Source organism: Cibotium barometz, chromosome 55 (assembly GCF_041138505.1).
Source record: "Cibotium barometz isolate CiBa-2024 chromosome 55, ASM4113850v1, whole genome shotgun sequence".
NCBI classification, from domain to species: domain Eukaryota; kingdom Viridiplantae; phylum Streptophyta; class Polypodiopsida; order Cyatheales; family Cibotiaceae; genus Cibotium; species Cibotium barometz.
The window spans coordinates 29,624,480-29,768,658 of NC_141100.1; the positions used below are offsets into that span (position 1 = coordinate 29,624,480).

General features: G+C 38.1%; 1 protein-coding gene and 1 pseudogene across 2 annotated transcripts; both read right to left on the bottom strand.

The window, feature by feature from the left end:
* Positions 1-6,372: 6,372 nt before the first annotated feature.
* Positions 6,373-107,476, bottom strand: LOC147607602 (uncharacterized). Its single transcript, XM_086790689.1, has 2 exons — positions 107,098-107,476; positions 6,373-6,547 (listed from the first exon to the last, which is right to left on the bottom strand). Exons 1-2 carry the CDS (start codon positions 107,382-107,384, stop codon positions 6,388-6,390), a joined length of 447 nt encoding a protein of 148 aa, XP_086646815.1. The 5' UTR covers positions 107,385-107,476; the 3' UTR covers positions 6,373-6,387.
* Positions 107,477-108,448: 972 nt separating this feature from the next.
* LOC147607603 (uncharacterized) lies at positions 108,449-110,441 on the bottom strand (annotated as a pseudogene). The gene is made up of 2 exons (XR_015264748.1): positions 110,258-110,441; positions 108,449-110,179 (listed from the first exon to the last, which is right to left on the bottom strand). The product of XR_015264748.1 is annotated as an uncharacterized LOC147607603 (transcript).
* Positions 110,442-144,179: the final 33,738 nt, after the last annotated feature.

Consider the following 144,179-nt stretch of genomic DNA (forward strand, 5'->3'; position numbering starts at 1 on the left):
GAGTCCCTTGAAAAAAATAGAAGAATTTTACTATACTAGAGTTATGCTGAAATAATGCTAATTTCTACTATTCTCTAAAATTCTCTCCAAATTGAAGAAATTGGAGCTTCCCTCTTTCTTCAATCCCCATTGGTGGCTCCATCAACATACTTAACCAATTGATTGGTTGGGGGCCTCTACTGTGAACAAAGAATCAATAAATTTGTAAGGTAATTAGTGAATTTTGATCATTTTCTATAATTTCTCAATGTTTCTCTCTTCTCAACCCCTCTCAAGCTTGAGAAGCTTAATTGGAATGGTTTTTGAATGTTATTGAAGTTAATTGATGAATGGTAGTGAAGAGTTACATAATTTGATGAATGGTTTTTGAATGTTATTGAAGTTAATTGATGAATGGTTTTTGAATGTTATTGAAGTTAATTGATGAATGGTAGTGAAGAGTTACATAATTTGATGAATGCTATTGAAGTTAATTGATTAATGATAGTTAAGAATTACATAAATTTCCATTTATGCTTAATTCTAATGGTTTTTATGTAATTTCTCTCTCTCACTCAAGAAATGGTCATACTCATGACCCATTCTCAATCCAAATAAAGCTTTTCATAAAGCTTTTCCTTAATCTAAGATTAATCTATGCTTGAGGTCAAATTAATGGTTTTTTTTATGCTTTTAGTTTATGTATTTCATGAATATTAATGATTTAACCCATTATTGGGTTAATGATCCAATTAGGGATCATTCTAATCATTTTCTTAATGATAAGCTTTATCCTTCAGAATAAATTGCGATTTATCAGTCATAGTAGCGGAGCTATGGCAAAATTTTTAAAAAAATTACACATAAAATAATTTTATTCAAAGCATGAAAAGAGAACTTCCTACCATATTCTAGGAATTATCATCCTAGATTAATTGAAAGAATTTTATTGTAATCATGGAGAATTGATTTTTATGTTATGCATCATTGATGATTATTTTATTGTAAAAGTGTTACTTTTATCATATTTGGATTTCATGCATAGAGGTATGCATAAAAGAATTATTATTTTAATATAAAAGTGTTTCTTTTATCATATTTGGATTTCATGCATAGAGGTATGCATAAAAGAATTATTATTTTAATATAAAAGTGTTTCTTTTATCATAATTGAATTTCATGCATAGAGGTATGCATAAAAGTTGATTGTTTTATTATAAAAGTGTGACTTTTATCATATTTGGATTTCATGCATAGAGGTATGCATAAAAGTTGATTATTTTATTATAAAAGTGTTACTTTTATCATATTTGGATTTCATGTATAGAGGTATGCATAAAAATTGATTATTTTATTATAAAAGTGTGACTTTTATCATATTTGGATTTCATGCATAGAGGTATGCATAAAAGTTGACTACTTTATTATAAAAGTGTGACTTTTATCATATTTGGATTTCATGCATAGAGGTATGCATAAAAGTTGATTATTTTATTATAAAAGTGTTGCTTTTATCATATTTGGATTTCATGCATAGAGGTATGCATAAAAGTTGACTACTTTATTATAAAAGTGTGACTTTTATCATATTTGGATTTCATGCATAGAGGTATGCATAAAAGTTGATTATTTTATTATAAAAGTGTTGCTTTTATCATATTTGGATTTCATGCATAGAGGTATGCATAAAAGAATAATTATTTTCATATAAAAGTGTTTCTTTTATCATAATTGAATTTCATGCATAGAGGAATGCATAAAAGTTGATTATTTTATTATAAAAGTGTGACTTTTATCATACTTGGATTTCATGCATAGAGGTATGCATAAAAGTTGATTATTTTACTATAGAAGTGTTGCTTTTATCATATTTGGATTTCATGCATAGAGGTTTACATAAAAGAATTATTATTTTAATATAAAAGTGTTTCTTTTATCATATTTGAATTTCATGCATAGAGGTATGCATAAAAGAATTATTATTTTAATATAAAAGTGTTTCTTTTATCATATTTGGATTTCATGCATAGAGTTATGTATAAAAGAATTATTATTTTAATATAAAAGTGTTTCTTTTATCATATTTGGATTTCATGCATAGAGGTATGCATAAAAGTATTATTATTTTAATATAAAAGTGTTTCTTTTATCATAATTGAATTTCATGCATAGAGATATGCATAAAAGTTGATTATTTTATTATAAAAGTGTGACTTTTATCATATTTGGATTTCATGCATAGAGGTATGCATAAAAGTTGATTATTTTACTATAAAAGTGTTACTTTTATCATATTTGGATTTCATGCATAGAGGTATGCATAAAAGAATTATTATTTTAATATAAAAGTGTTTCTTTTATCATATTTGGATTTCATGCATAGAGGTATGCATAAAAGAATTATTATTTTAATATAAAAGTGTTTCTTTTATCATATTTGGATTTCATGCATAGAGGTATGCATAAAAGAATTATTATTTTAATATAAAAGTGTTTCTTTTATCATATTTGGATTTCATGCATAGAGGTATGCATAAAAGTTGATTATTTTATTATAAAAGTTTGACTTTTTTCATATTTGGATTTCATGCATAGAGGTATGCATAAAAGTTGATTATTTTATTATAGAAGTGTTACTTTTATCATATTTGGATTTCATGTATAGAGGTATGCATAAAAATTGATTATTTTATTATAAAAGTGTGACTTTTATCATATTTGGATTTCATGCATAGAGGTATGCATAAAAGTTAACTATTTTATTATAAAAGTGTGACTTTTATCATATTTGAATTTCATGCATAGAGGTATGCATAAAAGTTGACTATTTTATTATAAAAGTGTCGCTTTTATCATATTTGGATTTCATGCATAGAGGTATGCATAAAAGTTGATTATTTTATTATAAAAGTGTTGCTTTTATCATATTTGGATTTCATGCATAGAGGTATGCATAAAAGAATTATTATTTTAATATAAAAGTGTTTCTTTTATCATAATTGAATTTCATGCATAGAGGTATGCATAATAGTTGATTATTTTATTATAAAAGTGTGACTTTTATCATATTTGGATTTCATGCATAGAGGTATGCATAAAAGTTGATTATTTTATTATAAAAGTGTTACTTTTATCATATTTGGATTTCATGTATAGAGGTATGCATAAAAATTGATTATTTTATTATAAAAGTATGACTTTTATCATATTTGGATTTCATGCATAGAGGTATGCATAAAAGTTGACTATTTTATTATAAAAGTGTGACTTTTATCATATTTGGATTTCATGCATAGAGGTATGCATAAAAGTTGATTATTTTATTATAAAAGTGTTGCTTTTATCATATTTGGATTTCATGCATAGAGGTATGCATAAAAGTTGATTATTTTATTATAAAAGTGTTGCTTTTATCATATTTAGATTTCATGCATAGAGGTATGCATAAAAGTTGATTATTTTATTATAAAAGAGTTACTTTTATCATATTTGGATTTCATGCATAGAGGTATGCATAAAAGTTGATTATTTTATTGTAAAAGTGTTACTTTTATCATATTGAATTTCATGCATAGAGGTATGCATAAAAGATATTCTTTTTATACTAAAAGTGTGATTTTCATCATAAATGGATTTTATGCATAACTTAGATGCATAAGAGAAATTCTTTTATTCTAAAAGTGTAATTCCTACCAAATTGAATTTATGCATAGGAAGATGCATAAAAGAATGAAATTTCAATTCAAAAGTGTTATTCTCATCCAAATTGAATTTATGCATAGGAAGATGCATAAAAGATTGAATTTTAATTCAAAAGTGTCATTTTCATTTAAAATGAATTTATGCATAGGAAGATGCATAAAAGATTGATTTTTATTTCGAAAGTGTTAGTCTCCTTAAATGGAATTTATGCATAAATAAATGTGTAGAGAAATCTTATATAAGAATTCTCCTGTATTCTATATATAGATATGGGAAGTGATAGGATGTGATTAAAGGTGTATGAGATGTGATAAGATGTGTATTGAAAGTGATAGGATGTGATAAGAGGTCTATGAGATGTGATAGGATGTGATAAGATGTGTATGAGATGTGATAGGATGTGATAAGAGGTGTATGGGATGTGATAAGATGTGATAAGATGCATATGAGATGAGTTAGGAAGTGATAAGATGAGTCAAGATGTCATAAGATGTGTATGGGATGAGGTAAGAAGTGTATGTGATGGGATAAGATGTATACGGGTTGTGATAGGGCAAGAATGGATGTAGATACGGATGTGGATGTATGTATGAATGAGGATGTGAAAATGGATGTATGCATGTAGATGTGGATGTATGCATGTGAAAGTGGAAGTGGATGTGGATGTATGGGTGTAGATACGGATATGGATATATGTATGTGGATGTGGACGTATGAATGAGGATGTGAAAAATGATATATGCATGTAGATGTGGATGTATGGATGTGAATGTGGATGGGGATGTGGATGTATGGATATGGATATGGATGTGTATGTATGAATGTGGATATGGGATGTGGATGTATAAATGAGGATGTGAAAATGGAGGTAAGCATGTAGATGTGGATGTATGTATGTGAATGTGGATGTGGATGTGGATGTATGGATGTGGATATGGATGTGTATGTATGAATGTGGATATGGGATGTGGATGTATAAATGAGGATGTAAAAATGGATGTATGCATGTAGATGTAGATGTATGGATGTGAATGTGAATGTGTATGTGAATTAATGTGTCGTCGATATAAGGAAATGGATGAGAATGAGTACACATTGAATGGAATGTGGAATAAGTAATGTGGACTAAGGAGGGATAATGTGGAAAGACGAGAGTTTGATTTAGAAACTGTATTTTGTGACTGTTTGTAAATGACTGTTTTATGTCAAGAATGCTGGGGAAGCATTTTGACCGTCTTGTGGATTAAGGTCATGAAGACCTAACTGTTAAAGTTGCAACTGCTGACGGAGAGTCAATGGAGGACGTCTCACATAGCAAGGTCGACCGAGGTCTTGACCAGCCACGGTTCGATTTAAATGGTGAGCTTCCGGTACGGTGGATGAGAGACCAAGGAAGCGGCCTATGAGTGAAGCGCTAGGTCACCTGCGAAGGATCCTAGAGGGTGCTGACCATACGGTGCTCGGGCTCTGGGTCGCCAAAGATACCCAGTGCGTCGTGGAAGATATTGGAACAAGGAATAAGAGTTGTTTTCTGAAACCGGGCATGGATCTGGTTGATTGACCTTGCTGGTCCTCAATGGATGAGTCCATGGCTCTTTTATATGGATCTATGGGTTGATCTTGCTGATCTTCCACGGAGATTCCATTCTGTTATATGAATATATTGCCGGTTACTATGAGCTAGGAACTATGGAAAAGACCCCTGGAGTGAACAGGTGGTGAGCGTTCTAGTTGCCAATGATGCCATAAGTATACCGATGAATGAATGACTGGAAATAAGGATTCAACCAGAGACTATGAGGATTGTCATCAGTGACATAATGGTTTCATTAAAGGATTGTTTTAAAGTTAGCTGATGCTAAGAAAAAGGCAATTTCATATTGGGTGTGTAAGTGGTGTGACTAGTTTTATGTTTGCATGAACTTCCGGCTAGGGGGCCTTGGAACTGTTTTCCTTGGTACCCGGGACAAAACCTAACCAAATTCTTAATTGGATCCCATCACTACAGTGGTTGGGCGGTTGGCTAACCCATGGAACTGGATGGGGTTAGGCTGGACTGATGGATCCGTAAATCGACACTCAATTTCTGTTATTACGATAGATGAAGTAAGTCCCGGATAGTAATTGTTCTATGGATAGGAATCAACGGCTAAGCCTCTTGATGGGGAAAAAAGCGTTGATCCCAATGATCCAAGTGCAAGTTTCTTCCCTGATCTGACCGAGTATCTTTATAGGTGCAGTCGGATCAGTTTGATCACTAATGGTCTTGACTACGTTAGAGTAAAAAGTTATCCTGGAGGAATCGCTCGTGCTTTCCGGATAAGGGAAGTTTGTCCGAGTTCGGTTTTGGAAAAACCGACGGATTAGTCTTTTGTTCGGATATCCGTGGACGAGGCCCCGAGTGTGGGACCCTACCTCGCGCTAGAAGTGCTACTTCCGCTACTAGTACCCCGAATCCGTTGCGCGATGGGAACGGGGATCTCACAAACCAAGTGCTTACAGAAATCATCCACAGTGTGTTTGCTCTCCGTCATTTTTGGCATGTAGAAGTATGATCTTAGCTATCAACTCCCCTGTAAATCCCCTGTCAATCCATCCACCTGCAAGCGCATTCACTAGTGACCCATAAAGTTCTCGACTCCTTCCTGATCTATTCAGAATTCTATTGGCCTCTGCTACAGCCATCGATACAAGTGGCTTAGAGCTTCACACTGTCCATACCACCAGTTCACGAGTTGGTGAAACAGAAAGAATTGACAGAAGATGATTCGCCACCAGTTTTGACTCGAGTTTAGAATGGGAATCGACATCAAGCCCAATGGTAGCTCCTAACAAACTCAATGCTGCCTCTTCTGGGAGGTCCTTCCTTTTAATGATGTATTCATCCCATTTAATAGACCACCCTCCCAACAGCTTATCTTTAGCAAGGCTGTACGTTTCATTGAAGGCAACTTGCTTCCCTCCTTGTGTGTACTCCTTGTGCCGGTAGGGTTAGGATAGAAGTTTTATTATAAAAGTGCTACGCCTTGGCTATAAGATAGATACCATTGGGCTCTATTCTCTCTCCTCTCTCACCGAGCATATCATCATGCATGTGAGAAAATGGATAGAAGTCCTGGCATGTGCACTTCAAAAAGAAGAAGTAAAAAGCTACTCACGTTGTGACCGGGTATCTTCCTCCCGCCCCCCTCTCTCTATCTCTCTCTCTCTCTCTTTGCTTCATGATCTCCAATCACGCCACCTTCCTCATCTCCTCCATAACTCTCTCTCCGGCCCTCCCTGCCTCCCCCTCTCTCTCTCTCTCTCTCTCTCTCTCTCTCTCTCTCTCTCGCACACACACACACAATCATACATCACACCTTCGTCCTCCTTTGGCTATCCACTTGGACGGAGAGACAGGTCTTTTGGAGCATGGTGCATGGAGCATGGTGCAACGATTTGCATCTCCTACATCTCATGGATTGTCTCCATCAAGCGGTACTCCCACATTGTGAACGGTGGGTATTTCCTTGGCAACATGTTTTTTGGCAAGCTATCCAACGGAATGTTTGGGTTAGATAGCTTGATAATCGAGACGACCTTTACTGCAAACGATTTCGGCTTCCATTTCTCGCATTCCAACACTTGCTCCAAGAGGTACTTCCCTTTCTGCCATCCACACTGATTCGCAAGCATTTGTAAGAGAGTCCATTGATCCGGCAAAGGCTTTGACCTTCACTCTACCTACGCTTGCACAATAGAATCTACCACACACATACCTAACACATTCGGTGTGGGCAAGTCCATCGTGCATAAATATTGTAATGTAATTGTCACTATCTTAGCCACACATTTAAAAGCACGATACATCTCTATACTTGAAGGTGATAGGCTCGGTAACATTATTAAAAGCACGATACATCTCTATACTTGAAGGTGATAGGCTCGGTAACATAATTGAAGGTGATAGGCTCGGTGTAACATAATTAATGAATTCAATGCCATGACTATGTTTCCTAATGTTTGTGGAACAGTAGATGGCACCCATGCTACTACAGGATCTCTGCATACCCACGGCTAATAACCAACTCTTGTCACAACATCAGTATAAGGCGTCAGTATAAGCAATGATATGTGTGTCTATATTTGCATCCGTATATGTGTCTCTATATTTGTCAGTATGTGCATCCTTATATGCGTCAATAACATTACTTTTTTGCAAGTTCTTTTGTTGCCTTTTTTTAATGGCTTTTTTTTCTATTTTGTCACTTCCTAGGCCAGGGATAGAAGAAATGAAATGTCTTGGAATAGTTTATGGTGTCTTGGAGGTAGCATATGCATATGCATACAGGAATGACAATGACGAGTGTGCAAGAAAAAGAGAGGGGGAGTGTCATCAAAATTAAAGTTTGATGAATATTGTGCTTTATCAAGGCTTTTCTCTCTCTAAAAGTGGCCATTTGAGATAGTGTGACACAAAGTTGGGGTTTGGACTTCGGTCTCTTCTTAGAATCAAAACACACTTGTATGAAACCTCACAGCCTCCTCACCTCCCTTTCTCTCCCTAGGTTAAGATAAAGATATACACATCAAAGATGAGATCATAAACCTCACAGCCTCCTCACCTCCCTAGGTTAAGATAAAGATATACACATCAAAGATGAGATCATAATTCATGGAAGGAAAGATGAAAGGCTTAGGAGAAGCAAGAATTTCTGGCACAAACAAGAGGGCAGATATACACATCAAAGATGAGATCATAATTCATGGAAGGAAAGATGAAAGGCTTAGGAGAAGCAAGAATTTCTGGCACAAACAAGAGGGCAATTATTTGTTGAAAGAAAATCTTCTAACTCAGGATTATGTGAACAGAAACATACGGGGAATGTTGGTAAGGTTCATCTGTTTGAATTGGGCGATTTGGACGGAACATATTAAAGCAAAAGAATATAGCAAATACTTACAAGAGGATAAGACACATAGGATTGGCTTTTTGATAAGAGATTAAGAGTAATTAATCATTATTAAGAAGAAAGAATGGCCAAAAGTCTATAAAAACAAAGATACACAGAGAATTGCAGTTTTAAATCCATAAAGACTATGCAAAAGAGGATTACATAATTGCATAGAGCTTGAAGAGAGCTTCGCGCCCATATAAAAACTTTCAAAAACGGACAACCGAGCGAAAAGTTATGAGCATTTTACTACAAGACTATAAAACTACCCTAAAAGTTAGCAACTTTGGGAGAAATTCTGATCATCAATGAAGTAAAGGATTAAGAAATTAGTTACATGAGTGGAAAGATCATATAAAGAGCTTCCTAGCCATATGATCAATTTTAGAAATCAATACCCAAGTGATAAGTAATTACCGGTTGAAATTTGGGTATTGGACCACAAAAACTGCACTTCCCTCTCTTTGCATGAAACCTCAATTTTCACATAGCGTCTTGCTTCTCATCTCCTTCATGATTCAAGCTAGAGGGTAAGGGTTAACATTGCTCAGTGGACAATCATAAAGATTTACCTATGGTCCCCAAAGTCTTTCCACATACTCATTACCGCTAAAACCATTGGTACCTCCAAAGGAGGGCGGCAATAAGGCAAGGGCTACCTTGAGAAGTCACAGGCCTACCAAGATAATAACTCCTTATCCCACTTATCATGAATCATCAAAGAGGTCCAAAATTGGGTTAAGCATGAGGAGCTAATGCTAAATGAGATATTCACATGTAAAGAGAGTGTTTGAAAGATAAGAGAATGGCAATGACACAAAATGCTCAATTGAGGAGGCTTCATTCATTGATTTGAAAGGGAGAGGAGGGCTCCTTTTATAGGTGGAGAATCACCCTCTCTTCCATTGTTACAAATTACAATATAAAAATCTGCAACCCTTTAGTGACATAAGGGTAGATGTCACCATCAATTGTCCTCTTAGGCTAAATCTTCTATTGATTATTAAATTGAAGACTTTTTGACTTTGAAAGTGTGATGAGATAATAGCCAAGTCTAAGTGGCATGTAGGTGGAGATCCCACTTACACATGGCAGAATTCTCCTCTTCCATATAGGCATTCTAGAAGAATCTTTCCCAATTATGCACCTACACACACTCCTCCACATGCCTTCCACACTCCCCAACTTGTAGCCTTATGGTGAATACCATATTAATAATACAATGAAAATCCATGTGAGCATGAAGACCCACTTTTATTTTCCACATCACTAGACTATCTACCATACCAAAGTATTTATCAAGCATACTTGTGGCATTTACATTGTGTGCATCCTAAACCAAGTAAAACCATTATATTTGAAGATAGAATGTTGTTATCAAGGTAGCTGCCAAGCCGCCGCATCACCACGCTGTTATTCCATTGTGGGCACCGCAATCTTCTTGGACAAGCTTCCAACTTATTACCATTGAGAAACCATCAAAATATGCACAAAATTGAAAATGAAAGATATCAATTTTTCATGTCACATCTTTCCCTCCTCCACAGCAGATCCTCCATGCTTGTCTTGGGGGTCTGCTGGCCATGGTGCTCGAGGGTAAAACATCTTTAGCCGATACTCATCGTGTAAGATTCCTCCCCAGCCTCTCAAGATGTCCAGCATCTTCCCGTGTAATCAAATCCCTCTTCAAAAATATAAAAGATCTTATTTCTAAGTGTTTTAGCCTAGAGACAGAAAATTATTCTAGAGAGAGAATATTCAGATTATGAATATTTTTGGATAGAAAAATAACTCATCTTATTAAAATAAGTTTCCTTGAAACAAAAATTCAAAAAGAATTTTCCAATGTATAATTGGAATTAATTGGAAATAGGTATAAAGGATCTTAGCCTAAGGGTCTAGATTTTTAAAAAATTTAGATTATGGTCCAATTAAGGTTCCTATGGGCCAATTGGATCAATCCATGTGTAGGGAGGAGATAAATCCAATTTTGTAAAAGAAGATACCCAAAAATGAGTAAATGCTCACATAAGATGAAGAGTTGACTTGTACAAGGTTTATTAGTAAGAAATTATGAGCAATATTAAAAATATGAGATATTTTGGGTATAATGATCCCATTTTGACACATATGTAAGGAAGGGGAGTTCTTTAAAGTAGGTGCATATTTCACATAAGATGAAGAGTTGAAAATGTACAAGGTTTATTAGTAAAAAACTATGAGCAATATTAAAAATATGAGATATTTTGGGTATCCAAAAATGAGTAAATGCTCACACAAGATGAAGAGTTGAAAATGTACAAGGTTTATTAGTAAAAAACTATGAGCAATATTAAAAATATGAGATATTTTGGGTATAATGATTCCATTTTGACACATATGTAAGGAAGGGGAATTCTTTAAAGGGGGTGCATATTTCACATGCTTGAATGAGTTTTAAACTCATAAAAATTGAGATATTTCATCTCTCCTCTCTCCTCATTCAAGTCTAGTTCCAAAAAGTTAGCTTAACTGACCTAAAAATGGTCAAAAATTGACCAAACTGATTTAGAAAATTCTAGAATCAGTTTGTTTGGTTAGGAGCTCAATTTTTCCTATAAATAGAAGCCTCCCCCTTGTTGAAAAAAATATATAGTGTTTATGCATTGTTACTCTACTCCACCTAAGCCAAGAACTGTGAATTCTTTAATAATTCATTAGTTTTTGGCACTTCCCTCTTTCTTCAATCCCCATTGGTGGCTCCATCAACATACTAAACCAACTGATTGGTTGGGGGCCTCTACTGTGAACAAAGAATTAAGTAATTTGTAAGGTAAATGGTGAATTTTGATTCTTTTCTATAATTTCTCAATGTTTCTCTCTTCTCAACCCCTCTCAAGCTTGAGAAGCTTAATTGGAATGGTTTTTTGAATGCTATTGAAGTCAATTAATGAATGGTAGTGAAGAGTTACATAATTCGATGAACGCTATTGAAGTAAATTGATTAATGATAGTTAAGAATTACATAAATTTCCATTTATGCTTAATTCTAATGGTTTTTATGTAATTTCTCTCTCTCACTCAAGAAATGGTCATACTCATGACCCATTCTCAATCCAAATGAAGCTTTTCATAAAGCTTTTCCTTAATCCAAGATTAATCTATGCTTGAGGCCAAATTAATGGCTTTTTTCTATGCTTTTAGTTTATGTATTTCATGAATATTGATGATTCAATCCATTATGGATTAATGATCCAATTAGGGATCATTCTATTTATTTCCTTAATGATAAGCTTTATCCCTTAGAAATTTAAGATTTATCAGACATAGCAGCGAAGCTATGGCAAAATTTTTATAAAAATTATGCATAAGATAATTTCATTCAAAGCATGAAAAGAGGACTTCCTACCATATTCTAGGAATTATCATCCTAGATTTATTGAAAGATATTCATTGTAATCATAGAGAAATTGATTTTTATATTATGCATAATTGATTTTCATGCATAGAGGTATGCATAAAAGATTATTATTTTAACATAAAAGTGTTACTTTTATCATATTTGGATTTCATGCATAGAGGTATGCATAAAAGATTATTATTTTAACATAAAAGTGTTACTTTTATCATATTTGGATTTCATGCATAGAGGTATGCATAAAAGATTATTATTTTAACATAAAAGTGTTACTTTTATCAATTTTTAAATTTCATGCATAGAAGTATGCATAAAGGATAATTGTTTTATATCAAAAGTGTTACTTTTATCATTTTTAATTTTCATGCATAGAAGTATGCATAAAGGATAATTTTTTTATATCAAAAGTGTTACTTTTATCATTTTTAATTTTCATGCATAGAAGTATGTATAAAGGATAATTTTTTTATATCAAAAGTGTTACTTTTATCATTTTTAATTTTCATGCATAGAAGTATGCATAAAGGATAAATTCTTTTATATCAAAAGTGTTACTTTTATCATTTTTAATTTTCATGCATGGAAGTATGCATAAAGGATAATTTTTTTATATCAAAAGTGTTACTTTTATCATTTTTAATTTTCATGCATGGAAGTATGCATAAAGGATAATTTTTTTATATCAAAAGTGTTACTTTTATCATTTTTAATTTTCATGCATGGAAGTATGCATAAAGGATAATTTTTTTATATCAAAAGTGTTACTTTTATCATTTTTAATTTTCATGCATGGAAGTATGCATAAAGGATAATTTTTTTATATCAAAAGTGTTACTTTTATCATTTTTAATTTTCATGCATAGAAGTATACATAAAGGATAATTTTTTTATATCACAAGTGTTACTTTTATCATTTTTAATTTTCATGCATAGAAGTATGCATAAAGGATAATTTTTATTATAAAAGTGTTACTTTTATCATAATTGATTTTAATGCATAGAAGTATGCATAAAAGATAAATTTTTATTATAAAAGTATTACTTTTATCATAATTAATTTTAATGCATAGAAGTATGCATAAAAGATAAATTTTTATTATAAAAGTGTTACTTTTATCATATTTGATTTTAATGCATAGAAGTATGCATAAAAGATAAATTTTTATTATAAAAGTGTTACTTTTATCATATTTGATTTTAATGCATAGAAGTATGCATAAAGATAAATTTTAATTGGAGATCGACGTAAACGAATATTCCTCAAGAAATCCATGTTTTTGAAATCAGTAACAAATATTCATTGAAAGAAATTTTAGAAAAAAAAAGAGAAATTGAGATAGTACCTTCGAGAAAGATAATTTTAGGACCTAAACTCTAACGACTCAGACTATTGACCAAGACCTAATTCCTTCGTCAGTTTCAATCAATGACGATGTACCAGTTCAGGAAAAATGTACCCAAATCACCCACCGAATCTGAAACTAAGTTAAGATTTGTGATTTTGATCTAAGGATCAAGTTAACAGAATTTGAGGAATTCTGTTTAGAATTGAGAACTGGATCTAGAAGTAATGAGATACGGATTTAAGATATACTCATGGTATTCAAACAAAATCAAAACTGTAAACTTGCATAGAAACCCTGCCTTCTTAAAAGACTGTCTTACGCCAGAATGCTGGAGGGAGCATTTGGCATATATGTTTATCTAAGGGAAGTTCGGTTGCAACAGCTGGCGGGCGGGGAGTGTTCGAGGGACAGCTCACGTGGCAAGGCTTGCCGAGGTCTTAACTAGCCTCGGTATGGTTAAAATGGTGCGCTTCCGGTACAATGGACGAGGGCCGACGAAGCGGTCCCTGAGTGAAGTGCCAGGACACCTAAGGAGGATCCTGGAGGGTTCTGACCAGGCGATGCACGGGCTCGCGGTGCCGAGGACATCCATGCGTATGTCGAGGAAGATATTATATGATGGACCTATGTTTTTTGTAATCTATCAGTGGATCTCGTTGTTGACTCGCAACGGAGAGTCTAGAGTGATACTGTTTTGTTGAGAAACAGAGACTCAATGAGAAATTTTGAAGTATGACATGTATAACCCGTAAATTGTTTATCAAGTATTGTTTTTATTAAAGTTTAATAAAGAGGAGTGTGTGCGTATCTGTTTTCTAAAGCTAAAGTTAAGAAAGGCATTTCAATTATGGGTGGGTGAGTACTTGTTTGGCTCCACCGATTCCAGTGGTAGGGTGGTGGTTGATGTGGCCAGAGTGTTCCTCAAAGAAATCTTCAGATTGCATGGCCTACCGAGGAGAATAGTAAGTGACCGAGATTGCATGGCCTACCGAGGAGAATAGTAAGTGACCGAGATCCCAAATTTACTTCAAGGTTTTGGACTGCATTTTTTGAAGCAGTGGGAACTTTCTTGGATGTCAGCACAGCTTATCACCCTATGGTCAAACTGAAAGGGTAAACCAAGTAATTGAAGATATACTTCGGACATGCTGTGGCAGGGAACCCAAGAAGCGGCTAAGCTATCTGCATCTAGTCGAGTTCGCCTACAATGCTTCTTATTACCGAAGTATCGGGATGAGCCCTTTTAAAGCTCTGTATGGACAAGATTGCTTAACTCCATTAACTTAGTCTGACCCATTGATTAAGGTCGAGATGTCCAGACAGATGCTTGACGACTTGGAGCAACAGATGCAGTCAATTCGTAAAGATATTAAAGCTGCCCAGGATAGACAGAAGCAATATGCGGATAAGAAGAGGACAAATAGAGAATTCAAAGAAGCAGATATGGTCTTCATTCGAGTACGGCCCAAAAGAAGTTCCTTATCTCTTGGGAAGTATAAGAAGTTATCACCCAGATATTGTGGGCCATATCTGATTACAAAGAAAGTAGGTGACTTAGCCTACGAGCTTCTTCTGCCTCCTCATCTCAAAATTCATAATGTATTTCATGTAAGCCTTCTAAAGGAATATGTGCCAAACCCAAATCATATGCTTGATGATGAAATCCTAACCTCTTCAACCCAAGGACAGATGGAACTCCAACGTGAAGAAATTCTCGATGTTCGAGAAAAGCTTCTCAGGAACAGAACTCTCAGAGAATTATTAGTAAAATGAAAGTTCTATCCTTTTGAAGATGCCACCTGGGAGAATGAAGCCGATCTGTTTGCGGGATTATCCCCAGTTTGCGAGATGAGGACATCTCGCATTTTTCAAGTGGGAGAGAATGTAAGATTCCTCCCTAGCCTCTCAAGATGTCCAGCATCTTCCCGTGTAATCAAATCCCTCTTCAAAAATATAAAAGATCTTATTTCTAAGTGTTTTAGCCTAGAGAGAGAAAATTATTCTAGAGAGAGAATATTTAGATTATGAATATTTTTGGATAGAAAAATAACTCATCTTATTAAAATAAGTTCCCCTGAGACAAAAATTCAAAAAGAATTTTCCAATGTATAATTGGAATTAATTGGAAATAGGTATAAAGGACCTTAGCCTAAGGATCTAGATTTTTCAAAATTTTAGATTATGGTCCAATTAAGGTTCCTATGGGCCAATTGGATCAATCCATGTGTAGGGAGGAGATAAATCCAATTTTGTAAAAGAAGATACCCAAAAATGAGTAAATGCTCACATAAGATGAAGAGTTGACTATGTATAAGGTTTATTAGTAAGAAATTAGGAGCAATATAAAAAATATGAGATATTTTGGGTATAATGATCCCATTTTGACACATATGTAAGGAAGGAGAGTTCTTTAAAGGAGGTGCATATTTCACATAAGATGAAGAGTTGAAAATGTACAAGGTTTATTAGTAAAAAACTATGAGCAATATTAAAAATATGAGATATTTTGGGTATCCAAAAATGAGTAAATGCTCACACAAGATGAAGAGTTGAAAATGTATAAGGTTTATTAGTAAAAAACTATGAGCAATATTAAAAATATGAGATATTTTGGGTATAATGATTCCATTTTGACACATATGTAAGGAAGGGGAATTCTTTAAAGGAGGTGCATATTTCACATGCTTGAATGAGTTTTAAACTCATAAAAATTGAGATATTTCATCTCTCCTCTCTCCTCATTCAAGTCTAGTTCCAAAAAGTTAGCTTAACTGACCTAAAAATGGTCAAAAATTGACCAAACTGATTTAGAAAATTCTAGAATCAGTTTGTTTGGTTAGGAGCTCAATTGTTCCTATAAATGGAAGCCTCCCCCTTGTTGAAAAAAATATATAGTGTTTATGCATTGTTACTCTACTCCACCTAAGCCAAGAACTGTGAATTCTTTAATAATTCATTAGTTTCTGGCACTTCCCTCTTTCTTCAATCCCTATTGGTGGCTCCATCAACATACTAAACCAATTGATTGGTTGGGGGCCTCTACCGTGAACAAAGAATCAAGTAATTTGTAAGGTAAATGGTGAATTTTGATTCTTTTCTATAATTTCTCAATGTTTCTCTCTTCTCAACCCCTCTCAAGCTTGAGAAGCTTAATTGGAATGGTTTTCTGAATGCTATTGAAGTTAATTAATGAATGATAGTGAAGAGTTACATAATTTGATGAATGCTATTGAAGTAAATTGATTAATGATAGTTAAGAATTACATAAATTTCTATTTATGCTTAATTCTAATGTTTTTTATGTAATTTCTCTCTCTCACTCAAGAAATGGTCATACTCATGACCCATTCTCAATCCAAATGAAGCTTTTCATAAAGCTTTTCCTTAATCCAAGATTAATCTATGCTTGAGGCCAAATTAGTGGCTTTTTTCTATGCTTTTAGTTTATGTATTTCATGAATATTGATGATTCAATCCATTATGGATTAATGATCCAATTAGGGATCATTCTATTTATTTTCTTCATGATAAGCTTTATCCTTTAGAAATTTGATATTTATCAGTCATAGCAGCGGAGCTATGGCAAAATTTTTATAAAAATTATGCATAAGATAATTTCATTCAAAGCATGAAAAGAGGACTTCCTACCATATTCTAGGAATTATCATCCTAGATTAATTGAAAGATATTCATTGTAATCATAGAGAAATTTATTTTTATATTATGCATAATTGATTTTCATGCATAGCGGTATGCATAAAAGATTATTATTTTAACATAAAAGTGTTACTTTTATCATATTTGGATTTTATGCATAGAGGTATGCATAAAAGATTATTATTTTAACATAAAAGTGTTACTTTTATCATATTTGGATTTCATGCATAGAGGTATGCATAAAAGATTATTATTTTAACATAAAAGTGTTACTTTTATCAATTTTTAAATTTCATGCATAGAAGTATGCATAAAGGATAATTGTTTTATATCAAAAGTGTTACTTTTATCATTTTTAATTTTCATGCATAGAAGTATGCATAAAGGATAATTTTTTTATATCAAAAGTGTTACTTTTATCATTTTTAATTTTCATGCATAGAAGTATGCATAAAGGATAATTTTTTTATATCAAAAGTGTTACTTTTATCATTTTTAATTTTCATGCATAGAAGTATGTATAAAGGATAATTTTTTTATATCAAAAGTGTTACTTTTATCATTTTTAATTTTCATGCATAGAAGTATGCATAAAGGATAAATGTTTTTATATCAAAAGTGTTACTTTTATCATTTTTAATTTTCATGCATGGAAGTATGCATAAAAGATAATTTTTTTATATTAAAAGTGTTACTTTTATCATTTTTAATTTTCATGCATGGAAGTATGCATAAAGGATAAATTTTTATTATAAAAGTGTTACTTTTATCATATTTGATTTTAATGCATAGAAGTATGCATAGAAGTTAAATTTTTATTATAAAAGTGTTAGTTTTATCATATTTGATTTTAATGCATAGAAGTATGCATAAAAGATAAATTTTTATTATAAAAGTGTTACTTTTATCATATTTGATTTTAATGCATAGAAGTATGCATAAAGATAAATTTTAATTGGAGATCGACGTAAATGAATATTCCTCAAGAAATCCATGTTTTTGAATTCAGTAACAAATATTCATTGAAAGAAATTTTAGAAAAAAAAAGAGAAATTGAGATAGTACCTTCGAGAAAGATAATTTTAGGACCTAAACTCTAACTCAGACTATTGACCAAGACCTAATTCCTTCGTCAGTTTCAATCAATGACGATGTAACAGTTCAGGAAAAATGTACCCAAATCACCCACCGAATCTGAAACTAAGTTAAGATTTGTGATTTTGATCTAAGGATCAAGTTAACAGAATTTGAGGAATTCTGTTTAGAATTGAGAACTGGATCTAGAAGTAATGAGATACGGATTTAAGATATACTTATGGTATTCAAACAAAATCAAAACTGTAAACTTGCATAGAAACCCTGCCTTCTTAAAAGACTGTCTTACGCCAGAATGCTGGAGGGAGCATTTGGCATATATGTTTATCTAAGGGAAGTTCGGTTGCAACAGCTGGCGGGCGGGCAGTGTTCGAGGGACAGCTCACGGGGCAAGGCTTGCCGAGGTCTTGACCAGCCTCGGTATGGTTAAAATGGTGCGCTTCCGCCGGTACGATGAACGAGGGCCGACGAAGTGGTCCCTGAGTGAAGTGCCAGGACACCTAAGGAGGATCCTGGAGGGTTCTGACCAGGCGATGCACGGGCTCGCGGTGCCGAGGACATCCATGCGTATGTCGGGGAAGATATTATATGATGGACCTATGTTTTTTGTAATCTATCAGTGGATCTCGTTGTTGACTCGCTGGTCTCATCGGAGAGTCTAGAGTGATACTGTTTTGTTGAGAAATAGAGACTCAATGAGAAATTTTGAAGTATGACCCGTAAATTGTTTATCAAGTATTGTTTTTATTAAAGTTTAATAAAGAGGAGTGTGTGCGTATCTGTTTTCTAAAGCTAAAATTAAGAAAGGCATTTCAATTATGGGTGGGTGAGTACTTGTTTGGTTCCACCGATTCCAGTGGTAGGGTGGTGGCTGATGTGGCCAGAGTGTTCCTCAAAGAAATCTTCAGATTGCATGGCCTACCGAGGAGAATAGTAAGTGACCGAGATCCCAAATTTACTTCAAGGTTTTCGACTGCATTTTTTGAAGCAGTGGGAACTTTCTTGGATCTCAGCAGAGCTTATCACCCTATGGTCAAACTGAAAGGGTAAACCAAGTAATTGAAGATATACTTCGGACATGCTGTGGTGGCAGGGAATCCAAGAAGTGGCTAAGCTATCTGCATCTAGTCGAGTTCGCCTACAATGCTTCTTATCACCGAAGTATGGGGATGAGCCCTTTTAAAGCTCTGTATGGACAAGATTGCTTAACTCCATTAACTTGGTCTGACCCATTGATTAAGGTCGAGATGTCCAGACAGATGCTTGACGACTTGGAGCAACAGATGCAGTCAATTCGTAAAGATATTAAAGCTGCCCAGGATAGACAGAAGCAATATGCGGATAAGAAGAGGACAAATAGAGAATTCAAAGAAGCAGATATGGTCTTCATTCGAGTACGGCCCAAAAGAAGTTCCTTATCTCTTGGGAAGTACAAGAAGTTATCACCCAGATATTGTGGGCCATATCTGATTACAAAGAAAGTAGGTGACTTAGCCTACGAGCTTCTTCTGTCTCCTCATCTCAAAATTCATAATGTATTTCATGTAAGCCTTCTAAAGGAATATGTGCCAAACCCAAATCATATGCTTGATGATGAAATCCTAACCTCTTCAACCCAAGGACAAATGGAACTCCAACCTGAAGAAATTCTCGATGTTCGAGAAAAGCTTCTCAAGAACAGAATTCTCAGAGAATTATTAGTAAAATGAAAGTTCTATCCTTTTGAAGATGCCACCTGGGAGAATGAAGCCGATGTGTTGCGGGATTATCCCCAGTGTGTGAGATGAGGACATCTCGCATTTTTCAAGTGGGAGAGAATGTAAGATTCCTCCCCAGCCTCTCAAGATGTCCAGCATCTTCTTGTGTAATCAAATCCCTCTTCAGAAATATAAAAGATCTTATTTCTAAGTGTTTTAGCCTAGAGAGAGAAAATTATTCTAGAGAGAGAATATTCAGATTATGAATATTTTTGCATAGAAAAATAACTCATCTTATTAAAATAAGTCCTGAAACAGAAATTCAAAAAGAATTTTTCAATGTACAATTGGAATTAATTGGAAATAGGTATAAAGGACCTTAGCCTAAGGGTCTAGATTTTTAAAAATTTTAGATTATGGTCCAATTAAGGTTCCTATGGGCCAATTGGATCAATCCATGTGTAGGGAGGAGATAAATCCAATTTTGTAAAAGAAGATACCCAAAAATGACTAAATGCTCACATAAGATGAAGAGTTGACTATGTACAAGGTTTATTAGTAAAAAATTATGAGCAAGATTAAAAATATGAGATATTTTGGGTATAATGATCCCATTTTGACACATATGTAAGGAAGGGGTGTTCTTTAAAGGAGGTGCATATTTCACATAAGATGAAGAGTTGAAAATGTACAAGGTTTACTAGTAAAAAACTATGAGCAATATTAAAAATATGAGATATTTTGGGTATCCAAAAATGAGTAAATGCTCACACAAGATGAAGAGCTAAAATGTACAAGGTTTATTAGTAAAAAACTATGAGCAATATTAAAAATATGAGATATTTTGGGTATAATGATTCCATTTTGACACATATGTAAGGAAGGGGAATTCTTTAAAGGAGGTGCATATTTCACATGCTTGAATGAGTTTTAAACTCATAAAAATTCAGATATTTCATCTCTCCTCTCTCCTCATTCAAGTCTAGTTCCAAAAAGTTAGCTTAACTGACCTAAAAATGGTCAAAAATTGACCAAACTGATTTAGAAATCTCTAGAATCAGTTTGTTTGGTTAGGAGCTCAATTTTTCCTATAAATAGAAGCCTCCCCCTTGTTGAAAAAAATATATAGTGTTTATGCATTGTTACTCTACTCCACCTAAGCCAAGAACTGTGAATTCTTTAATAATTCATTAGTTTCTGGCACTTCCCTCTTTCTTCAATCCCCATTGGTGGCTCCATCAACATACTAAACCAATTGATTGGTTGGGGCCCTCTACCGTGAACAAAGAATCAAGTAATTTGTAAGGTAAATGGTGAATTTTGATTCTTTTCTATAATTTCTCAATGTTTCTCTCTTCTCAACCCCTCTCAAGCTTGAGAAGCTTAATTGGAATGGTTTTTTGAATGCTATTGAAATTAATTGATGAATGGTAGTGAAGAGTTACATAATTTGATGAATGCTATTGAAGTAAATTGATTAATGATAGTTAAGAATAACATAAATTTCTATTTATGCTTAATTCTAATTGTTTTTATGTAATTTCTCTCTCTCACTCAAGAAATGGTTATACTCATGACCCATTCTCAATCCAAATGAAGCTTTTCATAAAGCTTTTCCTTAATCCAAGATTAATCTATGCTTGAGGCCAAATTAATGGTTTTTTTCAATGCTTTTAGTTTATGTATTTCATGAATATTGATGATTCAATCCATTATGGATTAATGATCCAATTAGGGATCATTCTATTTATTTCCTTAATGATAAGCTTTATCCCTTAGAAATTTGAGATTTATCAGTCAAAGCAGCGGAGCTATGGCAAAATTTTTATAAAAATTATGCATAAGATAATTTCATTCAAAGTATGAAAAGAGGACTTCCTACCATATTCTAGGAATTATCATCCTAGATTAATTGAAAGATATTCATTGTAATCATAGAGAAATTTATTTTTATATTATGCATAATTGATTTTCATGCATAGAGGTATGCATAAAAGATTATTATTTTAACATAAAAGTGTTACTTTTATCATATTTGGATTTCATGCATAGAGGTATGCATAAAAGATTATTATTTTAACATAAAAGTATTACTAATATCATATTTGGATTTCATGCATAGAGGTATGCATAAAAGATTATTATTTTAACATAAAAGTGTTCATTTTATCAATTTTTAAATTTCATGCATAGAAGTATGCATAAAGGATAATTGTTTTATATCAAAAGTGTTACTTTTATCATTTCTAATTTTCATGCATAGAAGTATGCATAAAGGATAATTGTTTTATATCAAAATTGTTACTTTTATCATTTTTAATTTTCATGCATAGAAGTATGCATAAAGGATAATTTTTTTATATCAAAAGTGTTACTTTTATCATTTTTAGTTTTCATGCATAGAAGCATGCATAAAGGATAATTTTTTATATATCAAAAGTGTTACTTTTATCAGTTTTAATTTTCATGCATAGAAGTATGTATAAAGGATAATTTTTTTATATCAAAAGTGCTACTTTTATCATTTTTAATTTTCATGCATAGAAGTATGCATAAGGGATAAATTTTTTTATATCAAAAGTGTTACTTTTATCATTTTTAATTTTCATGCATGGAAGTATGCATAAAGGATAATTTTTTTATATCAAAAGTGTTACTTTTATCATTTTTAATTTTCATGCATGGAAGTATGCATAAAGGATAAATTTTTTATATCAAAAGTGTTACTTTTATCATTTTTAATTTTCATGCATAGAAGTATGCATAAAGGATAATTTTTTTATATCAAAAGTGTTACTTTTATCATTTTTAATTTTCATGCATAGAAGTATACATAAAGGATAACTTTCTTATATCAAAAGTGTTACTTTTATCATTTTTAATTTTCATGCATAGAAGTATGCATAAAGGATAATTTTTATTATAAAAGTGTTACTTTTATCATAATTGATTTTAATGCACAGAAGTATGCATAAAAGATAAATTTTTATTATAAAAGTGTTACTTTTATCATAATTAATTTTAATGCATAGAAGTATGCATAAAAGATAAATTTTTATTATAAAAGTGTTCCTTTTATCATATTTGATTTTAATGCATAGAAGTATGCATAAAAGATAAATTTTTATTATAAAAGTGTTACTTTTATCATATTTGATTTTAATGCATAGAAGTATGCATAAAGATAAATTTTAATTGGAGATCGACGTAAATGAATATTGCTCAAGAAATCCATGTTTTTGAAAGCAGTAACAAATATTCATTGAAAGAAATTTTAGAAAAAAAAAGAGAAATTGAGAAAGTACCTTCGAGAAAGATAATTTTAGGACCTAAACTCTGACTCAGACTATTGACCAAGACCTAATTCCTTCGTCAGTTTGAATCAATGACGATGTACCAGTTCAGGAAAAATGTACCCAAATCACCCACCGAATCTGAAACTAAGTTAAGATTTGTGATTTTGATCTAAGGATCAAGTTAACAGAATTTGAGGAATTCTATTTAGAATTGAGAACTGGATCTAGAAGTAATGAGATACGGATTTAAGATATACTCATGGTATTCAAACAAAATCAAAACTGTAAACTTGCATAGAAACCCTGCCTTCTTAAAAGACTGTCTTACGCCAGAATGCTGGAGGGAGCATTTGGCATATATGTTTATCTAAGGGAAGTTCGGTTGCAACAGCTGGCGGGCGGGGAGTGTGCGAGGGACAGCTCACGCGGCAAGGCTTTCCGAGGTCTTGACCAGCCTCGGTATGGTTAAAATGGTGCGCTTCCGGTACAATGGACGAGGGCCGACGAAGCGGTCCCTTAGTGAAGTGCCAGCACACCTAACGAGGATCCTGGAAGGTTCTGACCAGGCGATGCACGGGCTCGCGGTGCCGAGGACATCCATGCGTATGTCGAGGAAGATATTATATGATGGACCTATGTTTTTTGTAATCTATCAGTGGATCTCGTTGTTGACTCGCTGGTCTCAACAACGGAGAGTCTAGAGTGATATTGTTTTGTTGAGAAACAGAGACTCAATGAGAAATTTTGAAGTATGACATGTATAACCCGTAAATTGTTTATCAAGGATTGTTTTTTTTAAAGTTTAATAAAGAGGAGTGTGTGCGTATCTGTTTTCTAAAGCTAAAGTTAAGAAAGGCATTTCAATTATGGGTGGGTGAGTACTTGTTTGGTTCCACCGATTCCAGTGGTAGGGTGGTGGCTGATGTGGCCAGAGTGTTCCTCAAAGAAATCTTCAGATTGCATGGCCTACCGAGGAGAATAGTAAGTGACCGAGATCCCAAATTTACTTCAAGGTTTTGGACTGCATTTTTTGAAGTAGTGGGAACTTTCTTGGATCTCAGCACAGCTTATCACCCTATGGTCAAACTGAAAGGGTAAACCAAGTAATTGAAGATATACTTCGGACATGCTGTGGCAGGGAACCCAAGAAGTGGCTAAGCTATCTGCATCCAGTCAAGTTCGCCTACAATGCTTCTTATCACCGAAGTATTGGGATGAGCCCTTTTAAAGCTCTGTATGGATAAGATTGCTTAACTCCATTAACTTGGTCTGACCCATTGATTAAGGTCGAGATGTCTAGACAGATGCTTGACGACTTGGAGCAACAGATGCAGTCAATTTGTAAAGATATTAAAGCTGCCCAGGATAGACAGAAGCAATATGCGGATAAGAAGAGGACAAATAGAGAATTCAAAGAAGCAGATATGGTCTTCATTCGAGTACGGCCCAAAAGAAGTTCCTTATCTCTTGGGAAGTACAAGAAGTTATCACCCAGATATTGTGGGCCATATCTGATTACAAAGAAAGTAGGTGACTTAGCCTACGAGCTTCTTCTGCCTCCTCATCTCAAAATTCATAATGTATTTCATGTAAGCCTTCTAAAGGAATATGTGCCAAACCCAAATCATATGCTTGATGATGAAATCCTAACCTCTTCAACCCAAGGACAGATGGAACTCCAACCTGAAGAAATTCTCGATGTTCGAGAAAAGCTTCTCAAGAATAGAATTCTCAAAGAATTATTAGTAAAATGAAAGTTCTATCCTTTTGAAGATGCCACCTGGGAGAATGAAGCCGATCTGTTGTTGCGGGATTATCCCCAGTTTGCGAGATGAGGACATCTCGCATTTTTCAAGTGGGAGAGAATGTAAGATTCCTCCCGAGCCTCTCAAGATGTCCAGCATCTTCCCGTGTAATCAAATCCCTCTTCAAAAATATAAAAGATCTTATTTCTAACTGTTTTAGCCTAGAGAGAGAAAATTATACTAGAGAGAGAATATTCAGATTATGAATATTTTTGGACAGAAAAATAACTCATCTTATTAAAATAAGTTCCCCTGAAACAGAAATTCAAAAAGAATTTTCCAATGTACAATTGGAGTTAATTGGAAATAGGTATAAAGGACCTTAGCCTAAGGGTCTAGATTTTTAAAAATTTTAGATTATGGTCCAATTAAGGTTCCTATGGGCCAATTGGATCAATCCATGTGTAGGGAGGAGATAAATCCAATTTTGTAAAAGAAGATACCCAAAAATGAGCAAATGCTCACATAAGATGAAGAGTTGACTATGTACAAGGTTTATTAGTAAGAAATTATGAGCAATATTAAAAATATGAGATATTTTGGGTATAATGATCCCATTTTGACACATATGTAAGGAAGGGGAGTTCTTTAAAGGAGGTGCATATTTCACATAAGATGAAGAGTTGAAAATGTAAAAGGTTTATTAGTAAAAAACTATGAGCAATATTAAAAATATGGGATATTTTGGGTATCCAAAAATGAGTAAATGCTCACACAAAATGAAGAGTTGAAAATGTATAAGGTTTATTAGTAAAAAACTATGAGCAATATTAAAAATATGAGATATTTTGGGTATAATGATTCCATTTTGACACATATGTAAGGAAGGGGAATTCTTTTAAAGGAGGTGCATATTTCACATGCTTGAATGAGTTTTAAACTCATAAAAATTGAGATATTTCATCTCTCCTCTCTCCTCATTCAAGTCTAGTTCTTAGAAAATTCTAGAATCAGTTTGTTTGGTTAGGAGCTCAATTTTTCCTATAAATAGAAGCCTCCCCCTTGTTGAAAAAAATATATAGTGTTTATGCATTGTTACTCTACTCCACCTAAGCCAAGAACTGTGAATTCTTTAATAATTCATTAGTTTTTGGCACTTCCCTCTTTCTTCAATCCCCATTGGTATCTCCATCAACATACTAAATCAATTGATTGGTTGTTGGGGGCCTCTACCGTGAACAAAGAATCAAGTAATTTGTAAGGTAAATGGTGAATTTTGATTCTTTTCTATAATTTCTCAATGTTTCTCTCTTCTCAACCCCTCTCAAGCTTGAGAAGCTTAATTGGAATGGTTTTTTGAATGCTATTGAAGTTAATTAATGAATGGTAGTGAAGAGTTACATAATTCGATGAATGCTATTGAAGTAAATTGATTAATGATAGTTAAGAATTACATAAATTTCCATTTATGCTTAATTCTAATGGTTTTTATGTAATTTCTCTCTCTCAATCAAGAAATGGTCATACTCATGACCCATTCTCAATCCAAATGAAGCTTTTTATAAAGCTTTTTCTTAATCCAAGATTAATCTATGCTTGAGGCCAAATTAATGGCTTTTTTCTTTGCTTTTAGTTTATGTATTTCATGAATATTGATGATTCAATCCATTATGGATTAATGATCCAATTAGGGATCATTCTATTTATTTTCTTAATGATAAGCTTTATCCGTTAGAAATTTGAGATTTATCAGTCATAGCAGCAGAGCTATGGTAAAATTTTTATAAAAATTATGCATAAGATAATTTCATTCAAAGCATGAAAAGAGGACTTCCTACCATATTCTAGGAATTATCATCCTAGATTAATTGAAAGATATTGATTGTAATCATAGAGAAATTGATTTTTATATTATGCATAATTGATTTTCATGCATAGAGGTATGCATAAAAGATTATTATTTTAACATAAAAGTGTTACTTTTATCATATTTGGATTTCATGCATAGAGATATGCATAAAAGATTATTATTTTAACATAAAAGTGTTACTTTTATCATATTTGGATTTCATCCATAGAGGTATGCATAAAAGATTATTATTTTAACATAAAAGTGTTACTTTTATCAATTTTTAAATTTCATGCATAGAAGTATGCATAAAGGATAATTGTTTTATATCAAAAGTGTTACTTTTATCATTTTTACTTTTCATGCATAGAAGTATGCATAAAGGATAAATTTTTTATATCAAAAGTGTTACTTTTATCATTTTTAATTTTCATGCATAGAAGTATGCATAAAGGATAATTTTTTCTATATCAAAAGTGTTACTTTTATCATTTTTAATTTTCATGCATAGAAGTATGCATAAAGGATAAATTTTTTTATATCAAAAATGTTACTTTTATCATTTTTAATTTTCATGCATAGAAGTATGCATAAAGGATAAATTTCTTTATATCAAAAGTGTTACTTTTATCATTTTTAATTTTCATGCATGGAAGTATGCATAAAGGATAATTTTTTTATATCAAAAGTGTTACTTTTATCATTTTTAATTTTCATGCATGGAAGTATGCATAAAGGATAATTTTTTTCTATCAAAAGTGTTACTTTTATCATTTTTAATTTTCATGCATAGAAGTATGCATAAAGGATAATTTTTTTATATCAAAAGTGTTACTTTTATCATTTTAAATTTTCATGCATAGAAGTATGCATAAAGGATAATTTTTTTATATCAAAAGTGTTACTTTTATCATTTTTAATTTTCATGCATAGAAGTATGCATAAAGGATAATTTTTATTATAAAAGTGTTACTTTTATCATAATTGATTTTAATGCATAGAAGTATGCATAAAAGATAAATTTTTATTATAAAAGTGTTACTTTTATCATAATTAATTTTAATGCATAGAAGTATGCATAAAAGATAAATTTTTATTATAAAAGTGTTACTTTTATCATATTTGATTTTAATGCATAGAAGTATGCATAAAAGATAAATTTTTATTATAAAAGTGTTACTTTTATCATATTTGATTTTAATGCATAGAAGTATGCATAAAGATAAATTTTAATTGGAGATCGACGTAAATGAATATTCCTCAAGAAATCCATGTTTTTGAAATCAGTAACAAATATTCATTGAAAGAAATCTTAAGAAAAAAAAAAGAGAAATTGAGATAGTACCTTCGAGAAAGATAATTTTAGGACGTAAACTCTGACTCAGACTATTGACCAAGACCTAATTCCTTCATCAGTTTCAATCAATGACGATGTACCAGTTCAGGAAAAATGTACCCAAATCACCCACCGAATCTGAAACTAAGTTAAGATTTGTGATTTTGATCTAAGGATCAAGTTAACAGAATTTGAGAAATTCTGTTTAGAATTCAGAACTGGATCTAGAAGTAATGAGATACGGATTTAAGATATACTCATGGTATTCAAACAAAATCAAAACTGTAAACTTGCATAGAAACCCTGCCTTCTTAAAAGACTGTCTTACGCCAGAATGCTGGAGGGAGCATTTGGCATATATGTTTATCTAAGGGAAGCTCGGTTGCAACAGCTGGCGGGCGGGGAGTGTTCGAGGGACAGCTCACGTGGCAAGGCTTGCCGAGGTCTTGACTAGCCTCGGTATGGTTAAAATGGTGCGCTTCCGGTACGATGGACGAGGGCCGACGAAGCGGTCCCTGAGTGAAGTGCTAGGACACCTAAGGAGGATCCTGGAGGGTTCTGACCACGCGATGCACGGGCTCGCGGTGCCGAGGACATCCATGCGTATGTCGAGGAAGATATTATATGATGGACCTATGTTTTTTGTAATCTATCAGTGGATCTCGTTGTTGACTTGCTGGTCTCAACGGAGAGTCTAGAGTGATACTGTTTTGTTGAGAAACAGAGACTCAATGAGAAATTTTGAAGTATGACATGTATAACCCGTAAATTGTTTATCAATGATTGTTTTTATTAAAGTTTAATAAAGAGGAGTGTGTGCGTATCTGTTTTCTAAAGCTAAAGTTAAGAAAGGCATTTCAATAATGGGTGGGTGAGTACTTGTTTGGTTCCACCGATTCCAGTTGTAGGGTGGTGGCTGATGTGGCCAGAGTTTTCCTCAAAGAAATCTTCAGATTGCATGGCCTACCGGGGAGAATAGTAAGTGACCGAGATCCCAAATTTACTTCAAGGTTTTGGACTGCATTTTTTGAAGCAGTGGGAACTTTCTTGGATCTCAGCACAGCTTATCACCCTATGGTCAAACTGAAAGGGTAAACCAAGTAATTGAAGATATACTTCGGACATGCTGTGGTGGCAGGGAATCCAAGAAGTGGCTAAGCTATCTGCATCTAGTCGAGTTCGCCTACAATGCTTCTTATCACCGAAGTATGGGGATGAGCCCTTTTAAAGCTCTGTATGGACAAGATTGCTTAACTCCATTAACTTGGTCTGACCCATTGATTAAGGTCGAGATGTCCAGACAGATGCTTGACGACTTGGAGCAACAGATGCAGTCAATTCGTAAAGATATTAAAGCTGCCCAGGATAGACAGAAGCAATATGCGGATAAGAAGAGGACAAATAGAGAATTCAAAGAAGCAGATATGGTCTTCATTCGAGTACGGCCCAAAAGAAGTTCCTTATCTCTTGGGAAGTACAAGAAGTTATCACCCAGATATTGTGGGCCATATCTGATTACAAAGAAAGTAGGTGACTTAGCCTACGAGCTTCTTCTGCCTCCTCATCTCAAAATTCATAATGTATTTCATGTAAGCCTTCTAAAGGAATATGTGCCAAACCCAAATCATATGCTTGATGATGAAATCCTAACCTCTTCAACCCAAGGACAGATGGAACTCCAACGTGAAGAAATTCTCGATGTTCGAGAAAAGCTTCTCAGGAACAGAATTCTCAAAGAATTATTAATAAAATGAAAGTTTTATCCTTTTGAAGATGCCACCTGGGAGAATGAAGCCGATTTGTTGCGGGATTATAAAAGATCCCTCTTCAAAAATATAGTAAAAGATCTTATTTCTAAGTGTTTTAGCCTAGAGAGAGAAAATTATTCTAGAGAAAGAATATTCAGATTATGAATATTTTTGGATACAAAAATAACTCATCTTATTAAAATAAGTTCCCCTGAAACAGAAATTCAAAAAGAGTTTTCCAATGTACAATTGGAATTAATTGAAAATAGGTATAAACGACCTTAGCCTGAGAGTCTAGATTTTTAAAAATTTTAGATTATGGTCCAATTAAGGTTCCTATGGGCCAATTGGATCAATCCATGTGTAGGGAGGAGATAAATCCAATTTTGTAAAAGAAGATACCCAAAAATGAGTAAATGCTCACATAAGATGAAGAGTTGACTATGTACAAGGTTTATTAGTAAGAAATTATGAGCAATATTTAAAATATGAGATATTTTGGGTATAATGATCCCATTTTGACACATATGTAAGGAAGGGGAGTTCTTTAAAGGACGTGCATATTTCACATAAGATGAAGAGTTGAAAATGTACAAGGTTTATTAGTAAGAAACTATGAGCAATATTAAAAATATGAGATATTTTGGGTATCCAAAAATGAGTAAATGCTCACACAAGATGAAGAGTTGAAAACGTATAAGGTTTATTAGTAAAAAACTATGAGCAATATTAAAAATATGAGATATTTTGGGTATAATGACATTTTGACACATATGTAAGGAAGGGGAATTCTTTAAAGGAGGTGCATATTTCACATGCTTGAATGAGTTTTAAACTCATAAAAATTAAGATATTTCATCTCTCCTCTCTCCTCATTCAAGTCTAGTTCTAAAAAGTTAGCTTAACTGACCTAAAAATGGTCAAAAATTGACCAAACTGATTTAGAAAATTCTAGAATCAGTTTGTTTGGTTAGGAGCTTAATTTTTCCTATAAATAGAAGCCTCCCCCTTGTTGAAAAAAATATATAGTGTTTATGCATTATTACTCTACTCCACCTAAGCCAAGAACTATGAATTCTTTAATAATTCATTAGTTTTTGGCACTTCCCTCTTTCTTCAATCCCCATTGGTGGCTCCATCAACATACTAAACCAATTGATTGGTTGGGGGCCTCTACCGTGAACAAAGAATCAAGTAATTTGTAAGGTAAATGGTGAATTTTTATTCTTTTCTATAATTTCTCAATGTTTCTCTCTTTTCAACCCCTCTCAAGCTTGAGAAGCTTAATTGGAATGGTTTTTTGAATTCTATTGAAGTTAATTGATGCATGGTAGTGAAGAGTTACATAATTTGATGAATGCTATTGAAGTAAATTGATTAATGATAGTTAAGAATTACATAAATTTCTATTTATGCTTAATTCTAATGGTTTTTATGTAATTTCTCTCTCTCACTCAAGAAATGGTCATACTCATGACCCATTCTCAATCCAAATGAAGCTTTTCATAAAGCCTTTCCTTAATCCAAGATTAATCTATGCTTGAGGCCAAATTAATGGCTTTTTTCTATGCTTTTAGTTTATGTATTTCATGAATATTGATGATTCAATCCATTATGGATTAATGATCCAATTAGGGATCATTCTATTTATTGTCTTAATGATAAGCTTTATCCCTTAGAAATTTGAGATTTATCAGTCATAGGAGCAGAGCTATGGCAAAATTTTTATAAAAATTATGCATAAGATAATTTCATTCAAAGCATGAAAAGAGGACTTCCTACCATATTCTAGGAATTATCATCCTAGATTAATTGAAAGATATTCATTGTAATCATAGAGAAATTGATTTTTATATTATGCATAATTGATTTTGATGCATAGAGGTATGCATAAAAGATTATTATTTTAACATAAAAGTGTTACTTTTATCATCATATATATTTTGTTACTTTTATCATTTTTAATTTTCATGCATAGAAGTATGCATAAAGGATAATTGTTTTTATATCAAAAGTGTTACTTTTATCATTTTTAATTTTCATGCATAGAAGTATGTATAAAGGATAATTTTTTTATATCAAAAGTGTTACTTTTATCATTTTTAATTTTCATGCATAGAAGTATGCATAAAGGATAAATGTTTTTATATCAAAAGTGTTACTTTTATCATTTTTAATTTTCATGCATGAAAGTATGCATAAAGGATAATTTTTTTATATCAAAAGTGTTACTTTTATCATTTTTAATTTTCATGCATGGAAGTATGCATAAAGGATAATTTTTTTATATCAAAAGTGTTACTTTTATCATTTTTAATGTTTTCATGCATAGAAGGATGTATAAAGGATAATGTTTTTATATCAAAAGTGTTACTTTTATCATTTTAAATTTTCATGCATAGAAGTATACATAAAGGATAATTTTTTTATGTCAAAAGTGTTACTTTTATCATTTTTAATTTTCATGCATAGAAGTATGCATAAAGGATAATTTTTATTATAAAAGTGTTACTTTTATCATAATTGATTTTAATGCATAGAAGTATGCATAAAAGATAAATTTTTATTATAAAAGTGTTACTTTTATCATAATTAATTTTAATGCATAGAAGTATGCATAAAAGATAAATTTTTATTATAAAAGTGTTACTTTTATTATATTTGATTTTAATGCATAGAAGTATGCATAAGATAAATTTTTATTATAAAAGTGTTACTTTTATCATATTTGATTTTAATGCATAGAAGTATGCCTAAAGATAAATTTTAATTGGAGATCGACGTAAATGAATATTCCTCAAGAAATCCATGTTTTTGAAATCAGTAACAAATATTCATTGAAAGAAATTTTAGAAAAAAAAAAAGAGAAATTGAGATAGTACCTTCGAGAAAGATAATTTTAGGACCTAAACTCTAACTCAGACTATTGACCAAGACCTAATTCCTTCGTTAGTTTCAATCAATGACGATGTACAAGTTTAGGAAAAATGTACCCAAATCACCCACCGAATCTGAAACTACGTTAAGATTTGTGATTTTGATCTAAGGATCAAGTTAACAGAATTTGAGGAATTCTGTTTAGAATTGAGAACTGGATCTAGAAGTAATGAGATACGGATTTAAGATATACTCATGGTATTCAAACAAAATCAAAACTGTAAACTTGCATAGAAACCCTACCTTCTTAAAAGACTGTCTTACGCCAGAATGCTGGAGGGAGCATTTGGCATATATGTTTATCTAAGGGAAGTTTGGTTGCAATAGCTGGCGGGCGGGGAGTGTTCGAGGGACAGCTCACGTGGCAAGGCTTGCCGAGGTCTTGACCAGCCTCGGTATGGTTAAAATGGTGTACGATGGACGAGGACCGACGAAGCGGTCCCTGAGTGAAGTACCAAGACACCTAAGAAGGATCCTGGAGGGTTCTGACCAGGCGATGCACGGGCTCGCGGTGCTGAGGACATCCATGCGTATGTCGAGGAAGATATTATATGATGGACCTATGTTTTTTGTAATCTATCAATGGATCTCGTTGTTGACTCGCTGGTCTCAACGGAGAGTCTAGAGTGATACTGTTTTGTTGAGAAACAGAGACTCAATGAGAAATTTTGAAGTATGACATGTATAACCCGTAAATTGTTTATCAAGGATTGTTTTTATTAAAGTTTAATAAAGAGGAGTGTGTGCGTATCTGTTTTCTAAAGCTAAAGTTAAGAAAGGCATTTCAATAATGGGTGGGTGAGTACTTGTTTGGTTCCACCGATTCCAGTGGTAGGGTGGTGGCTGATGTGGCCAGAGTGTTCCTCAAAGAAATCTTCAGATTGCATGGCCTATCGAGGAGAATAGTAAGTGACCGAGATCCCAAATTTACTTCAAGGTTTTGGACTGCATTTTTTGAAGTAGTGGGAACTTTCTTGGATCTCAGCATAGCTTATCACCCTATGGTCAAACTGAAAGGGTAAACCAAGTAATTGAAGATATACTTCGGACATGCTGTGGTGGCAGGGAACCCAAGAAGCGGCTAAGCTATCTGCATCTAGTCGAGTTCGCCTACAATGCTTCTTATCACCGAAGTATCGGGATGAGCCCTTTTAAAGCTCTGTATGGACAAGATTGCTTAACTCCATTAACTTGGTCTGACCCATTGATTAAGGTCGAGATGTCCAGACAGATGCTTGACGACTTGGAGCAACAGATGCAGTCAATTCGTAAAGATATTAAAGCTGCCCAGGATAGACAGAAGCAATATGCGGATAAGAAGAGGACAAATAGAGAATTCAAAGAAGCAGATATGGTCTTCATTCGAGTACGGCCCAAAAGAAGTTCCTTATCTCTTGGGAAGTACAAGAAGTTATCACCCAGATATTGTGGGCCATATCTGATTACAAAGAAAGTAGGTGACTTAGCCTACGAGCTTCTTCTGCCTCCTCATCTCAAAATTCATAATGTATTTCATGTAAGCCTTCTGAAGGAATATGTGCCAAACCCAAATCATATGCTTGATGATGAAATCCTAACCTCTTCAACCCAAGGACAGATGGAACTCCAACGTGAAGAAATTCTCGATGTTCAAGAAAAGCTTCTCAGGAACAGAATTCTCAGAGAATTATTAGTAAAATGAAAGTTCTATCCTTTTGAAGATGCCACCTGGGAGAATGAAGCCGATCTGTTGTTGCGGGATTATCCCCAGTTTGCGAGATGAGGACATCTCGCATTCTTCAAGTGGGAGAGAATGTAAGATTTCTCCCCAGCCTCTCAAGATGTCCAGCATCTTCCCGTGTAATCAAATCCCTCTTCAGAAATATAAAAGATCTTATTTCCAAGTGTTTTAGCCTAGAGAGAGAAAATTATTCTAGAGAGAGAATATTCAGATTTTGAATATTTTTGCATAGAGAAATAACTCATCTTATTAAAATAAGTTCCCCTGAAACAGAAATTCAAAAAGAATTTTTCAATGTACAATTGGAATTAATTGGAAATAGGTATAAAGGACCTTAGCCTAAGAGTCTAGATTTTTAAAAATTTTAGATTATGGTCCAATTAAGGTTCCTATGGGCAATTGGATCAATCCATGTGTAGGGAGGAGATAAATCCAATTTTGTAAAAGAAGATACCCAAAAATGACTAAATGCTCACATAAGATGAAGAGTTGACTATGTACAAGGTTTATTAGTAAAAAATTATGAGCAATATTAAAAATATGAGATATTTTGGGTATAATGATCCCATTTTGACACATATGTAAGGAAGGGGAGTTCTTTAAAGGAGGTGCATATTTCACATAAGATGAAGAGTTGAAAATGTACAAGGTTTATTAGTAAAAAACTATGAGCAATATTAAAAATATGAGATATTTTGGGTATCCAAAAATGAGTAAATGCTCACACAAGATGAAGAGTTGAAAATGTATAAGGTTTATTAGTAAAAAAACTATGAGCAATATTAAAAATATGAGATATTTTGGGTATAATGATTCCATTTTGACACATATGTAAGGAAGGAGAATTCTTTAAAGGAGGTGCATATTTCACATGCTTAAATGAGTTTTAAACTCATAAAAATTGAGATATTTCATCTCTCCTCTCTCCTCATTCAAGTCTAGTTCCAAAAAGTTAGCTTAACTGACCTAAAAATGGTCCAAAATTGACCAGACTGATTTAGAAAATTACAATTTCTCCTATAAATAGAAGCCTCCCCCTTGTTGAAAAAAATATATAGTGTTTATGCATTGTTACTCTACTCCACCTAAGCCAAGAGCTGTGAATTCTTTAATAATTCATTAGTTTTTGGCACTTCCCTCTTTCTTCAATCCCCATTGGTGGCTCCATCAACATACTAAACCAATTGATTGGTTGGGGGCCTCTACCGTGAACAAAGAATCAAGTAATTTGTAAGGTAAATGGTGAATTTTGATTCTTTTCTATAATTTCTCAATGTTTCTCTCTTCTCAACCCCTCTCAAGCTTGAGAAGCTTAATTGGAATGGTTTTTTGAATGCTATTGAAGTTAATTGATGAATGGTAGTGAAGAGTTACATAATTTGATGAATGCTATTGAAGTAAATTGATTAATGATAGTTAAGAATTGCATAAATTTCCATGTATGCTTAATTCTAATGGTTTTTATGTAATTTCTCTCTCTCACTCAAGAAATGGTCATACTCATGACCCATTCTCAATCCAAATGAAGCTTTTCATAAAGCTTTTTCTTAATCCAAGATTAATCTATGCTTGAGGACAAATTAATGGCTTTTTTCTATGCTTTTAGTTTATGTATTTCATGAATATTGATGATTCAATCCATTATGGATTAATGATCCAATTAGGGATCATTCTATTTATTTCCTTAATGATAAGCTTTATCCCTTAGAAATTTGAGATTTACAATTAAAGCAGCGGAGCTATGGCAAAATTTTTGTAAAAATTATGCATAAGATAATTTCATTCAAAGCATGAATAGAGGACTTTCTACCATATTCTAGGAATTATCATCCTAGATTAATTGAAAGATATTCATTGTAATCATAGAGAAATTGAGTTTTATATTATGCATAGTTGATTTTCATGCATAGAGGTATGCATAAAAGATTATTATTTTAACATAAAAGTGTTACTTTTATCATATTTGGCTTTCATGCATAGAGGTATGCATAAAAGATTATTATTTTAACATAAAAGTGTTACTTTTATCATATTTGGATTTCATGCATAGAGATATGCATAAAAGATTATTATTTTAACATAAAAGTGTTACTTTTATCAATTTGTAAATTTCATGCATAGAAGTATGCATAAAGGATAATTGTTTTATATCAAAAGTGTTACTTTTATCATTTTTAATTTTCATGCAAAGAAGTATGCATAAAGGATAATTTTTCTATATCAAAAGTGTTACTTTTATCATTTTTAATTTTCATGCATAGAAGTATGCATAAAGGATAATTTTTTTTATATCATAAGTGTGACTTTTATCATTTTTAATTTTCATGCATATAAGTATGTATAAAGGATAATTTTTTTATATCAAAAGTGTTACTTTTATCATTTTTAATTTTCATGCATAGAAGTATGCATAAAGGATAAATTTCTTTATATCAAAAGTGTTACTTTTATCATTTTTAATTTTCATGCATGGAAGTATGCATAAAGGATAATTTTTTTTATATTAAAAGTGTTACGTTTATCATTTTAAATTTTCATGCATGGAAGTATGCATAAAGGATAATTTTTCTATATCAAAAGTGTTACTTTTATCATTTTTAATTTTCATGCATGGAAGTATGCATAAAGGATAATTTGTTTATATCAAAAGTGTTACTTTTATCATTTTTAATTTTCATGCATAGAAGTATGCATAAAGGATAATTTTTTTATATCAAAAGTGTTACTTTTATCATTTTTAATTTTCATGCATAGAAGTATGCATAAAGGATAATTTTTATTATAAAAGTGTTACTTTTATCATAATTGATTTTAATGCATAGAAGTATGCATAAAAGATAAATTTTTATTATAAAAGTGTTACTTTTATCATAATTAATTTTAATGCATAGAAGTATGCATAAAAGATAAATTTTTATTATAAAAGTGTTACTTTTATCATATTTGATTTTAATGCATAGAAGTATGCATAAAAGATAATTTTTTATTATAAAAGTGTTACTTTTACCATATTTGATTTTAATGCATAGAAGTATGCATAAAGATAAATTTTAATTGGAGATCAACGTAAATGAATATTCCTCAAGAAATCCATGTTTTTAAAATTAGTAACAAATATTCATTGAAAGAAATTTTAGAAAAAAAAAGACAAATTGAGATAGTACCTTCGAGAAAGATAATTTTAGGACCTAAACTCTGACTCAGACTATTGACCAAGACCTAATTCCTTCGTCAGTTTCAATCAATGACGATGTACTAGTTCAGGAAAAATGTACCCAAATCACCCACCGAATCTGAAACTAAGTTAAGATTTATGATTTTGATCTAAGGATCAAGTTAACAGAATTTGAGGAATTCTGTTTAGAATTGAGAACTGGATCTAGAAGTAATGAGATACGGATTTAAGATATACTTATGGTATTCAAACAAAATCAAAACTGTAAACTTGCATAGAAACCCTGCCTTCTTAAAAGACTGTCTTACGCCAAAATGTTGGAGGGAGCACTTGGCATATATGTTTATCTAAGGGAAGTTCGGTTGCAACAGCTGGCGGGCGGGGAGTGTTCGAGGGACAACTCATGCGGCAAGGCTTGCCGAGGTCTTGACCAGTCTCGGTATGGTTAAAATGGTGCGCTTCTGGTACGATGGACGAGGGCCGACGAAGCGGTCCCTGAGTGAAGTGCCAGGACACCTAAGGAGGATCCTGGAGGGTTCTGACCAGGCGATGCACGGGCTCGCGGTGCCGAGGACATCCATGCGTATGTCGAGGAAGATATTATATGATGGACCTATGTTTTTTGTAATCTATCAGTGGATCTCGTTGTTGACTCGCAGGTCTCAATGGAGAGTCTAGAGTGATACTGTTTTGTTGAGAAACAGAGACTCAATGAGAAATTTTGAAGTATGACATGTATAACCCGTAAATTGTTTATCAAGGATTGTTTTTATTAAAGTTTAATAAAGAGGAGTGTGTGCGTATCTGTTTTCTAAAGCTAAAGTTAAGAAAGGCATTTCAATTATGGGTGGGTGAGTACTTGTTTGGTTCTACCGATTCCAGTGGTAGGGTGGTGGCTGATGTGGCCAGAGTGTTCCTCAAAGAAATCTTCAGATTGCATGGCCTACCGAGGAGAATAGTAAGTGACCGAGATCCCAAATTTACTTCAAGGTTTTGGACTGCATTTTTTGAAGCAGTGGAAACTTTCTTGGATCTCAGCAGAGCTTATCACCTTATGGTCAAACTGAAAGGGTAAACCAAGTAATTGAAGATATACTTCGGACATGCTCTGGCAGGGAACGCAAGAAGTGGCTAAGCTATCTGCATCTAGTCGAGTTCGCCTACAATGCTTCTTATCACCGAAGTATCGGGATGAGCCCTTTTAAAGCTCTGTATGGACAAGATTGCTTAACTCCATTAACTTGGTCTGACCCATTGATTAAGGTCGAGATGTCCAGACAGATATGCAGTCAATTCGTAAAGATATTAAAGTTGCCCAGGATAGACAGAAGCAATATGCGGATAAGAAGAGGACAAATAGAGAATTCAAAGAAGCAGATATGGTCTTCATTCGAGTACGGCCCAAAAAAAGTTCCTTATCTCTTGGGAAGTACAAGAAGTTATCACCCAGATATTGTGGGCCATATCTGATTACAAAGAAAGTAGGTGACTTAGCCTACGAGCTTCTTCTGCCTCCTCATCTCAAAATTCATAATGTATTTCATGTAAGCCTTCTAAAGGAATATGTGCCAAACCCAAATCATATGCTTGATGATGAAATCCTAACCTCTTCAACCCAAGGACAGATGGAACTCCAACCTGAAGAAATTCTCGATGTTCGAGAAAAGCTTCTTAGGAACAGAATTCTCAGAGAATTATTAGTAAAATGAAAGTTCTATCCTTTTGAAGATGCCACCTGGGAGAATGAAGCCGATCTGTTTGCGGGATTATCCCTAGTTTGCGAGATGAGGACATCTCGCATTTTTCAAGTGGGAGAGAATGTAAGATTCCTCCCCAGCCTCTCAAGATGTCCAGCATCTTCACGTGTAATCAAATCCCTCTTCAGAAATATAAAAGATCTTATTTCTAAGTGTTTTAGCCTAGAGAGAGAAAATTATTCTAGAGAGAGAATATTCAGATTATGAATATTTTGGACAGAAAAATAACTCATCTTATTAAAATAAGTTCCCCTGAAACAGAAATTCAAAAAGAATTTTCCAATGTACAATTGGAATTAATTGGAAATAGGTATAAAGGACCTTAGCCTAAGGGTCTAGATTTTTAAAAATTTTAGATTATGGTCCAATTAAGGTTCCTATGGGCCAATTGGATCAATCCATGTGTAGGGAGGAGATAAATCCAATTTTGTAAAAGAAGATACCCAAAAATGAGTAAATGCTCACATAAGATGAAGAGTTGACTATGTACAAGGTTTATTAGTAAGAAATTATGAGCAATATTAAAAATATGAGATATTTTGGGTATAATGATCCCATTTTGACACATATGTAAGGAAGGGGAGTTCTTTAAAGGAGGTGCATATTTCACATAAGATGAAAAGTTGAAAATGTACAAGGTTTATTAGTAAAAAACTATGAGCAATATTAAAAATATGAGATATTTTGGGTATCCAAAAATGAGTAAATGCTCACACAAGATGAAGAGTTGAAAATGTACAAGGTTTATTAGTAAAAAATTATAAGCAATATTAAAAATATGAGATATTTTGGGTATAATGATTCCATTTTGACACATATGTAAGGAAGGGAAATTCTTTAAAGGAGGTTCATATTTCACATGCTTGAATGAGTTTTAAACTCATAAAAATTTGAGATATTTCATCTCTCCTCTCTCCTCATTCAAATCTAGTTCCAAAAAGTTAGCTTAACTGACCTAAAAATGGTCAAAAATTGACCAGACTGATTTAGAAAATTCTAGAATCAATTTGTTTGTTAGGAGCTCAATTTTTCCTATAAATAGAAGCCTCCCCCTTGTTGAAAAAAATATATAGTGTTTATGCATTGTTACTCTACTCCACCTAAGCCAAGAACTGTGAATTCTTTAATAATTCATTAGTTTTTGGCACTTCCCTCTTTCTTCAATCCCCATTGGTGGCTCCATCAACATACTAAACCAATTGATTGGTTGGGGGCCTCTACCATGAACAAAGAATCAAGTAATTTGTAAGGTAAATGGTGAATTTTTATTCTTTTCTATAATTTCTCAATGTTTCTCTCTTCTCAACCCCTCTCAAGCTTGAGAAGCTTAATTGGAATGGTTTTTTGAATGCTATTGAAGTTAATTGATGAATGGTAGTGAAGAGTTACATAATTTGATGAATGCTATTGAAGTAAATTGATTAATGATAGTTAAGAATTACATAAATTTCTATTTATGCTTAATTCTAATGGTTTTTATGTAATTTCTCTCTCTCACTCAAGAAATGGTCATACTCATGACCCATTCTCAATCCAAATGAAGCTTTTCATAAAGCTTTTCCTTAATCCAAGATTAATCTATGCTTGAGGCCAAATTAATGGCTTTTTTCTATGCTTTTAGTTTATGTATTTCATGAATATTGATGATTCAATCCATTATGGATTAATGATCCAATTAGGGATCATTCTATTTATTTCCTTAATGATAAGCTTTATCCCTTAGAAATTTGAGCTTTATCAGTCAAAGCAGCGGAGCTATGGCAAAATTTTTATAAAAATTATGCATAAGATAATTTCATTCAAAGCATGAAAAGAGGACTTCCTACCATATTCTAGGAGTTATCATCCTAGATTAATTGAAAGATATTCATTGTAATCATAGATAAATTTATTTTTATATTATGCATAATTGATTTTCATGCATAGAGGTATGCATAAAAGATTATTATTTTAACATAAAAGTGTTACTTTTATCATATTTGGATTTCATGCATAGAGGTATGCATAAAAGATTATTATTTTAACATAAAAGTATTACTTTTATCATATTTGGATTTCATGCATAGAGGTATGCATAAAAGATTATTATTTTAATATAAAAGTGTTACTTTTATCAATTTTTAAATTTCATGCATAGAAGTATGCATAAAGGATAATTGTTTTATATCAAAACTGTTACTTTTATTATTTTTAATTTTCATGCATAGAAGTATGCATAAAGGATAATTTTTTAATATCAAAAGTGTTACTTTTATCATTTTTAATTTTCATGCAGAGAAGTATGCATAAAGGATAATTTTTTATATATCAAAAGTGTTACTTTTATCATTTTTAATTTTCATGCATAGAAGTATGCATAAAGGATAATTTTTTATATATCAAAAGTGTTACTTTTATCATTTTTAATTTTCATGCATAGAAGTATGCATAAAGGATAAATTTTTTTATATCAAAAGTGTTACTTTTATCATTTTTAATTTTCATGCATGGAAGTATGCATAAAGGATAATTTTTTTATATCAAAAGTGTTACTTTTATCATTTTTAACTTTCATGCATAGAAGTATGCATATAGGATATTTTTTTTATATCAAAAGTGTTACTTTTATCATTTTTAATTTTCATGCATAGAAGTATACATAAAGGATAATTTTTTTATATTAAAAGTGTTACTTTTATCATTTTTAATTTTCATGCATAGAAGTATGCATAAAGGATAATTTTTATTATAAAAGTGTTACTTTTATCATAATTGATTTTAATGCATAGAAGTATGCATAAAAGATAAATTTTTATTATAAAAGTGTTACTTTAATCATAATTGATTTTAATGCATAGAAGTATGCATAAAAGATAAATTTTTATTATAAAAGTGTTACTTTTATCATATTTGATTTTAATGCATAGAAGTATGCATAAAAGATAAATTTTTATTATAAAAGTGTTACTTTTATCATATTTGATTTTAATGCATAGAAGTATGCATAAAGATAAATTTTAATTGGAGATCAACGTAAATGAATATTCCTCAAGAAATCCATGTTTTTGAAATCAGTAACAAATATTTATTGAAAGAAATTTTAGAAAAAAAAAAGAGAAATTGAGATAGTACCTTCGAGAAAGATAATTTTAGGACCTAAACTCTGACTCAGACTATTGACCAAGACCTAATTCCTTCGTCAGTTTCAATCAATGACGATGTACCAGTTCAGGAAAAATGTACCCAAATCACCCACCGAATCTGAAACTAAGTTAAGATTTGTGATTTTGATCTAAGGATCAAGTTAACAGAATTTGAGGAATTCTGTTTAGAATTGAGAACTGGATCTAGAAGTAATGAGATACGAATTTAAGATATACTCATGGTATTCAAACAAAATCAAAACTGTAAACTTGCATAGAAACCCTGCCTTCTTAAAAGACTATCTTACGCCAGAATGCTGGAGGGAGCATTTGGCATATATGTTTATCTAAGGGAAGTTCGGTTGCAACAGGTGGCGGCGGGGAGTGTTCGAGGGATAGCTCACGCGGCAAGGCTTGCCGAGGTCTTGACCAGCCTCGGTATGGTTAAAATGGTGCGCTTCCGGTACGATGGACGATGGCCGACAAAGCGGTCCCTGAGTGAAGTGCCAGGTCACCTAAGGAGGATCCTGGAGGGTTCTGACCAGGCGATGCACGGGCTCGCGGTGCCGAGGACATCCATGCGTATGTCGAGGAAGATATTATATGATGGACCTATGTTTTTTGTAATCTATCAGTGGATCTCGTTGTTGACTCGATGGTCTCAACGGAGAGTCTAGAGTGATACTGTTTTGTTGAGAAACAGAGACTCAATGAGAAATTTTGAAGTATGACATGTATAACCCATAAATTGTTTATCAAGGATTGTTTTTATTAAAGTTTAATAAAGAGGAGTGTGTGCGTATCTGTTTTCTAAAGCTAAAGTTAAGAAAGGCATTTCAATTATGGGTGGGTGAGTACTTGTTTGGTTCCACCGATTCCAGTGGTAGGGTGGTGGCTAACCCATGGGCCGGATGGGGTTAGGCTGGAATCAGTGGAGTTTTAATAATCAAACTGAAAAATATTAGAATTACGCTAAGATTCGAATAGTTAGACAATTTCCTGATAAATTTTTCAAATAAGTGGATCAACGGTTGTGCCTGACCTTGATCAGGAAAAAAGCATTGAATTTACTAAAACGATCAAATTATATTAGTGATAGTTTCCTTCTATCTGATTTATTCAGTTGAAGGATAGCGTAGAATTGTTCACGTTAGAAAAAAAAAATTATTTTTTTAAAAAAATCATAAAGGTGGAATCGTCCGTGCTTTCTGGGCATGGGAATTTTTCCCGGTTTCGTTTTTTTGGAGTGACCACCAGCTTAGTCTCGTGCCCGGACATACAAGGGCGAGGCCCCGAGTGAGAAACCCTGCCTCGCGCGGAGGGGCAGAGGGATCTTACACATTGGCACGTCCGAGAACCTCCTGGCCACTTGCATCCCAAAGAAAGGTGTTATTTTTGAACTTTTGCTTTATCCTGAAGGGGCCTTCTTATCGTCGAAGAAGCTTCTTATCTAGCCGTTTCTCCACACGGCCATCATACCTCGTGACTAAGCTTCCTTGCTTGAGTTCTGGCTTCTTCTTCTTCTTCATGAGAGTGTCATGCCTTGCCTTGTGCCATTGTTGTGCAGCCTCCAAATTTTAAAGTGCCTGAAGTCGCCTCTCATCCAAGGTCTCCAGTTGTACTAGGCATTGGGCATGTGTTTCTTCTTCATTATTCAAGCATGCAAAAGATATGCGAAGGCTTGTGATTTCCAATTCTATTGGCAAAATAGCCTCCATTCCATGAACTAACTGAAAAGGTGTGAAACCAAGAGAGAGTTTGTGAGTTGTCCTATAGGCCCATAGTGCTTTATTATTGACCATTGCCGTTGCTTCTACCTACCTTGTTGCATATCACTCAACACTCAACACTCAACACTCAACACACCATATACAAGATAAGAGTACACACAATATAAAAGGTACTCAACCAAATACATACAAGGGTTCTCTATAGTGTGAACCCAACTAAATGAGTTGGCGCTATAACTATGCCAGTCTCAAGAATGGCTGTCACACAACATGTCATCCCACTGGCCGCATATCACCCATGATCTCACCAACCATGCCAGTGGTGTAAGTGTGGGGCCTATCCCCCAGCGGGTCATCAGTGTCCACCGCCTCACTAGACGAGCTCGATATCTCAACACTCCCCCTCAAGCTCAACTCTATCTCATGTACACCAAGCGAAGCCCTGAATCTGTGGAGCTTCTCTGTACCCAATGCTTTGGTGAAGATGTGAGCTACCTGATCCTGTGTGCTGACATAAACAAGGTCAAGGTCTCTTGCCAAGACCTTCTCTCTGACAGAATGGTAGTGGACCTCTATATGCTTTGTGCGAGCATGAAAAACTGGGTTCCTGGCCAATTGTATACTACTAATGTTGTCACAAAAAAACGACAACTTGTCTATCCACTGATAGACCCAAATCTGTAAGAGTAGCTTTCTCAACTAAGCTACCTCACATGCTGCCATAGCAGCTCCTCTATACTCGGCCTTTGTACTGGATAGAGCAGCTGTAGGCTACTTCTTGCTGCTCCAAGTCATAGTAGCACTCCCCAAAGAAAACATGAAGCCACTAGTAGATCTTCTATCTGAGATACTACCAGCCCAATCAGCATCTGTGTACCCATGTACACATATCTCTGTCTTAGTTTCATAAAACAGTCCACAATGCAAAGTAGACCTCACATACCTTAGTATGCGTCTCAATGCATCCAAATGCGGTTTTCGTGGAACCTGCATAAACTGACTCACCAACCTAAGAGCATAGCTCAAATCTGGTTTGGTGATCGTCATGTAGATCAAACTTCCTACTATGCGCCTGTACATAGTAGGATCCTCCAAAATCTCTCCTAAATCTGCACTCAACTTGCTGCCATTCTGATCCAATGGCATGGAAATAGGCTTACAGCCTGTCATACCATACTTGGACAACATGTCCAAGCCATACTGTCTCTGCAGTAATCCAATACCATGTGGGGACCTAATCACCTCAATGCCCAAGAAATATCTGAGCTCCCCCATATCCTTCATCTCAAACTTTTGTCTAAGCAAGATCTTTACATCAAAGATCTCTGCATCATGGTCCCCCGTAATGATCAAAGTCATCTACATAGATGACAACAAGCACAACCCCTCTATCACCGTGTCTCACATACAGCGAGAAATCTGCATTGTCTACATGAAAGCCAATAGTGACAAGATATTCAGAAATCTTGTCAGACCATGCTCTTGGTGCTTGTTTTAAGCCATACAAGGCTTTCTTCAACCTATCACCGTGTCTCACATATAGCGAGAAATCTGCATTAGCTACATGAAAGCCAATAGTGACAAGATATTCAGAAATCTTGTCAGACCATGCTCTTGGTGCTTGTTTTAAGCCATACAAGGCTTTCTTCAACCTGCAAACATGCTCGGGGTGACTCAAATCCTCATAACCAGGTGGCTGCAACATATACACCTCTTACTACAAATCCCCATGCAAGAATGCATTCTTTACATCCATCTGATGTAAAGACCGTTGCTTTGACGCAGCCACTGCTATCACAACTCTCACTGTTTCCATCTTGGCAACTGGGCTGAAAGTTTCCTCATAATCAATGCCATATGTTTGCGCATACCCTTGGTTACCAATCTAGCCTTATACCTGTTTATGCTTCCATCATTGTTATGTTTTACTTTGTACACCCACTTGCATCCAATGGCTTTCTTGCCTTCAGGCGATTGCACTAAATCCCAAGTCTCATTTCCATATAGTGCATCCATCTCCTCATCCATAGCTTTCTCCCAACACACATTTCCAATAGCCTCATCAATGCATGTGGGTTCTATAACCTGCACAACCTTTGCCATATATACATAGTGATGTGCCACATAACCATCATAGGTAAACCTCTGCACAAGGTTTTTCACTCTCCCAGATCTTCAGCTTTTCATTCATGGCTTCCATAGCCTTCTTTATACCAGGTGTTCTCATAGCTGGGATCCCAAGCTCCTCAATCAAGGCTCATCTCTGAGCCACTAGACTCTCCATCAACATGAGAATGCTCTACAGAAATGTCAGGCATACCAAGGGGTTCAACCACTTTCTCTTTTCCTTTACGTGATGTACTAATCACATTTGCAGGACTGGTATTATGATGCAGCCTTCCACTCCATGGTCTATCAACAGACCCAGTAGATGAGGACTCTCCTGGTCCACTCAAAGACTGTGATTGCTGACCTGCATTCTGTGCAACCACACTTCCACTCACATCAGCCCCAACAGCTTCTTTTTCAGCAGCATACTAGCTGCTCATCTCATCAAAGACAACATCCCTGCTTACCCTCAACTCACATGTAGCAGGGTTATAACACCTGTATCCCTTTTTCTCAAGGGAATATCCAATAAACACACATTTTTCAGCTTTTGGATCCAGCTTAGTTCTCAGCTCATCTGGCACATGCACATATGCAATGCATCCAAAGACTTTCAGATGAGACAAATCAGGTTTTCTGCCAGTAAACCTCTCCTCTGGAGTTACATCATTTATGGCTGCAATTGGAGTCCTGTTCATGATGTATACTGCTGTAGAAACAGCCTCAGCCCAATAGCTATGCGGCATATTCTTCTCTTCCATCAATGCTCGTGCAATCTCAGCAATGTGCTTGTTTTTCTGCTCAGCAACTCCATTTTGCTACGGAGTGTATCTGCATGTAAACTGTCTCCGAATACCATTCTTCTTCAAAAATTCAGAGAACTCATTGGAGAAGTACTCTCCCCCTCCATCTGACCTTAGGCACTTTACATATTTCCCTGTTTGCTTTTCAACCAAAACTCTAAAATTCTGAAAGTGAGTGAACACCTTACTCTTCTCCTTCATGAAATATACCCACACTTTCCTTGTGTGGTCATCAATGAATGTCACATAATACCTGCAGCCTCCCATAGACATGGTCTTTGTAGGATCCATACATCTGAATGCACAACATCTAGTGCATTTCTACTCACATATCTATTATGTGGAAATACATGCTTTGTTTTCTTTCCAAATTAGCATGCTTCACATATTCTCTGCATATCTTCCACTTTGAACTTTGACAACCCTATCACAATTCCTGTAGTTTTTATAGACTTCATTCTTTGCACATTCACATGTCCAATTCTTTTATGCCAAATGTCTATGTCTGTAACAATTCCTGAACCATTTGCAAACATCGCAGCACTCATTTCAGGCATGTCTACATTCAACGTAAACATTCTGCCCACTTTGTTGCCTTTTGCAACCAACCTGCACTTGTCTTTAAAGTCTTCAACATAACAACCATCAGGGTTAAACCGAACTTGCAAACCCTGATCAATCATCTGGCCAACTAAAACCAGATTCTTTGTTATGTTCAAAACGTGAAGTACATCTACAAGGTACTTCACTTTGCCATCCTACATAGACAGTGGCACATTTCCAACATGGGCAATTGGATGAGCAGTGTCATCTCCTGTTTCCACAAAACCTAGTCTTTCAAGGTTTTTCATCTCCTTGAACCACTCCCCATGACTTGTCATGTGGTTCGAAGCACCTAAATCCACATATCATACATCATCTTTTTGTGCTGCTTCAACACTTTCAGACATGGCATTCACGACATGCTGCATAACAAACAACCTTTCATTATCCTCATTGTTTCTGCTTGGGGATGCATAGTTGTTTTGCTGCACTTTCCTATTTTGCATGTCAGCCTGCTTCTTATAACATTCTACTTGCACATGTCCAGGCTTACCACCACAATAAAAGCATTCACGTGCATCATTATATTGCCTTTGCCAATTTCCACGTCCTCTTTGACTCCCCTTGCCTCTGAATTTGCCTCTTCCACCTGTGTGTTGTTGATGTTGTTGTGTATTCTGGGACTGTTGTTGTGAGATCCCCATTCCCACCGCGCAACGGATTTGGGGTACTAGCAGATTAAGTAGCACTTCTAGCGCGAGGCAGGGTCCCACACTCGGGGCCTCGTCCACGGATATTCGGACAAAAGACTAATCCGTCGGTTTTTCCAAAACCGAATCCGAAAAAACTTCCCTTATCCGGAAAGCATGAGCGATTCCTCCAGGATAACTTTTTACTCTAACGTAGTCAAGACCATTAGTGATCAAACTGATCCGACTGCACCTATAAAGATACTCGGTTAGATCAGGGAAGAAACTTGCACTTGGATCATTGGGATCAATGCTTTTTTCCCCATCAAGAGGCACAGCCGTTGATTCCTATCCATAGAACAATTACTATCCGGGACTTACCTCATCTATCGTAATAACAGAAATTGAGTCTCGATTTACGGATCCATCAGTCCAGCCTAACCCCATCCAGTCCCATGGGTTAGCCAACCGCCCAACCACTGTAGTAATGGGATCCAATTAAGAATTTGGTTAGGTTTTGTCCCGGGTACCAAGGAAAAGAGTTCCAAGGCCCCCTAGCCGGAAGTTCATGCAAACATAAAACTAGTCACACCACTTACACACCCAATATAAAATTGTCTTTTTCTTAGCATCAGCTAGCTTTAAAACAATCCTTTAATGAAACTATTATGTCACTGATGACAATCCTCAAAGTCTCTGGTTGAATCCTTATTTCCAGTCATTCATTCATCGGTATACTTATGGCATCATTGGCAACCAGAACGCTCACCACCTGTTCACTCAGGGGCCTTTTCCATAGTTCCTAGCTCATAGTAACCGGCAATATATTCATATAATAGAATGGAATCTCCGTGGAAGATCAGCAAGATCAACCCACAGATCCATATAAAAGAGCCATGGACTCATCCGTTGAGGAACAGCAAGGTCAATCAACCAGATCCATGCCCGGTTTCAGAAAACAACTCTTACTCCTTGCTCCAATATCTTCCACGACGCACGTGTGGGTATCTTCGGCGACCCAGAGCCCGAGCACCGTATGGTCAGCACCCTTTAGGATCCTTCGCTCGCAGGTGACCTAGCGCTTCACTCATAGGCCGCTTCCTTGGTCCCTCATCCACCGTACCGGAAGCTCACCATTTAAATCAAACGGAGGCTGGTCAAGACCTCAGTCGACCTTGCTACGCGAGACGTCCTCCATTGACTCTCCGTCACAGCAGTTGCAACTTTAACAGTTAGGTCTTCATGACCTTAATCCACAAGATGGTCAAAATGCTTCCCCAGCATTCTTGACATAAAACAGTCATTTACAAACAATCACAAAATACAGTTTCTAAATCGAACTCTCGTCTTTCCACATTATCCCTCCTTAGTCCACATTACTTATTCCACATTCCATTCAATGTGTACTCATTCTCATCCATTTCCTCATATATCGACGACACATTAATTCACATACACATTCACATTCACATCCATACATCCACATCTACATGCATACATCCATTTTTACATACTCATTTATACATCCACATCCCATATCCACATTCATACATACACATCCATATCCACATCCATACATCCACATCCACATCCACATTCACATCCATACATCCACATCTACATGCTTACCTCCATTTTCACATCCTCATTTATACATCCACATCCCATATTCACATTCATACATACACATCCATATCCATATCCATACATCCACATCCACATCCACATTCACATCCATACATCCACATCTACATGCATATATCATTTTTCACATCCTCATTCATACGTCCACATCCACATACATACATCCATATCCGTATCTCACCCACATACATACATCCATATCCGTATCTACACCTATACATCCACATCCACTTCCACTTTCACATACGTCCACGTCCACATCCACATACATACATCCATATCCGTATCTACACCCATACATCCACATCCACTTCCACTTTCACATGCATACATCCACATCTACATGCATACATCCATTTTCACATCCTCATTCATACATACATCCACATCCGTATCTACATCCATTCTTGCCCTATCACAACCCATATACATCTTATCCCATCACATACACTTCTTACCTCATCCCATACACATCTTATCACATCTTGACTCATCTTATCACTTCCTAACTCATCTCATATGCATCTTATCACATCTTATCACATCCTATACACCTCTTATCACATCCTATCACATCTCATCACATCTTATCACATCCTATACACCTCTTATCACATCCTATACACCTCTTATCACATCCTATCACATCTCATACACATCTTATCACATCCTATCACATCTCATACACCTCTTATCACATCCTATCACTTCCCATACACATCTTATCACATCTCATACACCTCTTATCACATCCTATCACTTCCCATATCTATTTATAGAATACAGGAGAATTCTTATATTTGATATAAGATTTCTCTACACATTTATTTATGCATAAATTCCATTTAAGGGGACTAACACTTTCGAAATAAAAATCAATCTTTTATGCATCTTCCTATGCATAAATTCATTTGAAATGAAAATGACACTTTTGAATTAAAATTCAATCTTTTATGCATCTTCCTATGCATAAATTCAATTTGGATGAGAATAACACTTTTGAATTGAAATTCCATTCTTTTATGCATCTTCCTATGCATAAATTCAATTTGGTAGGAATTACACTTTTAGAATAAAATAATTTCTCTTATGCATCTAAGTTATGCATAAAATCCATTTATGATGAAAATCACACTTTTAGTATAAAAAGAATATCTTTTATGCATACCTCTATGCATGAAATTCAATATGATAAAAGTAACACTTTTACAATAAAATAATCAACTTTTATGCATATCTCTATGCATGAAATCTAAATATGATAAAAGCAACACTTTTATAATAAAATAATCAACTTTTGTGCATACCTCTATGCATGAAATCCAAATATGATAAAAGCAACACTTTTATAATAAAATAATCAACTTTTATGCATACCTCTATGCATGAAATCCAAATATGATCAAAGCAACACTTTTATAATAAAATAATCAACTTTTATGCATACCTCTATGCATGAAATCCAAATATGATAAAAGTAACACTTTTATAATAAAATAATCATCAATTATGCATAACATAAAAATCAATTTCTCCATGATTACAATAAAATTCTTTCAATTAATCTAGGATGATAATTCCTAGAATATGGTAGGAAGTTCTCTTTTCATGCTTTGAATAAAATTATTTTATGTGTAATTTTTTATTTTGAAGGATAAAGCTTATCATTAAGAAAATGATTAGAATGATCCCTAATTGGATCATTAACCCAATAATGGGTTGAATCATTAATATTCATGAAATACATAAACTAAAAGCATAGAAAAAAGCCATTAATTTGACCTCAAGCATAGATTAATCTTGGATTAAGGAAAAGCTTTATGAAAAGCTTTATTTGGATTGAGAATGGGTCATGAGTATGACCATTTCTTGAGTGAGAGAGAGAAATTACATAAAAACCATTAGAATTAAGCATAAATGGAAATTTATGTAATTCTTAACTATCATTAATCAATTAATTTCAATAGCATTCATCAAATTATGTAACTCTTCACTACCATTCATAAATTAACTTCAATAACATTCAAAAACCATTCTAATTAAGCTTCTCAAGCTTGAGAGGGGTTGAGAAGAGAGAAACATTGAGAAATTATAGAAAATGATCAAAATTCACTAATTACCTTACAAATTGCTTGATTCTTTGTTCACGGTAGAGGCCCCCAACCAATCAATTGGTTAAGTATGTTGATGAAGCCACCAATGGGGATTGAAGAAAGAGGGAAGCTCCAATTTCTTCAATTTGGAGAGAATTTTAGAGAATAGTAGAAATTAGCATTATTTCAGCATAACTCTAGTATAGTAAAATTCTTCTATTTTTTTCAAAGGACTCATGTTCTATTTATAGGAGAGGGAGGTCTAACCAAAGCTAACTGAATTCTAGAATTTTCCAGATTCAGTTTGGTTGAATTTAGACTAGATTTGGATCTAGTTTGGTTACTTTTTGATTCGGTTTGGTTCCATTTTGATTTGGTTTGGTTCAAGAGAGAGGAGAGATAAAAATATCACATTATTTTTGAGTTTAAAACTCATTCAAGCATGTGAAATATGCACCTCCTTTAAAGAACTCCCCTTCCTTACATATGTGTCAAAATGGAATCATTATATCCAAAATATCTCATATTTTAAATATTGCTCATAGTTTTTTACTAATAAACCTTGTACATTTTCAACTCTTCATCTTGTGTGAGCATTTACTCATTTTTGGATACCCAAAATATCTCATATTTTTAATATTTCTCATAGTTTTTTACTAATAAAACTCTGAAATTCTGAAAGTGAGTGAACATCTCACTCTTCTCTTTCATGAAATATACCCACACTTTCCTTGTGAGGTCATCAATGAACGTCACATAATACTTGCAGCCTCCCATAGACATGATCTTCGTAGGACCCCATACATCTGGATGCACAACATCTAGTGCATTTCTGCTCACATATCTGTTATGTGGAAATACATGCTTTGTTTGCTTTCCAAATTGGCATGCTTCACATATTCTCTGCATACCTTCCACTTTAAACTTTGGTAGTCCTGTTACAATTCCTTTAGTCTGTATAGACTTCATTCTCTGCACATTCACATGTCCAACTCATTTATGCCAAATGTATGTGTCTGCAGCAACAATTCTTGAACCATTTGCAAACATCACAGCACTCATTTCAGGCATGTCTACATTCAACGTAAACATTCTGCCCACTCTGTTGCCTTTTTGCAACCAACCTACACTTGTCTTTAAAGTCTTCAACATAACAACCATCCTGGGGTTAAATCGAACGTGCAAACCCTGCTCAATCATCTGGCCAACTGAAACTAGATTCTTTGTTATGTTCGGAACGTGAAGTACATCTGCAAGGTACTTCACTTTGCCATCCTTCATAGATAATAGCACATCTCCAACATGGGCAATTGGATGAGCAGTGTCATCCCCTGTTTCCACAAAACCTGGTCTTTCAAGGTTTTTCATCTCCTTGAACCACTCCCCATGACTTGTCATGTGGTTCGAAGCACCTGAATCCACATACCATACATCATCTTTTTATGCTGCTTCAACATTTTCAGACATGGCATTCACGACATGCTGCATAACAAACAACCTTTCATTATCCTCATTGTTTCTACTTGAGGATGCATAGTTGTTCTGCTGCACTTTTCCATTTTACATGTCAGCCTGCTTCTTATAACATTTTTCCTGCACATGTCCAGGCTTACCACCATAATAAAAGCATTCACGTGCATCATTATATTGCCTTTGCCAATTTCCACGTCCTCTTTGACTCCCCCTGCCTCTGAATTTGCCTCTTCCACACCTGTGTGTTGTTGATGTTGTTGTTGTGTATTCTGGGACTGTTGTTGTTGCTGCTGCTGGCCATAATTCTGATTACTTGTTCGGCCACCTCCTTGACCGCGTCCATGGCCTCCTCTACCTCGTCCTCTTCCTGAACTTGTGTAGAAGGCCTGTTGCTCTGAACTATTTTTGTTTTGTGAAGACTATTGGTCTTCACCCAAGCTCTTCTTTTCTATAATCAGCATCATAGACACCAAATCTGTAAAGTTGGGAATGTTTTCTTGAGTCTGAATAGACGTCTTGAACGCCTTGTATTGTGGCCTGAGACCACATAGACAGACTTCCACCGTATCATCATCATCTCTACTGACACACCAATAGATGCAAGGAGAGAGTTAATTAGCCATGGAGGAGATGGAGGAAGGTGGCATGATTGGAGATCATGAAGCAAAGAGAGAGAGAGAGAGAGAGAAAGAGAGAGAGAGGAGGGGAGGAAGATACTCGGTCACCACGAGAGTAGCTTTTTACTTTTTTTTTTGAAGTGCACATGCAGGATGCACGACATTTTCTCATAGTGCATGTGTGCAAGCCTTCATGACGATATGCTCGGTGAGAGAGGAGAGAGAATAGAGACCAAAGGTATCTATCTTATAGCCAAGGCGTAGCACTTTTATAATAAAACTTCTATTTTAACCATAACGCCGCAAGCCCTTCATGTTACAGATCTTGCTTAACCAAGATTTTCCCAAGTACTTTGCACCGATGAGCACTTGTTGATCCCTTGAAATTAGCATCTTAACCAAGGTTTTGCATGGCACTAGGCCCCGTTCCACCACCAATTGATCCCTTGTAGTCGTGGGTTGTGGAGGTCTTCCATGGCGTATGGGCGGCTCACTGTGACCTTTATGTCGAAGAAGAGCCATCGAGCACAGTAGGCTTCAGTTCCAAGCTTGCTTTGCTTGGTTTTCAGAATTCACTTAGCCAGAGCGTCTTCCTTCAACTTTGCATTGCCAACTGTTTGCGTCCACCTTGATTTTTTGGCGAGCTCCAGGTTGTGAAGCTCATGAAGGGGAGTCTTCGACCTTCCACAATGTACAGCTATTCCAATTGTCCCTTGCAGAGGAGTCTTTGACCGCTTCATCTTGTTGTCCCTTGCTATGGGCTGATTAGGGTTATCCTCACTGGGGCCTCCAAACATCCCTTGCAAGGCTACCTAGAGGGGAAGTTGCTTGCATTGTAGTGGCCTTTGCCATGGCCGCATTGCCTTGCATTGCCTTGCCCCTTCTCTTTGTGACCTCTTTAGGGCCACCTGGGTGCATGGTCCACCACATCAAACCTTTTCCCCGCTTCGCTTTGGTGTTGCTTGCCTTCTTCAAAGCGGGACTCTCCCTATGTGGCCCAAGCCCAAGCCTTCTTTTGGGCGACATCTAGTCTTGCTTTGCTTCTTGCGTGGTCCACCTCATTGCTCGAGGTCCCCGGCTTCGCTTCATGCATGGTCCACCTCATTGCACGAGGTCCCTAGCCTCACTTAAAGCACGGTCCACCCCGTCGCATGGTGTCCCCGACTTCACTTATTGGGACATCCCCTTGAAGGGGTAAACGGATTGGTAACCTGGTCCGAGTCTCAAGAGCTACTTCCCTCAAATGGATTGATGACCTAGTCTGAGCCCTGGGGTGTTGCTTCCTCAGATGGATTGGTAACCCATTCTGAATCTCGGGTGTTGCTTCCCTCAAACGGATTGTTATCCCAGTCCGAGTCCTGGGGTGTTGCTTCCATGCTAAGGCTTGATTGTGTCTACCTAGCCAGACTTATTGACGTGGAAATGATAGGCTTATTTAGCCTCGCCCTATCGCGAGGTAAGACCACCAATGCACCTTTAGAAGCTGCTTGTGCGGATCTTACATGTTGCTCTTTGCTTGGAGTGGATTTGGCCTCCCTAGGCCGTATCTTCATGTAGGCTCTCCATATCCCGCAATCTTCATCCTTTGAGTACTTGCCATCTTGCATCACATCTTGAGTGGGGGTCTCGCCGATCTTCCAGGATTACCCATGTCATTGCCAAGCTAGGCTTCAGCCATCTGCATCCACCTGTCTGTTGCACAAGGTCCCTTCCCAAGGGGGTGAGGTGCTGCCTCTGCCTCGACACTGATCTTAAAGCACGGCCCTACCCTAACCAGCTCCTTGTCGCTTGCTTGGTGACCTCCCCGGGGCCTTGCAGAAGAGTATTGTCTCTCTGGGGCGGTGAAGAAGTCTTGGCTCAGCCTCGGTCCTAACAGTAGATTGGCCTCCATCTGGCAGCTGGCTTCCACATGTTGTCTTACATCAAGTCACCGTTGTCCAAGGTTGCATCCCATTCCACGCCCTAGATATTCTTATCATGACTTACCCATCCCCTTCCAGGCAGTATAAGCTCACATGGCTTCATTGGGTCCTTTTCTTGAGATATGCTATTTGCATGGTACACCCTCTTCTGTTGCCTTCCAAGATAGAGATAGTCTTTACACTAATAGGGTCACAACAACTCGAGGGGACTACTCTCAGCACGCCGTCCCTCTAGGGCATGAACTCATGTTCCGTGGTGGTCGAGTAGTGTGTCCTCGCCATCACTCTCGCATGGAGCGACTGCGAATCGTGTCAGTATAGTGGCCTATGCGACAACGTATATACAATGTCAATACCGTAGGGGACCCATAGCTATAGATAGTCGGAGGCCACGCTAGATTGTCAGTCTAGGTGAATCCAACAGGCCAAACGCAATGAGATCACACATATGAGCTCACGCACAAACATATGGACAGTAATCAATGATATGCTAATTAGAGATAGTCCAAATCAACATTTTATGACAAATCATGAATACCTAAGCTGCCAGGACTCCATCCATGCCTTTAGAATCACCAGATGCGAAGAAATCCTAATTCAAGTGCACCACACAGGTAGAAAGTACGAATGCAAATCCACAAGGATCCGGCACACTAAATCATGATCCCTATGCATACACTAGTGTCCTAAGGTGTAAGGAAGCTATCCTTAAGAGTTGGTCCAAATCCGATAGCGTTTTCGTACCAAAACACACACGTGACACAATCGCATATCACACAAAAATGTGTCAATAAAATGATGATTTGATCTATAGGCTCATTCTACCAGTCGTAAGGATCCCATATATAGTCTTATGTTGGAAAATGGTGTTTTCTACTAGCGGCTATGGCCACGAATAGTTCGCATGCACGCACGACAACTATGATACACACACATACTCACACGACGCATGAAGCACATCAATATCAAGCAAACACATTAGAGAACATATACATGAAACTCAATGAAAGATACTCACTCGTTTGTGCGTAGGATGTGCTAGAAAATCACCACAAACTTTTGACAAGCTCAACTCTTCTATTCTCCTCAAAACTTGTACAAGAGAATGATCCTTTGAAATTACAAATTACAAAGTGCCGGTATATACACCCAGCAATGTTGGCTCCAGGTATATAATCTCTACACTATCAGTGGGTAGCGGTCTTCAAAAAGGTTTTCATCCGAAAGGACCGCGAGAGAGGGCGTAGCTGCTGGTGGCTTTGCGAACCTCCTCTTGGCGTATAGATTCTTGGGGTCACCTTCCTTAGCATCTTTGTATGCCACATATCTGAGTGTTGGATTCTTTGCATTTGGCCCAAAAATAGCAAGACCCGACTCTATAAAGCCTATAATAAATATTTCTTCAAAGGTCTGCATATAATATGATGGCAAAAATTGGCACCTGGCATAGAACCCCATGATTTGTATGTGGTTAGGACCCTTATTTAGATCGAATGATAATGCTTGTTTACCTTCGAGCATATGCTCCTAGGGCCTATTATAGGGTAGCTCTTTAATAAAAGTTTCTACACATAGTATAAGTAAATGAGCTATTTTAACTAGCATCCGAGAGGATAAATCTGGTACCCCTTCGTATATTTTAATTGCATGCTTAAGTGAAGAAGTAAAATATTTATGGGAGCAAAACTTATCCACACTAAGTAGCATTTAACTACCCTATCATATTGCTCCCAAGTATATTTTCTCCTTACAGGGCAAAAAGTGGGATTTATGTAGCAGAGTGAATGACGAGGTGCATTGCCGCATTATGCTTTTGAATCCAAGATATCCTCCATATAGAGGTTGATTTGCCATCGGCGCTAATCCATTGATCTCATCTTCAATGAGGGGCAGGTAGCCACCTATTTCCTCCATCGGGCATTTAGGCATTAGATCTTTCATGTGCATATCATGTTCCAATTTCAAAAGTGTTAGTGGGAGAGCCGAATGTCGGTGAGCGGCGTAAAGTTGCTCCACCTTGTCAAATTTTGCACTTGCCGTCTCCACTATTTGAAGCTCCCGTTTGATGTCCTCTTGCTTCAAGGGATCCACTTCTTCCTCCAAGGCCTTCTTCAGTTTGGTGAGCGATGAGCCCTTGTGTGTAAGTGCGAGGTGGACTTGGCATGGGTTCATCTTCATGCTCTGCAGAATAGGTGTCTTGCAGAAAGTCTAAGGCCGCATGAGATGATTCTGGCTATGTTGGCACAGGATAGAGCTCCTCTTCCTCTTGTCTAGTGGGTAGTGGTGCATGTGATGCTTCTGGCATTTCAAATCTTTGGGTTAGGACTGTCTCTTTATCTTTTAACTGCCTTTTAAGCTCTTCAATCTACTTCCTTAAATGTTCATTTTCAATTTTGAGCGCTCAGTTTTTTGAAGAAATGGATGTCCTGGCTGGCTGTGTGGTGACAATGGGTTGCCTAGAAGCTATTGAAGCCACTGACTCTGAGCGAGTGTCATTCCCTCCACCAAGTGTGCTCTTTTCAACATTTCCTGGTCCCTTTGTAGCACCTCTTTTGCTTTGATTACCATTTCAGCCTTCTCTTGATGCTCTTTGCATCTTCATTTGCCAATCATTTGCATTAGCTAATTTGACTTGTTGATAGGCGAGTTGTAGTTCTTTTAATGTCCTTTCTTGCCTAGTAGACATTGCGCAATTGATATCCAATTCCGCACGTACATACTGAAGCTCTTTTTCTGCCAAGTCCTGCTCTTTTTTGCGATTCAAATACTCATCTTTCATTTGTGCAAGTTGCTCTTGCATTGTGGCATTCCATGCATCTATATTGAACATTATTGCCGTACTTGAAGAAGCAGTGGCCATTGTACTAGTAGGGCGTGGTTGTGGCATTGGCACACTGATTGTTTGGCATCGTTAAATTGGAGGTGACTACTGGCGCTGTGACCTGGTGCTCTGGCAAAGGTCTTTTCATTGGTGTATCCTCTTCCATAGGCTCTATGACCACCGTGGGATCCGAAGGGGCATCCCTTGTGCATGCAGGCTCTTCCATTACTTCTTCAATTTGAACCTCCATTGCTGTAGGTGCATTCACTTCAATTCCCATCTCAGGATATGGTAATTCCCCTGAAAATCTTTCATGTTCTGGTAATACTTCTTCCAAGTGGTCCATGGAAATAGGTAGAGGCGGAGTATCTGGCTAAGCAGAGGGCTTGTCAACTCTGTTCTTTGTTCGCATTTCAGCTCTAGCCTCTTCTTCGACTTGAAGTTCTCCTCTTGCCACTTTTCTTCCCAAGTTGTAGAGCCTAGTGAATTGCAGATAAGCATCCGTGGTCTATTCCACTTCACTAGTTCTCACTCGTTTGGTGGGTTGTCCACTCCTGATAGCTTCACGCACTCTTTGATATTCTGCTTCTTCAGAAAAAGACTTTTTCTTTTGCCTTGGCCTTGCCCGGGGTTGATCCCGTTGTTACCTATTTTTTACCAATCCGAATGATGAGACGCCTTTGGCTCTCCTCTTCTTGTGGTTGTTCTTGCTCTCTTAGAGGAGATGTCTCCACAGTGGTGGCAGACCTGGTGCGAGTGCTCTTTGCAGGTCTTGTCTTCGTTCTTGCACTTCTGTTAGCACTAAATCATCATTCAGGATCTCTTGTCTTCGTTCTTGCACTTCTGTTAGCACTAAATCATCATTCAGGATCTCTTTTATGACATCCCTCATTCCTAGTGCTTCATAAGCTATTCGTGTCAAAATGGTACCATTACCAATATACCCTGTCTTAGTATAACTCTTTGTAAGTGCGGCTCTCTTTAGATCTTTCAAGGTTTTATCTCCCCAGTCTCCACAAATCATGCGATTAGTTTTGTATGTAGTTGTGAAGACAAAGGCGAGGTGAGATTCGGGGTGGGTGTACGTTTGTGGTCTCAGTACATGGAAGTACTGTTGGTGGTGAATTTAGAGAGCTAATTTGACCTGAGATTCCTTTAGTTCAGCATATACACTCTCTCTTTCTTTATCTATCTTGAAGGTGGATGCTCTTTCTTTTGCTATGAGCTTCATTGAACTGGCGTCATAACCACCTTCATTTAGCTTTAGTGCTCGAACCACAAAATCTCTAGTAATATTGACCTGTACTTTTTCTCCATCCTTGTCCCCGTCAATGTGCAAGTGCCATCTTCTTGTAGTGAATCTAACAACTCATGCACTCGGAGTGCATCCACTTCACATGGCTTCATGGCGAAGAGATCTTCGAAGCCAGTAAGTCTGTATATATGCATGCATTCTTGAGATGTTTGGATAGGGTAAATCGTTGGCGATGCATACATGATAACCCTTTCTTGCCCTGTTTTGTCACTGAAATTAGCTTTTATGACATAGGCGCTGTGAGCTGCTAGCACCTCTTGATCCATGTAGCACTTTTGAATGACTTCTTTGTTGCGGTATAGAGAAAAGGGTTGAGAGGCTTGCTTCTCGGAAGTGACTTCTTGTCATTTCTTTTGGTAGACCGTTGACCTGGAACCAATGTGTGAAGTGGGATGCATCTTGTCAAAACAAGCCTGTAATTTTACTGATCATTAGCCTTTAAACTTCTCCAAAGCCCTGTTTTGTGGGTTAGCCTTAGTAGATGTGCATGTTAGCAAGTTAGTAGGCTGTAGGTGTGATGAGCTTCCCTTCGTTGGATACGCTTTTGCGAATCAAATGCCAAACACTTGTATTCTCTTCCACAAGATGCATATGTTTGGCCCAGTTTGGACATACATCACCATGTTACATCTCAATGGTCTTAAGTAAAACACCATTGAGTTCGAGTATCAATGCTCTTCTTTGTTTCCTTGTTATATCTGGGGGTGGTGGAACTCTTTTGCTTCTAGGTACATGAGTCACCAATGATTGGTGCCACCTCAATAGTAAGTTTTCTGTACACTTGAAATCAAAGCTATATGCTTCAACATATCCTGTTGAAAACAAAATGTATGGTTAATGGACATTCAAAATTTTAAATAAATATATTATGTGCCAACAACATAAATTCATCCATGATATGGATGGTCTTAAACCTTCATAGACAAATGCTCCAATACCTCAGAAGTTCAACCAAAAAAATAAAAGAGCGAGTATATTGTCAATGCTAAATTTATCAAATTTATTGAATATGATGTATAAAAGATTTTCACTGTTGAGATAATTGAGTTTATCCAAATTAAATTATAATATTCATAGCCTTACACCTTGACAAGGCAATATCTTTAATAAAAAACAAACACATCTTCATTGCAATTGAATTGAAAATATTAACAAAAGAGATAATCAAATGACAGTAAGTTTGGAGTACAATGGCATTTGATTGCTTGATACAATAGTGTAAAGATTTGGATCGTACAATCCAAAAATTAAACCCATCTAAGCACATTGTTTTGGCCAAAGCCTAAGTCTATCTTATGGGCTTTTAGTACAAAATGGCTCCAAACATTTTGCACCCAACAAGTCTTGATATTTGTGCAGATCCCATACTTGAAACTGCACATTTAGACCTCAACAATGGTTTCCTTTGACCTACAGCAACAACTAGTATGGGTTAGGTTGGAATCTGATTATATTGTCACTCAATCTTTAATGAAACCAGACATTATCCTACCCATAAGCTCAAGTAAGCCTTTTATAGCCTTGATATGTATGCTTTTGCTGCAACTCCACTTATGAGATGACCACGATCATATCCCAAGCGAGTAGCATAAGCAATAGCATGTTGATCACTCAAAATCCTTGTTTTGTAACACACTTTTAACAAGCTTAGCTGGTCTTTGGATAGTAATGGTACTCCAGTTTTGGATACCAACATTGCTAGATCCTTGCTTATGGATTCTACTTCTCTTTTTTTCCCTCTTGATTGGACATACTTTAGCTTATCACTGTACAATGGTAAGTGTGAAGATGCACAAGATGAGTTTTCCACTTCATCTGAATATTCGTTGAGCTCTTCTCGCAAAAATTGGGAGGTGAATTGGAGCCATTCTTCTAGTACATCTTGAAAATCAGTAAATAGATTATGACCATGTGTGATAGGAGATTGACCTAGCCGATTAAGCAAAATAATAGACCTAATGTCATTTGTATTATTTAGATTTAAAAGGTAGGGTAGAAGGTCATTGCACAGTACGTAGTCGTGCCCTCCTTGAAAACTTTCAGGGAATTGTCTTTTGGATTAACAGATCCCTTGAAAAGGGCTATCATCAATAAGCAATGTATTCTTCTTATTGCAAATATCTTGGCACTGATTCCAAACCTTGAGTAAAGGTTTAAACATAGCCTCAACAGTAGGCTTATCTGGCCTATACACTTTTCGAAGATTATGGATATGACATTCTTCTTGTCCCCACACCATAAAGAAATGATATTTCTTATGTGCATACTATTCAAGAGTGTTCACATAGGCACAAACATTCTTGTGTAGCATGGTGGACCAAATACCAACATGAAAGTACTGGCAAATCTCATCCAAAAATTCAAAACACCCGAGGCGAATAACAACTGTGGTGCGACCAATATCAATTCGAATACAATTTGTTTGTGGATGCCTCTTCTCTTCCTTGTTGAGTAAAACTCCATTAAGATCAAGTATAAGTGCATGTTTCTTTATATTACATGAGGAATATTTTTTGCATATGATACAGAAGAATGATAACACTTTAATGTGTTTACATACTTAACAATGTTAAAACAAGTGATCCTATATTATCAATGAGTGCTAATTACAACAAAAAATCCACATGTTTACTTTCGTTTCATGCTCCCATACTCATCTATGATGATGGCTCCTAGACTTGATTGCATTTCCCTATTGATTGGTGAAGATTGAAATACTAATCTATCTCCATCTCTCTCAAAAGAATATAAACTTCCTAGAGGCCTACTCTTTTCTGTATCGGAACGTAGCTCCTCAACATGTTGCTCTGTTTCTTGCGCACTTAACTTGTGATTGTTAGAAGCAGCTGTACCTACAAAAACAACTCTCGCTGAGAAACATACTTTTTAACACACAAAATTGCTAAATAAATCATCTTAAATAACATCCTATAGAAAAAGATCTATCTTTAGTTTTCGTGGCACCCTCTGCCGCCCGCAGAGTCCTTGATTTCAACTATTCTCTCTTTGTTCGTAGCATAGATTAAAATAAAATGCTATTACTTTTAGGATTTAAATAATACACCAAGGCTAATACAATACTAGTCATTTTTATATCTACACATATACTTTATATCCAAACTTAGATTACTCAACATTGAGTGATGTACCATAATGAACTAGGAACCATATTACCTGCCAAGACTTTCACATAAGGGTCAAACTTGAGTTTGAGCGTCACTTACAAGGGCAAAGTAAAGATCGCTCAACTTGTGTTGGAAGACATCCCCAAGGTTGGACATAAGTGGAGGTACGGCTCAAACTTAATGTGAGGTCCCTGTTCCCACCGAGCAACGGATTCGGGGTACTAGCAGCGGAAGTAGCATTTCTCGTGCGGGACAGGGGTCCCACACTCGGGGCCTCGCCCACGGATATCCGGACAAGAGACTAATCCATCGGTTTGTCCAAAACCGAATCCGGAAAAACTTCCTTTACCCGGAAAGCACGAGCGATTCCACTAGGATAACTCTTTACTCTAACGTAGTCAAGATCATTACTGATCAAACTGATCTGACTGCACCTTTAACGGTACTTGGTCAAATCAAGGAAGAACTTGCACTTGGATCATTGGGATCAACGCTTTTTTCCCCATCAAGAGGCACAGCCGTTGATTCCTATCCATAGAACAATTTCTATCCGGGATTTACTTCATTTATCGTAATAATAGAAATTAAATCTCGATTTACGGATCCATCAGTCCAGCCTAACCCCATCCCATGGGTTAGCCAACCGCCCAACCACTGTAGTGATGGGATCCAATTTGGAATTTGGTTAGGTTTTGTCCCGGGTACCAAGGAAAAGAGTTCCAAGGCCCCCTAGTTGGAAGTTCATGCAAATATAAAACTAGTCATACCACTTACACACCCAATATGAAATTGCCTTTTTCTTAGCATCAACTAGCTTTAAAACAATCCTTTAATAAAACCATTATGTCACTGATGACAATCCTCAAAGTCTCTGGTTGAATCCTTATTTCCAGTCATTCTTTCATCGGTATACTTATGGCATCATTGGCAACCAGAACGCTCACCACCTATTCTCTCAGGGGCCTTTTCCATGGTTCCTAGCTCATAGTAACCGGCAATATATTCATATAATAGAATGGAATCTCCGTGGAAGATCAGCAAGATCAACCCACAGATCCATATAAAAGAGCCATGGACTCATCTGTTGAGGACCAGCAAGGTCAATCAACCAGATCCATGCCCGGTTTCAGAAAACAACTCTTACTCCTTATTCCAATATCTTCCACGACGCACGTGTGGGTATCTTCGGCGACCCAGAGCCCGAGCACCGTATGGTCAGCACCCTCTAGGATCCTTCGCAGGTGACCTAGCGCTTCACTCATAGGCCGCTTCCTTGGTCCCTCATCCACCGTACCGGAAGCTCACCATTTAAATCGAGCCGAGGCTGGTCAAGACCTCGATCGACCTTGCTACGCGAGACGTCCTCCATTGACTCTCCGTCAGCAGTTGCAACTTTATCAGTTCAGTCTTCATGACCTTAATCCTCAAGACGGTCAAAATGCTTCTCCAGCATTCTTGACATAAAACAGTCATTTACAAACAGTCACAAATACAATTTCTATAACGAACTCGTGTCTTTCCATATTATCCACTCTCGGACCACATTACTTATTCCACATTCCATTCAGTGTGTACTCGTTCTCATCCATTCACTCATATAGACTACATTATCTCACATACATCTTCATATTCATTATTCTACATACATATCCATGTTCGTACGTCCACATCATACATCCAATTTCACATTCATACATACGCATCTACATGCATACATCCACATCTACATTCATACATCCATACCTCCATTTCCACATCCACACATCCACATTCATATTCATACATCCACATTCACATGCATACATCCATTTTCACATCCTCATTCATACATCCACATTCACATACATACATCCACATCCGTATCTACATCCATACATTCACATCCACCTCTTCATTCACAATCACATCCATACATCCACATCTACATACATACATCCACATCTACATACATACATCCATACATCCACATCTACATACATACATCCATTTTCACATCCTCATTCATACATACACATCCACATACATACATACACATCCGTATCTACATCCATACATCCACATCCACATCAACATTCACATTCTTACATATACATCTACATACATACATACACATCCGTATCTACATCCATACATCCACATCCACATCAACATTCACATTCATACATATACATCTACATGTATACATCCACATCACATTCATACAACCATATTACATCCATTCTCGTCCTAACACATCCCATATACATCTTAACACATCCTAACTCATCTTAACACATTCTATCACATCTCATACACATCTTATCACATCTTTTTACATCTCATACACCTCTTATCACATCCTATCACTTTCCATACGCATCTTATCAAATCTTATCACATCTCATACACATCTTATCACATCTTTTTACATCTCATACACCTCTTATCACATCCTATCACTTTCCATACGCATCTTATCAATTCTTATCACATCTCATACACCTCTTATCACATCCTATCACTTTCCATACGCATCTTATCAATTCTTATCACATCTCATATACATCTTATCACATCTTTTTACATCTCATACACCTCTTATCACATCCTATCACTTTCCATACGCATCTTATCAATTCTTATCACATCTCATACACATCTTATCACATCTTTTTACATCTCATACACCTCTTATCACATCCTATCACTTTCCATACGCATCTTATCAATTCTTATCACATCTCATACACATCTTTTTACATCTCATACATCTCTTATCACATCCTATCACTTTCCATACGCATCTTATCAATTCTTATCACATCTCATACACATCTTATCACATCTTTTTACATCTCATACACCTCTTATCACATCCTATCACTTTCCATACGCATCTTATCAATTCTTATCACATCTCATACACCTCTTATCACATCTTATCACATTTCATATCTTTTTTTTTTAATTTTAAAAGAGAATTCTTATATTTGATATAAGATTTCTCTACACATTTATTTATACATAAATTCCATTTAAGGAGACTAACACTTTCGAATTTAAAATCAATCTTTTATGCATCTTCTTATGCATAAATTCAATTTGGTAGGAAATTACACTTTTAGAATAAAAGAATTTCTCTTATGCATCTAAGTTAAGCATAAAATCCATTTATGAGGAAAATCACACTTTAAGTATAAAAAGAATATCTTTTATGCATACCTATATGCATGAAATCCAATATGATAAAAGTAACACTCTTACAATAAAATAATCAACTTTTATGCATACCTCTATGCATGAAATTTAATTATGATAAAAGTCACACTTTTATAATAAAATAATCAACTTTTATGCATACCTCTATGCATGAAATCCAATATGATAAAAGTAACACTTTTGATATAAAAAATTTTCCTTTATGCATACTTCTATGCATGAAAATTAAAAATGATAAAAGTAACACTTTTGATATAAAAATTTTCCTTTATGCATACTTCTATGCATGAAAATTAAAAATGATAAAAGTAACACTTTTGATATAAAAAATTTTCCTTTATGCATACTTCTATGCATGAAAATTAAAAATGATAAAAGTAACACTTTTGATATAAAAATTTTTCCTTTATGCATACTTCTATGCATGAAAATTAAAAATGATAAAAGTAACACTTTTGATATAAAAATTTTCTTTTATGCATACTTCTATGCATGAAAATTAAAAATGATAAAAGTAACACTTTTGATATAAAATTTTTTCCTTTATGCATACTTCTATGCATGAAAATTAAAAAAGATAAAAGTAACACTTTTGATATAAAAAATTTTCCTTTATGCATACTTCTATGCATGAAAATTAAAAATGATAAAAATAACACTTTTGATATAAAAATTTATCCATTATGCATACTTCTATGCATGAAATAAAAATGGTAAAAATAACACTTTTGATATAAAAATTTTTCCATTATGCATACTTCTATGCATGAAATAAAAATGGTAAAAATAACACTTTTGATATAAAAACTTATCCTTTATGCATGATATTAAAATTCAATTTCTCCATGATTGTAATGAAATTCTTTCAATTAATCTAGGATGATAATTCCTAGAATATGGTAGGAAGTCCTCTTTTTATGCTTTGAATGAGATTATTTTATGCATAATTTTTATAAAAATTTTGCCATAGCTCCGCTGCTATGACTGATAAATCTCAATTTTTCTAAGGGATAAGGCTTATCATTAAGAAAATAATTAAAATGATCTCTAATTGGATTATTAATCCATAATGGATTGAATCATCAATATACATAAACTAAAAGCATAGAAAAAAGCCATTAATTTGACCTCAAGCATAGCTTAATCTTGGGTTAAGGAAAAGCTTTATGAAAAGTTTGATTTGGATTGAGAACGGGTCATGAGTATGACCATTTCTTGAGTGAGAGAGAGAATTTACATAAAAATCATTAGAATTTAAACATAAATGAAAATTAACTTCAATAGCATTTATTAAATTATGTAACTCTTCACTACTATTCAAACTTCAATAGCATTTAAAAAACCATACCAATTAAACTTCTCAAGCTTGAGAGGGGTTGAGAAGAGAGAAACATTGAGAAATTATAGAAAGATCAATATTCACTAATTACCTTACAACTTGCTTGATTCTTTGTTCACGGTAGAGGCCCCCAACCAATCAATTGGTTAAGTATGTTGATGGAGCCACTAATGGGGATTGAAGAAAGAGGGAAGCTCCAAAAACTAGTGAATTATTAAATGAATTCATAGTTCTTGGCTTAGGTGGAGTAGAGTAACGATGCATAAACACTATATATTTTTCAACAAGGGGGAGGCTTCTATTTATAGAAAAAATTGAGCTCCTAACCAAACAAACTGATTCTAGAATTTTCTAAATCAGTTTGGTCAATATTTGACCATTTTTAGGTCAGTTAAGCTAACTTTTTGGAACTAGACTTAAATGAGGAGAGAGGAGAGATGAAATATCTCAATTTTTATGAGTTTAAAACTCATTCAAGCATGTGAAATATGCACCTCCTTTAAAGAACTCCCTTTCCTTACATATGTGTCATAATGGAATCATTTTAATATTGCTCATAGTTTTTTACTAATAAACCTTGTACATTTTCAACTCTTCATCTTATGTGAAATATGCACCTCCTTTAAAGAACTCCCCTTCCTTACATATGTGTCATAATGGAATCATTTTAATATTGCTCATAGTTTTTTACTAATAAACCTTGTACATTTTCAACTCTTCATCTTATGTGAAATATGCACCTCCTTTAAAGAACTCCCCTTCCTTACATATGTGTCATAATGGAATCATTTTAATATTGCTCATAGTTTTTTACTAATAAACCTTGTACATTTTCAACTCTTCATCTTATGTGAGCATTTACTCATTTTTGGATACCCAAAATATCTCATATTTTTAATATGGCTCATAGTTTTTTACTAATAAACCTTGTACATTTTCAACTCTTCATCTTATGTGAGCATTTACTCATTTTTGGGTATCTTCTTTTACAAATTGGATTTATCTCCTCCCTACACATGGATTGATGCTATTGGCCCATAGGAACCTTAATTGGACCATAATCCAAAAATTTCTGAAAATCTAGACCCTTAGGCTAAGGTCCTTTATACCCATTTTCAATTAATTCCAATTGCACATTGGAAAGTTCTTTTTGAATTTCTGTTTTAGGGGAACTTATTTTAATAAGATGAGATAATTTTCTATCCAAAAATATTAAAAATTTGAATATTCTCTCTCTAGAATATTTTCTCTCTCTAGGTTAAAATAGTTAGAAACAAGTCTTTTATATTTCTGAAGAGGGATTGATTACAGGGGAAGATGCTGGACATTTTGAGAGGCTGGGGAGGAATCTTACATTCTCTCCCACTTAAAAAACGCGAGATGCCCTCATCTCGCAAACTGGGGGGTAATTTCGCAAGATGCACAAGTATGAGACTGAGAGAAAATTTTTTAATTAAGATTAACCACCAATTAAAAAAATCTCAAGAGAGCAAGATTCAAGATAAGAACAAGATTTAAACTTTATTCATTCTCGGAACTTATACAGTAAAGATAGAAGAACTCTTTACACTTCCATAAGCCCGTCCATCATATGATCACAAAAGCAGCACTCACAAGCTGCACAAGTATAAGGTAACTCATCTATGGGAATAATTCTGTTGGTTATTGCCGCACCTATCTCAGTGGTATGAGGTGATCTAACAAAAGGACCTCTGAGAGGCAAGCCAAAAATGGGGTAAAGGCATATCTTCTCATGAGGAAGAAAACACGCCAGTAAGAAGACCCGCTCAGAAAACCCAGGATACCTTGATCTCATGACGCAGTAGTATCGGGGACCCAAACCCAAAGCTTCAATAACCATGGCCAAGCGGACATTGTTACGAAAGTGCTGCTGACCCCAGGGTGTTACCCTAGTTATGTCTTGATAGGTCCGCCATTTTGTCTGCGCTACAGAAGTTCCCAAGTGAGGGAAAAGTGAGCGCTCATACTGCTCTATAAAATCTTTCTTCACAGACTCCCTTGCGTCTTGAAGGTGAGAAATCATCAAGGATAAAACTAATTCTTGTTGCCAAGCCAGGAAGGAGATTAAGAAAGAAAGAAGATCGATGGAAGTAAGATTACTGTGAACGACAAATAAAAGTTACGATTTATATAAAGGAAGGAGCTAGCGTAACTTAGAAGCCAACGGTAACTTGCCACTGAAGTTTTACCGTCTTTCCATGATTTGGGTTTGGCACATTTTTCTATAGAAGGCATTCAGAACTTTGAGATGAGGAGATAAAAGAAGTTCGTAAGCTAAATCACCTACTTTCTTTGGTCCACAATATCTGGAAGATAACTTCTTATACTTTCCAAGAGATAAAGAACTTCTTTTGGGCCGTACTCGAGACCAAAACCTTGATATCCAAAACATCGATTCTCACTTCTGAACTCGTTGTTCTGAATCCTTAAAACAGGTGGGACTCTTGAGAAGTATTCAGGAAAAGGTTCTTCCTTTTTTAAACAGAATCTTTCTTTTATTTTAGAGAGAGAATAATTATAAGATCAGAAAGGGAGATTCTTACTCCTGTATACCTCTAAGGCTGGGGGAGGAATCTTACATTCTACCCCACTTAAAAGGTGCAAGATGTCCTCATCTCGCAAGTAGAGGACAACTTTTTTGCTTAATATCCAATTTATTCTGGGGTTCCTTATATTCCGGTCAACCCAACAGAATATGGGGATAAATATCCCTTATATAGAATTCATCATTAAATAACAATTCATTCAGATCATATCATTCATATCTTTAACACGATAATGGTCCATTAGACCGAAAATTTCCTTCTGAACATTCCTCCACGGAATTTAAGTTAAGCAAGTTCTCAATTTGTCATCCCTTAACTTGATCTACCGTCTCAAGTATTAACAGTAGCAATTTGACAACATAATCCACTAATCTCATAGTGATTTGCTGAATCATTTTCATCATTTATCATTACAGGGACTGGTCCCAATCATCCACATTGTGGTTTCGCTCAGCTTATTGCATTCAACCCATTTTCAAGGATCATCATTTTTCAATCAGAATCCAAATCAATTCATCAGTTTCCAAACAGAATTAAAAATCATATCAACCACATTCAAAATCATCATCTGGATAGCATTAACGCTTATAATTTCAAGTCTTAGATTTACTCGTATATACTGTCGGTAAAGAGCTGCAGTTATACCCTCGGTATATACGGATAGTCATGATACTCGAAACTATAAGGTAAATACCATCATGTCTAGGTCTCAAGCAAGTCAGGGTTCCATACAATTGCGGTACTTCCAATTGAAGACCCAATTACTAATTTACGAATTTCAATTTGAATTAACAATTTGTATGAATTATATCAAACAATTACAACCTTTTTGTGCGTCTTGATAAACTTTTGACATAATTTGCTCCTCAGTTGATCTTATTGGAGATCTATGACTTAAGTCTGATAAATAGATTTTTCTTTATCCGATCGTCCGTAAAAAAAAACATTTGTATATTTATATACAAGTTGCAATAATTACATAGAGTGGCTCGGCTCCAAAATTCAAAATCTCTTCGAGAGACGCATAAGACGATGGTACTGGGCCATAGTCATGCCCTGTTACATAATTTCTCTAACTGCGAAGGGAGTTATTATTTTCTCCTTAGGGATAAATCGACTAAGGAGTCTATAAATTCGACATGAAAGTCTAAAATTTCGAGGTGTCGAATGATATAGAATGACACCACGTACCATTTTCAGCTTTAACAGGATCATAGTCAATGAGAGATTCTGCCACAGCATTGTATGGCGGTTGCAATGGGCGTGGACATATTGCCCTGCAAACCACTTATGTTGTATTCTCTCCGCTGGGGTAGGAAAATATAAATCCGCGAAATGCATTAAGAACTCAATGGAGTCTTCTTGGGCCCTTTAATTTGCCATGAGGTTATGGAAACGTTTAACTTTTTGACAAATAGGAGCCCGCCATGTAAGCAAAAACCAATGGTTTGTAAGAGTGGTGTAAGAGTGGTCAAAGGGTGCACTTTTTCCCCCAAAAAGGGGAGGGGGCAATTTTACAATTTTCGAACCTCCATAACTTCTACATACAAGCTCCGATTTGAGCGGAGATTATAGATCCGTGATCTACGCATCAAGAGCTTTCCATAGATATGTTACATGATATGGTTTTATCCGCTAGATTTTAAATTCCATTTTCCCCCCAAAATTCAAATTCGAATAAAGTAGCCGTTTTGAAGCTTCTAATTAGAAAACGTTTCTTCTTAAGAGAAAAGGTTTGACTCCCTTAAACTGCCAAATAAAAGGGCCCAAGAAGACTCCATTGAGTTCCTAATGGCGTGCGAGTCTTGCTCGGCTTGTTTGAGTTGAAGCGGAAGAGATGAGATGCTCGAAGGCAAATGCAATCATATCTTGAGACTGGGTGAGGTCAGGAATACCAGATAAATGTGGAACTTCCATCTATAAAAACAATTTCTTTGATTAAAATTTCTTCATTAAAGAAGCTTACGGAATGAAAATACATTATGAAAATGCTGTTTCTGAATTCTTATTACCAATTTCAGATAAGAATTTAATTATCTTTATTAGCTTTCAAAACCGCTCTGATACCAACTGTGAGGTCCCTGTTCCCACCGAGCAACGGATTCGGGGTACTAGCAGTGGAAGTAGCATTTCTCGTGCGGGACAGGGGTCCCACACTCGGGGCCTCGCCCACGGATATCCGGACAAGAGACTAATCCGTCGGTTTGTCCAAAACCGAATCCGGAAAAACTTCCTTTACCCGGAAAGCACGAGCGATTCCACCAGGATAACTCTTTACTCTAACGTAGTCAAGATCATTACTGATCAAACTGATCTGACTGCACCTTTAACGGTACGTGGTCAAATCAAGGAAGAACTTGCACTTGGATCATTGGGATCAACGCTTTTTTTCCCATCAAGAGGCACAGCCGTTGATTCCTATCCATAGAACAATTTCTATCCGGGATTTACTTCATTTATCGTAATAATAGAAATTAAATCTCGATTTACGGATCCATCAGTCCAGCCTAACCCCATCCGATCCCATGGGTTAGCCAACCGCCCAACCACTGTAGTGATGGGATCCAATTTGGAATTTGGTTAGGTTTTGTCCCGGGTACCAAGGAAAAGAGTTCCAAGGCCCCCTAGCCGGAAGTTCATGCAAACATAAAACTAGTCATACCACTTACACACCCAATATGAAATTGCCTTTTTCTTAGCATCAACTAGCTTTAAAACAATCCTTTAATAAAACCATTATGTCACTGATGACAATCCTCAAAGTCTCTGGTTGAATCCTTATTTCCAGTCATTCTTTCATCGGTATACTTATGGCATCATTGGCAACCAGAACGCTCACCACCTATTCTCTCAGGGGCCTTTTCCATGGTTCCTAGCTCATAGTAACCGGCAATATATTCATATAATAGAATGGAATCTCCGTGGAAGATCAGCAAGATCAACCCACAGATCCATATAAAAGAGCCATGGACTCATCTGTTGAGGACCAGCAAGGTCAATCAACCAGATCCATGCCCGGTTTCAGAAAACAACTCTTACTCCTTATTCCAATATCTTCCATGACGCACGTGTGGGTATCTTCGGCGACCCAGAGCCGGAGCACCGTATGGTCAGCACCCTCTAGGATCCTTCGCAGGTGACCTAGCGCTTCACTCATAAGCCGCTTCCTTGGTCCCTCATCCACCGTACCGGAAGCTCACCATTTAAATCGAGCCGAGGCTGGTCAAGACCTCGATCGACCTTGCTACGCGAGACGTCCTCCATTGACTCTCCGTTAGTAGTTGCAACTTTATCAGTTCAGTCTTCATGACCTTAATCCTCAAGACGGTCAAAATGCTTCTCCAGCATTCTTGACATAAAACAGTCATTTACAAACAGTCACAAATACAATTTCTATAACGAACTCTTGTCTTTCCATATTATCCACTCTCGGACCACATTACTTATTCCACATTCCATTCAGTGTGTACTCGTTCTCATCCATTCACTCATATAGACTACATTATCTCACATACATCTTCATATTCATTATTCTACATACATATCCATGTTCGTACGTCCACATCATACATCCAATTTCACATTCATACATACGCATCTACATGCATACATCCACATCTACATTCATACATCCATACCTCCATTTCCACATCCACACATCCACATTCATATTCATACATCCACATTCACATGCATACATCCATTTTCACATCCTCATTCATACATCCACATTCACATACATACATCCACATCCGTATCTACATCCATACATTCACATCCACCTCTTCATTCACAATCACATCCATACATCCACATCTACATACATACATCCACATCTACATACATACATCCATTTTCACATCCTCATTCATACATACACATCCACATACATACATACACATCCGTATCTACATCCATACATCCACATCCACATCAACATTCACATTCATACATATACATCTACATACATACATACACATCCGTATCTACATCCATACATCCACATCCACATCAACATTCACATTCATACATATACATCTACATGTATACATCCACATCACATTCATACAACCATATTACATCCATTCTCGTCTTAACACATCCCATATACATCTTAACACATCCTAACTCATCTTAACACATTCTATCACATCTCATACACATCTTATCACATCTTTTTACATCTCATACACCTCTTATCACATCCTATCACTTTCCATACGCATCTTATCAAATCTTATCACATCTCATACACATCTTATCACATCTTTTTACATCTCATACACCTCTTATCACATCCTATCACTTTCTATACGCATCTTATCAATTCTTATCACATCTCATACACATCTTTTTACATCTCATACACCTCTTATCACATCCTATCACTTTCCATATGCATCTTATCAATTCTTATCACATCTCATACACATCTTATCACATCTTTTTACATCTCATACACCTCTTATCACATCCTATCACTTTCCATACGCATCTTATCAATTCTTATCACATCTCATACACATCTTATCACATCTTTTTACATCTCATACACCTCTTATCACATCCTATCACTTTCCATACGCATCTTATCAATTCTTATCACATCTCATACACATCTTATCACATCTTTTTACATCTCATACACCTCTTATCACATCCTATCACTTTCCATACGCATCTTATCAATTCTTATCACATCTCATACACCTCTTATCACATCTTATCACATTTCATATCTTTTTTTTTAAATTTTAAAAGAGAATTCTTATATTTGATATAAGATTTCTCTACACATTTATTTATACATAAATTCCATTTAAGGAGACTAACACTTTCGAATTTAAAATCAATCTTTTATACATCTTCTTATGCATAAATTCAATTTGGTAGGAAATTACACTTTTAGAATAAAAGAATTTCTCTTATGCATCTAAGTTAAGCATAAAATCCATTTATGAGGAAAATCACACTTTTAGTATAAAAAGAATATCTTTTATGCATACCTATATGCATGAAATCCAATATGATAAAAGTAACACTCTTACAATAAAATAATCAACTTTTATGCATACCTCTATGCATGAAATTCAATTATGATAAAAGTCACACTTTTATAATAAAATAATCAACTTTTATGCATACCTCTATGCATGAAATCCAATATGATAAAAGTAACACTTTTGATATAAAAAATTTTTCTTTATGCATACTTCTATGCATGAAAATTAAAAATGATAAAAGTAACACTTTTGATATAAAAATTTTCCTTTATGCATACTTCTATGCATGAAAATTAAAAATGATAAAAGTAACACTTTTGATATAAAAAATTTTCCTTTATGCATACTTCTATGCATGAAAATTAAAAATGATAAAAGTAACACTTTTGATATAAAAAATTTTCCTTTATGCATACTTCTATGCATGAAAATTAAAAATGATAAAAGTAACACTTTTGATATAAAAATTTTCTTTTATGCATACTTCTATGCATGAAAATTAAAAATGATAAAAGTAACACTTTTGATATAAAAATTTTCTTTTATGCATACTTCTATGCATGAAAATTAAAAAAGATAAAAGTAACACTTTTGATATAAAAATTTTTCCTTTATGCATACTTCTATGCATGAAAATTAAAAAAGATAAAAGTAACACTTTTGATATAAAAAATTTTCCTTTATGCATACTTCTATGCATGAAAATTAAAAATGATAAAAATAACACTTTTGATATAAAAATTTTTCCATTATGCATACTTCTATGCATGAAATAAAAATGGTAAAAATAACACTTTTGATATAAAAACTTATCCTTTATGCATGATATTAAAATTCAATTTCTCCATGATTGTAATGAAATTCTTTCAATTAATCTAGGATGATAATTCCTAGAATATGGTAGGAAGTCCTCTTTTTATGCTTTGAATGAGATTATTTTATGCATAATTTTTTATAAAAATTTTGCCATAGCTCCGCTGCTATGACTGATAAATCTCAATTTTTCTAAGGGATAAGGCTTATCATTAAGGAAATAATTAAAATGATCTCTAATTAGATTATTAATCCATAATGGATTGAATCATCAATATACATAAACTAAAAGCATAGAAAAAAGCCATTAATTTGACCTCAAGCATAGCTTAATCTTGGGTTAAGGAAAAGCTTTATGAAAAGTTTGATTTGGATTGAGAACGGGTCATGAGTATGACCATTTCTTGAGTGAGAGAGAGAATTTACATAAAAATCATTAGAATTTAAACATAAATAAAAATTAACTTCAATAGCATTTATTAAATTATGTAACTCTTCACTACTATTCAAACTTCAATAGCATTTAAAAAACCATACCAATTAAACTTCTCAAGCTTGAGAGGGGTTGAGAAGAGAGAAACATTGAGAAATTATAGAAAGATCAATATTCACTAATTACCTTACAACTTGCTTGATTCTTTGTTCACGGTAGAGGCCCCCAACCAATCAATTGGTTAAGTATGTTGATGGAGCCACTAATGGGGATTGAAGAAAGAGGGAAGCTCCAAAAACTAGTGAATTATTAAATGAATTCACAGTTCTTGGCTTAGGTGGAGTAGAGTAACGATGCATAAACACTATATATTTTTCAACAAGGGGGAGGCTTCTATTTATAGGAAAAATTGAGCTCCTAACCAAACAAATTGATTCTAGAATTTTCTAAATTAGTTTGGTCAATATTTGACCATTTTTAGGTCAGTTAAGCTAACTTTTTGGAACTAGACTTAAATGAGGAGAGAGGAGAGATGAAATATCTCAATTTTTATGAGTTTAAAACTCATTCAAGCATGTGAAATATGCACCTCCTTTAAAGAACTCCCTTTCCTTACATATGTGTCATAATGGAATCATTTTAATATTGCTCATAGTTTTTTACTAATAAACCTTGTACATTTTCAACTCTTCATCTTATGTGAAATATGCACCTCCTTTAAAGAACTCCCCTTCCTTACATATGTGTCATAATGGAATCATTTTAATATTGCTCATAGTTTTTTACTAATAAACCTTGTACATTTTCAACTCTTCATCTTATGTGAAATATGCACCTCCTTTAAAGAACTCCCCTTCCTTACATATGTGTCATAATGGAATCATTTTAATATTGCTCATAGTTTTTTACTAATAAACCTTGTACATTTTCAACTCTTCATCTTATGTGAGCATTTACTCATTTTTGGATACCCAAAATATCTCATATTTTTAATATGGCTCATAGTTTTTTACTAATAAACCTTGTACATTTTCAACTCTTCATCTTATGTGAGCATTTACTCATTTTTGGGTATCTTCTTTTACAAATTGGATTTATCTCCTCCCTACACATGGATTGATGCTATTGGCCCATAGGAACCTTAATTGGACCATAATCCAAAAATTTCTGAAAATCTAGACCCTTAGACTAAGGTCCTTTATACCCATTTTCAATTAATTCCAATTGCACATTGGAAAGTTCTTTTTGAATTTCTGTTTCAGGGGAACTTATTTTAATAAGATGAGATAATTTTCTATCCAAAAATATTAAAAATTTGAATATTCTCTCTCTAGAATATTTTCTCTCTCTAGGTTAAAATAGTTAGAAACAAGTCTTTTATATTTCTGAAGAGGGATTGATTACAGGGGAAGATGCTGGACATTTTGAGAGGCTGGGGAGGAATCTTACACTTAAGTTTGAGCCTCACGCCGCTACACTAGGATATGGAGTAAGTGTAATTTCTTAATATAAGTGTGCATCATCATTTGTATTAGGCTCAAACTTAATTTTGAGCCTCCCTACTACACTAGGATATGGAGTAATTTCTTAATAGTAAGTGTGCATCTTTATTTGTACGAGACATTGGCATGAAATCAAGGATAATTAGAATAGAAATATTCACTTTAATAGAAAAATGTTAAAAGTGAATCCAAAAAAGCCAATGTATTAATCAAAAGACTAATAATTATTTTAACAAATCCACACTTTGAACAAGACCTATGTTAATATTAGCTGTTGATAAGCTCCTTTCAATGATCACCATTCGTTGTACATTCATAAGCACTATCAGTGTACTTTTCTACCTTTCTTTGGTTGAGAGCTTGATGGGCTATGAGCATGGAAAGCCTTGTTGACATTTGTATCCCCAATCTTCTCAACAGCCATAGCAACCCCAACATTTGAAGCTTCCATGGCTTTTGTAGTATCCAATATATCATCACCATTCCCACCTTCATTATCATTTTCATGCCTTCCAATATCTTCAAAATTGTCTTTGGCATCCTCATTGAATAGAGCATCATTCCCTTTGTCCTCTTCATTCCTTTGCCCTGCATCTTCAAAGTCTATAGCATCCCCAACTTCTTTATCATCATCTGTGTCATTTTTGCTGTCAATATCATCACCTTCGTCTTTCTCCTCTATACTTGGCGGGTCGTCAATGTGAAGATTTTGAAGGTTCTCTTTTGCTGCATCATCTAGTGTTTGCTTTTTTGTGCTGCCACTTGCACCACACCACTCTTGCAAGGATAGGTGACCGTCTAAAAGGGCAGAGCACTTTGATTCTAATGCCATCGCTTCCAAATCATCTTTGCATAAAGCAATACATCGTCTCTTCTTTAGCAAGCTCTCCTCTAGCACAACTCCACCACAATATATCTCTACAACATAGCTGTGTTCTCAGGAGGACAAAACCCTGTGATGAGACCATCAATAAAGCCTTTGTCGGATGAATTCTCTATTTTGGCCACTAGAGCCTGAGATGAATACATTTTTTGTGAGAACCTTATCAATGGTCTCAAACTTGTCAGCCTTGCTGTGCTGATGAAAAGAATAACAGTTTGCAATCTCAACTGTTCTAGATGTCTAGGCATCATCTTTTTGTGTGTGGATCACACCAAATTCATAGTGCACCTTTGTTGACTGGATAGAAATCCCTTCGATAAACATTCCAATGGTGATGAAATCAACAAAACACACAAGAATATATTCATATTGTGAGTTTAGTGTGTTCAAAGCAAGTGCCAACTTGGAGAAAAATTTTGACGAGAGCTGCTCCTTTATACCATGTAGGTCCATGATTGCCAATTGAAATGGTACATGCTCTTCACTATAGAAGGCTATAATCTTTGTCATATCAAAACCCACCCCTCTACTTGTCCAAGGAATAGACTCTTGTTAAGATACAATACCCATAGATGCTCTATATAGGTGATTGAGTAAAGTTACTATACTTTTTGGAAGTAAAGGATTTTTTTTTGGAATGATTGAGAGAGTACCTAACAAAGGACTGGCTATAGCTCCTCAATTGATTATACTCGTACTCCCCTAGCTTATATGTCTCACACACCTGTTCCCAAGTCATCTTTTTCCTTGTTAGAAGGTGGTTATTACATCTTTGAGCACTCGATCTGTTTTTAGCTTCCAAGCCATGTCCTCCATATCCATTCTTTGATGGGTTTGCTTTCCATTCTTAAGCAATATTCTCTTGTCAAGAAGTGCTATTTGAATGTCCAAAACTTCACTCTTTTGAAGGCCTAAAATGCACCTAAATAATGTTGGGCCTAGCGTGACTGTTCCTGGTGCCTACTAAATTTGCTCACTCTTCAAAGTTGGAAGTTTGGGATTTTGATCAAGACCTTTAGTTTGAGTTTCGCCCTTTGTATTTGGTAGCAATCCTTTTGCATATAGCCTCATGATCTTAACCCAATTCTGCCATACATCATCATCACATAGAAGCAAGTGTAAATCATTTTTGACAAAATTCTTATTAAGTGTGTGCTCCATGGTCTCCACGAAGGCCTGCAAAGTTGCAAAGTAAGAAGTTAGCCCCCTTACTATATAGATATCACAAAATATTAGGAGTAATCATGCAGCATCTATGAGTTTTGAATCATTTGGAGCTTATGCTCAAACTTGAGTTTGAGCCTCACTTGCCAGTGCCAAACTAGTATATAATGGTGATGCTCGATCTTAGGTTTGAGCATCACCTCCATATGCAAATCTAGCACTTGCAAAGTGATCCTCCAACTTAAGTTCAAGCCACAATTAGATATGAAAGTGCTACACCATCACAGAGAGGTGAGGCTTGAAGTTCAATTTCAAACCAAACTATTAAGTTTATGCAGTTTGAGAAGAAGCCTCACATGCACCTTTCTTATGCTACTGTTACACTTGAAACTATAGATCCGTAAAAGATATTATGAAAAGTAAAGAAGAAGTAATGTATGTCTATGATTTACCAAGATATAACAAAGAATCAAAATAGTACCTTCCAAGACTCATCCATCTTGGGTTGATTGTTGACACCAGGCAAAGGTTTACTAGGACGACCGTTTGCATGCCATAGTGCTCGAGCTTGTAGAAGTTGATCGAGAAATGGCTCCTTTTGCATTAACTTTGCAACAGATAAATTTGCATCCTTGGAAATGTCACAAGAAATCTTGGGTGGGCAATTTACAATTATCTTTGATCTCCTGAACCTAAATTGTTGACGCAGTTGAGGGGTCACTTTAGCCATATTTAGAGCTTGCAACCTTTTTGCAGCACTAATGGAGTGTTGACCAGAGATAATCCAATATTTAACTTTATGAATATCTTCTTTTGCAACACGTTTATCAAGTGGTTGTTTCGTAGCACGATTACAAGGCATCAAAATTGCAAGTATCTCCTCTTGCTTTGGGTCCTCAATAAAGCCTTGGGTCAAAATACAAACCCAATCCTTATTTAACCTTCTATACACATAGTTTGAAGGAGCAGGATAACATTTCATCACATCAATGCGGATGAAGACCTCATTTAGATGTTTATTTTAGATTTCTTCTTTTAAATTTTGCATTAACATTTTGGTTTATGTTTATGTGAAGATAAAGGCACATAAAATGATCAAATGCTTTGCATGACTTTGTCAACAAAGCACCCACTAGATCTAAAGTGATCTAGTCGAGGGAAGTGATCTTCACTCAAATGTTTAAGTGGAGTGAAAAGGAGTGCCTACTATGAAAAGAATCAGCTTAGCTTGATTCGGTCAACTAAGCACCCTCTAAATCCCAAGTGATCTAGTCTAGGGAAAGGTCGCATTAAAATATTCTAATGGGCATGAAAGGTAACACTCTCACTCAAATGCAACTTGAGTGCAAAGAGCCTTTCTTTAGGCAAGTATAAGTTCAAGGTAATGCAATATTTATTTTAGATTTCTTCTTTTAAATTTTGCATTAACATTTTGGTTTATGTTTATGTGAAGATAAAGGCACATAAAATGATCAAATGCTTTGCATGACTTTGTCAACAAAGCACCCACTAGATGTAAAGTGATCTAGTCAAGGGAAGTGATCTTCACTCAAATGTTTAAGTGGAGTGAAAAGGAGTGCCTACTATGAAAAGAATCAGCTTAGCTTGATTCAGTCAACTAAGCACCCTCTAGATCTCAAGTGATCTAGTCTAGGGAAGAAAGCCTCACTCAAATGTTTAAATGGAGTGAAAAGAGGTATCTATCATGACCTCACTCAAATGTCTAAATGGAGTGAAAAGAGGTACCTATCATGATAAGAATTATCCTCATGAAGATGCCAAGTAGATACCAAAATCCCAATTCAAAGTGGCAAGAGTATAAGGTCTACATGAATTGATGGACAAGGTATAAAGACATCTAGGTAATCAAAGTTTATTGCAAATGTTTTCTCTAATCTAGATTATTATTGCATTAATGTTTAAGTTTCAATTGTGTACACAAATGTTTGAAGGATCAGCTTAGCAATGACTTCGTCTTCTAAGCACCTCCTAGACTTACTATCTAGTCCAGGGAAGTGATCATCACTCAAAAGTGCATGCGGAGTGAAAAGAAGTAACTATGTCTCAGCTTAGCATTGATTTCGTCACCTAAGCACCTACTAGACTAGCCATCTAGTCCAGGAAAGTGAGATATACTCAAATGTGGATCCCGAGTATAGATGGGCTATAGTTTCCCCTAATGACAGCATAGTCAAGGATGACTATGGATTTAAGAGAGGGGTAATGTCATCAAAATTTAATTTTGATGAATATCTTAGCTTTTAAATGACTCTCTCTCTCTCTAGAATTGATCACTCTAGAGAGAGAAACACTAGAAAAGCCTATGGATAAGGCTACAAACAAGTGCATGAGGGCAATGTGAAGTGCCTAGTGATGAATGCAAGTTGCAAAAGAGCCTAGGAAATTTAACCAAGACTTTGTCATGCTTTCCAGAAGTCAAAACGGGTTAAATATGACCTCGAAACGGCTAAATTGTGGCTGTCGGGGCGGGAACAAGGGCTAGAACCATGGGCGGATGGACTGGAAGGACCAAATTAGGGCCAGGTAATGGGGATTGGGGCTTAGATTGTGCCCCAAGGCACCCCAAAACTAGGCGCCTACAAAAAGTTGAGTGAAGGAGTGCTTTTGTGGAGTTCACCTGAAAAAGTGAGAGTAAAGCTCACTTTTCCAACTCGAGTTGGAAAAGTGGTCTGCAACTTCATGCATGAGGTGCCAATTCATGGATGAGGGAGCTCTAGTGAAAGCTCTTCTCATCCCCTATGCCTATATAAACTTGGTTCTTGCTCTCCCCTAACAAACAAGTGATTTCTCCTTCTCTTTCTCTCTCTCTCTCTCTCTCTTAGTTTAATCTACAGTAATTAAGCCATAAGGGCTCATCAACTCATTGATTACGATTCTTTCCTTTTTCTTTTCTCCGAAGGAACTCTTGATCCTTTGTGATCATTGAGGCCTTGAGAAGAGGAGAACGAATCTTGCAGGTGCCCAAGGAAGCAGCCGACGAGGGGTTATGGAGATCTTAGCCTCCATAGTCCCTAAAACGTATTAATTCAAGTAAAAGCCATCCTTTAATGATGTAAGCTTTAAGCACTTGACTAATACAAAGCCTTTTGAAGGGGGGCTCATAAATGCGGCCCTCATCGTGTTGTCTTATGCAATTTCTCTTTATTTATGTTGTCATGCATGTGCTAGAGGAGCAAGTGGTTATCCACTGTTAACGCCCTCTATGTGGGATTGTTCATGTGTGATAGCTAGTAAATGCTATGCATGAATCTATAAGTAATGAATGTTTAACATGTTAAGATCTTCTTTCTTTTAATCAAAGATGGTATCTAGAAAAGCTAAGTAATCTGCTATGTTTTAGCTTGATAGCATCTGCATGTGCATGTTAATGCTAATGAGCTATAGGTCACATGCATTAAGATAAAGCTAAGAACTAATAAGTGCAGAAACTACAATTGAGTAAGCTAATCATAAATGATACTTAGCAATGGTTATGTTGATTTTCTGCAATTTTTATTTTAAACTAATAAAATTGCTATAAGAAATTAACATCAAGGTTACAACAAAGGCTCAATCTGAAGATCGAGCCTTAAGACCAGGGTGCACTAGCATGGAAGGCAAAGGATTAAACTCAAGTTCGAGCCTTAAGGCTGGGGTACACTAGCATGGAGAATGAAGGCTCAATCTGAGGTTCGAGCCTTAAGGCACTAGCATGGAGAGCAAAGGCTCCAATGTTAAGGGGAAGGGGAAAATTTGAATTTCAAATGAAAGGGGCGGGGTGGTTCAAATGAGAGATACGGGGCAGCAAGCGGCACCTCATGTAGTGTGTAGTTGGGAGAGTTCGGAGGAGAGTGAAGTGCGGTGTGCGGTCGAGTGAGACCGCACTGCACATGCAGTGCGGCATGTGCAGTGCGCAGTCGGGTGAGACCGCACCGCATGTGCGGTGCACAGTCGGGTGAGACCGTGCACGCTGCTCGGGAACACATTGCGCCTCCCACAGCATGCTCGGCTTCGGGAGGGAGCACCACGTATGGCAACCGTTGCTCTGTTGCGAGCAGCGCACACGGCCATCGCTGCTTGCCTTACGCAGGCGCCACCATTGCTAGTAGCATGCACGGCTGCCACCGTGAGTAGCCCCGCTGCTCTGCCTTGGTCGAAGAGGACGAGCTCTGCTTTGGGAGCACTTGGAGGACACTCGAGGTGCTCGAAGCGGGCACGCTTGGCCGAGCTCTGCTTTGAGAGCGCGAGAAGGATGAGTGCGGGTGTGGGAGAGGAGCATCGAGTGCGGCAGAAAGAAGGTTTCGATTTCGGTTTCTTCCCCCAAGCCCAAGCCCAAGCCCAAGCCCAAGTCCCGGGTCTTTTGATTATAGTTAGTTTTACTTTTGTTTATATACCCTTCTACACCCACACCCCACTTGTTCTCTGGGATTATCCTAGCTTCCCTCTCTATTCCTACTTGCTTGTGTAATAGAGACAAGGCTCAAACTCAAGTTTGAGCCTTGAGCTTGAGCTTGAGATTTCTTCTTTTCTTCCCTCTTTCCCCATACACCCAAATATACTTATAAACTATGCGATTAAAAATTCAACTAAAATCTATATAATGCACAATTGCTCAAACTTGAGTTTGAGCCTCACGAAGGAAGAGTCTCAAATCCAATGTCCATTTGCTCATTTCCATGTCACATTCTCTTCACTAGAATATCGTTTCTCTCTATTGCTTTCTCTTTGCCTTTGCTGCTGTTTGTAACCACTCACCTTTGTCTTTTGTAGCTATGAAACATTGATGGCTAATTGACACCGTACCTGGACTCAATATCCCAATGAAATGGTGTGGCCAGATGCAGAGGGGTGATGAAGCATACCTCTTGGGAAACTAGCATATACATGAGGTTAGGATTATCACTTCAATTGGGACCTCTTAATATAGCAAACTAGCATATGAAGGTGAGGCTCAAACTTCGAAGGGACACCTATGTCCGACCATCTTCATCAGTTCAATACGGTTTTCACACATCTTTATGCGTAGGGAATCAATTTTGAGGATTCTATCAAAGCAATGTTCTTGCTAGTTACGTTGCCAGAATGCTGGGATACCTTCTACACAGCCATCAGTAATTTTGCTCCTGATGATGGTCTATCAAGTGCTGATGTAGAGGGCAGCTTGCTCACTAAAGAGATCAATCGAAAGAACCAAGACTCTTCGAAAGGTGGTAACAGTGCTCTTGTTGTTCGTGGCAGATCTGCTAAAAAGGGCAAGCAGAATGAGGAAATCTGATTAATAAGGACTAAAACCCTCATCACACATTATGTGATAAGGAGTCCAATCGGTTGTGTCTCTTACCCTCTTCTTTGCGCTTCTCCTTCTCTGCGCTCACATGCACACATGCTCCTGTCGCACATGCACTCTCTTCAACTGGTATCAGAGTAGGAGCTAGGAAACGATAGTAGCTATAGTAGAGCAGCTAGGTGAGGGTAGCGCGAAGGGAAACGGTAGCGCGTGAACACTTCAGCAGCCCACAAAGAGAGATCCACCGCAAAACATCCTATGCTACAGCATTCTGAGCACTCCGCTCAGTCCCCTTACAGCTCCGTGTAAGTGCTCTACACTTTCATTGCAGTGCAGGTTCTGCTTTGCAGGTGGTGTTTTTTAGATCTGGAGCTTACAGCTGCCATTCAGCAGCACTTAGATCTATAGATTTGTAGATACAGGTTTTCAGGCAGTGCAGATTGTAGCATTATGCTGCAGCATATACTTTCTTGTCCATACATGCGTTTCTGATGCATTAGACATTGTGGGTCTATTAAATCAAACAAACCACCGCTGCGATTACAAAAGTTTAGGTTTTTGTGGTGCTGACATATGTCTTATGCGGTTTATGTATTGAGACAGTACTGCATTACCTTTTGTTGAGGGGCGTGGAAGGTTTTATTGAGCTGGGGGATACTCTGCGGTGGATGTTGAGATCCTTTCGGTGATACAGGCACTGGAGCGTGATCTCGACATTCCTTATGTATCAACATAGGATGTACTCTTATGCGATTAGTGCAGTTTCTCAGAAATCGCATCTGAGGTCGTTTCGGGCTCCGTTTTTGCATTTCAAGTTCTGCACAGGTGTTTTCGTCATTTTTTGCAAAAATTTTGACAGTGCAGTTTTCTACAAAACAAGCATACGTACTCTATTGTGGACCGTGCTACATAGCACGAGTTGTTTTCTGTTCAGTCTTTGCTTCATTACAGGTAGCTTTTGCATCAGTTTCAGTCAGTGGCCATGGCTGATAATAGCAATGATGTATTTCGCATGTTATCTACTGCTGATGACAAATTGGATGGAGACAGCAACTACCCACTTTGGGCATACATGATGCAGCATGTTTTGGTTGCAAAAGGAGTGTGGAACATTGTGCAGGGTATGGATGTACGTCCAGGTTCTGTGGATGTAGGATCTGTTGAGGATGTTGCAGGTTCTAGTAGCTCTACTGTTGCTGCTGTTTTACCCACTGCTGAACAAGCTCGTTGGGATGGTAAAGATGCACAGGCTCATGCCTTGATTGCACTTTCTGTCAAACGTAACATCACCCCACATATTCGTTCAGCTAAAATAGCAAAACAGGCTTGGGATATTCTAGCTGGTTTGTATGCAGGTCATAACGAGGCAAAAATCGCTTACCTGCGTAAAGAGCTAGAATTGAAGATTATGCAAGAAGATGATGACATGAATGTTTTTCTTGCTGAGATTAAAGATCTCAAAGAATAGTTGATTTTTGCAGGTGAGATTATTCCTGATCATTCTCTTGTGCAGACTGTTCTTGATGCTTTACCTGAGACATATCAGACTTTTGCTTCCACATGGAGACTTCTTACTCTGATGCTGTCAAGTATGATACTTTAGTCAACAAGCTCTTGCAAGAAGCACAGTCTAGGCAAAACAGGGCCAGGCAGTGTGCAGTTGATCAAGCATTTATTGCTGCCCAGCAGAGAAGAAGTGGTAAGGTAGCCCCTTCCACTGTTTCTTCTCCTATTAGTAGGTCTGCAACTTCTTCTCCTTCCACAGGTAGCAACAATAAGTCTGAGAAGGCTCTTGATAAAGGCAAGAAAAAGACCAGGTGCAACTATTGTAAGGCAAATGATCATGTCATTAAGAATTGCCCTAAGCTAAAGGCTAAAGAGGCAAAGAAGAAAGAGTCAAATGCAGCCACAATAGCGGATGCTTCTACAAATGCAGATTCTGCAAATGTTGTGTAGGATACAGAATGGGTGTTTAGCGTGTATTGCCAGTATGACCCATCTATACATGATGCATGTTTGGCAGTTTCTGTTGACTCTAATGTATGGTATTTTGATAGTGGTGCTACAAAGCACATTACCTCGCATCGTGATATGTTCACTTGTCTTGAGGCTGTCTCTAATGGGAATACTATCACATGTGCCAATAATGCTTCTTACCCAGTGAAGGGCATTGGTAAAATTGTGCTTACTGCTGCAAATGGCAACGCTTTCACACTTTCAGATGCTTTGTATGTGCCAGGGATAAAGAAGAATCTATTGTATGTCTCTGCGCTTGCTGGACTTGGATTTGTAGTCAAATTTGTGGATGACAGATGTACTGTTCATGATTTGACTTCTGGTGATAGGATTATTGCATCTGGCACCTTGTTTCGTGGGCTCTATAGGCTCAATTCTTATGACAAGTGTGTGGAAGATTTAGCAAATGCAGTTTCTGATGAAAAGGCAGTTTTAGATGCAAAACTATGGCATGCTCGTTTTGGTCATTTGAACTTTGCTAGTTTGCTGCGTTTGCAGAAATTTGATATGGTTGCTTCATTGCCCCCTCTTTAGGCACCATTGAAACATGTTTGTGAAGGCCTTATTTTGGGCAAAATGCAGCGTTCTGCATTTCCAAAGGATGGTTCTGTGCGGGCCACTCGCAAATTGCAACTTGTACATAGTGATGTATGTGGGCCTATGCAAACTCCGTCATTTGGTAAACACTTGTACTTCGTGACTTTCATTGATGATTACTCGAGGCATGCATGGGTATATCCATTGAAGGCAAAGTCCGAAGTGTTTTTGTGCTTCAAACAGTTTTTTCTTATGGTTGAAAATGTATCCAATTGTACTGTGGGCACCCTCTGTTCTGATCGAGGGGGGGAGTACTTGTCTAAAGAGTTCGATGCATTTCTGGCTAGTCATGGGATAAAACACCAACGTACAGTGCCGTATACCCCTCAGCAAAATGGTGTTGCTGAGAGAAAAAACAAGTCACTTATGGAGATGGCACGATGTATGGTCAAGAGCCAAGCTTTGCCACATGCGTTTTGGCTTGAGGCTGGCATTTGTGCTGCATATGTACTCAACAGGTGTCCCACTAAGGCCTTGTAGTCTATTACTCCATACGAAGCTTGGCATGGTAGGAAGCCTTCTATTGGTCACTTACGTGTCTTTGGTTGCTTGGCCTATGCTTTAGTGCCTGCTCAACAACGCAGAAAATTGGATGATAAGGCTGTCAAATGCATTTTAGTTGGTTACAGTGCTGAGAGCAAGGGTTACAGATTGTATCATCCGCAGTCAAAGCGTATCTTGATTAGTCGAGATGTGAGCTCACGGGATGTATTTGATACATTGTTACCTCTGTTTACACGTGGGAATTCAAATGTAAGTCCTAAAATGAGGCAAATATTCAGCCTATGCAGATTTCAAACGATATCATAGATCAGCCTATTTTTGATGCAGATTTACAGGATGTAATTTCTGAGGATAGGGCTGAAAATGAGCAGGCTAGAGGTATGCCTAAATGGCTCGTGCAAACCTTGCGTGATAGTAAAATTGATGCATCTATATCTAGTCGTACTCGTTCAGGTTTTCAGCATGCCTCTTATGCATCAGATTGTTATGTTTTGGCTGTGTCTAGTATGTGCGAAGAGGAAGAACCTCTTTCATTTGATGAGGCACAAAAATCAAAAAATTGGTTGGCTGTAATGCAAAGTGAATATGATGCTATAATCAATAATGGTGCATGGTCTTTGTGTGATTTGCCTATTGGTAAAAAGGCCATTGGATGTAAGTGGGTTTTTAAGTTGAAACGAAAGCCAGATGGCAGTGTTGATCGCTATAAGGTTAGACTTGTTGTAAAGGCATTAGGACTTGTTTGGGGTTTTCTTGGGCCCTTTTATTTGGACACTTAGTGAAATGCTTAAAATGCTAATCAAGCTTTGACCAAGCTAGTGGCCTAGGCCTGAAAATGCATTTTTCCTTTTCTACAAAAAAGAAAATAGGCCTAAAGGTAATCTAATCATTAGATCTTCTGTCCTTGGGAAGGAATATGGACCTAAATGCCTTTTTGTCTTGTAGTGAAGTACCTTTCACAAAGAATGTTTGAAAATTTTCGTCACTTTGTTCCCTCCCTTTTTGGAGGTGCTGCAGATCCCACTCTCTCTCTACACTCTCTCTCTAAAACGCGTTTAGGGTGTTTTACTTGGGTAAGGGCTTCTTTTTCTCTCTCTAGGAGCCATGGCCTGCAGATCTGGACCTCCTACTCCATCATCCTCTCCACCAGCTCTCATGGAAGAGCTCACCATCCCCTCTTGTGAAGGTACAGATCTACACATCCTTGCAAGCTGAAGCTCTCCATCTCCATCACTAGCAAGCTCTCCATATCTATCATCCTCTCCACCAGCTCTCATGGAAGAGCTCACCATCCCCTCCTGTGAAGGTACAGATCTACACATCCTTGCAAGCTGAAGCTCTCCATCTCCATCACTAGCAAGCTCTCCATATCTATCTCCTCAAGGCCTCCATTTCTCTATATCCATCTGCATCTCCTCCACCTCCATCTCCATCACCATCTCCATCTTCATCTCCTCCATCACCATCCACATTTCCATCCTCCACCTCCATCCTCCATCTCCATCATCTCCATCACCATCCACATTTCCATCTCTGTATCCATCTACATCTCCATCTCCATCACCATCCAGATTTCCATCTCTGTATCCATCTACATCTCCATCTCCATTTGCTAGGTACAATGGCTCTACGGGACATCACCAACAAGCAATCAAAGTTTCGCTTGCACGTGGACTTAGACGAGGAGTATGCCACAATGCGAAGTAATCGAACGAAGGGATGTATTCCTGCTGAGGTGCTACGACTTCAAGGTGCAAAAGCCATTGATCTTTGGACTGATGGAAGCATTTATCCCCTTGATCCACAGACTGGTGCACCTCCCCCTTTTCGTAATATCACGCAGGTCGTACGCTTCTTGGGTGATGGTTATAATGGTTTCTTAGGGTACTGTCAGAGGCTCTATTCTTTGTACTTGCAGGAACTCTCAAATCAAAATCACCTCAGGAAGCTTCTAAAATTATGCAAGGCAGAAAAGGAAGAATGTGCGTCAACTTTCATGGCCACAAAAGAACATATGCTGGCTCGAGTCAAGGATCTAGAGAAGGAGGATGCAGAGCAGAAGATGAAGCTTGATAAAGGTGTGGAAAGGAGGGATCGAGCTATAGAGAACTATCTCCGTCTTCGAAACTCAACTCGGAACCTTCGCCGACGTGTCGATCATTTCACTCACCTCCCCGTGGGATATAATGCAAGGCAGCGAAAGCGCAAGCCTCTGAGTCTTCTTTCCAAAGATGGGGGGGCTCGCAAGCGACGTGTGCGTCAAACAAGGTAATCACAGCTTCAAAACTAGCATTACATTCCTTTTTCATATAGTTATGTCATTGACTCTGAACTATGTGATGTCCAGGGAATGTGCTAAAGCAATATTAGGTTGTTCCAATACTGAGGAGTCTATCCTTGAGCACATTATTCCAGAGCAGAAAGTAATCAATATGATAACCAATCCAGTAAATGGTGCGTTGCGTGACAGGATTCAAAAGTATTTTCTCAAGGAATTCGAGCAGATTGTCAGTCCCATTGACATGCTCACTGTGTGCGACACAGCAGGTATCAGTGATAAGGGATACAGGGCTTTGTATACTTGCATCACAGCACGTCTACGAGGCAAAGGAATGACACGATCTATACTTCCAACACCATACAGTATAGTTATGGCAAGGAAGTCAGCAAACAACAATATTGCCGACTTGCTAGGCGGCTACAGATGGGTGGATGGTAGCATGCCAATGTCAAATTCAAAAGATTTTGCTTACAACAAGTTTAACAATGTTTACGTCGAGGTGGAGGCGCTTCAACGAGCTATGATTCAGTTTTATGATATGACATTAGAGGAGACGGATGGAAAGGCTATATTTGTCCTCAAATTGGATGAATGTCAGGTTGTAAAGGGCCAAAGGGTGGAACGTACAAGTCTGACACTCATGAGCAGGGCATTGAAGCGAAAGAACTTAGACGGCGAAGATGAAACAGGTGATGCGGAGAATAACTTGCACACAAAGCGACGCAAGCAAGATTACTTTGGAGTGCAGTCTGAGAAGAACATATGGTGGCAGGCGGCATGGACCCTTCCGCACGAGGACCATGACAGTCTGAGGTGGTACTTCACCCGTACAGGTATTCAAGGAGTGATACACAGGCAATCAAATGGTGAAGTCTTGCATGTGCCTGGCACTGGTCACTTTGAAATAGAGTGGCACCTTGGTGGTGATCTCAAGACCCTCAAATGCATGTTGGGAACTAAAAGCGGTGCTAACACTTTGTTTCCATGCATCTTTTGTTGTCATCCAAGGATGCCAAGTGTCGCAGTGGGGAAGGCCAAACAAGCAACCAAGGTGAAAGGTCGTAAGCAGGCAAGTGCAAAGGGCTCAAATCAATTACAAAAAGGGAAGGGTATGCACGTCTGGCTCAATGGAATTATGAGCTGCAATCAAAGCAAGGCACCATCTCGCGCAGAGGAGGATGCTACTTGGAACCCTATTCTTTCAATTCCACTGTCGCGAGTACATGTGTGTACCTTGCACGCAAGACTTAGAATTTTGGACAAATTGTTGATGCTCCACATCAATTATGCTTGGAACATGGAGCCAGAGTCACGGCGAGAACAGGGCATCCAAGAGCTTGAAGTTGTTTTATCATCCGTGGGGCTTCACGCAGGTGCTGTCACCCTCTCTAAGGATCGCAAAAACCCATCAAGTACCCAAGATAACCCTAATAAGATATGTATGGGTGGTGCAAAAGCAAGACACCTGCTCTCAAACTATGGTGAGGCTCAAAGCCATACACATTTTGAATTATGGAAGCAGATTTGTGATGTAACAACCTATCGAGGCAATGAGGCGACACTAGGATTGAAGCGTGCACATGTGTGGGAAGCTTGTGATGAGATGATGAGGCTTCTTGAGCGCCCGTATCTTGATGAAGCAGAGATAGCTACATTCAAGACTTCGATTGACAGATTCACAGAAGAAATGATCGATGCTTGGGGGGAAACTCATATAACACACTACATGCATATTCTCTATGCGCACAGTTCCTTCTTTCTAGATGAATATGGGTCTCTTGCACTCTGGAGCAACCAAGGCATGGAACGATCACATTACCAAGCCAAGGCGGCCTATTTTAAGAACACGGGTCATGGTGGTGGCAAGGTTCGCAGCAATGCGTTTCAGGAAATGTTCAATTGGTTTTACCGTGCACTTACTGGGAGAAAGGCCCAAAAGCGAGCCGGAAATTTGTCTTTGAGGCGCAAAATCATGAAGGTGTTAGGTGCAAGGCGAAAGAGAAGGGTGCAATGCGTCAATGGCACGTGAAAGAGCGAGGCAATGGCACAGTGGTCGACTAAGAAATGGCCGTGTGTGGTTACCCACCCAATAATTCTTGTTCGCCACTTTTTGGCGCGTTCATTTTGTAAATTGACTTTTTTGTAATTTTGGCCTCCTATAAATATCAATGAGTTTTATAGTCATTTTTAAAAGTCTTGACTTGTGAGCTCTCTCTCTTCCTCTCCCCTTGACTCTCTCGCGCGCGCTCTCTCTCTCTCTCTCGCTCGTGCAGTAATATCTCACGCACATGGAGCCCCCAAATGATCCTCCCTCCAATACGCAGGATGACATTTTCAAAGACCTTGGGCCCTTACCGGTGGCACATAGAACTGCAATCCCAAACATTTACCCACAAGCCCAAGTGGATCTGGAAGCTGAGCGTGTGAGGCTTGAGCGAGAGGCCCAAGAGGCCCAAGAAGCCCAAGAAGCGAAGAGATTACACAAAGAAGCAGAGGACATGGAGGCAGCTGAGAGAGCAAGAAAAGAAGCCGAAGAGACGGTCAGAACTCAAGAGGACGAGGCAGCAAAGAAAGCACAGGAGGATGAGGCTGCCAAGAAGGAGGAAGAAGACGAGGCAGTTAGGAAGGCGGAGGCAGATAAGAAGGCTGTAGAAGAAGCTCAGGCCGCCGCAAGCAACAAGAGAAGAATAGCATTCTTTGCTGCGGAGGAGGATTGGCTTAACAGAAAAGCTCACGGATTTGTTGCTGACCTGCGAATGGCCGGATACGAAGATGACACAATTTTGGAAGCGGCCATACAAAGTCTTCGAGCAGAATATACAAAGAGGAGAAATGAAGACACAGTAGAAAGGGAGCACCTGCCGAGCAATAGGATTGTCAATGCAATGCTAGACAGAGTCTTGGCTCGTGCACTTGGTAAAGGAAAGAGAAAACTCTCAGCTGAGGAAGTAGAAAATAAGAGACAGAAGCTTGAACGAGAAGCCAGGGTAGCAAACACACGGAGGCTTCGTGAGGAAAAAGACAGGAAAGATGAAGAGGAGCGAGTAAGGAAGGAGGCAGAGCAGCGAGCAGCTCCGAAGACTCCATCTGCAAAGACAAAGAAAACTCCAACACCTGCAAAGGCTAAGAAGGGGAAAACCATTCCTAAACGCTCAAAAATCCCTTCCGATAACTTCCAAGAGCAGCGACAGAAGTTTAAAAATGACACGCCAGCTTGGACTCGCCACGCGCAAGCACCACCGCCCCCAACAACGCAGAAGAAGCAAAGGTGGAGACCAGCGACAGTTGCCCTTAGAGAAATTCGCAAATATCAAAAGACCTGCACACCAATTATTCCAAAGGCACCTTTTGGGCGTCTCGTCAAAGAGATTATCCACGACCAGCACCGGGATGTCAATCGTGTGCAAGCGGCGGCACTAGGCGCTCTGCAACAAGGTGCCGAGGATATTTTGGTTTCGCTTTTCCAAGACGCGGTTTTGTGCATGGTGCATGCAAAACGTGTCACTTTGAAGCCATCTGATCTTCATCTAGCTAGGCGTATCCGTGGAGAGGAAGCTCTCTTTCACTAGATAGGGGAAGCCTTGTAATGCAACAAACCGTGTTTTGTAATCTCAATTTGATTAATGAAAAACCATGTCTATTTTCAAAAAAGTTATTTTCTATTGCAAGTGATTGTTGTCTTGTCAAGGTAATTGTAGTCTTTTGCATGTAATTGTTGTCGCTATGTACATTCGACCTCATGTGAACGCTCGTCTGCCACCGCCCGTCCGACTTTGGCTCGACTCGACGGGCCAATTTCTCCCGCGTATGGCCCCAGAAGGGTATATCAGCTGTGCGGGGTGCGCCGGGGCCGAGGGGGGGGGCCGGTGGTCGCTCCGTGGAGCCTGTGTGCCACGGAGCGACTTTTGGCTGTTTGACCAGGACGGAGCGACTTTTGGCTGTTTGACCTGGTCAAACAGCCAAAAGTCGCTCCGTGGCACACAGGCTCCACGGAGCGACCACCGGCCCCCCCCCCTCGGCCCCGGCGCACCCCGCACAGCTGATATACCCTTCTGGGGCCATACGCGGGAGAAATTGGCCCGTCGAGTCGAGCCAAAGTCGGACGGGCGGTGGCAGACGAGCGTTCGCAAAAATTGATTGAAACATCATAACAGGACACGACAACAACATATAAACACATCAAGAAGATAAAACTTAAAATCAGCTCGAAAAACATCTTGATGTCATTAATTGTTTGATTTTCACAGACGAGCGTTCACAAAAATTGATTGAAACATCATGACAGGACACGACAACAACATATAAACACATCAAGAAGATAAAACTTAAAATCAGCTCGAAAAACATCTTGATGTCATTAATTGTTTGATTTTCACAGAAGGCAAATGATTACATTGGATCTAGCCAACTCGCTTGATGAGCTTGGTGAAAGCCTCGTGGGTGAGAGTCTTTACTGATGGTTTGTCACCAATGCGTTCGGCTATCTCTTTGGCATCAGTGATGCCTTGTCCAAGGCTAAGGCCACAAAATCCTAGGAAAGACCCTGCACCTTTATCACCAAAGCTATAGATAGCTGCTTCCCTATTTACAAGAATACATTTATGGGCATTTTGGGCTATAGGGGCTTCAGACAGGACGGCGCTTAGGGCTCTGCACTTCAAAAATTCAGCTTGCGCATCATTTGAAAAGTCGTTGTGAATTACGCGAAGCATCTCGGCATTGAAGCTCGGGATGTAGTGCCATAGCGCAGCATCTTTCCCCTCCACCTCCTTTCGTGCTCCACCCTTTCGGCTTGCGAACCAGTCCATTTCTCTTGCGGTCTACAAAGTAGATAGAAGAATGAGTTGACTTCAAAAAATTACAAATTAAGAAGGGAAGAAATTGGGTGTACTACCTCAGTGGCATCATCATGATCCGCAAGGTCTGCATCACTAATATTGATGCTCCCGAGGCTGACAGAATCCGAAATGGCAAGCGGCTTGTGAGGGGCAAAGCTAGTTTCTGGCACACTCTCGTAGAAATCCTTGCACTGGGATATTTGTACAAGAGTCTCTGCCACAAGGGACTCTTATGAGACATGATTTTCCGGGAGCGCAAGCACCTTTGTGACATCTGCGGAACTGAAGTCAATGTGGATGTCATCATCTTTGGACGGCTGTTGTGTGTCTCGCATGCCCGCGTACATAGCAATGACTGAGAGAGTTTCATCCTGGTGTAGCCCAAGGACATGGGCGATGTCATCCAAAAATAAGAACTCTACACCTTCTACTATGATGGGGTGTAGAGTTCGCACTTCGAGCTCTGGAACTTCATCCATGACATCGTCCCCTTCGATGTCCCGTTTCACAGCCTCAGCTTGCGGCTCTTCCGCCAGAGTCACAAGTGCAAGAGATGCTTCTTGCACTGGGGTGACAATCTCTTCCTTTGGGTCAGCTTCCTTGATCAAGAGATAAGGTGTGGCTTTCTTTGGAGGAGTGGCCTTCCTCTTTCCCTTGCTTTTCTCTGTTCCCTCTAAGATCAGGAGGGCAAGAGTCATGTCCCACCTCAAAAAACTTGTGCCAATGTTGCCCATTCCAAGACCTACGAGGTTATCTTCTTCCTCCTCCCTTAGATATGCGCTACTAAGGCCTTTGAGGAATCTTGCAAGCCTAAACCTGAAATTTTTGTCCGCTTTGTAGGTATGCTTGATAAGATCCACAGGCACCCAAGTTCCCTCCTCGTCTTCAAAGTTGACACAATATTCAGCCATGTATGTGTCCATGTAGCTAGTGAACGCCCCAAACACGTCATTATGGAGTTCGGCGGTGCCTTCCATGTCAATAGATGTCTGAAAGATGGGTGCAAGCTTCTCGATCAAGTGATCGAGGTCAAGCTTGTGCAATTGAGATAGGAGAGCTTGGGCGGGGGTGGCCATGCTTGAGTAGCGAAGAAGGCGAGGGGACCGCAAAGATGCCGAGAGTGAGGAGATGAACTCAAAGTGGCCAAAAGTGACTTATAAAGAGGTCTTTAAAAATTTTTTTATGTTTAAAAACTCACTTAAAACCTCCAAAAAAATAAAAACACGCGACAAAACTTAAAAGTGCACAAAATTGAACGCAAATTGCGAGTAGCCAAAATTGTTTTGAATTAATCTCTCAAAATCTGTTACATAGCTTGCTTGATATGGATACATCTGGGGAAGGGAATGCTTTTACAAAAGTAAGATGCCTCTTTCCTCTTACGTAGAGGTGTGTTATCAATCACAAATGAAAAGTCACCTTTCAGTGCAAACCTAAGGCCTAAGTACTCCCTTAGGTTCGCCATATTCCAATCAGCATTTACTACGATATCCCACACATCAGCTTGCGTGCTAACATGTACATCAAGCTGTTCTGCATCGTTGATGTCCGAATCGAGTGCTTGCCATTCGCCTCCAGTCAGCTTCCAACGTCTGTAAGGAAAGATAATAGAGAGTTGTTGCTTTCCAAGCTGGTACCGAACGACCATCTTCTCCGACACCACCATGCACTTTATCTTGTCACCCTGATGTTGAATAACCTTCAAATCCCACGAAGGTGGCAAAAAGGCACTCATTACTGTGCCTCCCTTTGCAATCCACATTGTAGGAGTCCGGTGAACATCAGCCTCCTTGAACAAAAACACAAACAAATGTAAAGGCATGAAGAACGTGAGAGTCGCACGATGTGACCCATAGGTGCACTTCATTGCATTGCACACATCAATCTCAATCCGACGTCTGGTTAGTGCAACCAAAGTATTGTCGGGCTTTGGCCAATCATGGTCCATGAGACTTGGTGTAGGGAGCCTCCGTAGAGTCCCAGAACCATCTCTTGACGTGGGTACAATATACTCTGCATGAAAGAAGAAAACTGAGCGCTCTAAAAGCTCTGATGTTGAACAACCAGTATATAGTAGCTTGCCGATTTCAAAGTGATGCGCCTCAAAGGTTCCAGAAAGGGCCTCTAAAGGCTCCCATTCCACAAATGTCGACGGAAAGATGTCTGCACAGAACATTACAAGAACACACTTGAAAAAATCAAGCTTCCGTAACATGAAATGATATTAGCATGTCTCAGTGCAGCCCATAAAACAAGAAGCACAAATAAAACTTACAATTTGCAGGAAAGCGTTTGTGATTGGCATTGTCAACACGGAGTTGCGATGCCTTGTAGACGTGTTGGATCATCACCTGCTTGCTTCCGTCAGCCCCCTGCTTGAGATCCACTGTGCGACCCTTCCAATGGTGTGACTTTAACCCTATGTATCTGCGAGAGACTTTGTGGGCTCCCCTTGTGCTTGGACGCATCGTCACCCACATTCCTTTTGCAAAGGTGCTTGTAACCCACAAGCCAGTGTCGTCTTGTTCGTTGCTGCTGCTAAAGGACTCCACCCTTGAACGAGGTCGGCGACTCATTGTGCTTGGCTAACCGACTAAGCTAAATGCTATGAAGTTGTAGGTGTGTGAGAAGATCTCTGCAACCTAATGCTAGCAGAGCATATAAGCTGGCAAGAGGAGTCAAGAATGTGTATAAGCTAGCAAGAGGAGAGTGAAGAATGTGTGCAAGCAAGAGAGGATGGACTTGATGGGGAAAAAAGGACTGTTTTCCAAGCTTTCCATAGCCAAGAAGATCTCTGCAACCTAATGCTAGCAGAGCATATAAGCTGGCAAGAGGAGTCAAGAATGTGTATAAGCTAGCAAGAGGAGAGTGAAGAATGTGTGCAAGCAAGAGAGGATGGACTTGATGGGGGAAAAAGTGGACTGTTTTCCAAGCTTTCCATAGCCAAGAAGGCACAGAAAGATAGATCTAACTTTAGGAGGGAAGGGGAAGGCAGAATGGGGAGGGAGGAGGCCAAAAAAGATTCTTTTAGTTAGAGAGAGACTCAAAACCGAATTGCTAGTTTTAGAGAGAGGAAGAGGGAGTGGGGAGAGGGAAAAGTAGCTTTAAATGAGGGATAATGATGGGGGGGCGTTTCTGGCCCTAGCCCACTTTTTGAGGTGGGGTCATTTATGCCAGTTTGAGCTGTCTTTATTAAAAAAAGGTGGGAAATCTGATTTTATTGAAAGATTTTGCATTTTCAGCCCAATTTCTTTAAAAAAAAAACGTATGATTCAAGTTTGACCCCTACATATTAGGGGCAGGGAAACCCAACATTTTTCTCCACATGGCCTTCTCCCATTGCACCATTCCTTAATGACTGTCATTAGGCTTGGGGCAAATTAAAGGGCCCAAGAAGACCCCAAACAAGTCCTAATGGTTATGCTCAAGAAAAGGGCATTGATTTTGATGAGACCTTTGCTCCTACTTGTCGTATGACTACCATTCGTAGCATTTGTGCATTGGCAACTCATAATGGTTGGAATGTACATCAGTTGGACATAAAGACTGCATTCTTGAATGGAGATTTGCATGAGGAGGTGTATGTATCGCAGCCTCATGGTTTTGTTCAAAGAGGGCAGGAAAACAAGGTGTGCAGGTTGAAAAATGCTTTATATGGTTTAAAGCAAGCTCCACGAGCTTGGTATGAAAATATACATGCATATTTGACTACACATGGTTTTCAGAATAGTCCAACAGAAAGCACTTTATATGTTAAATGTGTGGATGATGTACATCTAATCATTGCTCTCTATGTCGATGACATGCTGCTCACAGGACCAAATGAAAGTCATATTGCTGATTTTAAGGTTGATTTGAATGCCTCTTTTGAGATGTCAGATTTGGGACATTTGCATCATTATTTGGGGATACAATTTAAGTAGTGTGATAGAGGTATTGCTTTGTGTCAGACAAAGTATATTAAGACATTGTTGTGCAGAGATTTGGCCTTGAAGACTGCAAGCCTATTGCTACTCCAATGGAGACAGGTTTGAAGTTGAGTCTTCATGATGCTGGAGATTACTTTGATGTCACACTCTATCAAACAGCTGTTGGTTGCCTCATTTATGTATGCATTACGAGGCCGGACATTCAGTTTGCAGTCTCACAGGTGAGCACGTTTATGCATAGCCCAGGGTCTCAGCATTGGTGTGGAAGGCAGTTAAACGCATCTTTCGCTACTTGAGTGGCACCATACATCTTGGGTTGTTTTATCCCAAGGGGGGATCGTTGCCGCCAGATTTACATGCTTTTTCAGACTCAGATTGGACTGGTTGCTATGACACAAGAGTGTCCACAAGTGGTTTTTGTTTCATGCTCGGTAGCTCATGCATATCTTGGTTGAGCAAAAAGCAACCTACTATGGCCACTTCTAGTTGTGAAGCTGAGTACAGGGCAGCTTTCACGGTTAGGGTTGAGTGTGTGTGGCTCAGACGGCTTATGGCTGACTTGGGTGTTGGACAGGAGTCTGCCACCTCTATCTTCACTGATAGTCAGAGCACATTGGCAGTTGTGAGAAACCCAGTTTTTCATGCTCGCACAAAGCACATTGAGGTGCATTATCACTATGTCAGGGAGAGACTCTCAGCAGGAGAGATCAGCTTGGCCTATGTGCCAACACAGGACAACCTCGCCGATCTTTTCACAAAGGCACTTCCTCGTGAGAAGTTCGAAGCTTTCCGCAAAGCTTTGGGCTTGCTCCCCTTTGTGGACTGATCTACTTCGAGCATGGCACTCCCCTATACATGAGTGCCAGCTCTCGTTCACACCATCACTCCCAGGGAGGATTTGTTGCCATATATATATAGGCAGTGATGTGTGTGAACACACTTAGGACCGCCCCGGGGCACTTTTTCCCTCTTTAGGAGGTTTTTCCCCCCGGCTTGTATATACGCCCATCCTTCTAGGGCTAACTTATCTTTTGTACACATCGACACAATCTAATACTTTGTGTTGTGTGCATTCTTGCTCCTTCTTCTCCAAGCTTTGTGTGCTTTCCTGCAACCCTAATTCCAACAACTTAAAATTACCAAAATACGGCTTACGGGAGGTGGGAAAAGTGGGAATGAGGGCAAAGGATCATGAAAATGGGAATAAGGGCTTTATTTAGCCAATTGGGATATTTTTCACCCATTTAGAGGGCAAGATCTAGGCACACTCTTCATCCCCTGTGTCATCAAAATTAAAGTTTGATGAATATCGTGCTTTATCAAGGCTTTTCTCTCTCTAAAAGTGGCCATCTGAGATAGGAAAAAGCACACGAAAGCACATATGCAAGGACAAAGAGGCATGTATGAAAGTGGATTCAAGGCAAGAGAAGTGTCAAAAGGTGAATTTCACTTCAAAATTGCATGGAAGATTTTCCTAGGATCTCACTAGAATTTTACGGAGTAAAAACGGGCCTCTGAAGGACCTAAAACGGCTAAAATACGGCTTACAGGAGGTGTCCAGAGTGGGCGCATGGGCAAGGAATTAATAAAATGGGAAAGAGGGCTTTATTTGGGAAAGAGGGCTTTATTTGGTCCAATTAGGACACATTTCCACCAATGGGAAGGGTGAAAATAGGTGCCCAACCTTCCCCATGTGTTACCCATCCTCCACCTCTCTCTAAGCCACATGGATGCTATTATTGGCATCAAAGCTTAACCTCTTCAACTCGAGTTCTTTAAAGAGGATTATCTAGCTCATTAAGAAGTCTATTAGAGTGTGGAAAAGCACAAGTGAAAGCTCTCAACAAGCTCTTCAAGCTCAAGCACTCCTATGCTAGTTATAAGCTTATGCTAGTGTAATACCTTGGTAGATAAGTACATAGACTATGGAGCACTTCGAGATCATGCTCCTAACCAAATCCTCATCAAGAATCTCCTTTTCTTCGCAAGTACTCTTGGCCTGAGTAGCCATTGAGGCTTTGAGAAGAGGACAACGTAGCTTGAGGTTCTAAGCAAGTCCAAAAGCTCAAGGGTTATGGAGATCTTAGCCTCCATGGTCCAAGAGATGTATTAATCTAAGCTTTCTCTTTGTAAGAGTTCAAGAGCAAAGAATTAATACAAAAGCCTTTCAAGGGGGGGTCGGCCTCAAAAAATTCGGCCCTCAATCTTGTTCGTTTGTGTCAAGTTCTTTATTTGCATGCTTTGTTTTGCATATGCTACTTGTGGGATGTCAGTGTGAGTAGCCAAATGAATGCATATGTGAATCAATTATGTGAATGCATGAGCTACTATGTTATTTCTATCACAAGCTATCACTACTAAGGGTGGAAATTAAAAGGCAACTAGTACTAAAAGAGCTTAAGTGAATACTTGATATTTGCTATTAAGAAGCTTATAGTAAACCTAGTTACACCCTGCCTTGCCCATTCTCCACCTCTCTCTAGCCACATGGATACTAATTTTGTCATGACTTTCCACCTCTCCAAGTCGTGAGATTCAAGGAGGTATATCTCTCTGACCAAAAGGCAATTTTGGGTGTTCAAGAGCTCAAGTGAAAGCTCTCACAAAGCTCTTCAAGCTCAAGCACTCATATGCAAGCTATATGCTTATGATTATTTACCTACCCTTGGTAGCTATGTATGATACTCGGGCTATGGAGCACTTTCATCTCAAGCTCCTTTCCTCATCATCTTCAAAGCTCTCCTTTTCTCCACAAGTACTCTTGGCTTGAATAGCCATTGAAGCTTTGAGAAGAGGACAACGTAGTGCATGAGAGAAGCAAGCCAACAAGCTCATCGGTTATGCAGATCCTAGCCTCCATGGTCCTAATGATGTATTAATTCAAGCTACTCTCTTTTTGTAAAGAGTTGAAGAGCAAAGATTAATATAAAACCTTTTGAGGGGCCTCAAGAAATTTGACCCCGTCAAGATTGTGTGAACATCTTGCCTTAATGTGCTTGATATGCATGCTGATTGAATATGTGTGTGGGTTGCCAAATGAATGCATTAGTTACTATGTTATTCTTATCACATGCTACCATTACTAAGGGCATTAATTACCTAGGAAAGCCGACGTGTGATTAAGACTAGTTGCTAAAAGATCTAAGTAGAGCCTTGTAGGTGCTGCTTCAATTAAAACTTGAACTTTTAATGAAGTTATGATCTAAGTACTCAGATAAACGGTACTGATTTTTGTGAAGGAATCATTTCTTCTATTCCACATAATGACGTAGTAGTTGTTGGCACCAAGTAAATTGAAAGGAAGATGAAGCATCGACAAAAGGAACCCATGCTCTAAGAAATCTAGTACAAAGCTTGCATGATGCACAACATATTTCATCTTTAAGGCCCATGGTTCAAGCTTTGATGTTTGCTCATGGCATGGTTCTTACAACAAGGTCTCCACCTTGAGAAGTCAATTCTCCACAAGGGAGTGAGCATGTTAGAAGGACTTTTGAGAAGGGGAGGGGAAATCTCCATCAAGCACTCCTCAAGAACTATGTTCCCATCGCTCTCCTAACCACACTCATAGAAGGCAAAGATCTCCTTCAAGTGGTCCTCATCCAAAAGTGGAAGAAGTGAAAGAAGCCGTTTTCATCAAAATGAAGAGGAACCTTCCAAGACCTTTACCCCCAAAATATGATGAAAGAAGCTTTCCACAAGAAAGTTCAAGCGCTCTTAGTCACGTGGCACCACGAAGGTGCAAAAGGACCTACTATGTTTGGAAGAGAGCTCGTAAGCTTCAAAAGTTCAAAGAGGGTGGAAAGAGTGAGACTTTTCTCACATTTGATGGCAGGTATGTTAATACGGATAAAGTGCTAAACTTTATTCATCAATTTGATGCTGGGGAGCACATTATCGAACAATCAAAGTTACGCAATATAGCTATGTACATGAAAAGGTCCCGCCAATGGTGGGCATGTCTTCGCTCTCAAGGATTGAGGCCCAAGACTTGGAGAGTGTGTAAGGTTGCTATCACATGGAGCAATTCCTACCCGATCAATGATATGCTCATGGCATGGCATGCTCTCAAGCTCGAAAAGGGAGAGACTATGCAAGATTATGTATCTTGCTTGATGCTTGTATCTCCTTATCAAGCTACATGTCCAAGGCTATGTTGATCAAGAGGAGTTTTATGTATCTCCTTTGATGCATGAGGATGTTATCTTAGGGGTTCCGTGCTTTCATCGCATGGCCACATACAACTCACTTATCTTGATAGAGTTATCACTCTTCATCATAGAGGTAAAGCTATTAGTATTAGCACTAAGAAGAAGGGAAGCACCATACTCACACAAAAGTCAATAAAATCTTCTCTTTTTGTGTATATGGTTTTTGTCAAACGCTCTCCTTCCCCTCATGATACACTCTCAAATGTCTAATACTAATATGAGCTCTAATGATGAAATGAATTATATGTCTTTCCTTTAAGCGTATAGTGATTATTTTTCAGACTCTATCCTTAGTGATTACCTCCTTCATGATGAGAGGATGACCATAAGATTGATTAGTGCCAGGTAGTGCACCCTCTAATAATCCCCCATATTATGTCTCTCATGCACAGCAAGAAGAGATACTCTCTCAAGTGAATGAGCTTCTTGAGAAGGGGCTGGTATGATCTAGCTCATCTCCCTTTTGCTCACTTGTGTTGCTAGTGCAAAAGAAGGATGGGTCCCTATCATATATGCGTGGATACGATTTCCTTGTAGTTAATGCCCTTAGTAGTGATAGGATGTGATAAGAACAACATATACGGCTAATGCATTCATTTAGCAACTCACACACGTATACAATTCGCATATGCATACAAGCACATTAAAGCAAGATCTTGATACAATCAACACAAAATTGAGGGTCGGATTTCTTGAGGCCAACCCCCCTTGAGAGGCTTTGTGTTAATCTTTACTCTTAAAGTCTTTACAAAAATAGAGTAGCTTGAATTAATAACCATGGAGGCTAGGATCTCCATAACCCATGAGCTTGTTGGCTTGCTTCTTCCTTGCACTACGTTATCCTCTTCTCAAAGCCTCAATGGCTATTCAAGACAAGAGTACTTGCGAAAAAAAGGAGAGCTTTGAAGAGGATTAGGGAAGGAGCTTGAAATGAAAGTGCTTCATAGCCTATCATACTTAGTTACCAAGGTGTGGTACATAATCATAACCATATAGCTTGCATATGAGTGCTTGAGCTTGAAGAGCTTTGTGAGAGGTTTCACTTGAGCTCTTGATCCCTCTAATTAGCTTCTTAATGTGATAGATAAACCTCCTTGAAGTTCACGACTTGATGAGGTGGAAAGTGCTGCCAATTTAGCCATCCATGTGGCTAAACAGAGGTGGAGCATGGGCAAGTCATGGGAGGAGGAGGGCGCCTAGTTCTTGCCCTCTAATTGGGTTAAAAGTGTCCCAAATTGGCCAAAAAAAGCCCTTATTCCCATTTTCATTATTCTTTGTCCTCACTCCCACTTTTGCCACCTCCCGTAAGCTATATTTTAGTTATTTTTAAGTCCTTCGGAGGCCTATTTATACTCCATAAAATACCGGTGAGATGTTAGGAAAATTTGCCATGCACTTGTGAAGTGGAATTCACATTTTGGCACTTCCCTAGCCTTGAATTCACTTTTATACATGCCTTGTTGTCCAACAATATGTGCTTTCTTGTGCTTCTTCTTTCCCAAATGGCCACTTTCAGAGAGAGAAAAGACTTGATAAAGCACAAAACTCATCAAAATTAGATTTTGATGACAAAGCGTAACTCCGAAAAAGCGTCCTCTAAGAAAAGTGTGAGCTCTAACAAAAAAGCACTTTGCCTAAATTGGACATTTTTAAACATCACTTGCAAAATAAAATAAAAATACAAAACTGCTACGAAAACAGTTAGCGCGAAGAGAAAATGGAAAGTGACCTCTTTTTTTCCCACGCTTGAAAAAAATGCCACTTTTATAGAGCTCGTAGCTCCACATTCGTCACACGAATTTGGACATGCTCATGAGATGTTAAAAAGTTTCTCTTCTTGAGCTCTACAATCTTTGTGAAATGCTCTTTGGTTAAAATCCGACCAGAATTCTTGGAAATAAATTTGCAAATCAAAAATTCTAGAGAGAGTGTAAAAACACGTCATTTTAAGCAACCACTAACATTCAACATCTCAAACGGCCACTAAGATGAGAGAATTTCAAAATACTCAGAAAAACAAACTTTTTCGAAGTCCTAAAAACTATAACTCTCTCATACAAACCTTTTCCAAATTCTAACTCTAACATATTTAAAATTACCACACAGAAATGCCCCCCAGAAGTCTAGACAGAGAATGTAAAAATACACTGCTAAACTTTCTCTACTTGATTAAAAGCATCTAAAAACCATTTCCAAACGTTAAGTCTATGCACAAATAAAAAAATTTACTAGAGACCTATTACAATATATTTATATAGATATATATAGGTACACATACACACATGTATATATATATGTGTGTGTGTGTGTGTGTGAGAGAGAGAGAGAGAGAGAGACACACACACATATATGGCCGCTTGTAAGTGGCGGCAATGGTGTGGCTAGGGTTCTGGAGGTACCATGGCTTTTGGTAGGGCAAGTGGAGACCTGGGGATGAATGGGCTTCTTGAGTACATCCCTCATTGTATTTACATGGGTACTTCTAGGATATAGGCAATGACCACTAAAGTTGTGCAAAACACTCTCATTAACATTGTGAGAGAAGGAGAAAACACTTCTCGGACCCATGTTTGAAATATAGTAGGGGCATTTTGCTAATCAAATGTCATGACATTACTTGTAAATTTTACGCATTCTATCACAAAAGTTGTTTTATTGTTGTCCTTTGGTGCCATCAAAAACTAGTTTTATTTATTGGAACTATTGAAAAAGCTAGAATTTTCAATTCATGTAATAAAAATTATTATCACTAACAATTAAGATGACAAAAATAGACTACTTCTAGAGCAATAATAAAGAAAATGTCACATTGAAAATGTGTTTGACCAAGGGGCATTGACCAAGGGGCAGATGTGTGTGGAGGCCACCAATGCAAAAAATAAGGTCTAGCACAAAGTTTGTTTCTCTATAATTACCTATTTGATCAAGCCATGTTCTCATTTTAATTCAAATGTCTTAATTCTTTATTCGATGTGCACATTCAAACTTAAAATATAATTTTATAATTTTATGTATATACTCTAGTCGCACAAAAGCAATTTTTCTTTCAAATTCATAGTTCAAAGATATTTAAAACTACCCCTATTTACACATCTAAGTCTTTACATCAACCCATTGCCAAACAAAACTATTTTTTTTCAAATTCATAATTCAAACCTTTTAATGATGTATTCATCCCATTTAGCAGACCCTCCCAACAGCTTATCTTTAGCAAGGCTGTACGTTTCATTAAAGGCAACTTGCTTTCCTCCTTGTGTGTACTCCTCCCCTTCAGGTAAATCAGGCAAATAAGACTTGAAAGTAGCCCACCACAATGGCCTGCCATATCTCACAGCCCAATGGGGATTAGCAATGTTGTTGAGAGTTTTGGTGGAAAAGAGCTGCAGTGAATCCTTTTCTGAGATGTCTGCTGAGAATGTCCCCCAGATTGGAGGTGCTAGCATGACATCACAAGCAGCTACTCGGTCTGAAGGGTCAGCCCAATCCGGGGCATCTCGGAGGATGTGTCCATAAACAGCACTAGAACCCCGCTTCCACTGGCTGCACGGGTGGCTCTCCTAATTATCATTCCTCACCAGATGCCTAGCTTCATCAAACACAAATAAAATCTCCAACTTTCGATCATGCTCTATCATAATATCATTAGGCCGTAAATTTTCAAATATCATCCGAAGCAACGTGCTTTTACATCAGCTGGCATGCAATCAATGCATTCAAGGGGTAACATCCCAAGAGGGAGCTTCTAAAGCACTTGTGCTCTAAAAAGTGCAACCCACTTAAAATAACAATCCAATAGAGTAGCACTAAGCACAATATCAATCCTAAGCAACCCCATACAACATCATTCTTGCATAACAACACCATCTTGAATTTATTCTCAATGTCTGCAAAATTATTTTTCAATGTCTATTTTTCCCCTGCTTGCTTACCCCAGCTTTACTGGGAATGTCTACTAGTTCAGACCAAGTAAATAGAACAAGACCAAGACACCAAAAACACGACACCTCACATTTACACATCTTCAAGAACACCACCTCACATTTACACATCCAATGTCCACCAAACATTTTGGAGTGCAATATCGTTTTCGAATAACCCCATGTAGCAATCTTGCCCCACCTCCTGTTGACTACTCCCATGCTCCCACAAGTTTTGAAGCTACAGCAATTGAACTTTTCCACTACATCCATTCAAAGCAGCTCAGTGTACGATCGCTTAAGACATATCATGCAATTGGTGTCATCAGAGAGAGGGAAAGGTCTAAATGGAAGTCACCTGCTGAATGGATTCTTACTCAAAATTCCCAAAAATTCTCAATTTTGAACATCTCTTGCAGGCCGGACTTTTGGAGCTCCAGTAACTCCTTGTGAAGATCATTACGATCATCCGTGAAAAACGGAGATCTTGAAGTCTTCACAATTGGTTTCAGCTGCTCCTTCAGGCCTTCATCCAGCACAAAAGCCTCCAAGCCCTTTGCGACAAGGACAGCTTGCAGATTTTCACCTCTCACTTTGAGCCAAGCTTTCCATGCCTGAACAGCTGGTCCCTTCTTTTCCCCTTGATCTCCTTCAATCTCCTTGCATAATGAGGAGAAGCCTTGGCAGCAGTTACATTTGTAGCATCCTCTTTTTCCCTTAACCGTTATATTGTCCACTGTCAACTCATCATCATCTCCACCAGTAAAGGCAAAGATGAGCAGATCAACCCCCCATGCACCCGCAGCACATTGCCTCGCTCAGCACACTTCAAAAAGTCATCAAATGTCATATCAGAGGGCTTCTTGTAAATCCTTCGAAAAGAGTTGAAATGCAACCGGGCATTGGCTAACATCTTTTCCGCGTCAGTCAATGCTCTCCCAATCAACTCCAACAACGACTTTCCAACCAAGTGCTTGCAGAAATCATCCACAGTGTAGAGGCCAGGCTGTGTTTGCTCTCCGTCATCTTTGGCATGTAGAAGTATGATCTTAGCTACCAGCTCCCCTGTAAATCCCCTGTCAATCCATCCACCTGCAAGCGCGCTCACTAGTGACCCATAAAGTTCCCGACTCCTTCCTGATCTATTCAGAATTCTACTGGCCTCTGCTGCAGCCATCGATACAAGTGGCTCAGAGCTCCACACTGTCCATACCACCAGTTCACGAGTTGGTGAAACAGAAAGAACTGACAGAAGATGATTCGCCACCAGTTCTGACGCGAGTTTAGAACGGGGATCGACATCAAGCCCAATGGTAGCTCCTAACAAACTCAATGCTGCCTCTTCTGGGAGGTCCTTCCTTTTAATGATGTATTCATACCATTTAGCAGGCCCTCCCAACAGCTTATCTTTAGCAAGGCTGTACGTTTCATTGAAGGCAACTTGCTTCCCTCCTTGTGTGTACTCCTCCCCTTCAGGTAAATCAGGCAAATAAGACTTGAAAGTAGCCCACCACAATGGCCTGCCATATCTCACAGCCCAATGGGGATTAGCAATGTTGTTGAGAGTTTTGGTGGAAAAGAGCTGCAGTGAATCCTTTTCTGAGATGTCTGCTGAGAATGTCCCCCAGATTGGAGGTGCTAGCATGACATCACAAGCAGCTACTCGGTCTGAAGGGTCAGCCCAATCCGGGGCATCTCGGAGGATGTGTCCATAAACAGCACTAGAACCCCGCTTCCACTGGCTGCACGGGTGGCTCTCCTAATTGGAAGGAAGCAGTTCAAGTGATTATCATTCCTCACCAGATGCCTAGCTTCATCAAACACAAATAAAATCTCCAACTTTCGATCATGCTCTATCATAATATCCTTAGGCCGTAAATTTTCAAATATCACCCTAGTCTCCCTTTCCCAGACAGTCCACGTAAGCTGCTTGCTACCCTGAATTTGTGTCAAACCACCTTTGGCGAAGTTTTCCTCTAGAAGTTTGTTGGTCTCCTCTTGCACGTCCTTCCAATACATGGAGCCTTCCATTGTCTCTATCAGAAATTGTTCATGACTCCAACCACTATTCTTGACTCTGTTTGCCAGCATACGAATGCATGCGATGAAGTAAGCCAAAGTAAAATTCATGCACGCTAGTTGCCCTTGTAGGCTCTCATCGCTGCCAAGATGCTTCATAGCTTGCTCACAGAACCACTTTGCAATCCAAGAGCTCTTGGGAGCACTCGGAGCATAGCCACCCTTTTGCATTATGCATGTCAAAGCTCGATACATAGTGGAGACATTGTCCGAGTTCTGGTATTCCAGCTTAAACGCCCTTTCTGAAAGAGCATGAAAAAGAGAAAAAATCAGAGAGCAGGGGTCAGAAATCTTTGCCTACCTCCAGTCAGTCGGCTTACCTCTGGCATCTGAAGCAGCTGGTTGCATCCGCTGCTTTTTGGGTGGGCCTGAAAATAGAGAATGAAGCAAGATAACAGTTGAGTTCCAATCTCCAAAGCCCTACTCACAGACACAGACACCATACATAGAGAATGAAGCAAGATAACAGCTGATGGATGCGCTTTCTGTGGAGTATGTGTATGTGAAAGGATGGGAATTCAATAGTGTACGTCGGTTGCCCAACGTCGTGCACGCTCGCTTATTTGACGAACCAGGAGGTGCCACCATACATACCTCCTGGTTCGTCAAATAAGCGCACCAATCCCCGAATGCAATTGGACACCATGCCTCGAATGGTTCCACATACACATACTCCACAGAAAGCGCATCCATCAGCCAAACCTTTAAGCCCTTCTCAAGATTGTCTGCCACTTCCCTCCTGTCAAGCATGTCTGGATCTGTGGCCATCTCGCTCGCCGGGTGTAGCGCGATTTCTCTCACCATCGCTGTGGCTTGTGGCGGGTAGGGTTAGGGTAGAAGTTTTATTATAAGAGTGCTCTGCCTTGGCCCTTGGTTATAAGATAGATACCATGGGGCTCTATTCTCTCTCCTCTCTCACCGAGCATGTGAGAAAATGGATAGAAGGCCTGGGCATCCCGCATGTGCACTTCAACATCTCTATACTTGAAGGTGATACGCTCGGTAACACAATTAATGAATTCAATGCCATGACTGTGTTTCCTAATGTTTGTGGAGCAGTAGATGACTGTGTTTCCTAATGTTTGTGGAACAGTAGATGGCATCTCTCTCCTCTCTCACCGAGCATATCGTCACGCATGTCCTAAGCAAGCCCAAAAGCTCAAGGGTTATGGAGATCCTAGCCTCCATGGTCCAAGAGATGTATTAATTTAAGCTTCTCTCTTTTTGTAAGAGTTCAAGAGCAAAGAATTAATACAAAGCCTTTCGAGGGGGGGGGGGGGTCGGCCTCAAGAATTTCGGCCCTCAATCTTGCTTATTTGTGTTAAGTTCTTGATTTGCATGCTTATTTTGCATATGCTAGTTGTTTGTGTATATGTGAGTATCTAAATGAATGCATGAGCTAGTGGTTGGTGTGTGTGTGAGTAGCCAAATGAATGCATATGTGAGTTGTTTGTGTGAATGCATTAGCTACTATGTTATTCCTATCACATGCTATCACTACTAAGGGTGGAAATTAAAAGGAACTCAATACTAAAAGAGCTTGAGTAAATACTTGTTATTTGCTATAAAGAAGCTATAGTAAACTTGGTTTCAGGGAGGGTGGGGAGAGATGAAGACAAAAGGTGCCAAACTGCATCAAGAATGGAACCATACAAGAGAGACCTCGCGCTGGTGTAGGCACTTGTTAGTAAGTGCTCAATGACCAAGAACTGATGTATTTGGGATATGTTTTGCTTTTTAGATGTCAACTTTTGGACCCTTAATCAAAAATGCATAAAAAGGCAGTAACAATGATCATTTAACATTAACCCTAGTGTGAAACCAACCTAAGTATAAGAAGCTTTGGGCATTTCACCTTATTGGAAAGAGGCTTATGATATTAACATTGTCATAGTCCACAAAGTGCACGGAATTATAGATTTCACTTGCCTGCATACATACAATATATAGATGTTGGTCAATCCTCATACTTACATTATATTATTTGATGAGATGCAATTACATAAGAGACCCAAGAATGACAAGTCTCTTTTGGAGGGGACTATTTGAAAATTGGGCACTAAACTCAATTTCTCATCAGCCTATCACCCTCAAACAGATGGGCAAACAGAGATTGTGAATTCCATTATCCTATGTTGGGGAGAAAGATCAAAGTAAACAATGGGAGAAATACTACCTTTGGTAGAGTTTGCATATAATAACATGGTGCATACCTCTACAGGGAAGTCTCCATTTGAGATTGTTGAAGGCCGTCCTCTCTCTAGGCCATGTGGATGCTATATTTGGCATCCCAGCTTAACCTCCTCAACTCGAGTTCTTTAAAGGGGGTATCTTGCTCATTTTAAAGGCTAATTGAGTGTGGAAAAGCACAAGTGAAAGCTCTCAACAAGCTCTTCAAGCTATATTTGAGAAATACTACCTTTGGTAGAGTTTGCATATAATAACATGGTGCATACCTCTACATGGAAGTCTCCATTTGAGATTGTTGAAGGCCGTCCAAAGCCTCCACCTACCTATCTTAAGGATGCATTTAAATATATTCGTAAGCTGATGAGTATGTGCATGACATCAAGATAGCTTTTCAAAAGATAAAAGAAGTTATTAAGGTGTCACAACAAAAAAAAAACGGGATAAGGATCGAAGCCCTTTAGAGCTAAAAGAGGATGAATGGGTTTTGCTCAAGTTTCCCAAGGCTTGTTTACATCAAAAGACAGACAAGGATTGGCAAGGAAGGCCCACAGGTCATCAAAAGATTTATCCTAAGATTTCTAAGAGGTATTGTGGTCCATTTTAGATTCTTAAAAGGATCAATGAAACATCTTTTAGACTCAAGTTACCAAAGCATTGGCATATACATAATGCCTTTCATGTGAGTCTATTTAAGCCATTTAAAGGTACACCCCCAATGGACCTTATACAAGAGGATCCTCCCGAGATTGACGACCAAGAGGAGTTCCTACAATCTAATGCCATCCGTAAGCATGAGGATAACATTTTTGAAATAGGTATTTAATTAAGTTTAAGAATTATCCTCTGGAAGATGCATGAACCCCAAAACTGAAGGATTCTCTTGCCCTCTTGCAAGATTATAAGTTCCTTCATGATTTAAATGATAACCAAGACATCGATGTATAAAAATGTTTAAAGATTTAATGCAATGTTCTTTTTTTTTTCTTTACTAATGTGCATTAAAATGTTTTATGTGTGTACACCAATGTTTCCAAGGAATAGTTTAACGATGACTTTGTCTCCTAAACACCTACTAGACTTGCCATCTAGTTCAAGAATGTAATCTTGCTCAAATGTGGATCCAAAGCATAGACGGGACTCCTTTCACTTGATACAACATCGTCGAGGATGACTACGATTTCAAGGGAGGGGTAATGTCATCAAAATTTAATTTTGATGAGTTTTGTGCTTTATCAAGGCTTTACTCTCTCTAAAAGTGGCCATTTGGGAAAGAAGAAGCACAAGAAAGCACATATTGTTGGACAATAAGGCATATATGGAAGTGAATTCAAGGCTATGGTAGTGCCAAAAGGTGGCAAATTTTCCTAGGATCTCACCAGTATTTTATGGAGTACAAACGGGCCTCCGAAGGACTAAAAATTTGCTAAAATACGGCTTACGAGAGAGAGGACAAAAGTGGGAGTGAGGGCAAAGAATAATGAAAATTCAAATGAGGGCTTTGTTTGGCCAATTTGGGACACTTTTAACCCAATTAGAGGGCAAGAACTAGGCGCCCTCCTCCTCCCATGACCTGCCCATGCTCCACCTCTCTCTAGCCACATGGATGCTGAAATTGGCATCACTTTCCACCTCATCAAGTCATGAACTTCAAGGAGTTTTATCTCTCTTATTAAGAAGCTAATTAGAGTGATCAAAAGCACAAGTGAAAGGTCTCACAAAGCGCTTCTAGCTCAAGCACTCATATGTAAGCTATATGCTTAAGATTATGTACCACCCCTTGGTAGCTCAGTATGATACTTAGGCTATGGAGCACTTTCATCTCAAGCTCCTTCCCTAATCCTCCTCAAAGCTCTCCTTTTCTCCACAAGCAAGTACTCTTGGCTTGAATAGCCATTGAGGCTTTGAGAAGAGGACAATGTAGTGCAAGGGAGAAGCAAGCCAACAAGCTCATAGGTTATGGAGATCCTAGCCTTTATGGTCCTAATGATGTATTAATTCAAGCTACTCTCCTTTTGTAAAGAGTTCAAGATCAAAGATGAATACAAAGCCTTTTGAGGGGGGTCCACCTAAAGAAATCCGACCCTCAATCTTGTGTTTATTGTGTGAAGATCTTGCTTTAATGTGCTTCTTATGCATATGCTAATTGTATATGTGTGTGAGTTGCTAAACGAATGCATTAGCCGCTATTTTGTTCTCATCACATGCTATCACTACTAAGGGCATTAACTATAAGGAAATCCTAAGTGTCATTAAGGCTAGTTGCTAAAAGAGATAAGAGTAAAGACTTGTTATTTGCCCTAAAATAGCTTAATGCAACTTGATTTCATTAGTATCAAAGCTTTGTAGGTGTTGCGTTAATTAAAACTAGTACTTTTAATTAAGTTACGATCTAAGCTTTCACATAAAAGGTACTGATTTTTGTGAAGGAATCGTGTCTTCTATTCCACACAATGAACATAGTTGGCACCAAGTAAACTTTAAGGAAGATGAAGCTTCAACACAAGGAACCCATGCTTTAAGAAATCTAGTACAAAGCTGATGCAGAACATAATCCATCTTTAAGGCCCATGGTTCAAGATTTGATGTTTGCTCATGGCATGGTTCTTACAACAAGGTATCCTCCTCGAGAAGTTGATTCTCCACAAGGGAGTGAGCATGTTAGAGAGCCTTTGGAATGGGAGGGGCAATCTGCATCCAGTTCTCCTCAAGAACGACGTTCCCATCACTCTCCTAACCATAGTAGACGGCGAAGATCTTCTTCCAGTGAAGGGTCCTCCTCATCCAAAAGTGGAAGAAGTGAAAGAAGCCATTTCCATCAACGAAGAAGAAGGTCTCCTTCACCTTCACCGAGCCCTTCACCCTCAAAATTGTTACCATATTATAGTAGTGATGTGTGTGAACACACTTAGGACCGCCGGGGCACTTTTTCCCTCACTAGGAGGTTTTTTCCCCCGTGCATTGTATATACGCCCATTATCTTCTAGGGCTTGTTATCTTTCATTTTTGGCATTCATAATACACTACTGTGTTGTGCTCAAGCTTCCTCATCTTCTTGAAGTTGTGTGTGCATTCCTGCAACCCTAATTCCAACAATTGGTATCAGAGCAGGCTTCCTCCTCCCGGGCAGCATCACCGGCACCTGCCGCTTCATCTCCTCCGATTGCGACGAGGTTTCACGAGCGTCTGCAGGTTAGTATATGCCGTGGGCGAGCCCGTAGGGCTCGGTCGTTTCAGAATTTTGATCTGAAGTCATTTCGCCCTCCGTTTTTGCATTCCAAGTACTGCGCAGGCAAAATCGTCCTACTGTGCAGATTTTCTGTCAAGATTAAAATCTGCAGGACAGGTGCCCATTCGTCTGTTTTGGGCTGTGCTACATAGCACAGGTCGATTTTATACAGGTTTACCTCTTACAGACAGCATTTACATCTAGTAGTACAGTCATTGGCCATGGCTGACAACAATGATGTATTCCGCATGTTGGCTGCTGAGGATAAGTTGGATGGCACCAACTATCCACTGTGGGCATATATGATGCGACATGTATTGGTAGCAAAGGGGTTATGGAACATTGTGCAGGGTATTGATGCACGTCCTATTGTGGCTGGGAATGCTGCAAACACATCAGAAACAGGTACTGTTGATGATGGTGCAGGCACAAGTGCTGTAGCAGCTGTTCGAGAACCACCACTTTCAGCAGAGCAGATTCGTTGGGATGGTAGAGATGCGCAGGCTCATGCCTTGATTGCGCTGTCTGTCAAACGTACCATTATCCCACATATTCGCTCCTGCAGGACTTCTAAGGATGCTTGGGATGTACTTGCCACATTGTATCAGGCAAGAAATGAGGCTCGTGTTGCTTACCTCCGAAAACAGTTGGAGAATGAGCATATGAACGAAGGTGATTCTATGGATAGCTTTTTGACAAAGATCAAGGATTTCAAAGAGCAGCTCATTTCTGCAGATGAAATCCTGTCAGACAGTTCACTTGTGCAGACTGTTTTGAATGGTCTACCAGATTCTTATCAGGGTTTTGCTTCCACTCTTCGCTTGATGATGAAAGGCAATCCCAATGCCTTATCATTTGAGGAGTTAGTTTCTGTTTTGCTGCAAGAAGACCAGTCAAGGCAAAACAGGAATAATATGCGTGTCGCAGATCAAGCTTTCGTTGCTAGTCAGAGAAGCGGGAAAGGTAAAGCTGGCTTTTCTTCTAGTAAGCAGAAATCTGCAAATGCTGCGCAACCAAAGAAGGAAGACAAAGATGAGAAGAAGGGTGACAAACAGAAGACATTTTGCAAGTACTGTAAGGGAAATGATCATGTCATCAAAGCGTGTCCTAAGCTGGCTGCGAAAGAGGCTAAGAAGAAAGAGGCTGGTATGGCTGTTGCAGATGCCTCTCCTTCTAACAATGAATCTGCTAATGTTGTGCTAGATACAGAATGGGCATTCAATGCGCAGTGCAGTTATGACCCATCTTTGCATGACACATGTATGTCTGCAGTAGATTCAGATGTATGGTACTTTGACAGTGGTGCCACTAAGCATATCACCTCGCAGCGCAGTTTATTCACTTTCCTTGAGTCTGCTCCCACAGGGAATACTGTCACTTGTGCCAATAACTCCTCTTATCCCGTTGAAGGAGTTGGACAGATTGTGCTGAATGTTGCAAATGGCAACACCTTTACACTTTTTGATGCATTATATGTGCCAGGGATCAAAAAGAATTTGCTGTCAGTCTCCGCATTTGCCAAAACAGGTTTGGTTGTAAAATTTGTGGATGACAGATGTACTGTTCATGATCTCTCTTGTGGTGACAACATTGTAGCATCTGGTTCACTATGTCGAGGGCTGTATAAGCTCAATATGGATGGCAAATGTGTAGAGGATTCAGCATGTGCTATTATGGATACGCAGGCTATTTCAAATGCAAAACTGTGGCATGCACGTTTTGGTCATCTGAATTTTGCAAGTTTGCTGCGCCTGCAGAAATCTGAAATGGTTTCTTCTTTGCCTAAGCTTGAGGCACCTGTCAAGCATGTTTGTGAGGGCTGCATATTGGGTAAAATGCAGCGTGCTTCCTTTCCCAAAGATGGATCAGTGAGAGCTGAACGCAGATTGCAGCTTGTTCACAGTGATGTTTGTGGACCCATGCAAACTCCATCATTTGGAAACTACCTTTACTTCGTGACTTTCATTGATGATTTTACCAGGCATGCATGGGTATATCCTTTGAAGGCAAAGTCCGAAGTGTTTTTGTGCTTCAAACAGTTTTTGGTTATGGCTGAAAATGTGTCAGAAAGTAAGATGGGCACCCTCCGTTCAGATCGAGGGGGGGAGTATATGTCTTCAGAATTTAATGCATTTCTGGCTGAGCGTGGGATAAAACACCAATGTACAGTGCCGTATACACCACAGCAAAATGGTGTGGCTGAGAGAAAAAACAGGTCTCTCATGGAAATGGCAAGATGTATGGTTAAGAGTCAAAGTCTACCACATGGTTTTTGGCTTGAGGCTGTCATGTGTGCCACTTATGTACTAAACAGGTGTCCCACCAAAGCATTACAGGTTGTCACTCCATATGAGGCTTGGCATGGCCGCAAGCCATCTGTTGGCCATTTACGTGTTTTTGGTTGCCTGGCATATGCATTAGTGCCTGTGCAACATCGCAGAAAATTGGATGACAAAGCTGTCAAATGTATTTTTGTTGGATATAGTGCTGAGAGCAAAGGCTATCGTTTGTATCATCCACAGACAAAGCGCATTTTGGTTAGCCGTGATGTTGTATTTGTGGAAGATGCAGTTCAGCCCTTGGTTTCATGTACTAAGGAGACAGATATCAGCTCACGTGATGTCTATGATACATTATTGCCTCTTTTCAGTGGTGCACAGTCAAGTGCAATACCTCATGAGGCAGTTTTTCAGCCTATGCAGGTTTTAAATGATGGCACAGATCAGCCTATATCTGATGCAGATGTGCATGATGCACTTGAGGATGAGAGACAAGAGATTGAGGGCTCTAGGAACATGCCTAGATGGCTGGTGCAGACTTTGCGTGACAGCAAGTTGGATGCCCCTTTGTCTAGTCGCACTCGTTCTGGCTCTCATGGTGCCTCTTATGCGTCAGATTGTTATGCATTGGCTGTTTCTAGTATGTGCGATGAAAGTGAGCCTGTTTCATTTGATGAGGCACAAAGTTCAAAAAATTGGATGGCTGCTATGCAAGCAGAATATGATGCTATTATGAAGAATAGTACATGGTCTTTATGTGACTTGCCCCCTGGCAAGAAGGCCATTGGCACTAAGTGGGTATACAAATTGAAGCGTAAGCCTGATGGCACAGTGGATCGCCATAAGGCTAGGCTTGTTGCAAAAGGTTATGCTCAAGAGAAGGGCATTGATTTTGATGAGACTTTTGCTCCCACATGTCGTATGACCACTGTTCGTAGCATCTGTGCATTAGCAGCTCATAATGGTTGGAATGTACATCAGCTGGACATAAAGACTGCGTTCTTAAATGGAGATTTGCATGAGGAGGTGTATGTATCGCAGCCTCGTGGTTTTGTTCAAAGAGGGCAAGAAAACAAAGTGTGCAGGTTAAAAAAGGCTTTATATGGTTTAAAGCAAGCTCCACGAGCTTGGTATGAAAAAATACATGCATATTTGACTGCACATGGGTTTCAGAATAGTCCAACAGAAAGCACTTTGTATGTTAAACGTGTGGATGGTGTACATCTAATCATTGCTCTCTATGTCGATGACATGCTGCTCACAGGACCAAATGAGAGTCATATTGCTGATTTTAAGGCTGATTTGAATGCCTCTTTTGAGATGTCAGATTTGGGGCATTTGCATCATTATTTGGGGATACAATTTAAGCAGTGTGATGGAGGTGTTGCTTTGTGTCAGACAAAGTATATTGAAACATTGTTGCGGAGATTTGGCCTTGAAGACTGCAAGCCTATTGCTACTCCAATGGAGACAGGTTTGAAGTTGAGTCTTCATGATGCTGGAGATCACTTTGATGTCACACTCTATCAGACAGCTGTTGGTTGCCTCATTTATGTATGCATTACGAGGCCAGACATTCAGTTTGCAGTCTCACAGGTGAGCAGATTTATGCATAGCCCAGGCATTAAGCATTGGCAGGCAGTGAAGCGTATCTTTCGCTATTTGAGTGGTACTCGGCATCTTGGGTTGTTTTATCCCAAGGGGGGATCATTGCCGCCAGATTTACATGTTTTTTCAGATTCTGACTGGGCTGGTTGTTATGACACACGCGTGTCCACGAGTGGTTTTTGCTTCATGCTTGGAAGCTCATGCATATCATGGTTGAGCAAGAAGCAGCCTACTGTGGCCACTTCTAGTTGTGAAGCTGAGTACAGGGCAGCTTTCACAGCTACGGTTGAGTGTGTGTGGCTCAGACGCCTTATGGCTGATTTGGGTGTTGGGCAGCCATCTGCCACCACCATCTTCACTGACAGTCAGAGCGCATTGGCAGTTGCGCGGAACCCAGTGTTCCATGCTCGTACGAAGCACATTGAGGTGCACTACCATTATGTCAGGGAGAGACTCTCTGCAGGAGAGATCAGTTTGGCTTATGTGCCAACACAGGATAACCTTGCAGACCTTTTCACAAAGGCTCTGCCTCGTGAGAAGTTCGAAGCTTTTCGCAAAGCTTTGGGCTTACTCCCTTTTGTGGATTCGTCCACATAGCTAGACACTTCCCTATACATGAGTGCTAGCTCTTGTTCACCGCATCACTCCAGGGGGGATTTGTTACCATATTATAGTAGTGATGTGTGTGAACACACTTAGGACCGCCGGGGCACTTTTTCCCTCACTAGGAGGTTTTTTCCCCCGTGCATTGTATATACGCCCATTATCTTCTAGGGCTTGTTATCTTTCATTTTTGGCATTCATAATACACTACTGTGTTGTGCTCAAGCTTCCTCATCTTCTTGAAGTTGTGTGTGCATTCCTGCAACCCTAATTCCAACAAAAATATGATGAAGGAAGCTCTCCACAGGAAAAGTCAAGCGCTTTTACTCGTACACCGCGAAGGCGCAAAAGGACCTACTATGCTTGGAAGAGAGCTTGCAAGCTTCAAAAGTTCAAAGAGGGTGGAAAGAGTATGACTTTTCTCACATTTGATGGCACATATGGCAATACGGATAAAGTACTAAACTTTATCCAACAATTTGATGTGGCATTTGGTGGGGAGCACTTCACTGAACAATCAAAGCTACGCCATGTAGTCCGCTCGCCAATGGTGGGCAAGTCTTCGAGCTCAAGGATTGTAGCCCAAGACTTGGCGAGCATGTAGGGTTGCTATCATGAAGCAATTCCTAACCGGTTAAGCCAAGGATGATGTGCTAACGGCATGGCGTGTTCTCTAGCTCAAAAAGGGAGAGACTATGCAACACTATATAGACAAGTTTTGGCATTTGCATCTCAAAGCCATAGTCTTTGAGTAGATAAACTTTTCTGAGCAAAACCAGCAGTACTTGGTTGGGCTTCATGAAGATGTGCATGGATATGTTCATGCACAAAAGCCAAAAACCATCTTCAAAGTCATCCATCACTCATTGGTGGGTAACAAGATTTTCTCTCTCAACAAGATGACCATCAAGTTGTATGAGAAGGGTGATAAGGCTCCCAATGAGTAGCCTCCTCAAGACTCCAAGAGCCACGTAAAGAAGAAGGAGAAAGGGGTATACAAGGGGAAAAACAAGCTCTCACCCAAGGAGCTTGAAAGGTACAAGAAGGAGAACCGGTGCTTCAAGTGTGGAGAGCAAGGGTACTCTTATCATGCTTGTCCCACAAAGGCTGCCAAGAAGGGCCCTCCTCAAGATTCACAAGTAATTTTCCCATCAACCTTGTCCCACAAAGGCTACCAAGAAGGGCCCTCCTCAAGATTCACAAGTAATTTTCCCATCAACCTTCCAAAAAGATATTAATCAACTATGCTATGCATGGGGGAAAGTTAGGAACCAAGATGCCTTTATACTCTTTGATCCTGGCTCATCCCATAATTTGATTTCAATGGAGTTACCCCAAAAACTGGGCATCAATACTAAAGAAATGGGACCCGCACTTGATGCCCATGGAGCCTTTAAAGGGAAACAAGTCCCTGTCATGCCATCGATTGGGAAGCTTAGGCTACAAGCTCAAGAGTACGTTGATCAAGAGGAGTTTTATGTATCTCCTTTATTGCATGAGGATGCTATCTTAGGGGTGCCATGGTTTCATCGCATGGTCATACAACTCACTTATCCTAATAGGGTTATCACTTTTCATCATAGAGGTAAAGCCATTAGTATTAACATTGAGAAGAATGGAACCATAATACCTATTGTGTCTAGTGATGTTATACAAAAGTCAATAAAATCTTCTCTTTTTGTGTATATGGCTTTCTTCAAAGACTCTCCTTCCTCTCATGATACACTCTCTCAAGCCATTAGCATTGAGAAGAATGGAACCATAATACCTGTTGTATCTAGTGATGTTATACAAAAGTCAATAAAATCTTTTCTTTCTGTGTATATGGCTTTCTTCAAAGACTCTCCTTCCTCTCATGATACACTCTCTCAAATGTCTAATACTAATATAAGCTTTAATGATGTAATGAATTATATGTCTTTTCTTCAAGCATATAGTGACTATTTTTCAGATTCTATCCCTAGTGAGTTACCTTCTTCATGAGGAGAGAATGACCATAGAATTGAATTAGTACCAGGTAGCACAACCCCTAATAAGCCCCCATATCATGTCTCTCATACACAACAAGAAGAGATACTCTCTCAAGTGAATGAGCTTCTTGAGAAGGGGATGGTACGACCTAGTCCATCTCCCTTTTGCTCACTTGTGTTGTAAGTGCAAAAGAAGGATGGGTCCTATCGCATGTGTGTGGACTATCCTGCACTAAACAAGAACACAATCAAGAATCGATTTCTAGTCCCTCGTATAAAGGACATTTTTGACAAGCTACAAGGTTCATCTTACTTTAGTAGGATAGACCTTAAAAGTGGATATCATCAAATAAGGATAGTACCTCATGACATCCATAAGACTCTTTTTCGTACGGAGTTTGGCTTGTATGAGTACGTGGTGATGCCCTTTGGCCTTACCAATGCTCCAGCAACCTTTAACAAGTTAATGAAAATATTATTTAGGAAGCATACGGCATACACTGGAGTGTTCTTTGATGACATTATCATCTACTCTCGGATAATAGAAGAACACAAAGAGCACTTAAAGGCATTTTTTGAAGAATTGCGTGCTAATAGACTTTATGTAAATGGGAAGAGAAGTGAGTTCTTCCTTAATGAAATCAAGTACCTTGGTCACATTATCTCTAAGGAGGGTATCCAAATGGATCTCGAGAAGCTTAAGGTAATAGATGAGTGGCCACAACCAAAGAACCTTCATGTGTTAAGAAGCTTTATTGGCATGTGCTCCTATTATAGACACTTTATTTCTATAATAGAAGGTCCACTCCATGATTTGACAAAGAAAAAGGTCAAATTTCAATGGACCATGAAAGAAAACAATGCTTTTAAAGAGCTCAAGGAAAGGCTTATGTGACGAAACCACTATTGATATTGCTTGATTTCAATAAGCCTTTTGAAGTTCATTGTGATGCTTATGGTGATAGCATCGGGGCTGTTCTTTCTCAAGAGAACATCCTATTGCTTATGAAAGTAGAAGGTTGAACTCTCACAAGAACAAGTACTAGGAATCTATAAGAAAGAACTACTTGAAGTTATCTATGCTCTAGATTCTTGGAAGCATTACTTGTTGGGTACACCCTTCATAATACATACATATCACCAAAGCATTAGATATTTTCTTATGGGGTGTGTCTTTTCTCTGAGCGTCTTGGTCTGAGCACATTTTTCTGAGCATGGCTTATATTGTGATTTCGTAGACAATTTTATCATAACATCACACACCATTTAGTCATAAAACTACCCCAAGAAGATACTATATACATTTCTACCCCACAAAGATGGCGCTAACATCACACACCCTTTACTCATAAAACTACCCTACAAAGAGGCTATATACATTTAATTACATTTCTTTCCAATAGTATTTAGGGCTTATAAGATCCCTTTATTCACAAAACTACTTTTCATGTCTACTTCATTTCAACACCCTCCACCTACATCATCCATCATTCATACTACCATGATAGATAGTGATGATGAAATGATTGCAAGTCACATGGTGAAGAATTTAGGGTGCAAATTTGCATGCATCTATGCCGAAACATTTATTAGTTGCAAGGAGATACTTCAAGATTCAATTCACCATGATGATCATTTGTACACAACTCATAGTTTTGACATGCAAACCTTAATTAAGATATGACATGATTATCACATCTCTAGCAAATAGAAAAAGTTTTATGAAACCAACATGCTCAAAATTGAATATGCGATATTGAGATTAATATTCATGGTGGGTACTCACATGATGTACTAATAGTTCTTCAATATGATTACTACATCTCTAGCAAATGAAATAGGTGTAAGACACCACAAAAGTTATGCATGTTCAATACTAGGGCATCACAAGCAAAATGAATTGCTTGAAGGGAAATACTCATGTCAAATCACTAGACTCAATGCTTGAAAGGAAAAACTCATGTCAAATCACTAGACTCAATCTTCTTTACTAATGTCATCCACATAGATATTGCGACGATGCCTTCTCTCTTTGATGGGAGCATTGAATGCAATGTCATTACACATCATCTCAGCCATAGCACCTGCATAAGAAGGCAAAAAGCTAAAATAGATTAATCAATATCAATGCCTCATTGATAATAATATTCTCCAACCAACAAATAAGTTTAAAAAGATTAAACACGAGAGTAACATACTTACTAGTCGTCTGGAAGATTAACAACCATTTCCACATCTTCGGAATCATTTAGAGTCCCATAGTTGCTTAACACATTTCCCTTTCCTTTCTGTCCATCCAAAAATGGTTGCAATATAGAATTGCAAATGTCAGGATCATTCTCAATAGATAATCATGCTCTCCCAGAATGCACGCATGCTTTTTGCATAGAACTAGTCCCAGCACCTAAGTCCACCACATGTCCAGAAATTGGACACAAGAACTCCAAGAAGTACAACATCATGCATGGAGCCTTCTCCAATGCACCTCTCCATGGAATACTCTCTCCATGTTTTATAGTCTGCTCACTTGTTGGTAAATAATGATGAAACAAACTACTTCCAAAAGCAATGCCCAATTTGGTACCAACCACGGAAGCATTTCCAGGATTACAAACACAAGACATACAAGCCCGATGAAGAAGGCATAAAACCACAACATCCACCTAAAGATAAGAAAAGAATTAAACATATACTTAGTACAAGCCATTTCATTATACGAGAGCATAAATTCTTTCAACAGGTCATTGTATGACACTTGTCTCACCTTATGATCAATACCACCAACTTTGATTGTGCAATATGCATCTAAGCATTGCATGTACATTCGACATGCAAACTCCAATCTACTGATCCTAGCATAACGCTCAACCAAATGAAGAACATGAGGAGCACACATAACTAGGATCCAGCCAGAATCTGAAACAACTGTGGCCGCTACTAGCAAGGAGTAGCGTACATGGTCCTTTGTTAATAAATTCCAAGATGGAGATGTGGAATCCTCTACTCCAAGAGCTTCTAGCTGTGTAGGCAGATCAATAATGACAAAATCTGCAGCCCAAGCAACACTCTTACCATTTCTTGTTTTTCTTTCACCTCCAAGACCCACAAAGTATTCCTTCATGTCTATATAGGCTTGTGTGAAGTTTGAGACAGACAATTGCTTCCCAAACTCGACATAATCATAGCACCAAACCTTGCAATGTGAAGCATCACATGTGCCACTCTGATTCAAAGTTAGAGAGGTCAATGGAATGTACAAAAAGCGGACAGACCTATCTTTCCATTTACATCCTTTCAGAATGGGTGTAGACTGCAGTACCTGCACATCTGTACCCACACCACATATGTAAAGACACAAAGTGATAACAACATATGTTACACAAACAAATAATAGCTTGAAAAAAGATCAAGATAACTTACCATTATTAGTACCAGGATTTTTTGGTGGCCTACCACCCTTCTTTAGTTCCATACTTGAATCTTTGTCCTTTTTAGTCATCTTCTCAAGTGTTTTTTGAACCTCAATGACTGCATCATCCTCATGGACTGAATTTGAGCTTGATGAACCCATCTCTCCCTTTTTATGCTGTGCGTACAGCTCTGCCTCCTCCTCGATGCAACATCCTTTTTTCATATCGAGCCACCACGGGCAGTTCTTTCTCTCCCACTCAGAGAGCACTTGCTTCCCTTCTTTTTCTATCATGTTTGGAGAGTACATACAGAATTTTAAGTCCTAAATTTTTGTCCATACTCGACATATGGGCAACAATTTTTCAATCTTACCAACAGCTTTTAAGGATTGCAAGAATCTGCATACAATAAGAGTTTTAGTACAGAAGCGAAATACTTAAGGATGGATTTTTAATTGAAAAGGAAAAAACATGTATTGCTTACCTAAACACCAATCGTCGAGATGCCCTCGTCATCTCCATTTGTCCTGTTGTGCAGCTGTAGCAACAGTCATTGAATCCTTTAAATCTTCATAAAGTTCAAGTCTGTTCATTGCTTGTATTTCCCCAAAATACTCTCTCAACGTAGGATCTTGAGGAAGCACAAAGCTAGCTTGTTGACTAGCAACCAAGACCTGAGAGAGTAACCTCTCAGATTCACAAAGCAACTGATCCATCCATGCCTCTTTCGCCATCCACTTTATGAATTCTCTATCAGCTTTTGGCATCCCATAACTTGTTCTCAAATTTGAATCTGACCCTAAGATTCTGAGGGTTGCTAGTTGTGTCTCCTTTGAGACTTTTGCAATGGAGATGTTATACAACTTTTCCAATGTGACAATGGATGATTTATCATCAAATGGGAGGCTCCACAAGATATTAAACCAATCTTCACCATTTGTTGGTTTGACAATAGACAGAATCTACATATAAACAGTACATGCAATCGTCACACTCAACTGTATTTTTTAATCATACAATACATGCATATCCCATACCTTGATCATTTTGTAAACAAAGATCATATGATCAATCTCAAAAAACACTTGAACACTTTAAAAAGTCAACTTTATGTTAAGAATCATTAAATTAACCATACCTTGATCATTTTTCGACCATACTTGAGATTCACATCCTTTCGAATACTTTTAAGTGATTTCTCCATATTAGCAACACTCAAATTTGGCTGAAGTTCCTTTAGCTTTGCCTCATAATCTTGCTTGTATAGTGGCTAAAATATATTCCAAAGAGATGAATGAGTACAATGAATTAGTTAGTTCTAATTTAAAAGACATCCATGACAAATGGTATGAAACTTACTGCAAATACCATTCTCCCTAGCATCAGAGATGTCAAAGGATACCAAGTACTTGATCCTTTACTGCTTTCATTTGCCCTATGCTTTTCAAGTGTCCTTTTTTCTTCCTCAGAAAAAAGTGATAAGTACTCATTCTCATCACATGAACACATTGTCTTCGTGTTGAACAAATAATCCTTGAGATTTGTTTTAATAATTGCTGTTTCATTAAGGCTGAAAAATAAAAAATACATAGCTTCAAACATATTAAGAATTGTTCACAAAACCCTTAAAAGCTCGAAAAAAGGTAACACATATAAGTAAGAACTCGCACTTACAGATTGAACCTTTGAAGAGCAGCTATTAGCTTCATTTCTGTTTCTTTCTCTGGAGTAATAAAACTTACTAAAACTCGAATATGCCATGCCTTTGATGTCTTGAATTTCTCCTCAATTAGAGACATCCATGCAGCAGTACGGTGATTCCCCTCCCACACAAAAAACATCTTTCGAGACAAAAATGACCAATCAGCATCATCAACAATCTGTGCCTCAAATTCTGCATTTACATCCCTCCAACAAGAATCCCATGATTGTTCAATTTCATCTGTCACCTCTTGTGAAACACCATCCGAAAGTGTTGTAGATAAAATAAACATTCCTTTCTGTTGAATATATTTTTCTGCCTCTAGAGCTTGCTTTAGGCTATCCATATCAGTTCGTAGGCCTCTCACTCTTGTGTTTACAACACAACGACATAATGGGATCAAGGGAGCAATCTTTCCAGGATTGATTGCAAGAGATTCAATAACATCCTTCCCTTGGCCAATATCAAGTGCAGCAGGAAACTCTTGCTCAAACTCCTCATCTAGTTGTTATCCTCTTTCTTTCTCTTCTTAGAAGATTCCTCCACAATTATAGTAGTGTCTTCAAAGTCTTCCATCTCCTTATCCTCTTCAACTTCAATTTCAACCTCTTTTTGAATCTCTAAATTTGGTGTAGATTCCACTTGCAAACTTCTCTTGCTACTTGTCCTTCCACCTCTCTTGCCTCCTCGTTCTCCTCTTCCACCTCTCCCCCTCCTCTCAGAAGTTCTTAATTTTACCATCCTGCCAATGTGACAAAGATGCATTTAAAAAAAGAAGTCATCACATGGCATAGAATAGACTTACAAGGTCAATTAAGTCCCAGCATTACTTCAGTAGCATACAAAGAAACCCCAAGAGGCTTCAAAATAGAAAATACCTGAAGCTTGATCGTGATGCTGCTAATTGAAGTTGCACTTGACGAGATGATGGGGCTTGAGGAGACTAGCTGGACAACAAAAGCATACAAGAAAAGTTATTAAGCATACAAGAACAAGTTATTAACCTTAAAAGCGTACAATCATACTTGTAAATCTAAGAGATGAAAGATCACTAAACTTTTGATATGCTTACATGCTCATAGATATGAGTTGTGGCTTCTTGTTTTGGACAAAACTCATGTATATCCTCCTCGTCTCAAGCACCCTAAGTAACATGTATGGTATCTCTCCTCAATCTACTTATATATGCTAAGCCCAAAATCCTTTGAGGAGATCTACACCCCCATATGCAATGTTGTACTATCTTACAAGCTACTGGGCATCTAGGGTCTGCACCCCTAAGTAACATGTATGGTATCTCTCCTCAATCTATTTATATATGCTAAGCCCAAAATCCTTTGAGGAGATCTACACCCCCATATGCAATGTTGTACTATCTTACAAGCTCCCGGGCATCTAGGGTCTGCACCAAAAATAGCTCTCCACTAAATAATGGGGAGGCCACCATGTAAAGCTCAAATGGGCCAATAGAAAAGCCTGAGACTTGGAACTCCAAATGGAGACTCAATTTGGTTCTTAGCAAGATAGAGACTTCAACATAAAGTGTCCCTACTCTCTATTCACAAGGAAGGGCGACAAGTTTGGGTTTTGACTTGTCGGACTTTTGGATGGAGTTTTTGTGGAAACCATGGCCAACCATTTAGGAGTAGTGAGTGAAGATGGAGAATTGCCTCGATCACCAATTTACCAAAACCAAACAAAGTATTACACATACTTGAGGCCCTAATAATTATGGAGAGAATCAACAAAAAAGGGGGGGTATCTTACTTCAAGACGGATGGATAGTTCTTTGTGTCCTAAATTTAAGGACTCTTGTTGTCTAATGTTACATCAAGGTTTTTGGAAGATCTACATACCACGCCAAAGAACACACATAGTAGTTATATGTGTAAATGGCTAATTACATGTAGAGACCAAATTTATTTATTTTGGGGATGTATTTAAAATCTTGCTCTTGGTGGAATATTGGATTGCTAGGTGTTCTCAAGGCATTATTCTAATGGTCTGCTTTTCCAATGGTTTTGCTGCTGCTGCTGCAGGGCATCAGAGAGGAAGAGTCACACACCACCACCATACAACTTGGGTCATCATTAGTATTTTGGGTTTAATATTATGCATTATGGATTTTTAGGGGAGAGGCTATATAGGAAATGTTTTGCTGAGCTCGTCACACACACCCAATTCTTCTGCATAGTATACTTCTAAGAAAAAGGTCAAAAAACATTTACTGAAAACATTGTAAATAAAAACATTGTAAATAAAGCACTAGCCTTATCATTTACTGAGGACAGCGATGGCAGAGGCGGTGGCAGCTTCCGACATGGCGGAGGAGCCTCTTGCTTGAGCGCCGGAATGATGGAGTCCGAGAGTAGGAGAGCAGCAGCGCGCCTTCCACAGGTGTAAGAGACGCCGTCCCACAGGTTGACGTCGAGGGAGGCAGAGCAAGGGCGAGGGCGAGGTTGACGTCGAGGGACTTGACGTTGGCTTAACCTGGTCAAGCGCGTCAATCTCCCACAACGGGAGTCGGCGACGACTCAGGTATCTCTAGTGAGACCTAGGCTCGTCTACACGCTCTCTAATGCGGAGGCAGAGCAAGGGCGAGGGCGAGGTTGACGTCGAGGGAGGTAGTTGACGTCGAGGGAGGCAGAGCAAGGGCGAGGTTGACGTCGAGGGAGGCAGAGCAAGGCCTTGATGATTTGTATACCGCGATGTAGAGCAAGGGCGAGGGCGAGGGCGAGGGAGGCAGAGCGGTGTTGAAGATTGAAAACGAAAGGCCAAAATACCCCTTTCGTCGACGAAAGGGGTATTTTGGCCTTTCATTTGCATGAGGAAAAAGGTGGGCCACCCCCAAACGATGCCAAAATTAAAGGATACCGTCTTCTTGTTATTTGTGTAAGATTCTCATGATTTTATTGTTATAAAAAATTTCATGAAAACGATGCCAAAATTTGTCGGTCATTTAAGGATACCGTCTTCTTGTTATTTGTGTAAGATTCTCATGATTTTATTATTATAAAAAATTTCATGAAAATATCGTGTGATATCGTGTGTCTGCTAACACAATTGCAAAAAAACAAAATGGAAAAAACAAAATGGTTGTTTGAAGTTTAAAGTTGATTTTTCATAGGGATATCAGTTCAAGTTATGGCATTTATGGTTGGTGAAGTTATGGCATTTATGGTTGGTGTTTAAGAGACTAATGAGGAGAATTAAGACAAATGTTTTTTTTTCAAATTTGGGGCTCCTTTTTCCTCATGAAAATGAAAGGCCAAAATACCCCTTTCCTCGACGAAAGGGGTATTTTGGCTTTTCATTTTCATGAGCCCTTAAGAAAATTTAAAGGCCAATAGACCCCTTTCGTCGACGAAAGGGGTATTTTGGCTTTTCATTTTCATGAGCCCTTAAGAAAATTTAAAGGCCAATAGACCCCTTTCGTCGACGAAACGTGTCTATTGGCCATTGATTTTCATGAGAGCCTAGAGTACAGAGAGACACGAGGGAGCGGGAAAGGTGGGTCACGAGTCATCACGAGGGCGAGGGCGGCGATGGCTGATCCAATCCATAATTCATCCAAGGGCTCTCATGAAAATGAATGGCCAATAGACCCCTTTCGTCGACGAAAGGGGTCTATTAGCTTTAATTACAATCTATGCTACCAAACTATGATGTTAATAGGAACCATGACTTATAATGATTATCATACGAATTCGATTGCTAATGAGAATGCAGCAATGATGAGTGATCATTTAATTAAACATCATTACTGTGTGAGGTTGATAATTTTTCATAATTGTGAGGTTGATAATTTTACTGTGTGAGGTCGACATACAATTAAATATTTTTTTGATTAATATTCAATTAATGATAGACCCCTATTGGAGAGAATAATTAAATATAGAGGCCAACGAAAGGGGTTTATTAACCTCTATATTTAATTAATGGTTCATGAAAGATAGAGGCCCATAGACCCCTTTCGTCGACGAAAGGTGTCTATTGGCCTCTACCTTTCATTAATAATTGATGAAAGATAGAGTCCAATAGACCCCTATAATTTATATTCAAAAGGTTAGAGATGTGCTAACCAACCATTTCTTGTTCGCCACAGTTATAATTTATATCTATCTATCAACTTTATGTAGCAATAATGAAATGTCATTGCTAGCGAGAATGGCTTGTAATAACTCCCATACGTGTCAAAGAAAGGTTGGGGATTAAAAGGTCTAAGAGTCCATGGTATTATAGTATTATTGTTAACAAATGATGGCTAAAATTTACATCATGGTTCAGTACCATTGTCACACTTGTGCCGACTTTCACAAGACCTATCTTACAAAGTTATGAGTATAAACAATGGGCAGTGTGTACAAAGCATTTGTGAGCATTTGTTCTTGCGGCAGACTCTTGTTTAAAATGAGTTCTTGAAACGAACACTCTCCTCTTGATCTCACCCTTTGGACTTCATCTCATTAAGTTGCACAGCTCAACCATTCCGTTCTTATGGAATCTGTCACAATTCAGAATGAGGATAGATCTTTGCATATGTTTGTTCGCACTTCCATAGGTAGAGGAGTGTTGTCAGAGATGGTGCTTGCTAGCCATTTTCAATTCACACTTGGGTCCATATCTGTCCATCAGCACTTTGGTGATAATGGGTTTGATTTGACACTGGAGCTGCAATACGAAGTCCATGACGATGGATACAAAATGTTTCACCTTGATGCGCAGTTTGGTGATATTTTCACCGTGAAGGGAGAAAGATTCAAGCTTGATGACAATGAACTTCAGAAGACTCTAGTGCACGAAAACAAAAAAGATTTCTACTCTGTTTGCAACAAAAATGATGAGGCAAGGAAACATGATTCAGCTAGCAACATTGAGAATGACAAACAACATAGTGTCATTGAGATTATTATGCAACTACCTATAAAGAACAGATTGCGTGAGGCCTATGAGAAGGTTGGAATGCGCGTCACTGTGGATGAGTTGCCTTCTACTTATGATGGTGATGTTTTCTTTGAGCTACCAGCTACTTCAATGAAACATCGCACAAAAGGTACGGAGTCAAAATTTGATGGTCATGTTTGGAGTGATCCTGTTACAACAAATATAGTATTTCCTGGTGTGGTTCGTAGAAAGGAATGTGGAGGTCACCTCCGTTGTATAAATGCAACTTGTGGTTATAAAGAAAGAATTGGGATAGAGAATGAGACACAATGGGATGGGAGATTGATTAGAGTGGCCCCAGCAAATGTGTCAATTGAATCATATGGCTCCTTATCATGTATACATTGTGGTCGTCCACCAATTTGCTTGGAGAGATGTTACTGTGAAATGTTACTCTGCATGCCAGAATGTAGACATGGTGTGAATCTTACTCGTGCAGTCATACACCATGGCCATCATAATCATCCTGTTGGAGATGGTTTGACTAGAAGAACAAAGGATGCCATTAAAACCAAAGTTTCTGAAATGGTGAGGGCTGGTGGTGCTGTATGCCCTAAAGGGATACAAAATATAATTGTCCAAGACATTATTCGGGAAACTTTATTGTCTAAAAATGTGCAAGATGGGATTAAGATGTCGGATGTTGAGCTACAAGATTTGCTAAAACAATGTGAACCTTTGCTTGACAAAAGAAGGTAATTACCATAACATTTGTTATTGCATTGGTTTATTAAATTATGTTATCACAATGAATATTGATCAACTTTATGTCTGTGTAGATTATCAAGATGGATTGAGGAGAGTCGACGTGACCCTCTGGGCTAGATGGAATTTTATACTTGAAAAGACATTGTAGATATAATTATTTCCAAAGTGTAGTGTTTCCTGGACAATTGCAACATAGTTCATTCAGCAGGTGTCATGTATTTAAAATGTCTACCCAAGGTTCTGGTTCAGGGGTTGATTTGGTAAATAAAATGAGACCTGGAGGAGAACTGGGTCATTGTTGGGTGTTGTTTGACTTTGTGAAGTGAATGAAAGATTGGACTACCATGGCTTGCCATGTGTATAATCCTTTTATCCAAGAGTTGCAAATAATTGCAACTTGTGACTTCAAGGTGGAAGATACTGACGCACAAATTCTATTTTGGGATACTCTCAACAAAGTAATGGTTTCAGAAGGGTTTGACAATGCTGAATTCAAAGGGTTCATGGCAGATGAGGCCCAAGCCAACTGGAGAGCTGTACGTGCCACTTTCAATGGTGGCCTTGACAATATAATGGAAGGGAAAGAGCGTTCTTGCCTTTTCCATTGGGAGCAAAGTCTTCATTCCCATGCAAAGGCATGTATAAAAGTTGGCAGCCAAGAGGAATTTAAAATCCGATGTAGACGCTGGAAGGATGCCTCTACAGAGCAAGCTGCAGAAGTCAAAATGAGAAGCCTAAGGGCATGGTGGAATGCAGGCCATGCAAGTGACTCAGACTTGCCACGGCTTGAAACTTGGTTTGCATGGTGGCATGCTAGGATTTCCCATTGGGGCCACTACATTATAGAGGTTGGTTTTGTATTTCTCTTGAATTTTTTTTGTCATGTTAATAATGTAATTTTGCCATTACAATATCTCTGCAGAGTATGTCAGATAACGAGAAGTACTTGATACCTCGAACAAATCTAGCAGAGTCTATTCATGGTAGTTGAAGGGTTGGATTGAACCATGTCAAATATGTTGGTCTCTACAATGCCTCTATTAGTGACCTCTCAAATGCAATTTTACAAAGCGCTAGATACACATCTTTTTTGAAGGGCCAGTTTATCGGAAGTGGGCCGAGTCTGGAGACCTTAAAAAAAAGATCTTTAAAATCTCGGATTGACATTAGTGCCAAAACAGTTGTTGATCTAACAAGTGATGTTGCAAAGGAAATGGGTGTTGCATCTGAAGTATGTTTTAATGATGGAGATGACAAGACTGTGCGAAGGAAAAGGCCAAAGTCAATTCCTTCAAATATATGTGAGGATGATAGTCACCGCCCTGAGTACAGTTATGCAAATAAGAAAAGATACTCCATGTCTTCAAAATCTAGTACTAAATTTGCAACAGAGAGTTTTGAGGATGATGATTCCAAGAGTGTACAAGAATATGAAGTGCATGATGCAAATTGGGCATTACGAAGAGTTCCTAACAAGCCAAGTCCGTTGCCAGGCTTGGACAAGGAGGAAAATGTAACAAGCTTGTCAATATAAAGGATCGTGAAAATCGACGTGGAGTTGTTGCACCATCATTCTTTGGGAGGATTCAAACACCAATTGAAGTGCGCTCCCAAATGATTTGGTTTTGTGGAAATGATGTAACCCACACGTGGAAGCCATCAACTAGCATTACAGGTATTCCAGGACCATCACCAGGAAGGTGGAAGGTTCAATCAGGAACATCCTTGACAAGTGCAGAGATTGCCAGGTTGACAAGCTCAGGGTTTGTCATATTAGGAGTGTCAACTCCGATGGTGGGTGCAAGTTGTGCTTCACCAATTCAAGCCCATGATGAAACAATAGTATTGCATGAAGATCGACCTCGGCGTCGAGATGGCAAAGCAATCAGATGGCGAAACAAAATCTCCAAAGAAATGGAAGATAGAATTCAGAGGTCATTGGTCATGAAATGCATTGTTAAGGACGCAACAGTCGTGAAGGCCATGGAGCATGCTGAGTTCATTGTTTCTACAGAAGGATCAATGCAAAAAGGTATTGAATACAAGATTGACATTTCTCCATTTCCTTCTTGCAATTGTGAAGACTTCAGTGGACGATCCCGCAAATTGGATGCCTATATTCCATGCAAACATATTTATTACATCTTCCTTTCATACCTTGGATTGGATAGCAGAAATAATATGTTTGTTCACCAAGCCACCTTGAATAAAAAAGAGATATTCCAGGCATTGTCCCGCATGCCTTGAGGTTTAGTTTTTGGAGACTGTACTTTCATGATGGTCAACAAAAAATGGAAGGGCTATTATAATAATCCTTTTTCCATAAGGATTTTGAAGCACAAAAATGGTATTTTTTTGAAGACTGAACCTTCATGATGTTGAATACAAAATGAAAAGATATCTATAATAATCCTTTTTTCCATGAAGATTTTGAACCACAAGAACAATGTTTTTGGGGCCTTTTGCATTTCTCCTTGTGTAAATTTTTGGTTTGTTTCTCTACTTGTTGATAATTGTGGCAAGACGCTTTGTAGGAAACTTATTTGAAATAACATGAACTCAACACATCTAGTAGTAGCAAAATACCAAACTATGAGTGTAAAATATTGACTTAAAATTTGGCTATATTTGTTACATTTCCTTTTGTACCTTGGATTGGATATAAGAAATCCTTTTTTCCATGAGTAATTTGAACCACAAGGATAGTGTGCTAATTATTTTCCACTTGATAATTGTGGTAGGACATTTTGAAGGATGATTTTACATCACAAAAGTTTGAACATGTCTTCTATGTGATAAATCATGTCTTCATTTTCATTTGCATAGGTAGAAAACTTATTTGAAATAATGTGAGCATGTATTGGAAAATACAACAAATAGCAAAATAGAAAATATTGTGAGTGTATTTGACTTAAAATTGGGCTATATTATTTACATATTAACTTATATGGATAGAAAAGATAATATTTTTGGTCACCAAGCTAACTTGAGTACAAAAGAGATCTTCACAGCATTATCTTGCATGCCTCAAGGCCTGGTTTTTGCAGATTGCACACCTTCATGATGTTGAACAAAATTTGAAAGGACTATTATAATAATACTTTTTGCAAATTGCACACCTTCATGATGGGAAGCCTTGTAGGATGATTTTACAATCACAAAACTAGTTGTTGTGGTTTATTAGTTTACAAGGATAACCACTTCTTTTATTGTTTCTTTAATTGAGCAATATGGACCCTTCATTTACAAAACGGTTTCATAATCATGGCCTCATTTCATGAACTTCAAGAGTTAGAAAACTTGTTTAGTCAGAAATGAGGATATCCATTTCTTTTCTTAAGCAATATGACCCCTTTATTCACAAAAGGGGTCCATACACTTGGATTGTTTTCATAAACTTTGACACAAAAAAACTACATTCTGATCCAATTTGCTCAAATGCTCAGATGGTTTTGCTCAAAAATTAGAAACCCCCTATCCCTGGAAAGTAAAATGCGGTTGCGGATGCACTCTCACGAAGGCCTAAAGTAAATGCTGCCTCCATAGCATATAATCATGATCTTGCAAGCATGATTGACAAGTATGCACAAGATGAAGGCTATATCTCTATTATGGTAGATTTAGAGAGTAACAACGCCCACGAACCTTTCTCACTAAAGGAAGGATTCCTCTTGCATGGTTCACGATTATGTGAAACCAAAGAACTTTGTGAGAAGGTAATATGAATCCCATGCTCCACCATATGCAGGGCATCGTGGCATTCAAGCCACTACTCAAGAAAATAAAGACTTACTTCTATTGGCCCTCTATGCAAAAGGACATGCATGATTATGTTAAACAATGAATGCTATTTCAAAAGGTCAAGTATGATAGAGGAAAAGCCCCTGGATTGTTACAATCATTGCCAATTCTAGAAACTCCATGAGAGAGTATCTCAATGGACTTCATCTTTGGATTGTCGAAGTGCATACATGGGAATACGGGTATATGGACATGGGTAGACTGATTTAGTAAACAGGCTCATTTCATACCTGTTAAGAAGACCACATGGCCACCATATTTATATCCCAAATTTTCAAGTACCATGGGATGCCAAGTTCAATAGTCTCTGATAGAGACCCAAGAATGACAAGTCTCTTTTGGAGGGGGGCTATCTGAAAATTTGGGCACTAAACTCAATTTCTCATCAGCCTATCGCCCTCAAACGGATGGGCAAACAGAGATTGTGAATTCCATCATCCTTGATCTTCTCAAAAGCTATGTTGGGGAGAAAGATCAAAGTAAACAACGGGAGAAATACTTACCTTTGGTAGAGTTTGCATATAATAACACGATGTTCACCTCTACATGGAAGTTTCCATTTGCGATTGTTGAAGGCCGTCCAAAGCCTCCACCTACCTATCTTAAGCATGCATTCAAATATATTCGTAGCTAATGAGTATGTGCATGACATCAAGATAGCTTTTCAAAAGATAAAAGAATCTATTGAGGTGTCACAACAAAAGCAAAAAAGGGTTGATGATAAGCATCGAAGACCTTTAGAGCTAAAAGAGGATGAATGGGTTTTGCTCAAGTTTCCCAAGGCTCTTTTACATCAAAAGATGGGCAAGAATCGGCAAACGAAGGCCCACAAGTCATCAAAAGATTTATCCTAAGCTTTCTAAGAGGTATTATGGTCCATTTTAGATCCTTAAAAGGATTAATGAAATGTATTTTAGACTCAAGTTACCAAAGCATTGGCATATACATAATGCCTTTCATGTAAGTCTACTTATGCCATTTAAAGGTACCCTATAGAAGAGGATCCTCCTGAGATTGACGACCAAGAGGAGATCCTACAACCTGAAGCCATCCTTAAGCATGAGGATAACATTCTTCGAAGTGGTAAAGTAATACGCAGGTATTTAATTAAGCTTAAGAAATATCCTCTTGAAGATGCCAAATGGATACATGAACCCCAAAACTGAAGTATTCTCTTGCCTTGTTGCAAGATTATAAGTTCCTTCATGATTTAAATGATAAACAAGACATCGATGTATAAAAATGTTTAAAGATTTACTGCAATGTTCTTTTTTTTCGTTACTAATGTGCATTAAAATGTTTTATGTGTGTACACCAATGTTTCCAAGGGATAGCTTAGCAATGACTTTGTCTCCTAAACACCTACTAGACTTTCCATCTAGTTCAGGAATGTAATCTTGCTCAAATGTGGATCCGGAGCATAGATGGGATTCCTTTCACTTGATATAAGCATAGTCGTGGACGACTACAATTTCAAGGGAGGGGTAATGTCATCAAAATTTAATTTTGATGAGTTTTGTGCTTTATCAATGCTTTTCTTTCTCTAAATGTGGCCACTAGGGAAAGAAGAAGCACAAGAAAGCACATATTGTTGGATAATAAGGCATATATAGAAGTAAATTCAAGGCTACGGAAGTGCCAAAAGATGAATTCCACTTCACAAGTGCATGGCAAATTTTCCTAGGATCTCACCAGTATTTTATGGAGTACAAATGGGCCTACGAGGGACTTAAAAATTGCTAAAATACAGCTTACAAGAGGTGGCAAAAGTGGAAGTGAGGGAAAAGAATAATGAAAATGGGAATGAGGGATTTGTTTGGCCAATTTGGGACACTTATAACCCAATTAGAGGGCAAGAACTAGGTGCCCTCCTCCTCCCATGACCTGCCCATGCTCCACCTCTCTCTAGCCACATGGATGCTAAAATTCAAAGGTTTACTTGATGACAGTCGTGAACTTTCCACCTCATCAAGTCGTGAACTTCAAGGAGGTTTACTTGATGACAGTCGTGAACTTCAAGGAGGTTTATCTCTCTCATTAAGAAGCTAATTAGAGTGATCAAAAGCACAAGTGAAAGCTCTCACAAAGCTCTTCCAGCTCAAGCACTCATATGTAAGCTATATGCTTAAGATTGTGTACCACCCCTTGGTAGCTAAGTATGATACTTAGGCTATGGAGCACTTTCATCTCAAGCTCCTTTCCTAATCCTCTTCAAAGCTCTCCTTTTCTCCACAAGTTCTCTTGGCTTGAATAGCCATTGAGGCTTTGAGAAGAGGACAACGTAGTGCAAGGGAGAAGCAAGCCAACAAGCTCATGGGTTATGGAGATCCTAGCCTCCATGGTCCTAATGATGTATTAATTCAAGCTACTCTCTTTTTGTAAAGAGTTCAAGAGCAAAGATTAATACAAAGAAGCCTCTCAAGGGGGGGTCGGCCTCAAGAAATCCAACCCTCAATCTTGTGTTGATTGTGCCAAGATATTGCTTTAATGTGCTTGTTATGCATATGCAAATTGTATAGTTGCTAAATGAATGCATTAGCCACTATGTTGTTCTTATCATATGCTATCACGACTAAGGGCATTAACTATAAGGAAATCATAAGTGTCATTAAGGCTAGTTGCTAAAAGAGCTAAGAGTAAATACTTTTTATCTACCTTAAAAGAGCTTAATGAAACTTGATTTCAATATGAGTGCTTGAGCTTGAAGAGCTTTGTGAGAGCTTTCACTTGAGCGCTTGAACACTCCAAATTTCTTTGTGATGAGAGAGATATACCTCCTTCAAGCTCACGACTTGGAGAGGTGGAAAGTGGTGCCAAAATTAGCATCCTTGTGGCTAGAGACAAGTGGAGTATGGGTAGGGCATGGGAGGGGGAGGGTGCTTAGTTCTTGTACCGAATTGTTGAAACAAAGCCCTCATTCCCATTTTCATGATCCTTCGCCCTCATTCCCACTTTTCCCACCTCTGAATTGCTTCTTTTACTTTTTGAAAAGCTATCTTAATGTCATTCACATACTCATTAGTTTGCTGCTGCAAGTATGTTTGAATGTATCCTTAATATAGGTGGAGGCTTTGGGCAGCCGTCAACTATCTCAAATGGAGACTTCCTCGTAGTGGTATGCACCGTGTTATTATATACAAACTCTATTAAAGGTAAGTATTTCTCCCATTGTTTACTTTGATCTTTCTCTCCAACATAGCCTTTGAGAAGATCAACGATTATAGAATTCACAATCTCTGTTTGCCCATCTGTTTTTGAGGAGGGTGATGGGTTGACGAGAAATTGAGTCTAGTGTCCAAATTTTCAAATAGCCCCCTCCAAAAGAGACTTGTCATTCTTGGGTCTCTATCAAAGACTATTGAACTTGGCATCCCGTGGTACTTGAAATTTTGGGATATGAATATGGTAGCCATGTGGTGTGACTTAAGAGTCTTCTTAACAAGTATAAAATGAACCTAGTTACTCCATCGGTCTACCATTGTCCATATACTCGTATTTCCATGTATGGAGTTAGACAATCCAAAGATGAAGTCCATTGAAATACTCTCTCATGGAGCTCTAGAATTGGCAATGGTTGCAACAATCTAGGGGCTTTTCCTCTATCATACATGACCTTCTAAGATACCGTGCATTGTTCTACATAATCATGAATGTCCTTTTGTATATAGAGGGCCAATAGAGGTAAGTTTCTATTGCTTGAGTAGTGGCTTGGATACCATGATGCCCTGCATATGGTGGAGCATGAGCCTTGTCATCAAAATTAAAGTTTGATGAATATTGTGCTTTATCAAGGCTTTTCTCTCTCTAAAAGTGGCCATTTGAGATAGAAAAGGCACACGAAAGCACATATGGAAGGACAAAGAGGCATGTATTAAAGTGGATTCAAGGCAAGAGAAGTGTCAAAAGGTGAATTCCACTTTAAAAGTGCATGGAAGATTTTCCTAGGATCTCGCCAGAATTTTACAGGGAGCAAAAACGGGGCTTCGAAGGACCTAAAACGGCTAAAATACGGCTTACGGGAGGTGTTCAGAGTGGACGCATGGGCAAGGAAATGATAAAAGGGGAAAGAGGGCTTCATTTAGTCCAATTAGGATTCATTTCCACCAATCAGAAGGCTGGAAATGGGCGCCCAAACTTCCTCACATGCTACCCAGTCTCCACCTCTCTCTAGGCCATGTGGATGCTATATTTGGCATCCCAGCTTAACCTCCTCAACTCGAGTTCTTTAAAGGGGGTTATCTTGCTCATTTTAAAGGCTAATTGAGTGTGGAAAAGCACAAGCTCAAGCACTCAACAAGCTCTTCAAGCTCAAGCACTCCTATGCTAGCTAAAGCTTATGCTTATGTAATACCCTTGGTAGTTAAGTTCAAAGGCTATGGAGCACTTCCAGCTCATGCTCCCAACAAAATCCTCATCAAGACTCTCCTTTTCTCCGCAAGTACTCTTGGCTTGAGTAGCCATTGAGGCTTTGAGAAGAGGACAACGTAGTCCAAGAGCTCAAGGGTTATGGAGATCCTAGCCTCCATGGTCCAAGAGTTGTATTAATCTAAGCTTTCTCTTTGTAAGAGTTCAAGAGCAAAGAATTAATACAAAAGCCTTTCGAGGGGGGGGGTTATGGAGATCCTAGCCTCCATGGTCCAAGAGTTGTATTAATCTAAGCTTTCTCTTTGTAAGAGTTCAAGAGCAAAGAATTAATACAAAAGCCTTTCGAGGGGCGGTCGGCCTCAAGAAATCTGGCCCTCAATTTGTTGTTTGTTTCAAGTTCCTTATTTGCATGCTTGTTTTGCATAGTTTACTTGTTGCATGTGTGTGTGAGTAGCCAAATGAATGCCTATGTGAATTAGTTTTGTGAATGCATAACCTACTATGTTGTTTCTTTCACAGAACATCACTACTAAGGAGGGTGGGAATTAAAAGGCAACTAGTACTAAAAGAGCTTAAGTGAATAATTGATATTTGCTATTTAAGAAGCTTAAAGTAAGGCTAGTTACATTGGTATCAGAGCATTATAGGTATAGCTTAATTGAAACTAGCATTTCTTATTAAGCTGCGATCCAAGCACTCTTATAAAAAGGTAGGAATCATGTCTTTCATCCCACACAATGAGCCTAATTGGCATCAAGTAAATTTCAAAGAAGATAAAGCTTCGGCTCAAGGAACTCATGCATTAAGGAATTCAATTCAAATTTTGCATGATGCACAGCATAATCCTTTCTTTAGGCCCACGGTTCAAGCCTTAATGTTTGCGCATGGCATGGTTCTTACTACAAACAAGATACATAAAGCTCCTCTTGATCAACATAGCCTTGGACATGTAGCTTGATCAAAGGAGATATATGTATCAAGCAAGATACATAATCTTGCATAGTCTCTCCCTTTTGTTGGGGTGTAGGAGGCCAGGTGGCCATGTGTGTACACTCCTTATATTAATATATAGGGAGAGAGTGTGGATAAGTTGAGAGCTCCTCACTTTCTACTCCACTAACCCATATCTCCTATGTGCTGCTTCTCCATTTCCCACACACACACACTCTTGTGCTTTCATACTACACACACACACACACACACACACACACACACACATGCATCCGCACCGTGCCCCCTTCAACTGGTATCAGAGCACAGATCTGCCCACAGAAGCAGAAGCTTCACGGGAGCTCTCGGCTATGGCTCGGCTATGGCGGAAAGGTCACAGATTGGAGCACAAATTGGAGAGCTTGCGGCCCAGCTTGTAGAGGCTTGCAAGAGGAGTTTATTGCGAGCCCCTTGTGTCCATAGATCAGCCCAGACACACCACACAGCAGGAGGTTTTGCAGAAACAGGTTTTCGCAGCAGCAGGTGCATTTTTTGGCCTGAAAATCACTTTTTTGGCCATAATTTCCTCATATACGAACTCAGATCTGCACAACCCAGGACTCTTTTCTAGGGTTTTGGCATGTTCCCAATGCAATGGCAATGTTCGTTTGACCTAATATTGATCACAAAATTTTCTACAATAGCTGTGTGTATTTCAAATTTTCATAGGTACGCGTTCGGTGCTTAAATCAGGGCTTCAGATCAAGGTGATGGAGAGTTTTGGAGAGCTGAATTTCCAGCCAATTTAAAGTGGATGTATGCATGTGTGGACAGCCCGATTGATTGCCGATATACATAGGTGGTAGCAGCTGGGATAGTAGGAGAAGAAGCTGAGAGCTTCTTGTGCTCTCTACACACACTAGCTGTGAGCGCCGTGAGATAGTTGTGAGGAGCGCTGTGAGCGCTGTGGACATCATAGGAAGCCATGGGGCATGCGTAGCACGGCTGTAGAGCATGTGCTATTCCCCGAGTAGCAAGTTACAGGTGAGAGTTTATTTGCCCATATTTTATGCGCATCCCATGCGACATTATGCACGTGGATTCTGCCATGCCTTATGCGCTTTGATTCTGACACATTGATATTGTTGATGCATTCTAGTTTCCGACACATTCACTTGACATTTATGCTGGATGCTTTTGTGCCTTGTTTGGCATTGTTTTGTTGACCTTTATCTCAGGCTTTGCCATTTGTATATTTGAGCTGAGCACTAGCTCTATTGGCATTGTGGATAGTCCTATGTACGTCTTATGTGGAGATATATTTGGTCGACAGTCGCGCAGCTCTTTTATGAGGGTTGAGTGAGGTTTTATTGAGCTGGCAGATTCTCAGATGTCGAGATCCGTTCGGTGATACAGGTGTTTGGAGCATGCCATCGACATCCCCCTCTAGCTTAGGGTCACATGTGGTTATGTGGTCAGATTCTATTTGCAGACACAATTCTTGTTGACATGCATTTGGTCTTGCTAGTCAGCTAGCCTTTTGGCATTGGCATTTCTATGTGTTTGGTATACTTTGTGATCAGTTTATTGGTTCACACATACCGTTTGTATGCCGTTATGCTATCACTTGCTTTGTCATTTCTTACATCTTGTTGGCCTTTTGGCATTGGTTTTCCCTCTCAGTATCATTGGTTCATATTGGAGACTCTGCCGGATTTTTCCCACGAGTCGAGACATTATATTGTTGGCACTTTTGAGCTCTATTTTGGTTGAGATTTTACTCCCAATACAAAGGAGACTCTATCCAAATTTTTGCTACTTATCGCTATAGTTTGGAACCTCTAAAACCCTCTTGTCACAGTGATGGCTTCCTCTTCAGAGAACGAAGAATATTTCATATGCAAGTTTGATGGTAGCAACTTTACCATCTGGAAAGAGCGCATGAAGGATATCTTGACCAACAAAGGTCTATTACAACCGCTGAAAGAGCATGTAGAGGGTGATGGCTATACACAGGTCTATTACAACCGCTGAAAGAGCATGTAGAGGGTGATGGCTATACACAGGCTTAGTGGGAGCTTTTGGATGCGAAAGCCATGGCTACGATACGTTTACATCTAGCCAAGTCAGTGTGTTCTTCACCATCATTGGGAAGACAACAGCCAAGGATCTATGGGATAGCTTATGTTCAGCATGGGAGAGTAAAAGTGCATCTAACAAAGTGTTTCTCATAAAGAAACTTATGAAACTCAAGAGAAAGAAGGTAGCACAGTTTTTGGACACTTAAATGAGTTCAACTCACTGTTCAGTCAGTTGACAGCTCAAGGCTTTAGTGAGTTTGATGACGAACTAAAGTCTATTTTCTTGTTATGCTCTCTACCCAGTTCATGGGACATCTTTTGCACAGCCATTAGCAATTCAGCTCCGAATGCAAGTTAGTGTTCAATGACATCACAAATGCATTGCTTACTGAAGAGATTTGGCATAAATCTCTTGATAGTGCTAG

Bases quoted from the DNA above. Each gene is read 5' to 3' on its own strand.
- LOC147607602 (XM_086790689.1), bottom strand. From the start codon at position 107,384: ATGCTAGCACCTCCAATCTGGGGGACATTCTCAGCAGACATCTCAGAA. The intron at 6,548-107,097 runs GTTTGAATTATG...CATCATTAAAAG, and splicing joins GATGAATACATCATTAAAAG to GAAGGACCTCCCAGAAGAGG.